Source organism: Hemiscyllium ocellatum, chromosome 26 (genome assembly GCF_020745735.1).
Source record: "Hemiscyllium ocellatum isolate sHemOce1 chromosome 26, sHemOce1.pat.X.cur, whole genome shotgun sequence".
Taxonomy (NCBI): Eukaryota; Metazoa; Chordata; class Chondrichthyes; order Orectolobiformes; family Hemiscylliidae; genus Hemiscyllium; species Hemiscyllium ocellatum.
The window spans coordinates 49,053,613-49,197,791 of record NC_083426.1 but is presented as its reverse complement, the minus strand read 5'-3'; the positions used below and the strand labels follow the sequence as shown (position 1 = coordinate 49,197,791).

The 144,179-nt window shown below is 42.9% G+C and overlaps 1 protein-coding gene across 1 annotated transcript; it reads left to right on the top strand.

Annotated features, from left to right (window-relative positions):
* The first annotated feature begins 29,265 nt into the window (after positions 1-29,265).
* Positions 29,266-124,153, top strand: LOC132828258 (sodium-coupled monocarboxylate transporter 1-like). The gene is made up of 15 exons (XM_060845231.1): positions 29,266-29,619; positions 53,028-53,093; positions 54,881-54,932; positions 57,513-57,580; positions 60,354-60,508; positions 81,490-81,630; positions 82,598-82,727; positions 91,624-91,712; positions 91,841-91,950; positions 98,522-98,589; positions 103,019-103,105; positions 114,290-114,492; positions 118,099-118,202; positions 120,054-120,148; positions 124,028-124,153. Exons 1-15 carry the CDS (start codon positions 29,266-29,268, stop codon positions 124,151-124,153), a joined length of 1,848 nt encoding a protein of 615 aa, XP_060701214.1.
* The last annotated feature ends 20,026 nt before the right edge of the window (positions 124,154-144,179 follow it).

The window sequence follows — 144,179 nt, the reverse complement described above, 5'->3', positions numbered from 1 at the left end:
AACCACTGAGCCACTGTGCTGCCACAGGGTGAAGCAGAGGGAGTGCAGGGCTGCATATTGTGAGGGTGAGAGGTTGGAGTGAGGGAGGGGGGAGTGGATAGGTTGAGGAGATCAATGTCCCTAAAGAGGTCAAGGGCGGTAACAGTCCAACGCTTGGAGGATGAGTGCTTCATCTTCCACCTCGGGACCCTCTAAACACACGACATCAATGTGGATCTCACCAGTTTCCTCGTTTCCCCTTCCCCCACCTTATCCCAGTTCCAACCTTGCAACTCAGCACCGCCCTCAGGACTTGTCCTAGCTGCCAATCTTCCTCCCCACCTATCCACACCATCCTCCCCTCCGATCTATCACCATTATCCCCTTTATTCACCTATCGTATTCTCAGCTACCTTCCGACCAGCCCCATTGCCTCCCATTTATCTCTCCACTCCCTAGGCTCCCAGCCTCATTTCTGATGAAGGGTTTTTGCCCAAAATGTCGATTCTCCTGCTCCTTAGGTGCTGTCTGACCTGCTGTGCTTTTTCAGCACCACACTCTCGATGTTAATGTTTGAGCACCAGTATCAAAGCCCAATTCATACCGAGTAGAAAGCATTATATCTAAATAACTCTTCTTGGTTATGCCTCAAGTACTGCCACATCTGTCTATGCAGGCGATTAAAAAAAAATTGCCATTTCTATGCTCTGTGAATCTCGTTTTACTCACCAAAACCGATGTAAACTGATTTAATCCAATCACCATTTCACTGTACTTGTATAGTTCAGTTACAAAAGATGTAATTGTGTGTTTAAACCTGATCACATTCTCAAGATCTTGGCTTTCTACAGTACATCTCCTAATACCGCATTAGCATTCGAATCAGACAGTGAAAACTCAATGATCTTGGGCACTATTGTTTTCTGTAGCTGGGTCACTGGGATTTACTGCATTTTTTTCAAACAGCAAGTAGTCAGTTATCATCCTCTGTTAGCGTTCTGCTGAAATGTTTGGCTTCACCTTGAGAACATGTCACTTCAATAACACCTTCAAGACCAAAAAAGGAAATTATTGTTGGGAAATAAGGAAATGACAGAAGCTTTGAAACAAGAATTTTGTATCTGTCATCACAGGGGAAGACAAAAAAACCCTGAGTGTGACTGAGAAGAGGTAAAAGGGAGGGAAGAACTTTGATTAATCAATATTCATTAAAGAAAAGTCATGGGAACGGCAATGGGATTAAACGCTGAGAGATCCTTGGATCTGATGGTCTCAAAAACAATATATCAAAGCTGAGGTAGACAGATTTTCTAATTAAATAAGTCAAGTGATTAAAGTTGATTTCAGATCACAATCAGACCAGCTGAACTTTGTTGACTGACATAGCAATGTGAAGCCACTCCATATGTTACTGTTTAAAATTGAACAATTCAGAAATATTACCAACAATGTTATTTTTGTCTTGCTATTAACTAGTAAAGTATTTTGATTAAAGTTAAAGATTCTACATGTATAGCAGTCTCCATTAATTTTCATTCAGACTTGGACTTGATTCTGAGTTCCTTTCACCCACTGCAGAAACGTGGATATCTTCAGTAAACAGGTGCACTGACAGTAAAATGTGCTGTTTTCACTTTAACATTTAGCCCACCATTTGAGGCTGAATGGCAATTATCAAGATCAAAACCTATCTGGTGATTCTAAAAGGTAGAACTGAAACCAGTCCACTCAGACTTTTCAGCTCAAAGCACTCATTGAAGTCAGTGGTGCCTGACCAATGAGACCTGATTATCCACTCCAGAGGCATCCTAAAGCTCCCATTCTCTACACCAATCAAATCATTCTTATTGCTTGTATCTGCTGTTGAAATAACTCCACAGAGGCCATTATCGCATCACCAAGTCACCCTTTCTTTGCAAATGAATAGTCCTTGACTTTAGTACTGCCTCAGACACAGTCAGGTAGCAGAGTGTCATTATCTCAACTTTTTTATCTGTCAGCCAGGGCTTGTAGGCGTGGATCAAATTAACAGCCCCAATCAGGGAACTCTCATTCTATGAGGTCCAGTTGGCTGACCTCGTTCCAGTCACTACATCCCTTCCCTTTAGAGTGTGACAGCATAGGCTGGTCCTTTCTCTTTCCAGATTAGTGGTGCTGGAAGAGCACAGCAGTTCAGGCAGCATCCGTGAAGCAGTAAATCGATGTTTCGGGCAAAAGCCTTTCATCAGGAATACGGGCAGAGAGCCTGAAGGGTGGAGAGATAAGTGAGAGGAGGGTGGGGGTGGGGAGAAAGTAGCATACAGTACAATAGGTGAATGGGGGAGGGGATGAAAGTGATAGGTTGGGGGGGGGTGGAGTGGATAGGTGGAAAAGAAGATAGGTAGGTAGGACAAGTCATGGGGACAGGTGCTGAGCTGGAAGTTTAGAACTGGGGTGAGGTGGGGGAAGGGGAAATGAGGAAACTGTTGAAGTCCACATTGATGCTCTGGGCTTGAAGTGTTCCAAGGCAGAAGATGAGGCGTTCTTTCTTCAGGCGTCTGGTGGTAGGGAGCGGCGGTGAAGGAGGCCCAGGACCTCTATGTCCTTGGCAGAGTGGGAGGGGGAGTTGAAATGTTGGGCCACAGGGCGGTGTGGTTGATTGGTGCGGGTGTCCTGGAGATGTTCCCTAAAGCGCTCTACTAGGAGGCGTCCAGTCTCCCCCCTGTAGAGGAGACCGCATCGGGAGCAACGGATACAAGAAATGATGTTGGTGAATGTGCAGTTAAAACTTTGATGGATGTGGAAGGCTCCTTTAGGGCCTTGGATGGATGTGAGGGAGGAGGTATGGGTGCAGACTTTGCAACTCCTGCGTTGGCAGGGGAAGGTGCCAGGATGGGAGGGTGGGTTGTAGGGGGGTGTGGACCTGACCAGGTAGTCACGGAGGGAACGGTCTTTGCAGAAAGCGGAAAGGGGTGGGAAGGGAAATATATCCCTGCTGGTGGGATCTTTTTGGAGGTGGCGGAAATGTCGGCGGATGATTTGGTTGATGCGAAGGTTGGTAGGGTGGAAGATGTGCACCAGGGGCGTTCTGTCTTGTTACGGTTAGAGGGGTGGGGTCTGAGGGCGGAGGTGCGGTATGTGGATGAGATGTGTTGGAGGGCATCTTTAACCACGGGGTAAGGGAAATTGCGGTCTCTAAAGAAGGAGGCCATCTGGTGTGTTCTCTGGTGGAACTGGTCCTCCTGGGAGCAGCTACGGCGGAGGTGGAGGAATTGGGAATACGGGATGGCATTTTTGCAAGAGGTCGGGTGGGAAGGGTTGTAATCCAGGTAGCTGTGGGAGTCGGTGGGTTTGTAAAAAATGTCAGTGTCCTGTCGGTCGTCATTAATGGAGATGGAGAGGCCCAGGAAGGGGAGGGAGGTGTCAGAGATGGTCCAGGTAAATTTAAGGTCGGGTGGAATGTGTTGATGAAGTTGATGAATTGCTCAACCTCCTCGCGGGAGCACGAGATGGTGCCAATGTGTGCTCAGGATGGAGTTGAAATACTGTTTGTTGAGAGTTTGGATTGCCCTGAGCACACATTGGCACCATCTCGTGCTCCCGCGAGGAGGTTGAGCAATTCATCAACTTCATCAACACATTCCACCCGACCTTAAATTTACCTGGACCATCTCTGACACCTCCCTCCCCTTCCTGGGCCTCTCCATCTCCATTAATGACGACCGACAGGACACTGACATTTTTTACAAACCCACCGACTCCCACAGCTACCTGGATTACAACCCTTCCCACCCGACCTCTTGCAAAAATGCCATCCCGTATTCCCAATTCCTCCACCTCCGCCGTAGCTGCTCCCAGGAGGACCAGTTCCACCACAGAACACACCAGATGGCCTCCTTCTTTAGAGACCGCAATTTCCCTTCCCACGTGGTTAAAGATGCCCTCCAACACATCTCATCCACATACCGCACCTCCGCCCTCAGACCCCAACCCTCCAACCGTAACAAGGACAGAACGCCCCTGGTGCACATCTTCCACCCTACCAACATTCGCATGAACCAAATCATCTGCCGACATTTCTGCCACCTCCAAACAGATCTCACCAACATGGATATATTTCCCTCCCCACCCTTTCCGCTTTCTGCAAAGACTGTTCCCTCCGTGACTACCTGGTCAGGTCCACACCCCCCTACAACCCACCCTCCCGTCCTGGCACCTTCCCCTGCCAACGCAGGAGTTGCAAAGTCTGCACCCATACCTCCTCCCTCACATCCATCCAAGGCCCTAAAGGAGCCTTCCACATCCATCAAAGTTTTAACTGCACATTCACCAATATCATTTATTGTATCCGTTGCTCCCGATGCGGTCTCCTCTACAGGGGGGAGACTGGACGCCTCCTAGTAGAGCGCGTTAGGGAACATCTCCAGGACACCCGCACCAATCAACCACACCGCCCTGTGGCCCAACATTTCAACTCCCCCTCCCACTCTGCCAAGGACATAGAGGTCCTGGGCCTCCTTCACCGCCGCTCCCTACCACCAGACGCCTGAAGAAAGAACGCCTCATCTTCTGCCTTGGAACACTTCAAGCCCAGAGCATCAATGTGGACTTCAACAGTTTCCTCATTTCCCCTTCCTCCACCTCACCCCAGTTCCAAACTTCCAGCTCAGCACCGTCCTCCTGACTTGTCCTACCTACCTATTTTCTTTTCCACCTATCCACTCCACCCTCCCCCCCCAACCTATCACTTTCATCCCCTCCCCCATTCACCTATTGTACTGTATGCTACTTTCTCCCCACCCCCACCCTCCTCTCACTTATCTCTCCACCCTTCAGGCTCTCTGCCTGTATTCCTGATGAAGGGCTTTTGCCTGAAACATCGATTTCGCTGCTCCTCGGATGCTGCCTGAACTGCTGTGCTTTTCCAGCACCACTAATCCAGAATCTGGTTTCCAGCATTTGCAGTCATTGTTTTTACCTGGTCCTTTCTCTTGGAGAGTCTCGGATCATTTTAGTACCGGATCCTACTCTTTCAACTCGGCATCTAATAGGGGCAGCTTGTAATTCATAGAATGCCTCAGTAGAATTTCACTCTTTTCTTCCGGTGACAAAAGGACGAGGCGTCTACTTCCATCACGTCCATCTCTGATTCAGAGGACTTGACATTGCTCAACAGAGAGGTGAAACCAAGAGTTTCAGCAGCATTTCCAATTGTTCCAAGGGGCACAGGGTGTTTTGCTCTGCAGCATTTGAGAAATTGCGGTTTTCATAAGGTCCACATGTTAATTCAGGACCACTGCATTGACCCAAACTTTATATGTCACTTATCCTAACCTCGCGGGGTCATTTCCATGATTCTTACAGCAAACTTCATTCCCAGTATCAAACAGTCTCTTGCTTGGCAGAGTCTTAAGTCACTCTGTTCCCAGGTATGGGAAGATCAGATTTAACCTGGGACAGTCTTCGATGCATTAGCGACTCTGCCAATGCTATCCTTGCAGTAACATGTGGGGCAGTTTAATAATTAAACAGGAACTGAATCAGTTTGGCATTCAGCCGGGCTGTTTCTTCAAGCCTGCTTTTAATATTGGGTTGCTTTTTCTGAGAGACCAATAGATAATGAATGTTATGGAGCTGCCTTTTTAAGTCAAATCCCATTTGACTAAGAAATGACCACATTCTTTGCTGATAAACGATGGCCCATTATCTGTGACCATTCCCAAAGCTGACCCTTTTTTAGGAGTTGATGCAAAGATGCCAGGATGGATACCAGGCTATGTATGAAATTTCCATAATATTGTCAGCCCAAGAAATGACTGAAGCTCATGGACATAAGTAGGAGGTGGGGAACCTTTGATTGCTCTCACTTTATCCACCAATGGGTATAACCTGGTCTTGTCGACTCTGTAGCCCAAGTCAATCACGTGGAACACATATTTTTCCTTCTAAGACATAGAACTGCCATGGAAAATGCCTTAGGAATATCCAATTTCTCCTAGAGGTCCTTATTAGTTTTCTCTGTCATTTAAGTAAATGGCAAACCTTACAAAATGTTTTCCATCATCCGCTGAAAATTTAAGCAGGCTGATGATACCCCAAAAGCAGTCTCGCATTTTGGTACAAGCTCTTATGGGTATTAATTGTAACATACTTCTGGGAATCCTAGTCTAAACACAATTGCAAGTAAGTGCGGCTCATATCCAGCTTTATGAAGGCCAACGCTCTGCCAGCATTGCTTATAAATGCTCTATGTGGTTTATTGTTTGTTTAAAATCCCCACCAAGGTGAACCAAACTGTTAGGCTTCAAAGTCGGAATGGCTGGTGCTGCCCATTCCATGAATTGGACTGGTTTGATGATTCCTGACCAGCGTCTGTCTCTACTTTTGCCTGTAAGGCAAATGGCACTGGGCGAGCCTTACGAATCATGGAATAGCTTCCTGGTCAACATGCAAGTAGGCCAATGTTCCTCTGATCGTCCCTATACCTTTTTGCAAGATTTCTGGATATTTAATTAGGACTTCACTCTGGTAGACAATTTCTAATTGAAAAATATCGAGCCAATCTAGGTCAATCTTTCTCAACCAGTTTCACCCCATTAAGCTTAGGCCCGAACATTTTACTATATAATCACAGGTAACTGAACCAGCTGCTTCTCAGAACAGACCAGATCCAAAGTTGTGCCTTTAATATGTAAAGGTTGCCCAGTATAGGTGCTCACCCTAGCTGAGGTGTGCAAAAAGTTAAAGGCTGGAGTTCAGAATGAATTTAATTGATCTGAGATCATTGATACAGCTGTGCCGGTATCAACCGCCATTAAAACTTGATGACTTTTTGAACAGATGTTTAACTTGATTGGTTCCAAATCAGGTGCAGGTGGACCTTCCAGGGTATGAACTCCCCTGGATACCCTCCTGGATACCACCCTCTGAGCTATCTTAGTCAAGTTAAGCCTGGTCAGACTCTCTTGCTGTCTCAAGTCTGATTACCAGCAACAACTACAATGGCTAGATGGCCTGGGTCCTGATGAAATTTTAACTGTTTGGCTGAGGCTTGGCTTTGCTTTGAGGTTTTACTGTGGGCTGACCTGGAGTCATAGAGTCATAGAATCATAGAGATATACGGCATGGAAACAGTCCCCTCAGTCCAACTCATCCTTGCTGACCAGATATCCTAACCTAATCTAGTCCCATTTGCCAGTACTTAGCCCATATCTCTTTAAACCCTTCCTATTCATATATCATTTAAATGTTATATATGTATCAGCCTCCACCACTTCCTCTGGCAGCTCATTCCATACACACACCACCTCCTGCGTGAAAAAGTTGCCCCTTAGGTCCCTTTTATATCTTTCCCCCCTCACCCTAAACCTATGCACCAGGGAAAAGACTTTGTCTATTTACCCTATCCATGCCCCTCATGGTTTTATAAACCTCTATAAGGTCACCCCACAGCCTTCAACGCTCTAGCGAAAATAACCCCATCCTAATCAGTCTCTTTCTATAGCTCAAATCCTCCAACCCAATCTTTTCTGAACCCTTTTAAGTTTCACATCCTTCCAATAGAAAGGAGACCAGTATTTCATGCAATATTCCAAAAATAGCCTAATCAAAGTCCTGTACAGCTGCGAATCCCTACAGTCAGGACATGTCCTGAGTGAGGTCACACAATTGCCTGCACTCAGGTGGTGTTCCCCAAGCTCAGTTGGACTGGTGAAGGTGTCCACTTCCACTGGAATGCCCTGCAACTCATATTCTCCATTTGCTGCATTTTCCAATGATAAAGCTACTCAAAGTGTCTGTTTGAAGTCCAATTGGGCTTCAACTAGTCGGCATTTTTGAACAGTAACATCATCCATGCCACAGACCAGACAGTTTCTAAGCATCTCATTCAGGGTTAAACCAAAGTGACAGCTTCTGCTAGGCATCTTAACCTAGTCAAAATTCCAGACACGGATTCTCCTGGTTTTTGAATTGCTGATTAAAAGTGATAGCATCTCAAAATTAGAGGTGGCTGGGGTCGTAAAATTCCTTAACTATGTACATCAATTCTTGAAAGGTTTTAGTATCTGGTGCCTCGGGGAAAGGTAGGCTCCTTGTGACAGAAAAAGTTGCAGCACTTCAGGCTGTCAGAAGAATAACTCGTGACTTTTCATCTGCCACAATGTTGTTTTCCTGGAAAAAGGAACGCATTCTTTCCACAGAGTGGGCCCAGTCGTTGATGGTGGGATAGAACGAGTCAAGCTTCCCATGCATGATGTAAAAAATGCTTACTGCAACTCCAAGGCATCTGTTGAGAGCAAGTTTCTCCAGGATCATGCTTTATTCTCGTCACCACTGAAATAATTCCACAGCGGCCAGTATCCCGTCACCAAGTCACTTTTTATTTATATGTGAACAATCCTTAACTTTCATACTCTCATTCAGATTTACAGAATCCTAGAATCTCCACAATGTGGCAGCAGGCCATTCGGCCCATCGTGTCCACATCAACCCTCTGACGAGAAAATTAACACCCCCAAGCAAGGAACTCATCTTTAACAATGTCCAGCTGTCTAATGTTGTTAGAATCACTTCCTGCTGTGCTTTGACCAGCAACACATTTTCAGCTGTGATCTCCAGCATCTGCAGGCCTCATTTTTTACTAGAATCACTACAGCTGTCAACTTGAGGTTGCAGTGGCCCATGACCTCAAAATGACAAAATGGCTGCTTGGGGCTTTTTTCAGCTAACACAAGATGATCAAAAGAGATTGACAGTTACTTATGTTCAAAGCTAGACTTCAAGAGTAACAGAGATAGTTTACAAGAATACAAGAAAGTAAAGATGTGATTATGCCTTCTAATTATTTGTGGAATCTAAACAAGTTTTATTTAATGGCTTGGTAAAGTTGTGAAGTGATTGAGTGTCATCAGTGGAATTCAAATAGCTGCTTTTTATTAAGAAAAGCTAATTATTAATGGAAAGTGTAGAAACATTAAAGAGTAGAAGAGTAGAAACATTAAAGATTTATTTAGAGTCATAGAGATGTATAGCACAGAAATAAACCCTTCAATCCAACTCATAGATGCCGACCAGATATCCTAAATTAATCTAGTCTCGTTTACCAGCATTTGGCCCATATCCCCCTAAACTCTTCCTATTCTATAACCATACAGATGCCTTTTAAATGGTGTAATTGTACCAGCCTCCACCACTTCCTCTGGCAGCCCATTCCATACACGTACCATCCTCTGTGTGAAAAAGTGGCCCCTTCAGTCCCTTTTAAGTCTTTTCCCTCTCACCTTAAACTTATGCCCTCTAAACCAATGTCCAGTTTTGGACTCCTGGACCCTGGGGAAACGGCCTTGACGATTCACCCTATCCATGCCCCTCATGATTTAAAAATGAAACTTTGGTTTAAAATTAATTTATAACATGCAAATAGTGGGGGGCGTAAGCTGCAATTGCAAGTCAGAAGGACTGTTGGATCTTACGGACTGCAGTGAGAGAGGGGTTGTTTCCAATTTGTCAGCTGTATAACAGAATTTTCATAACTTTATATTAGAGTTGATTTTAAAGACTTTATAACAATTTGTAGAGGTCAATATCCTTCCTAATCTACCATACTAAAGTTAGTACTGTATTTGGAAGCCTTCTGAGTGAAAAGCGAATAGTTAGGTTATTAGTAAACAATATAGTGCAGCTGGCAAATGTCTGGGGTGGAATAAAAGTGTCAGAAGTATTGTAAGATCCCAAAGACAGATGGTGGTATCTGGTATACCTCATGAGATTATATGAGGACCTACAGCTATCTATAATGTTGTCCATCATTGATCACGTGTTTACTGGTTAGGATGCATAAATTAGGAGGATGTGGCTAACAATGACATGCAGGTTGCATGTAATTATTGTAGTGCAAAAAGTGTAAAAATGTTATGATGCACTGAGGAACTCAGAGCATCATTGACCTCTGATCTGAGCTCTAATTAAAAGGGCAAGTAGGTTCCACATGAAATTCAGATTCGGTGTCGTCTTTAGTCTCTCCCATATGTGGTAATAGAGTTCTGAACAAAGATTGTTTGTACTACAGAACACAGACCTCCGGACCCCTCTCTGATATTTCTCTCTACAACAATTGGAGCTGTGAGCAAGGTGCTGCATCAGTTCATTATTGGCAATGTGAGTCCTAATCAGGTGAGTATGCTTTATATTACCACCCTTTCTGTAGAAGGTAAATCCCATAGGCAATCCTGGCAGTATGTTGCACTATGAAAAGAACTCAGTGAGAAAAAGAAGGAAGGTTGTACCCCGCAGCAGAACAGATAAGGTCCAAGGAGAGTCCGCACCTGGGAGGTGTTGAGCCCCCCAGCCGGATGCCTAGTGGAAAGACATGTTAAAGGAGGGACAAGACCATAGCAGCTGTAAGGGATCCAGATCAGATTGTGTTTAAGGATGAAGGGAAAACAATATGGAGTCCAGAGGGGTAATTGGTACAAGATGTGCTAGAAGCTGATCAGGAAGATGATCGAAAGGTTACCCTAATATCAGAGCAGAAAGCTAGGTAGAAGGAACAAGAAAAAGATAGATATAAGAAGGTGTCTGTATATCTGACTGCCTTCGTAAGAAATATGGCCAGTGATAAATGGGAACAGTGAGGGTGGTGGCTCGCAGACATGAGAGGTCAAAAGCCATAAGTCCGGATGGTGGCCACAGTAGGGAAGGTCCCTAGTGCTCCACTCTGCTCAAAGGGCAGCAAGGACAATGACATTGACTGGAACAGGTTAGGTGATGAAGACAATAAGTGCAATGACCTACCACCCAAACAATCAGAAAAACCTATGCCTATGGTGCTAATGTGGGCTGTAGTTAAAATTTGGAGAAGAGGCGTATCTACAGGAGAGGGAGGAAGTTAAGTTAGAACCTTTCACCCCAGCAGAGACACAAAGTTATTGAATGAATTGACCAAAAGGTTAAAGCTAATTGAACTCCATGAAGCCATCTCTTTTGCAAAGAGAATGGTTAAAAAAGAAGTATCAAAGAAGGCAAGTCTTATAATTAGTATTTTGAGCACAATGTTAAAACAGGAACTGAAAGATAGTAAGAAAGTGTTTACAAGTTGTAGGGGAGAGAGAGAGAGAGAGAGAGAGAGAGAGACTAGCTTTTTGTGCCATGGTCCCTGAACTAAGAGTTAATGTTTTGTGGCGAAAGTGGATACTGCGGATGCTGGCGATTAGAGTCAAGATTAGAGTGTTGCTGGAAAAGCACAGCAGGTCAGGCAGCATCCGAGGAGCAGGAAAATTGACATTTTGGGCAAAAGCCCTTCACCTCCATCCCTGGCCAAAACATTGATCTTCTTGCTCCTCGGATGCTGCCTGACCTGCTGTGCTTTTCCAGCAACACTCTAATTTTGCCCTTAAATCTTTGTGACCTGGTTTGCATGCATCTTTGTTTGTCGTTCATTAAATGTTGCCTTATATGTGTGTTTGTGTTCTCTGGAACTCGAAATCTGGGGATACTTTGGGTTTAGTTTGTATTTTGGGAAGGTATGATGATTTGAAAGCATGGTGTGTGTCTGCATCAGTTTGGACCATGTGTGGTAAGGTGATGTCACTTTAAGGTGATGTCACTTTAAGGAACTAGCCATGGCCATGTAAAGCATGGTAAAAAATTCTCCCTTGGAATTGGTTACAGTCAATTATAATTAATTGAAAAAGAAAACTAAGTCAAAAGACAACTTATTTCCTCCTTCCTCAAAATAATGTACTACCTGTGTTTTGTTTAGTTTGAGGAAAGAGTCCTGGGTGAATGTTTAACTCAGAATCTTTATGATAGAATTACCATGCTTGGAATTTCATTTCCTGGCCAGAGCGAACTTGCAAATATTATTGTGACCATGATTAAATCTTTAATTCCAGATGATAAGATTTGCTCATTTAAATATTCATTGGTGTGGAGTGGTGCTTTAAGAAATCAGGAACTTGGAATTTTGGAAAAGTAAGTTGCTTTGAAGAAAGTTAACTGACGATATGTTTTAAAATGCGAGAAATTTGAACTCAAAGAGTTTGAAAGACATGTAAAACTTAATGAAGGATATACAGAGGAACCTTGATTAACAGAAGAACAGGGCAGGGAGTATTTCATTCAGTTAATTGAATGCCAGATAATCAAATGTTTGATAACACAGTTTAGCCAAGCATCGGGACCTTGCAATCTTGCAGGATAATTCGATATTCGGATAATCGAATGCTGGACAATTGAGGCTTCTCTGTAGACTCTCCTATTGTTTGGAAATGGACAATCACATATGGCTCTTATTTTTGAATCAGAAAAAGAGTGGCTGTTGATGTAACTACACTCAATGACCTTTATATTTACATTAGCAGGAAACTCTCACTAGTTAATCCATTCTGCTTAAAGTGGAATTTTTTTTAGATAACTGAAGATACAGAAGGATTTTGCAAACAGCTTCAAAGTTCTGAACTTGACTGCAGACTTTCAACCTCACAATATAGGGAGGAACGTGCCATCCTCAAACCATCAGGCTACTCACTAACAATGTATCTCAGTATTAGAGAACTACTATGAAAACACCAAATTTATTGAGTATCAGGCATTTCAAAACCACTTTCAAGCGTATCACAATAAGAAATTATATTAAGATTCACCTGATATGGTATTCAATATCATTTAAAGGGGAACAATTATCTGAAATTTAAAGTTAAAAAAAATCACACAGCAGGCTACAGCCCAACATTTGGAAGCACTAGCTTTCGAAGCACTGCTCAGGTAGTCGTGGGAGCAGGACTATAAGGTTCCAAAAGCTAGTGTTTCCAATTAAACCTGGGGCTATAACCTGGTGTTGTGTGATTTTCAACTTTGTCTGCCCCAGTGCAACACCGGCACCTCCAAATCCTGAAATTTAAAGGAATTCTGGAAAGTAATAAAACACAACATGGTGGCTTTAATGATGGAAGGAAGATTGTTAGTGTTTTACAGGACTAAATGAAATATTGAATTTGGACAAGTTTATGTAAAGACATATCAAATATCTAGAGTAGGTTGTCAAGTAATTTTTAAAAAAGTAATCTCAGAGAAAGAATGAATAAAGTATGGTTTTGCTTGACTCAGATAGAAAAGTTTGAATTTTGTTTTAAGATATTATAAGAATATCTTTCATTGGACTGCAAATATCTCCAGGGCTCTGGGATTAGATAGGGTTGTAATAGCTGAATTGCAAAATTGGATGATAATGGAAAGTGATGTTAGAAGACACAAACAGAATTGAATAATGGATTGTAACAGCAGTTGAAGTTAACATGCATTCCAGTCAAATGGAAATATAGATTAGAGCACTAAGTTGATAGCTTTTGTTTCGAGGTGAATGTGTCCTTTTCTCTTTTTAAAAAGAACTGCATTTGATAACCAAGCCACCATCCAAAGCATTGAGACCATGTGTGGAGAGGCAAGTGAAGTCTCAGATCTTTTTGATAAGACCATACAAGAATCAAGAATGTGTGGCGTGGTATTGGGATACTGCAAAAAGGTGCAAGAATCCTGGGACTAGTCAAAATTAGACTGGTACAAAACAGAGGAAATATTGCACTGAAAAACAGATTTCAATCATGTACACAACTACAGGGCATAGGTTTAGGGTGAGAGTGGAAAGTTGTAAAAGGGACCTAAGGGGCAACTTTTTCAAACAGAGGGTGATGCGTGTATGGAATGAGCTGCCAGGGGAAGTGGTGGAGGTTGGTACAATTACAACATTTAAGAGGCATCTGGATGGGTATGAATAGGGAGGGTTTAAAGGGATATGGGCCAAGTGCTGGCAAATGGGACTATATTAGGATATCTGACGGGCATGGACGAGTTGGACCGAAGGGTCTGTTTCTGTGCTGTACATCTCTATGACTCAATGACTCTATGACCTACTGGATAAATAGCACAGCATGAAGTGGTTTCTGCTATTACGTGTGTTTTGTCAACACAAATTGGCTGTAATGCCATTTGTAGAATGTGAACTTTCACATACATGTGTTGGCTATTACATTTTTCCATCCTCAAGATTTTAAGTGTTGTGGTGCGTGGAGGAATACAATGCTTTCGCCAAAAGAGTCTCTTTGTCGACATCACATGTTCAGTTAACTTTCATGCTTTATTTTGAAGTACTTTTCAAGAGGCTTCCTGCCTCTATTCCTGATGAGGGGCTTTTGCCCAAAACATCGATTTTCCTGCCTCTTTGATGCTGCCTGACCTGCTGTTTTTCCAACACCACTCTGATCTAAACCGCTGTGCTATTCTTTGTGTTAGGCTAACTATTATATTTGTTTGATTTTGAGTAGTATTTTTGGTGGTCTGCCCAACCCTATTTTTTTCTCAAATCCCTGTTATATTTATTGCACGATTTTTTATAGTGTGAGGTCACACAAGAACGCACCTATCACATTATAGCAGACAGGACTTTAATGAAAGGCAGCATCAGATAGTCGTAGAGCGAAATGGGAATCTGTGTTACTCCCTGCAGATAAATATGTATAAGTAGGCAAGGATAGTTAGTAAATCCAGCAGGACTGATGGTGAAGGAAGGAGATGAACATTTGGTTTTAATTTGAAGTGAAAATACATTTATCACTCAATGCAAAATTCTGATAATAAAGCCCATTTATGTGGATAGCATTTGCAAATTATTACAAGTGAATTAGTTGATGCTAACTTTGTGGAAGATTTTCCCATTTTCAGACTTGGAAGGAAACTAAGAGCCATATGCTAATTTTTTTTATGAATATGAATCATATACACTTTTATTAGTTATGCTAAAGAAAACAAAGTGAAATCTCAGAATATAAACAGCAATGACACTATAAGTAATGTACAATCATTAAAGTTATAGAGGTGTCTTCCTGCACACTTACACAGAAATCAGGTTGTCTGATAATCAAGCGCTAGGTCAATACAAAAGTATACTTTTCTCCTCCATTCCAACACTGCCACCAACAAGAATATTCCCAGATTGTGGAAGAAACTAAGTCCTCAACTGATGGTTCGGCCTCTGAGTTCTTTCAATTGTCTGTGAGTGGGAGAGACTGAAAGCTGGCAGACTCCCTGAAGGTGAGTGGGAAATGAGAGGTGCTGGGGATTTGAACCACTAGCCAGGATTCTATGGTTTACTTTGTGAGGCAATGATCTGCTATTTGTGGGCTGGTATCGTTCACTCTGGTACATGCCCTCATTGGCATTTTTCATCCTCTGCCTGATCTTCAACTGTTTCCGACAGTTTTTATCCATTTCTTGTTTAGCAAGGAAAAAGGTGATGATGCCAGATGGCAAACCAATTATCCAGGCAGGGCCAATCTTTCCATTGGAGTCTTGGCTCTCCATTGTGGAATGTACTCTGGACGCTGTGGGATTGGCTTTCCTGGAGCCTCTTCGGACCGTAATACTGGTCTGTTGCCATGGTTACAGTGGATGGATTGTACATTGTGTCATAGACCTATGGCCACACTACGGTGGATTGGCAGGATGGTGCCAGGGGCATGGGCCCCCAGCTTGGCCAGGCAGCAGCTCCAAATGCCTCCGTCCCAAGTGCAATTCCTCCATGCTCCCGCCATCTTGGTCCTCCAATATCCCCACCATATGCTAATTTAATATGAACAGAATAGAATTCCTCCAGGGTGGAAATAGCCCAACAAGTCCACACCGACTCTCTAAAGAGCATCCCACCCTAGACTCACCTACCTACCCTATCTCTGCATTTTCCATGGCTAATCCATCTAACTTACATGTCCCCAGACACTATGGGCAATTTAGAATGGCTAATCCATCTAACTTACATGTCCCCAGACACTATGGGCAATTTTGAATGGCTAATCCACCTAACCTGCACACCTTTGAACTGTGGGAGGAAATTGGAGCACAGAGAGTAAACCCACACAGACATGGGAAGAATGTGCAGACTCTACACAGACAGTCACCCAAGGCTGGAATTGAACCCAGGTCTCTGGAGTGGTGAGGCAGCAGTGCTAACCACTGATCCACTGTGCTGCCCCAAGAATATGTCACTGAGTTCAAGATGTTCTGATTTGTATATGGGGTTATTGTTTGCACTGCTTGTGAGGTTCCAATTAATTGGATGTTGTGTCTGAACATTGCACAGAGCCAGGTTCAAAAGGTGGGGCTAATTGCATACCAAGCTGTGTGTAACCGTCTGAGAATTAAGTGCTTATAAATGGTATCATATTGAAACCTGAGTTCTTGGTGGATTATATAAATGAAGGCACTGAGTGCAAAACCAATGAGGTTTTGCTGAACCTAGATAAAACCATTTGACCCCATTATGTTTCCAGATCTGGGCACTAAAAGATGTGAAGGTTTTGTTGGGAGCTCAGAAAAGATTTAGCTAAGCTGCTTCATAAATGAGGAATTAGAGATACTGTAGTGGATGTGTTGGACTTAATTTTCCAAAGTTTGCATAGTTCTGGATAGCTTCCATCAGCCTGGAAAGTAGCAATTAATAAAAAATGATAGGATATGGGTGACTTTAGCTGGGCAGCATGTATTGCCCATCTGTAATTGGTCAGAGGGCAATTAAGAGTTAATTATGTTCCTGTGGATGTGGAGTCACGTGTATGCCAGACCAGATAGGAATAGCAGATTTTCTTTCCTAAAGGAAATTAGAGAAACAGTTGGATTTTTAGAACACTCAAAAGGCTTACATGGTAGCTATTAGCCTAGTTTTTTATTCCAGATTTATATTGAATTAATTTAATTTTACTGAATTAGCCTTCAGTTCCGAATTATTTACCTAGTGATAGCACCATCACACCACCATCTCTCATGGCTGCTTTATTTAAGAATACAGGGAGGCAGAAGAAAGGAGACTCTAGGGTGACTGTTGCAGGGTAGGTGTTAGAATCGATCATTAAGGAGCTTATAACTGGGGGCGCTTAGAAAGATTCAAGGGAATCACAAAGAGTCAGCTTGGTTCAATCAAAGAAAATCATGATTAATAAATTTATTGGTGAGCTTTGAAGGAGTACCACATGCTGCGGATAAAAGGGAGCCCATTGATATTCTGTACCTGGATTTCTCGAAGGCATTTGAAAAGACACCACATCAAAGGTTATCATGAACAGTAGGAGCATGTGGTTTAATGGGTAACATACTAGTAAGAATGGCAAAAACCAGAGAGAATGTATAAACGGGTCTTTTTCTGATTGGCTGGTTGTGACAAGTAGGGTGGTGGGCCCTCAGCTGTTTACAGTGTATTTCTTAGATGAGGTGAGTGAAAGAGAATAACTAAATTGGCAGATGACACAAAGATAGGGCTTCTTCAAAGACCGCAATTTCCCCCCACTGGTGATCGACGATGCCCTCCACCACATCTCCTCCACTTCCCGCTCCTCCGCCCTTGAGCCCCGCCCCTCCAATCGCCACCAGGACAGAACACCACTGGTCCTCACCTACCACCCCACCAACCTCCACATACATCGTATCATCCGTCGTCATTTCTGCCACCTCCAAACGGACCCCACCACCAGAGATATATTTCCCTCCCCCATTAGCGTTCCGAAAAGACCACTCCCTCCATGACTCCCTCGTCAGGTCCACACTCCCCACCGACCCAACCTCCACTCTCGGCACCTTCCCTTGTAACTGCAAGAAATGCAAAACTTGCACCCACACCTTCCCCCTAACTTCCCTCCAAGACTCCAAGGGATCCTTCCATATCCACCATAAATTCACCTGCACCTCCACACACATCATTTACTGCATCCGCTGCACCCGATGTGTCCTTCTCTATATTGGGGAGACAGGCCGCCTACTTGCGGAACGTTTCAGGGTACACCTCCGGGACACCCGGACCAACCAATCCAACCACCCCCTCCCACTCCGCCAAGGACATGCAGGTCCTTGGACTCATCCATCGCCAGACCATAGCAACACGACGGCTGGAGGAAGAGCGCCTCATCTTCCGCCTAGGAACCCTCCAACCACAAGGGATGAACCTAGATTTCTCCAGTTTCCTCATTTCCCCTCCCCCCACCTTGTCTCAGAAAAATCCCTCAAACTCAGCACCGCCTTCCTAACCTTCAATCTTCTTCCTGACCTCTCCGCCCCCACCCCCACTCTGGCCTATCACCCTCACCTTGACCTCCTTCCACCTCCTTGGGGGAGGGGCATTTCCAACGCCCCTCTCCCAAGTCCCTCTTCCCTACCTTTTATCTTAACCTGCTGGACACACTTTCCTCATTCCTGAAGAAGTGCTCATGCCTGAAATGTCGATTCTCCTGCTCTTTGGAAGCTGCCTGACCTGCTGCGCATTTCCAGCAACACATTTTCAGCTCTGATCTCCAGCATCTGCAGTCCTCACTTTCTCCACAAAGATAGGTAAGTAAATATGTTGTGAAGAAGACATAAGTACATTAGAGATCAAATCAGATGAGTTGAGTAAAAGGGCACCAATCTGGCAGATAGAGTATAATATGGAAAAATGTGTTATTATTCACTTTGGTAGGAAGAATAAAAAAAAACAGCTGAATGGAAAATGACTGCTGAAATCTGAGCTACAGAGGGATTTAGGTACTATAGTGCACAAATTTCAATTTGTTAGTTCGCTGATAGAGCAAATAATCAAGATGGCTAATGGAATATCTTATTTCAAAAGAGATTGTACATAACAATGAGAATTACATGCCTTAGTTATTCAGGGAATTGGTGAGACCACATTTCAAATACTGTGTGCTGTTTTGGTCTTAGTTGAGAAGGGAAAATATAAATTTGTTGCAGGTTCCCTTCCGAGGCATTGCATTGAAAGGTTGTGGGTTCAAATTGTCCCCATACCCTGCTACTCTAGAGATCTAACAGTAGACTTTTGTAGAGTTAGGAAGATGTGACAGACTGCTCAAAATAGCAGGCAGAACCTGGATGTTAAAAGTCTTATTCTAATTTCTGACTGATACTTTTTTTAATGGCACATATAGAGTGGTGATGTCATTGTACTGGCAGAAAAACAAGCTACTACTGAGTTGAAATTCAGATGTGGAGGTCACAAATTTTTGGGGTAGGTGGAAATACTTAAGAAGCTTGGATAAGATCTATTTAAGTGTCTTGATCTGAAAATTTTAAAAGTCCAAGCACTAGATCTAAATTTGTAAAGAGGTTTAAGCTTTCAGTGAGAGTTAAAGAAAATCTGCCAGACTACTGTTGTTGACAAGCTATGTGATGTCAGTTTGTGCAGCCTTAATAACGGTTTGTTGACATTTCTCAAGGTCTAGTAGCATTGTTATTATGAATGCTTGCCTGAATTTCAAAAGCTAAAATTACCTCAGCAAAGAGCTTTGAATTCACAGATTGAGTGATTGTTTAAACAGTTATTACAGGATCAGTTTTCTTTGATGTGCAGTCCAAACAGAACTATTTTTTTGAAATTTCAGGAAATTTTAAAAAATTAAATGACAGATTATTTTTACGATCTGTATAAGTGAGAGTAGCTTTAGATTGTTAGAGGGTTTCTTCTAATCTCATATACCTCCTATGGCTCGACCATGGAGGGTACTGGATGGGTGGTTATGGAGGTGTCATTCAGAGTATGTAGGGCTATCGGGTTGGTGAGGTGTTGGATTCAATGTGAAATGGCAATGAGTGAAATAAATGGGTAATTTGTCAACCAATGGCTGAGTGGGAAGTATGGGTGGGTGTGAGAGGTGAGGGCTTGTACACCAAGTACCTTCTAAACAAATGTGTAATGTGATAGAGAACGAATATGGGCCTTATACGTTGGCATTCGCCTGCTTCTGTGGTCACCCAGTATTGACTTACAGGATTGGGCAGCCTGCTTCCACAGAGCAAAAACTAGGTCAAATGGAGCCTTTTAAACCAAGCTGGGTCTTTGGAGTCAAAACGTTTCTGTATTTGAGACATTCACCTTGGTTGTGAAAATTCGATCCCTAGTCTTGGGGGCACCTCAGTTTAGGACTGAAAGAATATGCCACTTTCAGAGATGCTGTCATTGAGATAAGACATGAAGCAGGTATGCTGCCTTTTTCTTCAGCAGAACTAAAAGTTCCTTCAGGGTTATTTATTCTTCAGCCTACTTCTGTCTGTATCATGTTGCTGGGAACTTGATAATTGAAAATTGACTGCTATGTTTGTAACAAGGCCAACACTTCAAAAATCCTTAAACTATTTCAATGCTGTATACCTCTGTGACTATCACTTATGGTTGTAAAAGTACTATAAAATCCTGAGCTAGTGAAAGACATGATATAAATATTGCATTTCTTTAAGAATGATTTTGAGGTGCCGGTGTTGGACTGGGATGTATAAAGTTAAAAATCACACAACCCAAGTTATAGCCACCAGGCTTATTTGGGAGCACTAGCTTTCAGAGCGCTGCTCCTTCATCAGGTGGCTGTTGATGAAGGAGCAGCAATCCAAAAGCTAGTGCTTCCAATAAACCTGCTGGACTATAACCTGGAGTTGTGTGATTTTTAATTTATTTAAGAGAAACTGTTCCAATGTGAGATAATAATCATGGCCCATCAAAAATGAATTCGCATGAAGCCTTGACCTTTATTCCCAACAATAAAGATTTATTTTCTAATTTACTATCTCTGAAGCGAGTTATCGATTGTAATATACATTGGAAGCATGTTAAAGTAATGAATTGCCAAATCAAGATGAAGTTATGTTGTCTTTATTGGGATGCAAGGTTCCAGGATTTTTTTTTACAACTTGTAGTGCTTACAGGATTTATGGTGCTTATCTTGTAATCATTCTCAACAAGCCAATTTCAGTATACAAGGTCACCTCTGATGACAAGACCAATATTGAAGCCATATATCTGTAGACTTTGTAACATTTGATACAACAGAATGGTTTGCTTGGCCAATTCAGCATGTAGTTAACAGTCAACAACGTTGCTGTTGGTCTGGAGTCACATGAAGGCTAAGCCAGGCTAAGTGAAAATGGCAGATTTCACTCCATAAGGGACATTCACATCACCATTCCTTCACTGTCACTTGGTCAAAATCCTGGAATTGTATCCTTAACAGCACTGTGTGTATCCTTACATCAGTAGTTCAAGAAGGTTGAGTGCCAGTTCTTGGACACCTCCTCCTGTCTCCCCATACATCGTGATCCTAACATCGAACATCAGGCTTCTGTGTCCATGATTGTCATTAATGCTATCTCATCCAGAGATCTTCTCCCTACAGCCCACCAGCTCATAGTTCCCCAACCCAAAACAGATTGCTTCCACCTTCTTCCTAAAGTCCACAAACAAGACTGCTTGGGGAAGACCCATTGTTTCTGCCTATTCCTACCCCATGGAACTTAGCGCTTTCTACCTCAACTCAATTTGTTTCTCCCCTTGTCTGGTCCCTTCACATATACATCCACAATTCTCCAGATGCTTTACACCAGTTTCAACATTTCCAGTTTGTGGATAACAGCAGTCTTCTTTCACCATGATCGTGCAATCTTTTTAGACGTCTATTGCTCATCAGGATATTGTTAGGGCTCTCCAGTCCTTCTTGAAAAATAGGCCCAAACTATCCCTATCCTCTACTACCTCCTCTGCTGGGCTAAGCATTGTTCTCATATTTAAAAACTTCTTTGTTTCTTCTCACTTCCTTCAACAAAGGTGTGGCATGGGAACCAGCATTGGAACCTAGTTATGTTAGTCTTGTATTGCAGTACATTGAGCATTCCTTGTTCCAGTCCAACCTGGGCTCCCACTCTTTCTTTGGTACATTGATGACATCAGCGGCACTGCTTCCCTCTCTTGAGGACCACTTCTCCTCCATTCCACACCACTATCCCATGCAATTGTAGAAGGTGCAACACTTGCTCATTTACTTGCTCCCTCCTCACTGTCCAAGCCCAGATCTGCCTCCCAGGTAAAGCTGCAGTGTGTCTAATAGCCCCTCCCAAAAACACTTTGGAATCAGTGTGTAACATTACACTGTACACTGTATGAGGACTCAAATCAAAGGAGAAAAGCTTGGATTAAGACAGTGCCATTCACAATTTCAGAATTATCGAAAACACTTCACAGCTAACAAAATATGCAGCAAGCTCCTTCAAACAGCAATGTGATAAACGACCGTATAAACTGCTTGAGTGATGATAATGAGGAATAAATGTTGGCTATAACGTTGGCCTAGATGTGATCAAAGGAGGGAAAAACTCATCAGAATTTTTCAAAGTCCCACTTACAAATCTGATTGTTTAGCAAGGGCAACAGAAGAAAGAATACAGACAAATTTTAGTTTGAGTCCCAGTTGAAAGTGCCAGATCATTAAACAAATAAATCAAATTGATCATTTCTTTTAGTATGGAAGGGCAAATATGTTCACACAGGACCTGTTACTGTGTTCAGTTCACGATAAGTTAGTGTTACTAGTAGTACTAATTTTTATGTGTTAAACCAGGGATGGCAAACCTTCTTACATTGGAAGGCCAGGTTTTATTTAACTAAGATCCTATTAGGCTGCATGCTGAGAATTTAACATATACATCAAAATGTCATATTTTATTGACATCTTTACTAATTTTCATTAAAGCCTGCTATTATGTGAGGACTTTAAACAAAATAAAAATTCAGCAAAGACTCATTTGTTTGTTTGGCAGAGTTGACAATAAAACTAATAATAAGTGAAAAACTTAGACAACAAACCATTTAATGACTTTTTTGTGATTGCTTATTATGAGTTAGGAATTGGCTATTTGGTTCCAACATTGTTGACTGTAGCTTTAAATGGTCCTCCAGGTGAATATCCATCATCTGATATCTCTAGCGGATTTTGATTTGTGTCACATATGAAAATATTGATTTACAACAGTAGGTTGTGCCAAAATAAGACAGCATTTGATGAGCATGTTGATGTAGATGTGGGTATTCAACTGCATTTTTCCATATTTCAATGGGATCCTTTTTAGAATCAAATAGAGACTTTTATGTAACTTTTCAAAAAAATTTTTACGATTTACATATGAAAGAACTGAAACTTAGACATTCTAAAAGATGAGAGACTTAATAAACAATCCAGGACTTTTTCAATACATAATTTCAGTTATACCACACTAAACTTTTGCTATATATTCTGTGTCTTACGATCTTATAATCCACAAACACCTGATGAAGGAGCACCGCTCCGAAAGCTAGTGCTTCCAAATAAACCTGTTGGACTATAACCTGCTGTTGTGTGATTTTTAACTTTGTACACCCTAGTTCAACACCGGCATCTCCAAATCCTGGATAACGAACTTCTGCAATTCCTTTGTTGCTCATTTGCAGCAGTTCACAATACTGTGAGAGTTCAAACTTGAGAATATCTTTCACTTCAAGTGCATCAACATGTGGATTAAAAGGAACATCTTTTGTCTTTATTTCAATTTAGTGTGATTGTTATCTGTCTGATACCTCACTTCAAAGTCATATCCTTGGAAAACACACCTGATTTTGTCACATGCAGTTTGTCCCAGCACAGTGGGTGCGGAGTGAATCTATGAATTGTGATGAAATCAAGATCTGTGCAGATTGTTGTCCTGCCAAAACTGGACTGTTGGTATCTAGATTTAAAAAAAATCAGGAAGCTAAGATGAGCTGGCATATTCTGTCAATGCATGGAATTGGTGATCCAATATACACTGTGAGGCAGTGTCTTGTTGGCTGTTTGATGGAACACCACTGGATGAGGTACATGTCTTTCAGGATACAGAGTGGTAATACATTGGCACCAGCTCCATTATGCATTTTAGCTTTTAGTGTGCGTCAGCTTGCCTTTTCAGAATATCTAATATTAATGAGAGTAAATATTTCTGATTACCTTATAACGTTGACAAAGTGTGTGAGGCTAACAACATGAAAGGTTTGGTCATCACCTGAAAATTGCCTTTTGTTTGGTTGACTCTGAATGTCAGCAAAATGTTTGCATTTGCATATCTTCTTAACATTTTTGTGTGCTGCCACTGTTGTAGTATTGTTACACCTTGTTGGTCACCCGTGCTTTTGGCTTCACATGTGCATATCCAATGTCCCTTGGTGCCACATGCTTTACAGATATCAACAAAAGCTGGACAACATTTGGAAAGCTGTGACAACCTGTAACTGTTATGGATTTTCTTGTCAGGTGCACTTGCTGATAGGAGCAATAGCATTGGTTGTAATTGTCATTCTGCCACTGCGGCTTCATACTAGTATCCATCTCAAGTAATGTGTCAGTAGTATGGCCCTTTCACTAAAGGTTTAATTGACGTTGAGGCAATAACCAATTCAATGACCTTCTCCGAAAGAGCTATTCTTTGTAAAGTTACACTTCTACCCTTTTTGTTATGCTATCTTCTAACAAACTGGTCAATACTGTGGTAGCACTGGGTAGCACTGTGGCTCAGTGGTTAGGGTAGCACTGTGGCTCAGTGGTCAGGGTAGCACTGTGGCTCAGTGGTTAGCCCTGCTGCCTTACAGCACCCGGGACCTGGGTTCGTTTCCTACTTCGGGCGACTGTCTGTGCAGAGTTTGCACGTTTTCGCGAGTTTTTACAACAAGAATGGTGGCTGAGTGGTTAGCACTGCTGCTTCACAGCTCCAGGGATTGGGGTTTGATTCCAGCCTTGGGTGAGCCTCAGAGGCTGAGGGGTGATCTTAAAAAGGTTTATAAAATCATGAGGGGCATGGATAGGGTAAGTAGAAAAAGTCTTTGGGCGGCACGGTGGCACAGTGGTTAGCACTGCTGCCTCACAGCGCCGGAGACCTGGGTTCAATTCCCGACTCAGGCGACAGACTGTGTGGAGTTTGCACATTCTCCCCGTGTCTGTGTGGGTTTCCTCCGGGTGCTCCGGTTTCCTCCCACAGTCCAAAGATGTGCGGGTCAGGTGAATTGGCCATACTAAATTGCCCGTAGTGTCAAGTAAGTGGTAAATGTCGGGGTATGGGTGGGTTGCGCTTCGGCGGGTCGGTGTGGACTTGTTGGGCCGAAGGGCCTGTTTCCACACAAGTAATGTAATCTAATAGATACTTGAGGTGGACACCTATATGACATGAGCTGGTGTCTGTTTTTCCTGAAATTAATTCTTAGCTTGATTTGGTCATTGAGAACCATATAGATCTTTTGTGGATCTTTCTGCAAATTATGGAAAGACCAAATATATTAATTCTATGAAGACTCTCCTTGGCAATGGCAAACAAGATCATTTGTGCTCAGGACCATAAGGAACTTAGATTGTAACAAAATGGAAATTAGTTCTGCCTTCTAGCTAGTCAATACTTTATCCAGAGATCTCCCTTGCTGTTTCTACTCACAGAAGTTGATCCTGCTGATTATCCAAATCCTTTCATTTCCAGGGTTGTTTTCCAGATGGTCTTCAATTAGTTTTCCTAATATCTGTCACCATATTCTTAAAAGAATCCTTCATAGACAGCCACCATTGCTAACTATGATGTGGGCCTAGTTTCTAGCAGGATGTTTTACCTGATGTAGCATTGTGTATGTTATTCCTCGTAACTTAAGAAACAAGGCATGGAAAATGTGGTATTGAAGAATCCAATAGATGTTATTACAGGTATTCAATAATGATCTCGCATGCACATCACTATCTCAGCAAATATTGAGCTATTAGTTACAAAGAGCAGCATGCTTCCAATGATGTGTCATATTTCATGTTTTCCCAAATACGATGGTATCTGACATATGTACTCTCAGGTCACAAGCTATGATACAGTGATGATATCATAAGCATATCCCTTATGGATAGAGTAATGTAATGTCCATGAGACATAACACTGCCCCAGTTTTGGGACAGGGAGGAGTTTCACCATGGGATGGGTTCCATTGGGTCTGGAATGGGGCCTGTGTCCTTGCAGAATGGTAAATAAAGAGGTAGCAAAAGATTCAAACAACATTGGATTATGCCATGTCAGAATTCCTCATTTTGGGGTGGCCTAAATGTTTACATCTATATTCAACAAGTAGGTCTGTCACTACCACTCCCATCGCTTGTGTAAAGGAGCAACCTAATGTTGTAGCCTCACAGTGATGTCACAGGATTGCACATCACTGAACATTAATACAACCATGTGGGTAGATTTAGAACAGTGTAGAAGGAACACGCTATAATACACAACAGACACTAAGTTTTTGATACTGAGAGTGCATGGACATGAACATTTGAAAAAGATAAATTAGCCTTTACCAAACTTAACTAGGAGTCAGAGTCTGGTATAAGATTAAACACAACTTGCTGGAGAAACTCAGCACGTACAGCAGCATCTGTATAGAAAGAACCGAGTGAAAATTTCGAGTCAAGTGACTCTTCTTCAGAACTGATATAAGTTTACGTTATATATAGCTTGTCTGTATGATAGATGGTGTTTGAAGCGAAACCTGAAGCCAGTCCTTGACTTTGCCTTCTCCTCAACGATTCTGTCTCCAATCCAAAACTAGTCATGTAGCATAAAAACACTTGACCAAAAATGACCGCAGTGGCGAGCAAGGAATAGAAACTGGTCATTCTGCACTTATGGAGCCATAGAGTCATACAGTACAGAAAAGGCCCTTCGGCTCATTGAGTCTGCAGCAACAATAATACTACTAAAGGCATACTAATCCCAATTTCCTATGCTTGTCCCATATCCTTGAATGTTATGATATTTCAAGGGCTCATCCAAACATTTTTTTCAAGGTTGTAAAGTTTCCAGCGTCCAGTACGTTCCCAAGCACTGCAACCCAGATTCCCACCACCCTGAGTGAATGTGTTTTTCTCAGATCTCCTCTGATTCTCCTGCCCCATACCCTAAAACTATGTCCCCTCATGATTGACCCCTCGACCTCGGGGAACTGTTGCTCTCTCATCACCCTGTCCATACATACTCCTCATAAGCTTATAGACCCCAAACATGACCCCCACCCCGCCAGCCTTCTCTGCTCTAAAAGAAATTGGAGTAGAATAGAAAGGCATTGAAAGAAACTGAAGAGGTGTATGGACTTGTCAGCAGACCATTCTATATCATTTTACTCTGTAATATAGAAAAGACCCAAATCTGGGAGACATTTCATGCAGCCAATGGAGTCCCATTGCCTGCAGAAAATTTGATGCCATCACCATTGACCCGAACTCTGGGAGCCTGAGTGGAATAAATCTCCGAATTGGTAGGAGCATACTGCTACCATGATTCCTGCTTCCCCGGTGACTTTTAATTGAATTTAACTCTTCCTCCCACATCCAGTTGAACACCAGTGGCAGCAGAATGAGAACTTGAAATGGCCAAACACAATTTTACCACCGTGTAATTAAACATGATGTGGAGGTGTTGGACTGGGGTGTCCATTTCACCTGACGAAGGAGCAGTGCTCTGTAAGTTTATGTTTTCAAATAAACCTGTTGGACTATAACCTAGTGTCATGTGACTTCGAATTTTGTAAATAGACAACAGGTGCAGGAGTAGGCCATTCTGCCCTTCAAGCCAGCACTACCATTCATTATGATCATGGCTGATCATCCTCAATCAGTATCCTGTTCCTGCCTTATCCCCATAACCCTTGATTCCACTATCCTTAAGAACTCTATCCAACTTTTTTCTTGAAAGTATCCAGAGACTTGGCCTCCACTGCCCTCTGGGGCAGAGCATTCCACACACTCATCACTCTCAGGGTGAAGAAGTTTCTCCTCAACTCTGTTCTAAATGGCCTACCCCTTATTTTTAAACTGTGTCCGCTGGTTCGGGACTCACCCATCAGCGGAAACATGTTTCCTGCTGCCACAGTGTCCAATCCTTTAATAATCTTACACCTCTCAATCAGATCCCCTCTCAGCCTTCTAAACTCAAGGGTATACAAGCCCAGTTGCTCCAATCTTTCAACGTAAGATAGTCCCGCCATTCCAGGAATTGACCACGCGAACCTACGCTGCACTCCCTCAATAGCCAGAATGTCTTTCCTCAAATTTGGAGACCAGAACTGCACACAATATTCCAGGTGTGGTCTCACCAGGGCCCTGTACAGCTGCAGAAGAATCTCTTTGCTTCTATACTCAATTCCTCTTGTTATGAAGGCCAGCATGCTATTAGCTTTCTTCACTGCCTGCTGTACCTGCATGCTTGCCTTCATTGACTGGTGTACAAGAACACTTAGATCTCATTGTACTGCCCCTTTACCTAACTTGACTCAATTTAAGTAGTAATCTGCCTCATGTTCTTGCCATCAAAGTGGATAACCACACATTTATCCACATTAAACTGCATCTGCCATGCATTTGTCCACTCACCTAGCCTGTCCAGGTCACCCTGTAATCTCCTAACATCCTCCTCACATTTCACCCTGCCACCCAGCTTTGTATCATCAGCAAATTTGCTAATATTACTTTTAATACCATCATCTAAATACTCAGCAGAAGGATGTAGCCAAATCTTGACGGCTACCATCACATCTCATGCACAATTCCCCCTACCTGCATTTCGACTCCCACCAGAGTATTCAAATCTGTCTCCAGTAGGCAGTCTGCACAGAATAAGACAAACTTTCTTGGGCAGTAGGGGTAGCACTGTATCTGACATCAATGGGTTGAGATCTGTAATGAACAGAAATTTCTACCATCTCCTGAAGAGGAGGGGAGATCAGAAAAATAGGCTGCCACTCATCGGAGATGTCAAGATGCAAAGGACACACAACTAAAGAATGTGTTAACAGAGGACAAGCAGGGAGGGAGAAGGTCAGTATATCTTGTATTGTGATTCTGGATCCATATACTAAAAATGCTTACATACAGCAAGACATTGATTTGGTCAAAAGCTGAGAGTTCAATTATAACAGTAAAAACTGTTTGCTATAGTTAATTATTGACACTCCTAAATCAGAGTTCAGGCAATTATATAATTTGAGAATGGTTACAAATCACTGGTATAGTCAGTGGTTTCTTTAGAAACACTTCTCGTGGGAGGTAAGGTGATTTGTGACTCAATCTGTGGGGTGCAGTACAAAGGTTTCTTTGAGCAATGCTGTGTGAGAGGCCAAGAACCAAGGTGTGGGACGGGCTTTCTGAGTCTCTTTGTCTTTGCTCTGACTTGTACTTGCTCACAGTAAATCAATTATACCTGTTGCAAAGTCCCTTCATCATCTAGCACCTCCGTTAATGTACAGAATGTTTTGACAAATTTTCCTTTTTGGCAATTTTGTTCTTCTGTTCCCAATGACATTTTTCCAGAGAACATGAGGTTTGTTTTACGAACTTGAATTGATAATTAAAACTTCGGGAAAGTTTATTTTTAAATGTTTTCTTCAAGCAACTTTCACTTCTTTGAAGAGAACAGCTCCTACTTTGAATCTGTTTCAAAATGTCTACTCATCACACAACCGTGGGTGAGTTCACAGTGTGGGATTATGTGGTATTCGTGACCATGCTGCTTGTTTCTGCATTCATTGGAATCTATCATGCAATTAAAGCAAGGGGCCAGCAATCCAACAGCCAGTTTTTACTTGGAGACAGACAGCTGAGGGCATTGCCTGTGGCGATGTCCCTTACTGCCAGCTTTATGTCTGCAGTGACAGTGATTGGGACACCAGCAGAGGTTTACCGGTTTGGGGCTATGTTCTTGATTTTCTGCATTAGCTATGCCGTAGTGACCATCGTCAGTGCTGAATTCTTCCTGCCTGTATTCTACAGACTCAACATCACCAGTACTTATGAGGTAAGAACTGAAAATAATCATTTGTAAATCTAAAGTACAAACTATACTTAACCAATAACCAATATTACATGAGCTAGAATTTCTTTTAACTGTATGTGCTGAAGACTGAAGTACGGTTTCTTTGATCCTTACTATGAACTCCATTTCCTAGCCACCAGCTTCATTCCTTTCCTTGGTAATTTCCCAACATGAACAAGACCATTTAAAGCCTTGGCATTCTATTTGACCCTGAAATGATCTCCAAACCCATAATCCTCAATTCTCAAGACCAACACCAATGTAATATTATTCATCTCCAACTTGTCTGAAACTCCTCATTCATGCCTTGCCTTCACTTCCTCTATACTTGATTAATCTAGTAGTCTTCATGATAGACTCCTACATAGCATCCTTCATATACTCGACATCATCCAAAACTCCACTTTCTGGATGTTAATTTATACCAAGGCCGGTTCAACTATTATACCTGTGCTCACTGATCTACATTAGATAGTACAATTACAATTACATTAGATCAACAAAAGGTGGTGGAGAAATGCAGGTCTGACAGTGTCCATGCAGTGAGAAACAGAGATAATGTTTTAAGTCCAATATGACTCTTCAGAACACAGAAGAGTCCAAAAATGAGTCATATTAGGCTTGAACTTTGTTTCTTTCTCCACAGATTCTACCAGACATGCTGAGTTCTCCAGCACTTTCTGTAGTGGTGTGCCACAAGGATCGGTGCTGGGTCCACTGCTTTTCTTCATTTATGTGAACGATTTGGATGTGAACAGAGGAGGTATAGTCAGTAAGTTTGCAGATGACGCCAAAATTAAAGGTGTAGTGGACAGCAAAGAAGTTTACGTCAGGATACAATGGGATCTTGATCAGATGGGTTAAAGGACTGAGGAGTGGCGTTTAATTTAGATAGATGTGAGGTGCTGCATTTTGTAAAGGCAAATCAGAGCAGGGCTTACAACACTTAATGGTAAGGTCCTGGTTAGTGTTGCTGAACAAACAGACTGGAGTGCAGGTTCATAGTTCCCTGAAAGTAGGGTCGCAGATGGATAGGTTAGTGAGAGTGTTTGGTATGCTTTCTTTCATTGGTTAGAACATTCAGTACAGGAGTTGGGAGGTCATGTTGCGACTTACAGGACATTGGTTATGCCAATTTTGGAATATTGCATGCAATTCCGGTCTCTTTCTTATCGGAAGGATGTTGTGAAACTTAAGGTTCAGAAAAGATTTACAAGGATTTTGCCAGGGTTGGAGGATTTGAGCTATAGGGACAGGCTGAATAGACTGGGTCTGCTTTCCCTGGAGTTTCGGAGGCTGAGGGGTGACCTTATACAGTTTATAAAATCATGAGGGGCATAGATAGGATAAGTAGACAAGGTATTTTCCCTGGGGTGGGGGAAGACCGGAACTAGCGGGCATAGGTTTAGGATAAGAGGGGACAGATATAAAAGAGACCTAAAGGATAATTGTTTCACACAGAGGGTGGTGCGTGTTTGAAATGAGTTGCTTGAGGAAATGGCGAAGGCCAGTACAATTACAGCATTTAAAAGACATCTGAATGGGTACATGAATAGAAAGGGTTTACAGGGATATGGGCCAATGGGACTAGATTAGGTTAGGATATCTGGTCAGCATGGACAAGTTGGACTGAAGGGTCTGTTTCCATGCTTTACATCTCTATGACTCTATGAGATCTCCAGCATTGAATTATTTTGCTTTTATTCCATTGGTAGTGGCAGTGCTTTCAGCTATCTAGTACCCAAGTTTTGGAATTCTGTCCCTAAACTGGTCACTGCTCTCTCACCTTCTTTAAATCAGTCTTCCAGACACTTGGTCACCTGTTCTAATGTCTGTCGGACTTTCATTGAGAACTTGGACTAGGGTTAGAGTTCGGGCATGTAACCAGTTACACAAGCCTAGTGCAAACTGATAGCATTTATTGCCAGAAACAATGTCCATAAAGATGGGCTTACTGTTGCCTTCTTCCATGACATAGCTCCTTACAAAAATGATCTGGAGTTCCAAATTGAATTTTGTTACATTTAAACTTTTAGTCTGCAAAATGTCTTTAAATTTGTGTTCAATACTTGTGATGACATTTCTCTGAAGCACCTCAGTACATCCTATAATATGATAGGTCTTAAATAAAATGAACTGTGTTTGTTTATGTCGAAGGAAGTGTTTGTTTCGTGCCCGCCAGGACCTCAGTATGTTCCAAAATGCTTTGTAGCCAATGTAATGTTTCTGAAGTGTAATCACTGCTGTTGACCTTGCAGCCAACCTGTTCATAGTATGTTCCCACAAACACCACTGACATACAAGATCATGAAGTTATAATTAGATTAGATTAGATTATTTACAGTGTGGAAATGAATTGAAAGAGAAGTTAAAGTGGAACTCTTTTCCTTTGTTGGGGAATTCAGAACAAAGCATCATAATCTTACAATTAACAACAAGCAATTCAGCAACCAGGTGGCATCCGAGGAGCAGGAGAATTGACATTTCAGGAATAAGCCTTTCATCAGGAATGCCTGAAACATTAATTCTCCTGCTCCTCAGATACTGCCTGACTGACTGTGCATTTTCCAGCACCACACCGCTCTGTTCTCCAGCATCTGCAGTCCTCACTTTGTCCTATTCAGCAATGATGTAAGCTGTGGGGGAAGATCAGGTATTTCTGCTGAGGGGGGGATACAAATCCTACCTGACTCTTAGAGCAGTAAAACTATCAGACAGTCGGTAATTTTAGGTAAGATTACAAGAGTTTCTTTAGATATATAAAGAGCAAAAGGGAAGCAAAACCAGACATTGAGCCGTTGGAAAATGATGCTGGAGAAGTAGTAATGGGGAGCAAAGAAAAGGCTGAGGAACTGAATAAGAACTTTGCGTCAGTCTTCACAGTGGAAGACATGAGTAATATCCCAAAAAATTCAAGAATGTCAGGGAGCAGAGTGGCTATCACCAAGGAGAAGGTGCTAAAAAAACTGAAAGGTCTGAGAGTGGATAAATCACCTGGACCGGATGGACTACACCCTAGAGTTTTGAAGGAGATTTCTGAAGTGGTAGTGGAGGCTTTAGTAGTGATCTTTCAGGTATCACTGGGGTCTGGAAGGGTCCTAGAAAACTGGAAAATAGCTTAGTAACTGCCCTGCTTAAGAAGGGAGCAAGGCAAAAAATGGGAAATTATAGGCCGGTTAGCCTGACCCCAGTCATTGCTAAGATTTTGGAGTCCACATAAAGGATGAGATTTCTGAATACTTGGAAGTGCATTGTAAAATAAATTTCATCAAGGAGAGGTCATGCCTGACAAATTCTTTGAGGAGGTAACAAGTAGGTTAGACCATGGATGTTATTTAGCTGAACTTTCTGAAGGCCTTTGATAAGGTGCCGCACAGGAGGCTGCTGAGTAAGGTAAGGCCTCTTGATGTTAAAGACCAGGTGATAGTTTGGATAGAAGCTTGGCTGTGTGGCAGAAGGCAGAGGATGGGGATAAAAGGGTCCTTCTCAGGATGGAAGCCAGTAGTGTTCCAGAAGGGTGAGTGTTGGGACCACAAATTTTCACTTTATACATTAATGATCTGGACGAAGGAACTGAGGACATTCTGGCTAAGTTTGCAGATGATACAAAGATAGATGGAGGACAGGTAGTAAAGAGGAAGCAGGGAGATTTCAGAAGGATTTGGACAGGTTAGGAGAGTGGGCAAAGAAGTGGCAGATGGAACACAATGTGGGCAAGTGTGAGGTCATGCATTTTGATAGGAAGAATAGAGGCATGGTCTAATTTCTAAATAGGGAGAAAATTCAGAAATCTGAAGTGCAAAGGGACTTGGAAGTTCTAGTCCAGGTTTCTCTTAAGGTAAACTTGCAGGTTGAGTCAGTAGTTAGGAAGGCAAACACTATGTCATCATTCATCTCACGAGAACTAGAACAGAAAAGCAGGGACGTACTTTTGAGGCTTTACAAGGGTCTGGTCAGCCCACATTTAGAAGACTGTGAGCAATTTTGGGTATCATACCTCAGGAAGGATATACTGACCCTGGCGTGAGTCTAGAGGAGGTTTACGAGAATGATCCCAGGAATGAAAAGCTTAACATATGAGGAACATTTGACGACTCTTCGACTATATTTGATGGAGTGTAGAAAGATGAGGGGGCGTCTGATTGAAACTTTCAGAGTGTTGAACAGTCTGGACAGAGTAGATATTGGGAAGATGTTTCCACTGGTAGGTGAGACGAGGACCTGAGGACGCAGCCTTAGAGTAAATGGAAGACATTTTAAAACAGAGATAAAGAGAAACCTCTTTAGCCAGACAGTGGTGAATCTGTGGAATTTATTACCACAGAAGGCTATGGAGGCCAGGCCATTGCGTATATTTAAAACAGAGTTAGGTAAGTTCTTGGTTGCCAAGGGGATCAAACTTTATGGGCAGAAAGCGGGAGAATGGAGTTGAAAAACCTGTCAGCCATGATTGAATGGCAGATCAGACTCAATGGACCGAATGGCCTAATTTCTGTTCCTATAATGGATTCTGGGTAATCCAAGATGGAGGACAGGAAAAATTTCTGGCTGTAAGAGCTGCTCCTTTTTTTGAGGTATTTTAGGTGATGGAGGTGATTTCCTTGAATTCCAGGAGCAGCAATTACTGTTTTATATGCTGTTGCATTGTTTTGGAACTTTGGAAAAAAAAAGTCTAAACAACAGCAGTTTTGAAAGGGAGAAGAACAAAGGGAGCACATGGTGAGGACAGTGCAGAGAGAGAGAGAGAACCTGCACAGTTACTGCCTTTGCTGTTTGAATTCATGTATTGCTGGACATCGGAGTGCATCTGGGAAAATTAACAAACAGTGAAATTCACAACTAATCTTGGAGGAACTGTTGGGTGAAGTTCACAGCACAGAATCAGATAAGTTAATTGTTGTTTTAAGTCTGTCCAAGAGAAAGGCTGCAGTAGTGAGTATTGTGAATTCTTTCTTGATTATATGTTTTTGGAGATAAGTCTCTTGATTAAACTTAAAATATAAGCCGTAGCTATTAATTTAACCTGGGGCAGTGTTTGTAGAGGAATAAGACGGTGTTATTTTCTGGGTCTATAGATTGTGAAGGAGCAAAAATAGCCTTCGCAGTGACATGTACTTCTTGTCAGATGTGGGAGTTTAAAGAGAGTTTAAGGGTTACTGCGGATTATATCTGCCATAAATGCTGTTGGATGTGAATCTTATCAGATCGAGTAGATCAGTTGGAGAGACAGATAGAAGCGATGAGTAATTTGCAACAGCAACAGTATGTGATGGATGGCAGTTATAGGAAGGGGGGGAATGTCTCAGATACAGTCACATAGATGGGTTAACTCCAGGTAGGGTGAGCGAGGTCGGCACCTAGGGATATACCCATTTCAAACAGGTTTGCTATTTTGGAAAATGTCGGGGGTGATGGATTCTCAGGGGAACGTAGCACAAACAGCCTAGTTTCTGGTATTGAGACTGGCTCTAATGCAACAAGGGGTACGTTGGCTTCCAAGAGATCAGTTGTGTTTGGGGATTCTGTAGTCAGAGGTACAGACAGACGTTTCTGCGGCCAGCAGAGAAAAAGCAGAATGGTGTGTTGTTTCCCTGGTGCCAGGATCAAGGATGTCTCAGAGAGAGTGCAGACTGTTCTCACGGGGGAGAGGAGCCAGCAGGAGGTCATTGTCCACATTGGAACCAACGACATTGGAAGGGAAAAGGTTGAGACTCTGAAGGGAGATTACAGAGGGTGAGGCAGAAATTTAAAAAGGAGTCCTCAAGGGTAGTAATATCTGGATTACTCCCAGTGCTACAAGCTAGTGAGGGCAGGAATAGGAGGATAGAGCAGATGAATGCATGGCTGAGGAGCTGGTATGGGAGAAGGATTCACATTTTTGGATCATTGGAATCTTTTTTGGGGTAGAAATGACCTGTACAAGAAGGACGGGTAGTACCTAAATTGGAAGGGGACTATTATACTGGCAGGGAAATTTGCTAGAACTGCTTGGGAGGATTTAAACTAGTAAAGCGGGGGGAGGGGAGGGTGGGGGTGGAACCCCCAGGGAGATAGTGAGGTAAGAGATCGATCTGAGACGGGTACAGCTGAGAACAGAAGTAAGTCAAACAGTCAGGGCAGGCAGGGACAAGGTAGGAATAATAAATTAAACTGCATCTATTTCAATGCAAGGGGGCGAACAGGGAAGGCAGATGAACTGAGGGCATGGTTAGGAACGTGGGACTGGGATATCATAGCAATTACGGAAACATGGCTCAGGGATGGGCAGGACTGGCAGCTTAATGTTCCAGGATACAAATGCTACAGGAAGGATAGAAAGGGAGGCAAGAGAGGAAGGGAAGTGGCATTTTTGATTTGGGATAGCATTATAGCTGTGCTGAGGGAGGATATTCCTGGAAATACATCCAAGAGAGTTATTTGGGTGGAACTGAGAAATAAGAAAGGGATGATCACCTTATTGGGATTGTATTATAGACCCCCCATTAGTCAGAGGGAAATTGAGAAACAAACTTGTAAGGTGATCTCAGCTATCTGTAAGAATAATAGGGTAGTTATGGTAGGGGACTTTAATTTTCCAAACATCGACTGGGACTGCCATAGTGTTAAAGGTTTAGATGGAGAGGAATTTGTTAAGTGCGTACAAGACAATTTTCTGATTCAGTATGTGGATGTACCTACTAGAGAAGGTGCAAAACTTGACCTACTCTTGGGAAATAAGGCAGGGCAGGTGACTGAGGTGTCAGTGGGGGAGCACTTTGGGGCCAGCCACCATAATTCTATTCATTTTAAAATAGTGATGGTAAAGGATAGACCAGATCTAAAAGTTGAAGTTCTAAATTGGAGAAAGGCCAATTTTGATGATATTGGGCAAGAACTTTCGAAAGCTGATTGGAGGCAGATGTTCGCAGGTGAAGGGACGGCTGGAAATTGGGAAGCGTTCAGAAATGAGATAACAAGAATCCAGAGAAAGTATATTCCTGTCAGGGTGAAAGGGAAGGCTGATAGGTATAGGGAATGCTGGATGACTAAAGAAATTGGGGATTTGGTTAAGAAAAAGAAGGAAGCATATGTCAGGTATAGACAGGATAGAGCGAATGAATCCTTAGAAGAGTATAAAGGCAGTAGGAGTATACTTAAGAGGGAAATCAGGAAGGCAAAACAGGGACATGACATAGCTTTGGAAAATAGAATTAAGGAGAATCCAAAGTGTTTTTACAAATATATTCAGGACAAAAGGGTAACTAGGGAGAGAATAGGGTCTCTCAAAGATCAACAAGGCGGCCTTTGTGTGGAGCCACAGAAAATGGGGGAGATACTAAATGAATATTTTGCATCAGTATTTACTGTGGAATTGGATATGGAAGATGTAGACTGTAGGGAAATAGATGGTGACATCTTGCAAAATATCCAGATTACACAGGAGGAAGTGCTGGATGTCCTGAAACGGTTAAAAGTGGATAAAACCCCAGGACCTGGTTACGTGTACCCGAGAACTCCGTGGGAAGCTAGAGAAGTGATTGCTGGGCCTCTTGCTGAGATATTTGTATCATCGATAGTCACAGGTGAGGTGCCGGAAGACTGGAGGTTGGCTAACGTGGGACCACTGTTTACGAAGGGTGGTAAAGACAAGCCAGGGCACTATAGACTGGTGAGCCTGATCTTGGTAGTGGGCAAGTTGTTGGAGGGAATCCTGAGGGGCAGGATGTACTTGTATTTGGAAAGGCAAGGACTGACTAGGGATAGTCAACATGGTTTTGTGCGTGGGAAATAATGTCTCTCAAACTTGATTGCGTTTTTTGAAGAAGTAACCAAGAAGATTGATGAGGGCAGAGCAGTAGATGTGATCTATATGGACTTCAGTAAGGCGTTCGACAAGGTTCCCCATGGGAGACTGATTAGTAAGGTTAGATCTCATGGAATACAGGGAGAACTAGCCATTTGGATACAGAACTGGCTCAAAGGTAGAAGACAGAGGGTGGTGGTGGAGGGTTGTTTTTCAGACTGGAGACCTGTGACCAGTGGAGTGTCACAAGGATCGGTGCTTGGCCTTCTACTGTTTGTCATTTACATAAATGACTTGGATGCAAGCATAAGAGGTACAGTTAGTAAGTTTGCAGATGACACCAAAATTGGAGGTGTAGTGGACAGCGAAAAGGGTTACCTCAGATTACAACAGGATCTGGACCAGATGGGCCAATGGGCTGAGAAGTGGCAGATGGAGTTTAATTCAAATAACTGCGAGATGCTGCATTTTGGGAAGGCAAATCATAGCAGGACTTATACACTTAATGGTCAGGTCCTAGGGAGTGTTGCTGAACAAAGAGACCTTGGAGTGCAGGTTCATAGCTCCTTGAAAGTGGAGCTGCAGGTACATAGGATAATGAAGAAGGCATTTAGTATGCTTTCCTTTATTGGTCAGAGTATGGAGTACATGAGTTGGGAGGTCATGTTGCAGCTGTCCAGGAGATTGGTTAGGCCACTGTTGGAATATTGCGTGCAATTCTGGTCTCCTTCCTATCTGAAAGGTGTTGTGAAACTTGAAAGGGTTCAGAAAAGATTTACAAGGATATTGCCAGGGTTGGAGGATTTGAGCTACAGGGAGAGGTTGAACAGACTGGGACTGTTTTTCCTGGAGCGTCGGAGGCTGGGGGTGACCTTAGAGAGGTTTACAAAATTATGAGGGGCATGGATAGGGTAAATAGGCAAAGTCTTTTCCTTGGAGTCGAGGAGTTCAGAACTAGAGGGCATAGGTTTAGGGTGAGAGGGGAAATATATAAAAGAGACCTAAGGGGCAACGTTTTCACGCAGAGGGTGGTGTGTGTATGGAATGAGCTGCCAGTGGATGTGATGGAGGCTGGTACAATTGCAACACTTAAGTGGCATTTGGAAGGGAATATGAATAGGAAGGGTTTGAAGGGATATGGGCCGGGTGCTGGCGGGTGAGACTAAGTTGGATTCAGATATCTGGTCGGCATGGACGGGTTGGATGGAAGGGTCTGTTTCCATGCTGTACATCTCTATGACTCGATGTCTTATGGTTTTATAGAACAACTCTTTCCTCCTCTCCCTGTCCTACATTCATATTGAGAGCAGCATTTAATAAAAGCACAGATCAAACCTGCTGAATATGGAGCATTTTGAAACTGATCACTGTTTTCATCAATCTTTACATAAAATTTAGAAAAAACTCTGAATCACTCAGAGTAAACAAAGACATTTATTATTAGTCAGTGAATTCAAAAGGGTGGTACAACAGTTAAATAAATGTCGACACCAGATATTTATGTATACTGGTGAACAATAGTTGCTTAGATGTGTAACTGTGGTGTTCCTTGAACTTGTTTAACTGCATTCCAGTATCACATTCTTCAGCGAGGTGAGGATAAATTGGCACGTTAGTTCAAGGCAAGTAAATTATGAACCTGAATGCTAATCAGCTGAATTCTCTGGTCACAGAATTCATTCGTTCATAATGTGCCATTAAAGATCATCAATTTTACCCAAATATAAAATATAGACAAATCTTTCTGAAGCTGATTTGTTGAGTTTCATGAACAGTTTCTCTCAGTGAAACCCAAAGAGACTCCTTGCACCATCATCCAAAACTTAATCTAAATAACTTCCTATCCTGTCCCATGGTGCCCCTCGCATCAATGCCAGCATGATTCTCCGAACTGCCGAACCTGGAAGAATGCGTCACTGCCAAGATAAATCAACATCACTGGGGCTGAAGCAGTCTTCAATTGGCGATTGTGCTGTCAGTCTGGAGTTGACCTGCACGGTTTGTCACATTTACCCTGGATGTGACAGATTTAAGAGAACAAAAGAACAAAAGAGAAGTACAACACAGGAACAGGTCCTTCAGCCTTCCAAGCCTGCGCTGACCATCATGCCCTAATCAAACTCAAAAAACAAACCTTCTGCCCTTATTCAGCCTGTCTCCCTCTTCTCCCTCCCTGTTCATGTAACCAACCAGATGCCCCTTAAATGTCGCCTCTCCTGGCAGTGTGTTCCAGGCTCCAACCACTCTCTGTGTGAAAACAATTCCCTCTCACATCTCCCCCTCTCGTAACTGAAACTTCAATCTCAGGAAAAAGTCTCTGACCACCCATCCTCTCAATGCCTTTCATAATTTTGCACACCTCCATCAGGTCTCTTCTCAGCCACCATCTTTACAATCCTAGCCTTTTTAACCTTTCCTCATAGCCAATGCTCTCAAGAGCAGGCACCATCTTAGTGAACCTTCTCTGCATTCTCTCCAAAGCTTCCACATCCTTCTGGTAGTGTGGTGACCAAAACTGCACATAATACTCCAAATGTGGCCTCATGAGGGTTTTATATAGCCACAACATGGTTTGCTAACTCTTATACTCCATGCCCTGGCCGATGAAGGCAAACATGCCATATACCTCCTGAATCACCTTGGCCACCTATATTGCCACGTTTTAGGGAACTATGGACCTGCATGCCCAGATACGCCTGTATGTTAATTAACTAAGGGTTCTGTCATTTACAGTGTAATTCACATCTAAATTTGATCCTCCAAAATGCATCACCTCACATTTGTCTGGATTAAACTCTATCTGCCATTTCTGTGCCCAAGTCACCAATCTATTGACATTCTGTTGTATCCTTTCACAGTTGCCGGCACTATCACTCCACAAATCTTCTGTCATCTGGAAACTTACCAATCAGACCTCCCACATTTTCCTCCAGATCACTTATATATGCTGTAAACAACAGAGGACCTAAGACTGCTCCCTGCGGAACTCCACTAGTTATCAGACTCCATTCTGAAAACACCCTTCCACTGCTATCCTCTGTCTTCTATGACCAAGCCAATTTTGTTTCCATTTTTTTCCCATCATCCAAAGCCCATCAAGGCTCACACTCTGTCACCCTCATTATTGCCTGCAATACCTTCTCTCCCTCACTGTCAGCCACCCCAAACACCCATCATCCCCACCTTGCATGGCTTTGAGCTGCCTTTTTTCTCACTCAGGACCTCACATCACATTTATCCATGAGCATGTACAATAACAGCTATGCCATCCATTGTCCTCTCATTCAACTCAACCCTTTCTCTCACCCTAAGAGAAAAGAGCCCACAAAAGTGCAGTAAAAGCAAGGTAGGCTGACCAACATTTGACCAGCATCCTATGAAGAAAGGATCCTGACTTTGATCATTACAACTGGCTGATTGACTGTTCACAAACCTCTGGACTGATCTGAAGCTGCCCTTGACTAATTGTGCCAGGATCCCCTTATTGAAGGTTGTGTCCCTTGATTTGATGGACGACTTCTGACAACCATGACATGCTCCTGAGTTTTACATCTGCAGTAAACAGAAGAGCAAGACAGAAGTACTGTGAGCCACAAGTACATTAGGAGCAAAAGAACAACTAGTGAGATAATAGGGTCCTTTAAAGATCAATGAGGGTGTCTATATGTAGAACCACAGGAGACAGGAGCGATGCCAACATATATTTTGCATCAGTTTTTATTGTGGAGAAGCTTACTTAAGGTTGAGGAGGCAAGGGTCAGACAGGGCTCTAGAGGGTTACAAGGTAGCCAGGAAGGAACTGAAGAATAGAATTAGGAGAGCGAGAAGGGGGCATGAAAAGGCTTTAGTGGGTAAGGCTAAGGAAAACCCCAAGGCATTCTACGGTTATGTGAGGAACAAGAAGAGCAGCATTTAATAAAAGCTGAGGGTAGGGCAGATCAGCGATAGTGGAGGGAACTTGCACCTGGAGTCAGTGGAGATAGCAGAGACCCTTAATGAATACTTTGCTTCAGTATTCACTACTGAGAGGGACCTTGTCATTTCTGAGGACAGCGTGAAACAGATTGATATGCTCGAACAGGTTGATGTTAAGAAGGAGGATGGGCTGGAAATTTTGAAAATATAGGATAGATACATCCCTTGGGCCAGACGGCATATACCCTAGGTTACTACAGGAAGCCAGGGAAGTGATGGCTGAGCCTTTGGCGATGATCTTTGCGTCCTCTCTGTGCACTGGAGTACTACCACATGATTAGAAGGTGGCAAAAGTTATTCCTGTTCAGACAGGGAATAGGAATAACCCTGGGAATTATAAACTAGTCAGTCTTAAGTCTGTGGTGGGCAAAGTATTGGAGAGGACTCTGAGAGACAGGATTTATGATTACTTGGAAAACCATAGTTTGATTAGAAATAGTCAGCATGGCTTTGTAAGGGACAGAGCTGAAAATGTGTTGCTGGTTAAAGCACAGCAGGTCAGGCAGCATCCAAGGAACAGGAAATTCGACGTTTCGGGCCAGAGCTCTTCATCAGGAAGGGCTTTGTAAGGGGCAGGCCATGCCTCACAAGCCTTATTGAATTCTTTGAGGATGTGACAAAACTCTTCGGTGAATGTAGAGCAGTGGATGTGGTGCACATAGATTTTAACGAAGCATTTGATTAGGTTCCCCATGGTAGATTCATTCAGAAAATAAGGAGGCACAGGATACAAGGAAATCTGGCTGTCTGGATACAGAATTGACTGGTCCCTAGAAACTGATGGTAGATGGAAAGTATTCAGCCTGGAGCTTGATGACCAGTGGTGATCCACAGGGATCTGTTCTGGGACCTCTGCTCTTTGTGATTATTACAAATAACTTGGATGAAGAAATGGAAGGATGGGTTAGTAAGTTTGCTGATGACACAAAGGTTGGTGGAGTTGTGGTTAGTGTGGAGGGCTGTTGTAGGTTGCAACGGAACATTGACAGGATGCAGAACTGAGCTGATGAGTGCCAGATGGTGTTCAACCTGGTGTTCAAATTGATTCATTTTGGATGGTCAAATTTGAATCCACAATACTGGCTTAAAGGCCGGAATCTTGGCAGTGTTGGGGAACAGGGGGATCTTGGGTTCCATGTCCATAGATCCCTCAAAGTTGTCATCCAAGATGATAGGGCTGTTAAGAAGGTGAATGGTGTATGGCTTTCATTAGCAAGGGAATTGAGTTTAAGAGCTGCAAGGTTATGCTACAGTTGTACGAAGCCCTGGTTAGACCACACTTGCAGCCCCCAATGTAACCAATCCATTATCATACCTCACCCATTCCTGTACTTAATCCATTAACGTACCTAAATCTGAAATATATTCAATCCATTCATGCACCCAATCTATTATTGTGTCCAATCTGTTACTAGGCCCAATCCATTATTAATCATGCATTAATATACCCATTTTGCCTTGTCACAGAGCAGAAGATACAGTTCCTCTGCTTTTACCTTCTCTCTTCTCACGGCCTGAGGCAACTAAATCCTCCCTCTAGGCAAAACAGTTATTTTTTTCAGTTTAGTATTTTGCATTCACTGCTCACAAAGTTCTGAAGGGGTAAAAAAGGATAGATACTGTGTCGTTGCTGGGAAATATACAACATGGGGCCATTGTCTTAGGGTAAAGGCCAATCATTTGGTACTGAGATAAGGAGAATTTCTTTCACTTAAAGAATTGTGAATGTTTGGGATTCACCACCAATGATAATTGAGGATGCTCCACCATTGAATATATTTAAGGCTGGGAGTGACAGATATTTGGCCTCTTCGAGCATCAGAAATATGAGGAGTGAGCAGGGAATGACGTTGAAGCCCATGATCAGCCATAATCAGAGTGAAAGGTGCAGCAAGGCTGCATGGTCTATTCCTGCTGCTATCTCTTCTGTTCCTGTGACACATGTTCATTATCAACCATTCACATCTCCTCTGGAGACGTGTCCTATTTCTACTCCTTTCGATTCTACTCTGCAAATTCAGTTCTCATTGAGTGTGTGTATTGTTAACTCTGTTTCTCTCTTCACAGGTGCTGCAAGATCTGTTGTGGATCTTTAGCATTTTCTGTTTTGAGTTCAGAGCTGTAGCATCTGCAGTGTTTTATCTTTATATTACAATTTATTGTATTCAATCTATTCTCAATCAAATACTGCATCCAACTTTATGCCAATTCATTATTATATTCAAGTTATAGCTGTACTTTATCTCATATTAAACAATACATTACTGCAATGATCCATTATTGTCCTAGGTCCATTACAATGCATAATTAATTTCTGAACTTGATCTATTTCTGTACCCAATTGTTTGTTGTAACCAGTCTGTCATTATACTGAATTAATTATAGTACACAATTTATTGCTGTACTAAATCTATTTCAGTACCAATAAATTTGCAAACAAACCTTGACTAAATATTGCTTTAATCCATCCCATTACTTCCTCCAATATCTTACTGTAAACAATCTGTATGTAAACTGTTGCAATACCTTACCAGGCTGGTTTAATCATTACAATTTTTTTTAAAAATTCATCGATGGGACGTTGGCTAGGTTAGCATTTCTTGTCCATCTTTAACGAAGAGTTAAGAGTTAAGGATCAACCACATTGCTGTGGATCTGGAGTTACATGTGGGCCAGATCAGGCGAGTATGGCAATTTCAAATCATGAACCAGATAGGTTTTCCTAACAACTGACAATAGCTTCACAGGCATCATTCCATTCTTCACTCCAGATTTTTATTGAATTCAAATTTCATTCTACAGCAGCATTCAAATCCAGGTGCCCAGAACATTACCTGGGTCTCTGGATTAATAGTCTAGTGATAATACTGCAAGATCATTGCCTCTTCTCATTATTGAATTCTGTTTCTTACCATAATCAAATCATTTATTATATTCAAATTATTGCAACCAACTGTAACCAATCTAGTACTGTACCAGATTTTCTACTAGAACCTATTACTGGCCCCAATGCATTAGGGTATTAAATCCATTACAGTAGGTAATCTCTTATTACTCCAATTTATTCCTACATACAGTTTCAATTGTACGGTATTACTGAACTCATTTGATAATTGTATCCAGTGTATATCCAGACCATTTTTTGATCAGTAAGTTTAGAGATAACACTAACTGGTTTTGAGAAGATTTGTAGCTCAGGTTGAGGTTCTGGATGTAGGTTTGCTTGCTGAGCTGGGAGGTTCATTTTCAGACGTTTTGTCACCCCACTAGGTAACATCCTCAGTGAGCCTCCGGACGAATTCCTAGAAGCCTGGCATTCCAACCGGAACTCTGTCAACAAACACATTGACTTGGACCTGATTTATTACCCCCTGAGAGAAAGAATAGAAATGACATCACCATAGGAAATGACATCACCAACCCAAAGAAACGCAAACATATAAATAGAAAGCATGAATCATCAGCCTTTTAAATATTGTAATTGTATCTGCCTCCACCTCTTCCTCCGGTACATAAATTTTTCCAGGACCTTTCCATTTACAGTACAGTTTGCTCTTGAATTGGATCTTCTAAAATGCATCAACTACGTGCTCAACTATCTACATGAGAAAGCTGCCCAACAGTTTCCTTTTAACTCATTCCCCTCTCACCTTAAGTCTATGTTCTCTAGCTTTGCATTCCCCTATGCTGAGAAGAAAACTTGGCTATTCATCCTATCTATGCTCTTCTTGATTTTATACAGCTTTACAAGGTTCCCCCTCAGTCTTCAAAGGTCTGCGGAGGTCAATAACCAGGGGGCATAGATTTACAATAAGGGGCAGGTTGTTCAGAGGAGATTTTGAGGAATGTATTTTCATCCGGGGGCAGTGGGTAACTGCAACTCACTGCCTGAAAGGATATTTAAAATTAGTACCATCACAACATTTAATAAGAATTTAGATGAATACAAGAAAAGCCTTAGCTTATAAATATACAGTCCAAGTGCTGGGAGATATAATAATGGTAGATAGGTGCTTGATGACCAATGTGGACATGATGGTCTAAATGGTCTATTTACATGCTGCAATACTCAATGGCTCAGCAACTCAGTTAATATGCCCAAACCAGTTATTGTACTGTGCTGATTCGGATCCACTATCTAAACCTGTTGCCTATTTCCAATTATCTGTATCCCTCTGCTCCCTGCCCATTCATGGCTCTGTCTAGATTCAGCTTAAATTATGCTATTGTGCCGACCTCTACCATCTCCACTGACAATGCGTTCCAAGCACACACCACCTTCTGCATAAAGAACTTTCCACGCAAACCTCCCTTAAACTTTTCTCCTCTCACTTTGAACTTGTGACCCCTAGAAATTGAGTTCCCCATTCTGGGAAAAAGCTTCTTGCTATCCACCCTGTCTACACCTCTCATGATTTTGTAGGCCTCAATCAGGTCCCCACTCAACCTCTATCTTCCTAATGAAAATAATCTTAATGTACTCAACTTCTGTTCATAGCTAGTGCCCTCCATGCCAGGCAACATCCATGTGAACATCCTCTGCACCCTCTCCAAAGTATCCACTTCCTTTCGGTAATGTGGTGATCAGAACTGTACACAGTATTGCAAATGGAGTCAAACCAAAGTCTTATACAACTGTAACATGACCTGCCAACTCTTGTACTCAAAACCCTGTCCGATGAAGGAAAGCATGCCATATGCCTTCTTGACCACTCTATCGACCTGTGTTCCCACCTTCAAGGTGCAATGGACTTTAACACCCAGATCTCTGTGTACATAATTTTTTCCAGGACCTTTCCATTTACCGTATAGTTTGCTCTTGAATTGGATCTTCTAAAATGCATCACCTCACATTTTCTCGGATTGAGCTCTACCTGCCATTTCTTTGCCCAACTCTCCAATCTATATACATTCTGCTGTATTCTCTGACAGTCCCCTTCACTATCTGCTATTCCACCAATCTCAGTGTTATCTGCAAACTTACTAATCAGACCACCTATGCCTGCTTCCAAACATTTATGTATATCACAAACAACATTAGTCCCAGCACAGATCCCTGTGGAACACCACTGATCACGGGTCTCCATTTTGGGAAACTTCCTTCCATTACTACTGTCTGTCTCCTGTTGTCCAGTTCTCTATCCACCTAGCTAATACACCCTGGACCCCATGTAACTTAACTTTCTCCATCAGCCTACCAGGTAACCTTATCAAATGCTTTATTGAAGTCCATGCATGTGACATCTAGAGCCCTTCCCTCATCAATCAACTTTGCCACTTCCTCAAAGAATTCTATTAAGTTGGTAAGACATGACCTTCCGTGCACAAAACTGACCCTCCCTGCACACGTTCCATGCATTGATCCATGAGCAGATAGTGAAGGGGACTATCAGAGAATGCAGCAGAATGTATATAGACTGAATAGAGGGGTAAAGGGAAGCACATTTTCAAATTGGGTGGGCATTCAAGGCTGAGGAGAGAGCAGAGGCATGTGTTGAGGTAGGGAGAGGATGGCAGTAGTGTGAGGGTTTAAGTTAAAATACAAGCAAGGTTACGCTGAAAAGCATTGGAGGGTATGAAGGCTATAGGAGGATAGTATTATTTGCAGTGATCACAACTGTGGTCTCCACAGGGACAGCCAACAGGACCATAGTACGGTCTTGATAAATGGTAGTGTTAGAGCTCAAGAGGCAAGGGGGAATGTTGGAAGCAAAGGTGGCAGAAATGGGCTATCAAGTTACTGCAAGGGAAAACTGGGCTTTGAAGGTACCTGGCAATGAGGCAGAGCCTGATGCTGAGAGTGTTGTTATTACTAGGGACTGTGTTCCATTACATCACTTGCAGTTCACTAAATGCTAATTGAAACTCAAAACTGAGGTGGACAATGGCCAAGGTGGGCAGAGACAGCGTCAGTTTGATGGGTGAAAGCTTGGGGTTCATGTTGGCTGGACACGATGATTTTGCAGGGGCAAATAAATGAAGCATGTGTTTGCAAATTACAGCTACATTTAGTTTACAATAATTCCATCATCCATTTGCAATGCAGAGTTTATATGTTGAGGATTAAAATGTTGGTCAAAGGTAATTTGCATCACCCCACTGCTGCTTTTAAACTAAATATTGGCATCTCGATGAATCACAAATTAGCAACAATGACTTAAAAAGTGATGAATGCTGGCCAAAGACAATTCATACCTTGTGTAACTTGTAAGGGTGATGATGGAGGTGGAGTTGGTCACTTCATTGTCTGTCATGGAAACATTATGCTCAGTTCTACTGAATGCACGAGAGGTTTCATGGTTGATGGGATGGAGGATGTCAGTATCCACCTAGCAGTTTCTTTTTGGTGTAATATATTGGTCACTCAGCTGGTGTAGCACCAAGCTGCAGCTGAATGAATGATAGAAGCGTGTTCCTTGTTCTCAGAGCACAGCATGTCTCACTGTGTGGAGGAGTGTGCTCAGCCTCATCTGAATCTTCTCAGAGCTAAGAACCTGTTTACTCTTTACATTCCCAATCTCAGTCATTTCCATCAAGAGTCCTGCATCCAGCCACTGGGGAGATGCTGTGGTTGCCTTCCTAAGGAGGTGGAGGCAGTCCCAGGAGGGCCAGAGCTGACAGCAAGCCCAGCAACAGCAGCAGGCCTCACTGCGCGCACACATCAGGGAGAGGTTGCTGCTGTAGCATCCCCAGGATGCTTAGGATCTGCAAGAGGCCCAGTGTTGTTCATCCCTGACTCTATTTCTGGGAATGAGTGAGTTGCAGTGTCACGCAGGTTCTGTGCATCAGATGACACTGTGATGGAAGTGTGCCAAATGCTGGAGAGGCACCTGCAGGAGGGATAGGCCATACTCTTCTGGTGACTGTGAAGGGGACAGCTGCTTTGAATGTCTGTGTGACTGGCTCCCTCTAAGAAGCGATAGTGAGCTGCGTAGGATCTCTCAATAATGCACCAACAAATACATCAGGGCAATTATTGATAACATCTGTACAAGATCATATCAGTTAATTTCAATCTATCAAGATGGAATTAGTGTTGCAGCCTGGCAATAATTGGCTTCCCCCAGGTACTGGGTGCCATCGACTTCACACACGTGACATTGAAAACACAGTAACATAATGCTGTGGAATTCATCAGCAAGAAGGGCTTTTGTTCCATTCATGTTGAGGAGATCTATGATCACCACTATCACATCCTGACGTTACAATGCTGCTCCTTTAACAAGGTTAGATCGTCTTTGGTTTGTTTTGAGAGGGGTCATAAATGCAGAAGTTCCGATGTGTCTGGTTTGGGGCCAGTTTGATTATAGCTAACAGATATTACCTCAGTCAAAAGGCTTTAATTTAAAAAAAAACTTGTACAATGAAAGGGACGTGGCCAGTTCTCTCAGCTCAGCTTTTCTCTGGTTTGGTTTGGTTTAGCAGTCTTTCTGTCTTTTGAGGCTGTTAGTCAAGGAAACCGATCCATGTTGATCCTCTCTCTCTGACATCTCTTCTGTAAGCACCAGTGTTCAATTTTACCTTTTCTGCCAAAAGACTGTTTATGGGGATGTTGCAAATATTTGGAACAGTATCATTAAGTTGTCATAGAGTTGATTGAGTTTTTAAGTAGTTGTGTTGTTCTAAATTCATGATTTGGAGATGCCAGTGTTGGACTGGGGTGTACAAAGTTAAAAATCACACAACACCAGGTTATAGTCCAACAGGTTTAATTGGAAGCACACTAGCTTTCAGAGCGACACTCCTTCATCAGGTGATAGTGGAGGGCTCAATCCTAACACAGAATTTACAGTAAAAATTTGCAGTGTGATGTAACTGAAATTATACATTGAAAAATTGATTGTCTGTTAATCCTTTCATCTGTTAGAATACAGTGAAACTATCTTTTGTCCATGTGTAAGTAAATATTGTTTTGTTTAAAACTGAGTGGTTGGGCCAGCTGCTTCACTCCTGAAATATCCACTTAAGATCCGCTTAAAACAACTAGCAAAGTTAGCTTCTGGGCCCCCTTCTTGAAATGTTTTGAGGGAATCTGGCCTGGTCCATAACACCGGAAGAGTGTACCCATTACACTGGCAGATGCCACCTTTCCTCCATCCTGGAGCACTCTTGTGCTTTTGATGGATGACAGGGGCCACCCACTGTCAATATGGATACTGCCACCACTGCGTAACCAACAAATGATGCAGACATGATGCTGCCAATGCTTCGAGGTGGAGCAGACAATACGGTCATAGAGTCATAGAGGTATACAGCACGAAAACAGACCCTTGGGTCCAACTCGTCCATGCCAACCAGATATCATAACCTAATCTAGTCCCACATATCAGCACTTGGCCCATATCCCTCTAAACCCTTCCTATTCATATACCATCCAGATGCCTTTGAAATGCTGTAATTGTACTAACCTCCACCACTTCCTCTGGCAGCTCATTCCACGCACGCATCACTGAGTGAAAAAGTTGCCACTTAGGTCCCTTTTATATCTTTCCCCTCTAACCCTAAATCCTATGCCTCCTAGTTCTGGACTCCCCCACCCCTTGTCTATGCTCCTCATGATTTTATAAACCTCTTTAAGGTTACCTCTCAGCTTCCGATGTTCCAGGGAAAAATAGGGCTGCTGAAGATGTGGCTCTGCTGCTTGGACTCGTCTGGGTGTCTGTCCAATATCATCCAGACAGAGTTTGTCATATTGTCTGAGTATGATGTGCCCTGGAACAGACAACAAAGCATTACGAAAGATGATGAGGAAGTGACAGTATGGCAGCAGTCTTCTAAGGAGAAAGAGAAGGGAGAGGCGCTAGAGGAGGAGAAGGAAGGGGCGCACTGAGCTAGAGAAAGCTCTCTTTGTTCATGACAGCGTTCAGCTGCATTGGGTGCTCCAAACCGACACGAGCTGACTGACACCTGGTTCCACTCGATGAGAGCAGGGTACAGCAGACCATCCAGAATGTGACAGAGTTATTGGTCAAATTACCAGCATTTGGTTCATTCAGTTTCACATGCTGTAAATAAAAGATGATCTTTGGAACTGTTTGCTTGCTTTCCTATATCTAATGTTCCTCAATGGACATTGATAAGTGGGCACTTGATCTGTGACGCAGTGTTTAGTTTTGATAGGATGAAGCTAAGGACAAGTTAACTATGCAGTCTTGTAGTTAAAGAATAACTGAAGTGAGAGAATGGGATTGTATATGCGAGGGAGTGTCTACATGGCAACTGTGTGCCATGAGCTGAATTTATGGCTGAATTACCATTATGTCACCAGTGAGGGGCAATGCCAGGTTCTCAATGCTTGTCTGGCTGCACAATAGTCTTTTTATGATGATGCGGGTGCTCGAAGTGCTGGTCTTCCTGCAGATATCTGGTTGTTCTGTGAACAGTGGGTGGGAGGATGGGACTAGAATCAGGTGAGAGAGCACTTTAGTGGTGCACTGAGTCATTAATGAGACGGGTTTAGTAAGATGTGTTAAGAAGTCTCTGTCTCACAGTAATCATCTTGACTAAACTTACACTCAGCCAAAATCTAAGGTTCAGCACAGTGTAATTTTTCAATTGGACTTAAAACCCAGAATCAACACATATAATATCAATAAACTGGATACGATTTCCTACTTAGGTCACTGACTTCATCTGTCAATGTAGTATTGAAGCTGAAATGGATAAAGAAAGTGTGTGAAGGAATTTTAAAATAAGAAGATTTTAAACTACTTTTGAATGCCTTGTAATTACGGCTAGTAGGTTTTAGTTTTCAGGTTTGGTTATGTGTATTTATTTGGCATTTTTGGGGACTTCAGAATAAGGTCAAAATAATCCCTTGGAAATGAAAATATAGAAAATGAATGGTAAAATGCCAACAGCCTGTCCACTTGATAACTGTACAAGAAATCAGCAAAAAACAGAGGTTATAAAACAGATTTCATTGGACAGTTGGAGTGCACTTACACCAACCCAACTTGAGGAAATCTACCTCAAGAAACTGTGGGTCAGCAACTGGTCAGTTATTTTCTTTTGCTGTCAGCTACAACTCAGGTCTAAGATGGCATCTGTTGTATTATTTCACAAATCTCAGAAAGATGCAATGTGAGTAGGTGTGGCCCAGCACTGGCAGACCTCAATTCTGTCTCAGGGCTCATTGTAGTCGCTGTGAGGCTGCTGTTCGGTAAGATTTTTTAAAATTTCACCATCAAAGTGTCACTTATTCTGAAATTGGAAAAATTCCAACTTCCTAAAACCAGTTGGTCCCGAGTGTTTTGGATAAAGGATCATATACTGAAAATGCGTTGCTGGAAAAACGCAGCAGGTCAGGCAGCATCTAAGGAACAGGAAATTCGACGTTTCGGGCATGAGCCCTTCATCAGGAAGCTTATGCCCGAAACGTCAAATTTCCTGTTCCTTAGATGCTGCCTGACCTGCTGCGCTTTTCCAGCAACACATTTTCAGGTCTGATCTCTAGCATCTGCAAACCTCACATTCTCCCTAAAGGATCATATACCTGTACTATACCTTTAAGACAGCTTATGACATCATGCATGTAACACTTTAATATGAAATGTTCTGTTCTCACTCTCCATTCATTTAGCCACTGAGCAGTTAAGTAAATTAGTTCATCAGTTAAGCAATAATTTATATATCAGTAATCTAGGTTAACATATAACTTAGACTGTATATGTAATTCTGAGATGTCACATCACTTATGCAGTTATTTGTTAATAAACTTACAGATATCTGACCGATTATGAACCTAACTCTCTATGGTCTATGTTACATGAACTGCCATTCAGAAAACCACAAGGAGCACATCAGTGCTGACACTGCCCACATCAAAGAAAATCATCATGGCCCTTTACTTTTCTACGAGGGCTTTCTTTTGAGCCAGGATAGGGGTCTACTTCAGAATTTTGCAAAGAAGGGCACATACACAGTTGTTGATTGATTCCTAGCTCAGCAATTTTATTTCCCTTTCTCCTGAATAGCAATCTGACACAGTCACTCAATAAAACCACAATTGTCAAAGAGCATATCCATCTAGACAATAGAGATAGAGTCATAGAGATGTACAGAATGGAAACAGACACTTCGGTCCAACTTGTCCATCCCGACCAGATCTCTCAACCCAATCCAGTCCCAACTGCAGGCACCCAGTCCATACCTTTCCAAACCCTTCTTATTCATATGCCCATCTAGATGCCTTATAAACATTGCAATTGTACTAGAATAGCTTTCTGTTGCACCCAGGCCTCCATGATTAAGTCTCCTTTTCCTGTGAATCGAGGTTCTTCACTTCCTGACAGAAAGTGTGTATTTGTGCTGGTGCATGCAATATTTAGTGTGAGATAAGTATCAGTTTGCAGCACCATCATTGGTCAGTCCCCATTTTCTCCATTAGGCTTGCAGTAAGCTCACCCATTGTTGAGTAGGTTCGAAAGGAAGACTCTTTACTATCATGAGTCAGGACTTCGTTGCTTTTGACAGAAGAGGAATATCTGCTCTCGATCCTGTTATCTCTTATTATAGCAACAATATGTAAGAGTTAAAAAAGAATCAACTAAATGAATTTAACTTTCCTGGATTACAAGCTCAACCAGTGTAAATGTAAGTTACTTGACACTGACTGTTTTTCTCTCTGCAGTATTTAGATATGAGGTTCAACAAACTAGCTCGATACACTGGGACCATTTTCTACATTATTCAAACAGTGAGTATCAAATCACCTACAGGAGGTTAGTGAGCAAACTTAGGCCGCATGGTATTGGGGGCAAAGTACTGACTTGGATTGAAAATTAGTTGGCTGACAGGAAACAAAGAGTAGTGATAAACGGCTCCCTTTCGGAATGGCAGGCGGTGACCAGTGGGGTACCGCAGGGATCAGTGCTGGGACCGCAGCTTTTTACAATCTGTATTAATGATATAGAAGATGGTATTAATAGTAACATTAGCAAATTTGCTGATGATACAAAGCTGGGTAGCAGGGTGAAATGTGAGGAGGATGTTAAGAGATTACAGGGTGACCTGTACAGGCTAGGTGAGTGGACAGATGCCTGGAAGATGCAGTTTAATGTGGATAAATATGTGGGTATCCACTTTGGTGGCAAGAACATGAGGCAGATTACTACTTAAATGGAATCAAGTTAGGTAAAGGGGCAGTACAATGAGATCTAAGTGTTCTTGTACACCTGTCAATGAAGGCAAGCATGCAGGTACAGCAGGTAATGAAGAAAGCTAATAGTATGCTGGCCTTCATAACAAGAGGGATTGAGTACAGAAGCAAAGAGGTTCTTCTGCAGCTGTACCTGGTGAGACCGCACCTGGAGTATTGTGTGCAGTTCTGGTCTCCAAATTTGAGGAAAGACATTCTGGCTATTGTGGGAGTGCAGCGTAGGTTCACGAGGTCAATTCCTGGAATGGCGGGATTATCTTCTGTTGAAAGACTGGAGCAACTGGACTTGTATACCCTTGAGTTTAGAAGACTGAGAGGGGATCTGATTGAGACATATAAGATTATTAAAGGATTGGACACTCTGGAGGCAGGAAACATATTTCCATTGATGGGTGAGTCCTGAACCAGAGGACACAGCTTAAAAGTAAGGGATAGGCCATTTAGGACAGAGATGAGGAGAAACTTCTTCACCCAGAGAGTGGTGGCTGTGTGGAATGCTCTGCCCCAGAAGGCAGTGGAGGCCCAGTCTCTGGATTCGTTTAAGAAAGAGTTGGATAGAGCTCTCAAGGATAGTGGAATCAAGGGTTATGGAGATAAGGCAGGAACAGGATACTGACTGAGGATGATCAGCCGTGATCATAATGAATGGTGGCGCAGGCTCGAACGGCAGAATGGCCTACTCCTGCACCTATTGTCTATTTAAATTCCAATTATATCCAAGCTACTTGAGTTTTAAACTGTCCGTTAATGAGGGGATAATCAAACAAAGTTCAAAAGCTTTCCATCTTATTCTAAATGTCTGTGAATACTGTCCAGCTTCATTCACAAGGACCGATTGGATGTTTAAGATACAAGCAGATAGGTAAATTGTATTCACCTCTTCCATTGAGCAACTTAAGAGGAAACATGGTGGTGTACAAAATGTTTCCCATTCAGCATTCCCACCTTCAGCACTGAGCCTGAGGAATAAGGTAGAGCGACCTCACTAATTTAATCTGAAAATGTGTTGCTGGAAAAGCGCAGCAGGTCAGGCAGCATCCAAGGAGCAGGAGAATCGACGTTTTGGGCATGAGCCCTTCTTCAGGAATCAGGACTTTCCTCATTCCTGAAGAAGGGCTCATGCCCGAAACGTCGATTCTCTTGCTCCTTGGATGCTGCCTGACCTGCTGCGCTTTTCCAGCGACACCTTTTCAACTCTAATCTCCAGCATCTGCAGTCCTCACTTTATCCTCACTAACTTAATCACTTGGTCGAGTTATTAATTTTGTACCAGACATGGTTCTGATTGAGATTATTGATTAATGATATAGGAGATCTTTTTACAGGTGCTATACACTGGGATTGTCATTTACGCTCCTGCACTAGCACTGAATCAGGGTAAGTGCAAGTTTACATTACTTACACATCTGTTAACCAATTACTGTACAGTCAAGCCCTAAATGTTGTTGCCCTGAGGAGAAACAGCCCTTGTTTCTGACCAAGTTATCTATCTCTGTCTGTATGAGCTTCAATCCAAGGAATTCAGTGACTGAGTGTCACCAGTTTGAGTGGATTATTGTACTCTATGTCTGTCCTCATGCTTCATCTCCTCGGAAGCAACAAGGCAACCACTAATGACCAGGAATAAAAAAAATTACTAGCACCTCTGTCCTATTCTCTTTGTCCTTTATGTCCTCCATTTGCTTTCACAATCTCACAATTGTTTGTAGCCCCCGCATCCAACCTTGCTCTATTTTATTCCTGTTTCTGTATCAGTTTCTACTAGCCTTTTGTTTTCCATCCATCTCCATATCACAATCAATATCATCTTTCTGCTTGATTCACTCAATACATCTGTGATTTGGAGGTGCCAGTGTTGGACTGGGATGGACAAAGTTAAAAATCACACAACACCAGGTTATAGTCCAACAGGTTTATTAGGAAGCACTAGCTTTTGGAGTGCTGCTCCTTCATCAGGTGGTTGTCCAAATAGAGCTTCCAAATAAACCTATTGGACTATAACTTGGTGTTGTGTGATTTTAAACATATTTGTGTTACTTTATCTTTCATTGTGCTTCAGACAATACTTCTCTCACCCCTCTCTATCATTCTATCACTATCTATCTCTCCATGTCACTTTGTAATCAAAAGGCAAATGGGAAATCAGTAGAGAACTTGGGGAAATAAATTGCAACATCTTGAAAAATGTCCATGTTATAGAGGTGGAGGTGCTGTACATCTTAAGATGTTTAGAAGTGGATAAATCTCCAGGACATGATCAGGTGTACCCTTGAACTCTGTGGGAAGCTAGAGAAGTGATTGTTGGGCCTCTTGCTGAGATATTTGTATCATCGATAGTCACAGGTGAGGTGCCAGAAGACTGGAGGTTGGCTAATGTGGTGTCACTATTTAAGAAAAGTGGTAAGGATAAGCCAGGGAACTATAGACCAGTGAGCCTGACCTCGGTGATGGGCAAGCTGTTTAGGGAGTCCTGAAGGACAGGATGTACATGTATTTGGAAAGGCAAGGACTGATTAGGGATAGTCAACATGGCTTTGTGTGTAGGAAATCATGTTTCACTAATTTGATTGAGTTTTTTGAAGAAGTAACAAAGAGGATTCATGAAGGCAGAGCGGTAGATGTGATCTATATGGACTTCAGTAAGGCGTTCAATAAGGTTCCCCATGGGAGACTGATTAGCAAGATTAGATCACATGGAACACAGGGAGAATTAGCCATTTGGATACAGAACTGGCTCAAAGGTAGAAGACAGAGGGTGGTGGTGGAGGGATGCTTTTCAGACTGGAGGCCTGTGACCAGTGAAGTGCCTTAAGGATCAGTGCTGGGTCCACTACTTTTCATCACTTATATAAATGATTTGGATGTGAACATATGAGGTATACTTAGTAAGTTTGCAGATGACACCAAAATTGGAGATGTAGTGGACAGCAAAGAAGGTTACCTCAGAGTACAATGGGATCTTGAGCAGATGGGCCAATAGGCCAAGGAGTGGCAGATGGAGTTTAACTTAGATAAATGTGAGGTGCAGCATTTTGGAAAGGCAAATCAGGGAAGGACTTATACACTTAGTAATAAAGTCCTGGCAAGTGTTGCTGAATAAAGAGACATTGGATTGCAGGTTCATAGTTCCTTAAAAGTGGAATCACAAAGAGAGAGGATAGTGAAGAAGATGTTTTGTATGATTACGTTTTTTGGTCAATGCATTGTGTGTAGGAATTGGAAGGTCATGCTGTGACTGTACAGGACATTGGTTAGGCCACTTTTGGAATATTCTGGTCTCCCTGCTATAAGAAGGATGTTGTTCACCATGAAAGGGTTCAGAAAAGATTTACAAGGGTTTTGCCAGGGTTTGAGGGTTTGAGCTATAGGGAGAGGTGGAATAGACTGGGGCTGTTTTCCCTGGAGGGTCAACAGCTGAGGGGTGATCTTATAGAAATTTATAAAATTGAGGCGCATGAATAGCAAAAGTCTTTTCCCCAGGGTGGGGGAGTCCAAAACCTCAGGGTGTAATTTAAGGTGAGAGGAGAAAGACCTAAAAGGGACCTAAGGGGCAAACATTTCACACAGAGGGTTGTGCATGTATAGAATAGAGAAGTGGTGGAGGCTGATACAATTACAACACTTAAGATGGGTACATGAATAGGAAGGGTTTAGAAGAATATGGGCAAAATCTGGCAAATTGGACTAGATTAATTTAGGATATCTGGTTGGCATGGACGAGTTGGGCCAAAGGATCTGATTCCATGCTGTACAACTCTATGACTGTCAGTCCACTCATCTGCATTTATTTATTTAAATGTCCAAATTTTTCTCTCTCAGCCTCTGGCATAAGCACTGATTCATTCCTTTTTGAACTATATTTAATTTATAAGGTTGTTTATACTTTTATAAGTTAAACTGTTAATATAAAAGAAAATTCATTTTTCACTAAGTTGGAACAACTCTTGCTTTTACCAGTAACTGGACTTGATCTCTGGGGCGTTCTTGTTGCAACTGGTCTTGTCTGCACCTTTTACTGTACCCTGGTAAGTTTAATCTGGTTATATTTGCATATATGTGTGTTAATGCACGTGTCTCACTGTGTATTGCTGCAGGTGGACAGAAAGGTATGTGGATACATTCACCTATGTTTGTACAAATTTTTTCTGGGCATACATCTTGACACCAATGTGTAAACCAGGTGTAGGAAAAAGATCCTGAAGCAGGTGCATTTCTACAGATGGCTTCATGTAGGTGTGGCATTATGGATATCTTCAAATCTGCCACTATCCCCACCTTGCAAACTATCATTCCAAATTCAACTTCCCTTTTCTCTCTAAAGTCATGAATGCATTGGTATCTCCCAATTGAATTGCCCATTTTTCCCACAACTCGAAGTTTCAGTCCCTCCAATCAGGTGTCCACCCTTGCTCTGTAACAATTCTTCTCATATTTCTTGCCTCTAGCCTTTGACAAAGTTGATCACACCATCCTCCTCTGAGGATAGGTAGGTATGTGCAATAGGTAGATATGTGCCCCCATCCCAGCCCACAAACCCCATTCCTGATGAAGGGCTTATGTACGAAATGTCGATTCTGCTGCTCCTCGGATGCTGCCTCACCTACTGTGCTTTTCCAGCACCACACTCTTGACTCTGATCTCCAGCATCTGCAGTCCTCACTTTCTCCATCCTCTTCTGATATTTCTCCATTGTTGCCAAGCTGTGTGGGACTCTGATCACCCAATCTCTTACTTTTCTACCTGACTGGACAGAATCAGAAGTCACATGACACCAGGTTATAAACCATATGATTTATTTGAAATCACAAGCTTTCAGAGCACTGCTCCTAGGTCAGGTGATGTTCAGATTATAACTTGGTGTCATGTGACCTCTGACTTTGTCCACCCCATCACGTCATGGCAACAATTACATTCCTCTTTCCCTCCTTGAGTGACTTCATGCACCATGGTGCTATGGTCAGTTAGCTCCTCCATCCTACAGCCTTCGCTCTCCTCTTGACAAGCTGAAGGAACGACAAATCTTTTCGCATTAGTAAGGGCTGAGGAACCTGGCTCCTGCCCTCTAGGTCTTCTTACCTACCTCACTCACCAATCCTGTTCCTGAACACTAACAAAATCATACTACAACCCTAACAGGTGTGATTGTCTCCTGATCCAAAGAATCCAAGTAACATTCCCATTTCCAGATGCACCACAATGTCTGCAGCTCTGCCTTCATCTCATCAAGTCTAAGCCAAAGTTACTCAAACCTCAAACACTTGCCACGTACATGTTTGCTCTGGGCCAAACTGGTATCCAGGAACTTCCACATGCTGCAACTATAACACATCAACCATCCTGTTGTCCACAACATATTCAAAGGAATGACTTAAAAATTTAATTTACTTTACATTTATTAAGTTTTTATATATTTTCTTAACCTTACTACTAGATGCTGTGTTATTTTGACCCTTAGGAATAGAATACCCTTTAAAAATGTACTTGATTAACCAGTTTTTTTTCTTGTAGTAGAGCAAGAATTCCTGGAAGCTGAATACATTTAGGCAAAAGTAAAATCAACAGTACACCTCTTTAGAACATAGAACATAGAAAAATACAGCGCAGTACAGGCCCTTCGGCCCTCGATGTTGCGCCGACCAAAGCCTACCTAACCTACACTAGCCCTATAACCTCCATATGCTTATCCAATGCCCGCTTAAAAGACCATAAAGAGGGAGAGTCCACCACTGCTACTGGCAGGGCATTCCATTAACTCACAACCCGCTGAGTAAAGAATCTACCCCTAACATCTGTCCTATACCAACCTTCCCTTAATTTAAAGCTGTGTCCCCTAGTAACAGCTGACTCCATTTGCGGAAAAAGGTTCTCACTGTCAACCCTATCTAAACCCCTAATCATCTTGTACACCTGTATCAAATCTCTCCTAAACCTTCTTTTCTCCAATGAGAAAAGAAGCGCCTCAGCCTTTTCTCATACGATCTTCCTACCATGCCAGGCAACATCCTGGTAAACCTCCTCTGCACCCGTTCCAATGCCTCCACATCCTTCCTATAGTATGGCGACCAAAACTGCACACAATACTCCAGATGAGGCCGCACCAGAGTCTTATACAACTGCAACATGACCTCAGGACTCCGGAACTCAATTCCTCTACCAATAAAGCCCAGTACGCCATATGCCTTCTTCACAACACTATTTACCTGGGTGGCAACTTTCAGAGATCTGTGTACATGGACACCAAGATCGCTCTGCTCATCCACACTTCCAAGTAGCCTACCATTAGCCCAGCAATCCATCTTCTTGTTACTCCTACCAAAGTGAATGGCTTCACACTTAGCTACATTGAACTCCTTTGTCTTCCTTAGCTTATCCCCATGAACCACTTAGCTCCAGCACTCTGTTGTAAATCATTTTCAATCCCTCCACATCTTTTGCAATCTCACCCAGCCAATCACCGCTCAGAGATATCTGCATTTCTCTCTTCTGTTTCCTTGCATAGTCCCAAAATTAATCTGTCCCCTGTTGCCCATGCCTTCAGTTACAACTCTGGGATTCCCATCTTACACACCTCCACCTCTCTAATGCATTCTCCTCCTTTAAGGCACGCCTTAAAACGTACTCCTTTGACAAAGGTTTTATAATCCACCCTCATACCTTCTTATGGGGCTTTGTGTCATTCTTTAAAATCATGCCTAAGTGAAGCTCCTTGAAATAATTTTTTTGGATGTGGCACATATCAACATTTGTTCCTTTTGGTTAAATTCCAAATGTTATGTTTGATATCTCTTTTATTTTTAGGGTGGTCTAAAAGCCGTGGTTTGGACTGATGTCTTCCAGATGGGGATTATGATATCTGGATTTTTGGCGGTGATAATCCGAGGTGTAGTAATCCAAGGAAGTTTTGAACGCATCTGGAATATTTCATATCATGGAGGAAGACTCAACTTCTGGGAGTAAGAATCTGACACTTCTCTTTGGGGATATGAGAATTATTTGGCAATGTTTGGAAGGTGGTTTTCTCACTGGGACTTGATTATTGTGTAATTAAGTTTTTACCTGTCTGAAAATAAGTGAAAATGGGCAATGCCATTACTTGGACTTGTCCAGAAGTAACTTCCTCACAGGTAGCCCTGTGAGGAAAGCACTTACAATACAGACATAAAGTTAGAAACACCAAAAGCTGAATGTCTTTCCAATGAACTGGAACTGGCAGCAAAAATGACTGAGAGGAGAAGGATCAAATGCTGACCTGTCCAAACCTCAAATCAGACAAAAAGACTCCAGGGTCAGAAACTAGCATTCAGGGTCAGACACTACAAATGTTGAACTCAGCAGCTATAAAAATGTAGATATCACATTTATGGCCATTTCAGACACCAAATGGCCACACATTCAAGTGGTGTCTCTAAGAGGAAGTTGCCCAGAACCCTTCATGAATCTTGTTGTGATATTGTTGATTCAAAGGACATGGAGCTAAGCTCCATGACCTTTCACCCCCATGTACGGACTCAATCTGACCTTAGCAGGACCTGGCTGGCCTTGAGATTGGATAGCTACTTCACACTGGCTGGACACACGGTGAGATTATCACCTCAGGACCTACTGACTCACCAGGGTCAGTAGGGAAGCACAGGCACCGAACCAATCACAACTGGTACAGTTGAGAACAGAAGCGAGTCAGGGCAGGCAGGGACAAAGTAGGTCTAATAAATTAAGTTGCATTCATTTCAATGCAAGGGGCCTAACAGGGAAGGCAGAAGAACACAGGGCATGGTTGGGAATATGGGACTGGGATATCATAGCAATTGCAGGATCATGGCTCAGGGATGGGTAGTACTAGCAGCTTATTGTTCCAGGATACAAATGCTACATGAATGACAGAAAGGGAGGCAAGAGAGGGGGGAGATTGGGGTGGGGCGGGGGGGGTTGGTGCGGGAGGGAAAATGATAGAATTACAGCTGTGCTAATGGAGGATATTCCCAGAAATATGTCCAGGGAAGTTATTTGGATGGGACTGAGAAGTAAGAAAGGGATGATCACCTTATTGGGATTGTATTATAGATCCCCTAATAGTCAGAGGAAAATTGAGAAACAAACTTGTGAGGAGGTCTCAGCTATCTGTCAGATTAATAGGGTGGTTATGGTAGGGGATTGTAACTTTCCAAACATAGACTGGGACTGCCATAGTGTTAAGGGTTCAGATGGAAAGGAATTTGTTAAGTGTGTACAAGAAAATTTTCTGATTCAGTATGTGGATGTACCTACGAGGGAAGGTGTAAAATTTGACCTACTCTTGGGAGATAAGGCAGGGCAGGTGACTGAGGTTTCAGTGGGGGAGCACCTTGGGGTCAGCGACCATAATTCTATTCGTTTTAAAATAGTGATGGAAAAGGATCGACCAGATCTAAACTGGAGAAAGGCCAATTTTGACGGCATTAGGCAAGAGCTTTTGAAAGCTGATTGAGGGCAGATGTTCGCAGGCAAAGGGATGGCTGGAAAATGGGAAGCCTTCAGAAATGAGATTGCAAGAATCCAGAGAAAGTATATTCCTGCCAGGGTGAAAGGGAAGGCTGGTAGGTATAGGGAATGCTGGATGATTGAAGAAATTGAGATTTTGGTTAAGAAAAAGAAGGAAGTATATATTAGATGTAGACAGGATAGATTGAGTGAATCCTTAGAAGAGTATAAGCAAAGTAGGAGTATACTTAAGAGGGAAATCAGGAGGGCAAAGAGGGGACATGAGATAGCTTTGGAAAATAGAATTAAGGAGAATACAAAGAGGTTTTACAAAGACATTAAGGACAAAAGGGTAACTACGGAGAGAATAGGGCCCCTCAAAGATCAGCAAGGAGGCCATTGTGTGGAGCCGCAGAAAATGGGGGAGATACCAAATGAGTATTTTGCATTAGTATTTACTGTGGAAAAGAATATGGAAAATATAGACTGCAGGGAAATAGATGGTGACATCTTGCAAAATGTCCAGATTACATAGGAGGAAGTGCTGGATGTCTTGAAACGGGTAAAGGTGGATAAATCCCCAGGACCTGATCAGGTGTACCCGAGAATTCTGTGGGAAGCTAGAGAAGTGATTGCTGAGATATTTATGTCATCGATAGTCACAGGTGAGGTGTCAGAAGGCTGGAGGTTGGCTAACGTGGTGCCACTGTTTAAGAAGGGCGGTAAAGACAAGCCAGGGAACTATAGACCGGTGAGCCTGACCTCAGTGGTGGGCAAGTTGTTGGAGGGAATCCCGAGGAACAGGATGTACATGTATTTGGAAAGGCAAGGACTGATTAGGGATAGTCAACATGGCTTTGTGCATGTGAAATCATGTCTCACAAATTTGATTGAGTTTTTTGAGGAAGTAACAAAAAGGATTGATGAGGGCAGAGCGGTAGATGTGATCTACATGGACTTCATTAAGGCAGTCGACAAGGTTCCCCATGGGAGACTGATTAGTAAGGTTAGATCTCATGGAATACAGGGAGAACTAGCCACTTGGATACAGAACTGGCTCAAAGGTAGAAAACTGAGGGTGGTGGTGGAGGGTTGTTTTTCAGAATGGAGGCCTGTGACCAGTGGAGCGCCACAAGGATCGGTGCTGGATCCTTACTTTTTGTCATTTACATAAATGATTTAGATGCGAGAATAAGAGGTACAGCTAGTAAGTTTGCAGATGACACCAAAAATGGAGGTGTAGTAGACAGTGAAAAGAGTTACCTCAGATTACAACAGGATCTTGAGCAGATGGGCCAATGGGCTGAGAAGTAGCAGATGGAGTTTAATTCAGATAAATGTGAGGTGCTGCATTTTGGGAAAGCAAATCTTAGCAGGACTTATACACTTAATGGTAAGGCCCTAGGGAGTGTTGCTGAACAAGGAGATCTTGGAGTGCAGGTTCAAAGCTCCTTGAAAGTGGAGTCACAAGTAGATACGATAGTGAAGAAGGCATTTGGTATGCTTTCTTTTATTGGTCAGAGTATTGAGTACAGGAGTGGAGAGGTCATGTTGCAGCTGTACAGGACATTGGTTAGGCCACTGTTGGAATATTGAGTGCAGTTCTGGTCTACTTCCTAGTGGAAAGATGTGAAACTTGAGAAGGTTCAGAAAAGATTTACAAGCATGTTGCCAGGGTTGGAGGATCTGAACTATAGGGAGAGGCTAAACAGGCTGGGGCTGTTTTCCCTGGAATGTCTGAGGCTAAGGGTGACCTTATAGAGGTTTACAAAATTATGATTATGGGCTGTGGCAGTGAGGACAATCTCCTGGTGATCAGGGGCTGTGACAGTGAGGACATTCTCCCGGTGATTCAGGGGCTGTGACAGTGAGGACATTCTCCCGGTGATTCAGGGGCTGTGGCAGTGAGGACATTCTCCCGGTGATTCAGGGGCTGTGACAGTGAGGAGATTCTCCCGGTGATTCAGGGGCTGTGACAGTGAGGAGATTCTCCCGGTGATTCAGGGGCTGTGGCAGTGAGGACATTCTCCCGGTGATTCAGGGGCTGTGACAGTGAGGAGATTCTCCCGGTGATTCAGGGGCTGTGACAGTGAGGAGATTCTCCTGGTGATCAGGGGCTGTGGCAGTGAGGAGATTCTCCCGGTGATTCAGGGGCTGTGACAGTGAGGAGATTCTCCCGGTGATTCAGGGGCTGTGACAGTGAGGAGATTCTCCTGGTGATCAGGGGCTGTGACAGTGAGGACACTCCCCCTGGTGATCAGGGGCTGTGGCAGTGAGGACATTCGCCCGGTGATCGGGGCTGTGGCAGTGAGGACACTCCCCCCGGTGATCAGGGGCTGTGGCAGTGAGGACACTCCCCCCGGTGATGGGGGCTGTGGCAGTGAGGACACTCCCCCTGGTGATCGGGGGCTGTGGCAGTGAGGACACTCCCCCCGGTGATCGGGGGCTGTGGCAGTGAGGACACTCCCCCCGGTGATCGGGGCTGTGGCAGTGAGGACACTCCCCCCGGTGATCGGGGCTGTGGCAGTGAGGACACTCCCCCCGGTGATCGGGGCTGTGGCAGTGAGGACACTCCCCCCGGTGATCAGGGGCTGTGGCAGTGAGGACACTCCCCCCGGTGATGGGGGCTGTGGCAGTGAGGACACTCCCCCCGGTGATCAGGGGCTGTGGCAGTGAGGACACTCCCCCCGGTGATCAGGGGCTGTGGCAGTGAGGACACTCCCCCCGGTGATCAGGGGCTGTGGCAGTGAGGACACTCCCCCCGGTGATCAGGGGCTGTGGCAGTGAGGACACTCCCCCCGGTGATCAGGGGCTGTGGCAGTGAGGAGATTCTCCTGGTGATCGAGGGCTCTTCATCCTGATGGTGGGCTTTTGCCCGAAACGTCAATTTTCCTGCTCCTCGGATGCTGCCTGAACTGCTGTGCTTTTCCAGCACCACTCTAGTCTAGAATCTAATTTCCAACATCTGCAGTCCTTGTTTTTACCTATCTCAACTCAAACCTTGGCAGAACTATGAGGAACATTAACATGCAGGTTTTCTGGGTCTGGGCATGCAGGTCCACAGCTCCCTAAAAGCGGCAACACAAATGGCCAAGTGATTAAGAAGGCATATGGCATGCTTACATTCATCGGCTGGGGTATGGAATACTAGAGTTGGCAAACCATATTGCAGCTATGTAAAACCCTTATTCGGCTGATTTGCAGTACTGTGTGCAGTTTTGGTTGCCACACTACGAGAAAGAGTGGAAGCTTTGGTGATGGCATTGGCTGTGAAGAAAGATACGAAAGACTAGGATTGTTTTCACGGAAAAAAACGGTGACTGAGAGGAGACCTGATAGAGGTCCACAAAGTTATGAGAAGCATAGATAGGGTGGATAGTCAGAGGCTTTTCCTGAGGGTTGAAGTGTCAGTTACAACAGGCATAGTGTCATGGCGAGAATGGGAAATATTTAAGGGCGCTGTGTGAGGGAGAGTCTGGAACAAACTGCCAGAAGAGGAGGTGGAAGTAGGTGCGTTGGCAACATTTAAGAGGTATCTGAATGGTTACATGAATAGGGAGGGAGTAGAGGAACAGGGACCAAATCAGGGCAGAAGGTTTGTTTTTTAGTTTAATTAGGACATGATGATCGGCACAGGCTTGGAAGGCCGTAGGGCCTGTTCCTCTGCTGTACTTCTCTTTTGCTCTTTTGTTCAAACATGTTTGTATTAAATTCTATCTTTCAACTTGTCAGTCCATCCTGCTTGCTTATCTGTGTCCTGCTTCAGGCGTTTAGTGTCATCTTTGCTGTTGTATCATTGGTAAATTTTGAAATTTTACTCCGTATTGCAATTTTCAAGTTATTTATTTATAACAATAGCTGTGTGGACCTCACACTGAGACTTGGGGAACATCACTATCATCCTTCAGTCTAAAAAACAACCAACAAGCTGTTTCTGAACAGTGACCTTCCTACACCATGAGCCTAGATTTCACTAATAGCCTTGTATTGATATTTTCTAAAACATTTCCTTAATGTTCATATAAACAACAGCATACAATCAAGCTCATATAAACAAGTGCCTGTTAAGTTTTTCACTGATTATTGTTTCTAAAACCTTGCCTGTCACTGATATTAACTGACCTATAGTCACTAGAAATATCCTAAACCCTTTCTTTAATAAGCACAATGCATTTGGCACCCTCCAATCTTGTAATTTCCCCTAATTTCAAGGGAAGATTGGAAGAATATGATGACCCCTTCTAGTATCTGCACCCCTACTTCCCCAAGCAATCTTGTATGTCAGTTATTTGTGCTGTCCATTCATTGGCAGTCCTCACAGATGAGATGACTCTCTTCCACTCTCAGGGTGACTGTGTAGGTGGCTGTACAGACCAATGCAACTACCACAGGCTGCATTACATCAGGGGCAGAAGGTGGTTGTGGGAAGGGGTGAGTGAGGTCTTGGTGTGGTAGTGCGCTGCTTTTGCTGTTTTTGCCTGGCTTGCCGGATGCTCCTCCTCCACTTTGGGTGGTCTTTGGCCAGTGATTCCCAGGTCTCTGAGGGAATGCCACACTTTGCCAGTGAGGCCTTGAGGGTATCAATGAAGAGCTTCCTCTCTCCACCTGGTGCTTGCCTGCCATTTTAGAGCTGGGAGTGGAGCACCTGCCTGGGGATCCTGTGTTGCACGGGCATAGCAGTTCATTCTATTGTTCGAGCTGATGCTCATGGTGAAAGCTGCTGTCACCATTCTCTTTAAATGTACAAAAGTGCAGAGTCTGTTAGGTGTACCGTGGTAGAAGAAAAATCATTTCCTGATTTGATAGAAGAGTCTGTTATGTTGACAAAACATAATTTATTGCACGTTATCTTACATTGGTAAGATAGACATTGTCACAGAGATCTTGAGAAGGAACTGTTCTAACAACAAGTTCAGACGGTTTAATTACAGTGGGTAATGCTTATGGCAATTCTAAGTATTAACCCCTTCTGACCTATATTCATCTCCAAGCTTTCATTTCTCATTATTAATGTTATATGTTCATGCATATATTTATATTTATCAAGTCCCCACAAGTCTCTGACTTGACCAATTCAGGTATCTGGAGGTTTTACGATTCTCCTGGATTATATTCTCTTACGATTTGAAAGACTAGTGATTTGCTGGATTGAAGAACATTGAATTTGATTCTGTTCCTGACAATCTGACATCTGTAGGTCCCTCACATTATCAAGTAATTAATTGGGCTTGTGACATGCTCAAATCTGGCACTGGCTGCAAATTAACTGACTAGCAAACTGCCCTAAACAATCGCATCAGGGTAATCATACATTGCAGATATCCCATGTAAGACATGGATAAACACACACTTTGCCATGGTTATACAACTTCTTAAGTTTTATCCATTGTGACAAAGAACCAGTGACAACTTTCCATAAAGAACAAATAGATCTGTGCACACATGGACACGTGTCTGGTGGAGTTAAGACGATCCTAAATGGTAATCAACTGAAATAAAATATCACAAACTGAGTCATAAATATAGTAAATGTGTTTGCTTGTCCAATAGCATTTGCCTGAATCTTCTATTTACATTAGATTTTATGAAAACCCTATATCTAGACAGTTTGGCACAGATTTCTCTTGTGACTGTCTTGTCAAGTAATGTAAGGTCAACAAGAGTTTAAATAGTACCATTCGTGTCTGATGCAGAGCACCAGTCGATTAACTTTGTGACTGGGAAATGCCACTCAATCTTGTCATTTCTTGCTCCATTACAGGATATGGAATCTTTCTGTGTATATGCAGACACAGGATTTAGCATTTTCTTGCAGCATAATGTTATATTTAGTATTCAGCTTCCCTACCAGTTTAACTAATTTAGAAAGCCCTGATCAGTGGGAATCTTTAATTTCTGCTTATCGCCTCTTCTACCTTTGCAATAAGGCTGAGGTCAAGACAAGAGCATACGACTCACAGTAAGAAATTTTGATCCTGAAGCATGTCTCGGTTTTCTATTAATCAATGTCCCTACATTGGAGAGTTGCTTGGATAAATCCTTTCATCTTAAGTGCTATATCTCCTGAAACATATTGTCACACTGTTTTTAGTATACAGCATTTTGTTAACCAGGGATCACTACCTGACAATGGAGTGATTTTTAACTTACATTTCTGAGATAACCATTGCCAAAATGTAATTCTAGATCACCTAGTTCTGTTAAGAAAACTTTAGGTACATATTCTACTGCAGACTATTTTACCACATTGCCATTTTTCTCTGGGTAGCAATTTATTTTCTTGCTTTTTTGGAAACAGTATCCCATATCTGCATGTTTTTGAAAAAGGCAGATCAAACGTTTGCTTTTCATAGATGAGAATTCTTTGCCTGTGAGGTTTCTTTGCTCCCCGGTGTTGATGAGGATATTTAAATGACTAATACCTGTCCTATCCATTGCACTGTTAAGAATGGAATGGACTCTGCTGACCTCCAATGCAAAGTTGGAGTTCTCCATTTGGGATGGATATATGCTGCTTTGGGACATCTGCTTCACTTATCATCTGAATCACTCTCTGAAGAGTTAGGTATTCATCAGACTATAATAAATCTAACTCATTCATTCTAATAATAAGTGATCATAGTTGCATTTATAAAGCTCATAGAGATGTACAGCACAGAAACAGATCCTTCAGTCCAACTCATCCATGCTGCCCAGGTATCCTAAATTAATCTCGTCCCATTTGCCAGCACTTGGCCCATATCCCCCTAAACTCTTTCTATTCGTATACCCATCCAGATGCCTTTTAAATGTGACCTTGGAGTGCAGGTTCATTGCTCCTTGAAAGTGGAGTCGCAGGTAGATAGGACAGTGAAGAAGGCATTTATTGGTCAGAGAATTAAGTACTTGAGTTGGCAGGTCATGTTGCGGCTGCACAGGAGATTGGTTAGAGCGTCGGAGGCTGAGGGGTGACCTTACAGAGGTTTACAAAATCATGAGGGGCATGGATAGGATAAATAGACAAAATCTTTTCCCTGGGGTCGGGGACTCCAGAACTAGAAGGCATAGGTTTAGGGTGAGAGGGAAAAGATATAAAAGGGGCCTAAGGGGCAACTTTTTCAGGCAGAGGGTGATATATGTATGGAATGGTGGAGGCTGGTACAATTGCAGCATTTAAAAGGCATTTGGATGGGTATATAAATAGGAAGGGTTTGGAGGGATATGGGCCGGGTGCTGGCAGGTAGGACTAGATTGGGTTGGGATATCTGGTCGGCATGGACGGGTTGAACCGAAGGGTCTGCTCCCATGCTGTACATCTCTGTGACTCTGTTGAAGCCCAGGATCAGGGGCCCAGCACAAAACAGTGGCATCACAGGTAAATTTGCTAACTGGTGATAGCTAATAATTTGAATGGCTATTATAGGTTAATTTCAGACTAAAGGTAAATAGGGGAAATATTTACAGTCTACAACCTAAGAGATGAGAACAAAATTTTGAAAAATCAAATTACAAATGAAGTAATTAGAGATTCTGGGCCATGTTGTAACTGGAGTCAGTGTGGTTCCCAGTCACCACATCGGTGACAAATGTTGCTTGCTTGAGGAACTCCGGCTCACAATGCATGAGCTGGCATCTGAGTTTCAAACATCAGGGAGGCCTGACAAAGGAGCAGTGCTCCAAATACTTGCACTTCCAAATACATCTCTTAGACTGTAACCTGGTGTGGTGTGATTTTTAAACATCAGGGAGGGGGAGTTACCTGGACACAGTGTTTCATGAGGCAGTCACACCCCTTAAATGAACTACCTCGAATTCGGTCAGGCACAGGAGGATGTCATTACTAGGTAGAGGGATCTAGGAGGTTGTGCTGAAAAAGCTTCAGCCCTTCAACTTGTCAAACAGGTTTGAGATTCCTGTCTGGATGAGAATGGGGGAGTTGTAGGGAGGATGAACAAACTAGCCATAACACCGTGGGACAGAGAGCCATTCAAGAGGGGCTATATTTGGGGATAGTTTAGTCAGGAGAATAGATACTGTTCTCTGTGGCCAGAACTAAGAGTTTCAAAGGCTGCATTGCCTGCCTGGTGCCTGGGTTCAGGATACCTCATCTAGGCTGCAGAGAAACCTGGAGTAGAGGGGAAAGATCCAGTTGTTGTGTTCCACATAGGTACCAATGACATAGGCAGAAAGAGAAATAAGGTTCTGCTGAGGGAGTATGAAACAGTGACGGGCCAAATTACACAGTAGAACCAAAAAGGTAATAATCTTTAGATTACTACCTCAACCATGAGCAAAATGGCACAGGGTTAACAAGTTTAAAGAGGTAAATCATCCAGACCAGATGGATAAATTAACTGGACCAGGCGAGTAAATTAACTTGACCAGACAGACTGCATTGCAGAGTTCTCAAGGAGATGCTGAGGAGATTGGAAAGACATCAGTAGTGATTTTTCAGAAATAACTGGAGTCAGCAAGGGTCTCAGTGAACTGGAAAATGGCCAAACTGTTGAAAAACAGAGGGGGCTGAAAATAGGAAACTATAGACTAGTTAGCCAACCTCAGTCATTCGTAATGTTTTAGAGTCCACTGTTAAGAAGATGATTGCGGAGTACTTGCAGCAGTAACTTCAACTTGAACCTTCTTTGTGCAAATAGTTTGGATGGGGCAGATTTTGACTCAATATATAGATAGTCCAACTAGTGGGGAGGCCACACTGGACTTAGTGCTTGGTCACAATTCCCTGACCTTTACTACAGTCATGGAGAGGGATAGGAGCAGATGGTATGGGAAAGTACTTAATTAGGGGAGGGGGAGTTATAATGCTATTCCTCCATACTACAATGCAGAAACTGTGCAGCATAAATTGGGAACTCATATTCTCAAGGAAATGCATGACAGAAATGTGGAAGCTGTTTAAGGAGCACTTGCTACTTGAGGGAACACTTCCTTGTCCCACTGAGGCAAGGAAGGGATGGTCGGGTGAAGGAACCTTGGATGACAAGAGATGAGCAACGTCTAGTCAAGAAAAAGAAGGAAGCTTACATTTGGTCGAGGAGCTGAAAATGTGTTGCTGGAAAAGCGCAGCAGGTCAGGCAGCATCCAAGGAGCAGGAGAATCGACGTTTCAGGCCTGAAGAAGGGCTCATGCCCGAAACGTCGACTCTCCTGCTCCTTGGATGCTGCTGCGCTTTTCCAGCAACACATTTTCAGCTCTGACCTCCAGCATCTGCAGTCTTCACTTTCTCCATTTGGTTGAGGAAGCAAGGATCAGACAGGGGTCTAGAGGGTTACAATGTAGCCAGGAAGGAAGTGAAGAATGGATGAAGACAGCTGGAAGGGGGCATGGAAAAGCTTTGGTGGGTAGGATTAAGGAAAACCCAAAGGCATTCTACACTTAAGTGAGGAACAAACGGATGGCCAGAGTTAGGCTAGGGCTGTTCAGGGATAGTGGAGGGAACTTGTATCTGGAGTTGGAGGAGGTAGGGGAGGTCCTTAATGAATACTTTGCTTCAGTATTCACTACTGAGAGGGACCTTGTCATTTGTGAGGACAGCATGGAACAGACTGGTACACTCGAACAGGTTGATGTTAAGGAGGAGGATGCGCTGGAAATTTTGAAAAACATGAGTGTAGATATCTACCTTGGGCCAGACCAAATATATCCAAATTTACTATGGGAAGTGATGGAAGAGATTGCTGTGTCTTTGGTAATGATCTTTGCATCCTCACTGTCCACTGGAGTAGTACCAGATGATTGGAGGATGGTAAATGTTATTCCCTTGTTCAAGAAAGGGAATAGGGATAACCCTGGGAATTACAGATCAGTCAGTCTTACGTTGGTGGTGGGCAAATTACTGGAGAGGGTTCTGAGAGACATAATTTATGATTATTTGGAAAAGCATAGTTTTATTACAGATAGTCAGCATGGCTTTGTGAGGGTCAGGTCATGCCTCACAAACCTCATTGAATTAACTGAGGATGTCAAAACACATTGATGAAGGGAGAACAGTGGGTGTGGTGTACATTTATTTTTAGCAAGATGTTTGATCAGGTTCCCCATGGTAGACTCAGTCAGAAAGTAAGGATGCATGGGATACAGGGAAATTTGGCTGTCTGGATACAGAATTGGCTGTCCCATAGAAGACAGAGGGTGGTAGTAGATGGAAAGTATTCAGCCTGGAGCTCGGTCACCAGTGGTGTTCCACAGGAATCTGTTCTGGGGCCTCTACTCTTTCTGCTTTTTATAAATGACTTGGATGAGGAAGTGGAAGGGTGCGTTAGTATGTTTGCCTATGACACACAGGTTAGTGGAGTTGTGGATAGTGTGGAGGGCTGTTGTAGGCTGCAACAAGGCATTGACAGGATGCAGAGCTGGGCTGAGAAGTGGCAGATGGAATTCAACCTGGAAAAATGTGAAGTGATTCATTTTGGAAGGTCAAATTTGAATGCAGATTGCAGGGTTAAAGGCTGGCTTCTCAGCAGTGTGGAGGAACAGAGGGATTTTGGTGTCCAGATCCATAGATTCTACAAAATTGCCATCCAAGCTGATAGGGCTGTCAAGATTGCATATGGTGTATTGGCTTTCATTTGCAGGGGTAATGAGTTTAAGAGCCACGAGATTATGCTGCAGCTCTATAAAGCCCTGGTTAGACCACACTTGGAATACTATATTTAGGTCTGGTTGCCTCATTATAGAAAATATGTGGAAGCTTTAGAGAGGGTGCAGAGGCAATTTACCAGGATGCTGCCTGGATTGGAGGGCATATCTTAGGAAGAAAAGTTGAGGGAGCTAGGGCTTTTCTCACTGGAGCAACGACAGATGAGAGGTGACTTGATAGAGCTGTACAAGATGATGAAAGGCATAGATAGAGTGAATCATCAGACTTTTACCCAGGGCGGAAATGGCTATCATGAGGGGGCATAATTTTAAGGTGATTGGAGGAAATTTTAAGGGAGATGTTAGAGGTAGGCTCTTTACACAGAACATGGTGGGTACATGGAATGCACTGCCAGCAGTGGTAGCAGATTCAGATATATTAGGGACATTTAAGCGACTCTTGGATAAGCACATGGGTGATAGTACAATGAAGGGTATGTAGGTAAGTCTGATCTTAGGACAAAAGGTCGGCCAAAGGGCCTACTGTGCTGCACTGTTCTATGTTCAAAGTGTACAATAAAATAGGGTTGAATCAATGTGGCTTATCAAGGGGAGGTTGCGGGACAAATCTATTCAAATTCTTTGAACAGATAATGAGCAAGTTAGACAAAGTACAGCCAGTGAATATGATCTATTTGGACTTCCAGAAGACCTTTAACAAGGTGCTGCACAGGAGGCTGTTAAATAAGCTAAGAGTGCATGATGTTAGGAGCAAGGTACAGGCATGAATGGCAGAGATTGGCTGATTGGCAGAAGGCAGAGAATAGGGAGAAAGAGATTTTTTACAGGATGGCAGCCAGTGACCTTTGGAGTTCCATAGGTGTCAGTGTTGGGACCACAACTATTCACATTCTACATTAATGATCAGGATGAAGAAACTGAAGACAATGTTGCTAAGTTTGGAGATGCCACATAGACAGGTGGTGGGGCAGGTATGTTGATGAAGTGGGGAGGCTGCAGAAGAATGTGGACAGTATAGGAGAGTGGACAAAGGAGTTACAGAAGGAATACTATTCGGGAAAGTGTGATTATGCACATCGGTAGGAAGAATAGAGGCATAGACAATTTTCTAAACTTTCAAACTTTCAGTTAGCAGTTAGGAAGGCAAATATAATGTTATCATTCATTTCAAGAGGGCAAACAAACAAGAGCAGAAATGTACTGCTGAGGCTAAATAAGACTCTGGTCAAACCATATTTGGAATATGTCTTTGGTCCTATGTCTTATGCTCTTGTGGTCTTGATATCTAATTTGGAAGCTATTCTGAATCTTGGAAATTATTTTATTCAAGATGTACAATTTTGTCATCTCTGCAAATAAGTCTTCTTAGTAACATTACTTCTCATGTAATGTCTTTCCCATATAATTATATATTTTGCTTACTTAAAATATGCTGATTTCACAGTGATACAAAGTTCTGCTTTTTTTAAAATTTACTCATGGGACATGAACCTAGCTAGCTGGGCCAACATTTATTGGTAACTCATGTTGCCCTTGAGAAGGTAGTGGGAAGTTGCCTTCTTGAACCACTGCACTTCATGTGATGTAGCTGGACTCACAATGCTGTTAGCTGGGGAATTCCAGGATTTTAACCCACTAACACTGAAAGAGTGGCAGAACGGTGAGTGGCTTGGAGGGTAACTTGCAGATGATGGTGTTCCCACTTATCTGTTGCCCTTGTCCTTCTAGATTGAAGTGATCTTTTGTACATACTACTGCTACTGAGCATCAGTGGTGGAGGAAGTAGATGTTTGAGGATGTGATGCCAATGAAGCAAGCTAGCATGTACTGGATGCCATGATGTGGAGGAGCTGGTTTTGACTGGAGTGGACAAGGTTAAAAATCACACAACACCAGCTTATAGTCCAACAGGTTTATTTGGAAGCACTATCTTTCAGAGAGCTGCTCCTTCATCAGGTGGCTGTGGTGCAGGATCATTAGATAGAGAATTTATAGCAAAAGATTACAGTGTCATGCAGCTAAAATTATGTATTGAACAAGCCTAGATTGCTGTTAAGTTTTTCATCTTTTAGAATGGGTTATAGGTTTCGGTTCATTAATATTAATGAGTAGCGCTCAGAAAGCTAGTGCTTCCAAATAAACCTGTTGGACTATAACCTGGTGTTGTGTGATTTTTAACTATGTACTGGACGAGGAGAGGTGATGGCCCATTGGTATCATTGTTATTATCAAAATTCCCACTACAAACCCTGCCAGAGCAGTTGGTGGAATGTGAATTCACTTTTTAAAAATCTGGAATTAGGAATCTAATGATGACCTTGTAACTTTTGCCAATTGTTAGTAAAACACATCTGGTTCACTCATGGCCTTTAGGGAAAGAACCTGCCATTCTTCCCTTTGTGTGACTCCAGACCCACAGCAAGGAAGTTAATTCTTAATTGTCTTCTGGACAATTAGGGACGGGCAATAAATGTTGGCCCAGCCAACAATACCAATATTTCATGAATGAATTTTAAAACAAGCTTTGATTATTGGTGAAGCTACACTCCTCCAGTCCACACTTCTAACTTGTGCCTTGTAGATGATGGACAGGCTTTGGGGGGATTCAAGGTGTGAGTTGCTCACTGCAGTATTCCTAGCCTTCTCTTGTAGCCACTGTATCTATACAGGGAGGCTAGTTAAGTTTCGAGGATGTTGATAATGAGGGAATTAATTATTGCATTGCCATTGAATGTCAAAGGGCGGTGGTTAGATTGTCTTATTGGAGATAATCATTGCCTGGTATTGTGTGGCATGCATGTTACTTACCACTTGTTAGCCCAGGTTTGGGTAAGGTCCAGGTCTTGTTGCATTTGAACACGGACATCTTCAGTGTTTAAGGAATCGTGAATGGTGTTGAACACTGAGCAATCATCAGCAAACATACCCACTTCTGACTTTATGATGGAGGGAAGGTAATTAATGAAGCAGCTGAAAATTATTGGACTAGGATGCTACCCAGAGGAACTCCTGCAGAGATGTCCTGGAGCTGAGATGACTGACCTCCAACGACCACACCATCTTCCTATGTGCCAGGTATAACTCCAACCAGTGGAGAGTCTGTCCCCTGATTCACATTGATTCCAATTTTGCTACAAAGCCTTGATGTCACATTCAGTCCAAAGCAGCCTTGATGCCAAGGCTGTCATTCTCACCTCACCTCTGGAATTCTTTAGTTCATGTTTGAACCAAGACTGTCATGGGGTCAGGGGCTAAATGGCCCTGGTGGAACCCAAACTGGGTGTCACTGAGCAGGTTATTGCTGAGAAGATGCTGCTTGTTAGCATTGTTGATGTCACCTTCCATCAATTTACTAATGATCAAGAGTAGACTAATGGATTTGCCCTGCTTTTTGTGCATATCTGAGCAGTGTTCCACACTGTTGGGTGGATGCCAAATTTGTATCGGACCTGGAACAACTTGGTTATGAGTGCAGCAAGTTCTGGAGCACAAGTCTTCAGTGCTATTGCTATAATAGTGGAGGCAACAGCCGAGTGGTATTATCACTGGACTGTTATAACAGAGACCTGGATAATGTTCTGGAGACCAAGGTTCAAATGCTGCCACAGGAGATGGTAGAAATTGAATTCAATAAAGATCTGGAATTAAGAATCTCACGATGATCATGAATCCATTTGGAATTGTTGTAAAAACCCATCTGGCTCATTTTTGCCCTTGAGGGAAGGATACTGCTGCCATGTAACCCTTACTGCTCTCTGGGCAGTTAGGGATGGGCAATAAATGCCAGCCTAGTCAGCAATGCCCTCAACCTGTGAATGAATGGGAGGAACACAAACAGGAATACTGTTCACCAGCTGAGAGAGGTCAGTTAGTAGTATCAATAGGACATTTCCTTGCCCACATTTAAGCTGATACTATGAAATTTCATTAAGTCTAGAGTCAATGTTGAGGACTCCCACAGTAAATCCTTCCCAACTTTATGTTATAATAACTCTCTCAACTGTCCTGCCACCTCTGATAGATCTGTTTTGCAGTGGGAAAGAACATATTCAGTGATGGTGATGGTGGTGTCTGGGATATTGTCTGTAAGGTATGATTCTGTGAGTGTGATTCTGTCAGATTGTTGCTTGACTAGTCCGTGAGATAGCTCTCTGAATTTTGGCACTAGATCGCAGATGTTAGTAAGGAGGACTTTGCAGTGTTGTTTATGACATTGTCGTTTCCAGTGTGTAGGTTGATGCCAGGCGGTGTGTGTAGTTTCATTCTTTTTTTGAGACTTTGTAGAAACTGATACAATTGAGTGTTTTGTAAAGCCATTTCAAAGAGCAGAAGGTCAATCACATTGCTGTGGATCTGGAACCTTATGTCAGAGAGACCAGCTAAGGAAACATTGTGGTGTAGAGTTGGGAGGGAGTTGCTCTGGGTGTCATCAGTATTGACTTTGCACCCCATAAAGATTGATGCTATCAGGTTAAACATGAGCAAAGAAACATTCTACTTGAATACCATCCTCCCTCAACTGATGAATCAGTACTCCATTTTGTATAATATTTGGAAGAAGACCCAGCAGATGATTGTGAATCGGGTACATTTTTCTGACAATCAAAAGCAGTCCCATAGTCACCATTAGATTCTTAATTCCAGAGAGAAAGGAACTTCGATTATCTGGCATTCAATTATCCGAATTTCGGATTATCCGGCAAGATCTCAAGGTCCCGATGCTTGGCTAATCTGTGTTATCCGGCATTCGATTATCCAAATAAAATACACTCCAACCATGTCATTTGAATAATCGAGATTCCTCTGTATTTATTGAATTAAATTTCCACCATCTACCATGGCAGTATTTGAACCCACATCCCCAGTATATTAGCTGAGTTTCTGAAGTAATAGTCTCGTGATGTCACCTGGCCATTGATTCTCCACTGCAGCTGTTCTTGAGTGTTTTATTCTGTTCACTGGTTAAAACAGAAGATTCTAGCCATTTGGGGGTAAAATTGAGAATTTCCATCCTTTTCGCAATTTTGCTGCATGAGTCTCACAGTCTGCATTAGTAATAAATTATTCCTGCTTTAATCATTGTTTTACTGAATAATTCTCAATCCTGAGTTGGAATAAGAAAGGGCTACTGAAATAAATCACAGGTAGGAATGGTCTATAAATTCTCAAAGAGTTGCCTCACTATAAGACAAAGTATAAGTAGGAAAGTAATAGAAGCATGTCAGAAGGGCATTACAACTGTCATGGGTGATTGTATTTTGACTGTGCATATCAGATGGGCAAAAGTAACGTAGAAGCCAAATTTGTGGATTTCATCAGGGATTATTTCTTAGAGTGGTACATTATACAACCTGCCTGGGAACAGGCCATTTACGTTATAGGAAGGCATAATGAGGCAGGATTAATAGTCAATCTTCAGCTTAAGGATCATCCTGAGGATAATGATTACAGAATGGTCAAATTTCAAATTCACTTTGAGGGAGATCAATATGGTGGCCAAACAAATGTCCTAAACTTTAACAAGGGCAGTTGCAGCATATGAAGAAAGATTTGGATAAAGAGAGTTGGGAAAGTAGACTGAGGGAAAATTAGTGGATAAGCACTCAGAGATATTTCAGAAGCTATTTCAGAATACTCAGCAAAAATATTCTGGACGAAAAGAAAAGGTTAAACCGGTGGCATGGAGGCTCAATGTTTAGCACTGCTGTCTCAAGCGCTAGGGGTCTGGGTTCAATTCCAGCCTTGGGTGGCTGTCTGTGTCTAGTTTGCACATTCTCCCTGTGTCTGCGTGGGTTTCCTCCAGGTGTTCCGGTTTCCTCCCACAGTCCAAGGATGTGCGAGTTAGATGAATTAGCCAAGCTAAATTGCTTGTAATACTCAGGGATGTGTAGATTAGGTGCATTAGTCAGGGGAAATGAAGGGCAGGATAATTGGCCTGGTTGGGATACTCTTCGGAGGGTTGGTGTGGACTTGTTGTGCCAAATGGCCTGTTTCCACACTGTATGAACCATCCCTGGTTAACAAAGTTAACAAGGAGAGTATCTAATGAAAAGCCAAGGTTTACAAAACGGTAAAAACTAATGATAGGCCAGAGGATTGGAAGTTGTTTTTAAGAACCAGTGGCCTGGTCATGAAAATACACTGCTAAAAAATACAACAAAAAGCAGGCAATAGCCTACATTACAAGGGGGTTGGACTTTAAAAACAAAGAAGATATATTACTGGTGAAGAAATGTTGGCGAGGCTAGACCTGGGAAGCTGTGTCCAGTTTTGGTCCTTGTACTTAAGAGGGGATGTACTGGGATTTGAGGTTATTCAGACAAGTTTCATTTGGCGAATTCATGGAAAGAAAGGTTGAACTTATCAAGAATGGCTAAACAGTTTAGGCTTTACTTCCTTCCTTCTTTCATTTATTCACATATTAGATTTTGAACATATGATTTGAACATATCTTAGTGGTGGAGGATGTACCACCGTAGAACACAGAAGAGGCACTGTTCCAAGATATCAAGAAGGCTAACGCATGGTAGCAATAACTACAACTACATTTGGTCAGTCATAATCATAGAATCCCTACAGTGTGGACACAGGCTATTTGGCCCAACAAGTCCACACTGACCTCCAAAAAGTAACCCACCCAGACCCTTTCCCTACCGCTTACATTTTCCCTGACTAATGCACCTAACCTACACACCCCTGAACACTATGGGCAATTTAGCATGGCCAATTCATGTAAACTGCACATCTTTGGATTGTGGGAGGAAACCGGAGCACCTGGAGGAAACCCATGTAGACATGGGGAGAATGTGCAAACTCCACACAGACAGTTGCCTGAGGCTGAAATCGAACCCACACCCCTCGCAATGTGAGGCAGCAGTGCTAACCACTGAGCCACCATTCCATCCTAATAATTAAGATCTTTAGAGAGCAGATACATCTTCACCCACAGACTTTGCACTGTCACAAACTAATTAAGAAGAATATATTGATAATTATGTCCCATTGTTCAACAAGTCATCACAAAATATATAAATGAATAAAATCCAAATGAGCTAGGAAAGTAATTTTCCTAACTAATTACTACTACAGGACAAAAGCTAATCACATCAGGTTTAGTCAGTAGCTGTAAAGTAGCTTTTTACTGCAACATATCTTTAACAACAGTAGAGAGAGGAAAGAATTCCTAGGGTTTGGAGGGATATGGGTCGGGTGCTGGCCGGTGGGACTAGATTGGGCTGGGACATCTGGTCGACATGGACGGGTTGGACCGAAGGATCTGTTTCCTTGCTGCACATCTCTATGACTCTATGTCCCTTCAAAAACCCCAGATAAATACACATTGAATCATAATTAATAGAGACAAAAGAAAAATGGCTTACAACGTATACTGTGACTGGAAAATATGTACAATTTAAATAAAATTCGGATGAGCAAATGGCCTGACCAAAAGGTAGAAAATGATTTTCTCAGTCCTTTGATTTTGCAATGAAGATATGCTGCTGTCTTAGGGTGATGGTTATCTTTTAATAATTCTTTTACAATTCTTTCTTTTAAGCTGTTGAGGTTTTTCTGTCTTCCTCCCACACAGAGGGAGACAGTGAGGTAGAGATGAATGCTTTCTTACTGTGGGTTTTGGACATTTCATGTTCTGCTGTTGCTGGCACTTATAACTTTTAAATACTGCAGTTCAACAAGAAGGTTGTTATCAGACAGAATTTCATTAACTTGAAGGATTCTTGAGCTGTTTAATTTCAAATCCTCCCTTTTATGGCTTCAAAAAACAACACTGTATTGCATAGCTCAAAAATATGCAACACCTGATTTTCAAGTTGCAAAACTCTTTGGTTTTTCTATTATATCAGTTCAACTTCTGTTTCAGTTTATAATCACAAAAAAGAAAATATGGCGATGCCAATTTATGAATGTCCGACTCATGATCATAGAACATAGAACATTAGAGCGCAGTACAGGCCCTTCGGCCCTCGATGTTGCGCCGACCTGTCATACCAATCTGAAGCCCATCTAACCCACACTATTCCATGTACGTCCATATGCTTGTCCAATGACGACTTAAATGTACTTAAAGTTGGCGAATCTACTACCGTTGTAGGCAATTTTTTTTGGTGACATAGTCAGCACAAGATCTCCCTGATGATATTCAAGTTGGGTTACATTGCCAAACCTATTGCAGAGATTTGAGCCTATACTCCTGGTTGATATTTTGGAAGACTACTGAATTATTAGGAATGTTGCCTTTTAAAGGAGACATTAAATAGATGCCCTAGTTGCCCTCTCAGGTGGCCATAATTTATCCCATCACAGGATTCAAAAAAGATCAGTGGAGTTCACTTCAAGAGCACAGAATTAACGAATTGAGTATTGTGAAATGTTGACAAGTGTTGTGTTATTGGATAATAACATTAAAGTTATTTACATTTCCTGAACAGAACTGTCAGGTCAGGCAGTTAGAGCCACAAATAATAAGAGCCAGTATAGAATCATAGAGCTGTACAGATGGAAACAGACCCTTTGGTCCAACTCATCCATTTGACCAGATATCCTAAATTAATCTAGTCCTATTTGCCAGCATTTGACCCATATTCCTCTAAACACTTTGTATTCATATACACATCCAGATGCCTTTTAAATATTGTAATTGTACCAGCCCCATCACTTCCTCTGGCAGCTCATTCCATTCACAGTCAAAGGGATCATGTTTTGAACAGGTAGCACTCCCTCAGCGTTGTACTGCTAGTTGAGATCATGTGCTCATATGCGCATGTGCTAGTGCTTGTCTCTAATGTCTCATCGTTAGTCCAACAATAACCAAACAGTAAATTGAACAATGGATCCTCATCACCGTTCCCTTTTCTCCTTTCAGTTTTGATCCAAACCCATTAAGGCGACACACCTTCTGGACGATCGTGGTTGGTGGAAGTTTTATGTGGACAGCTATTTATGGCATCAATCAGTCTCAGGTTCAGCGGTACATCGCATGTAAAAACCGGTTTGAGGCTAAGCTGTAAGTATGAGCTCTACAGTTGCTGAATCTATTGCAGTGTGTGACATAGTGGCCAAGTAGCTCAGCGGTGGTTACAAATAAACACATTTCATGTTACCCACAATTTCCAGGTATTCCCCCACCATGGCACCAGCTCCTCTCCACTTGTTCCGATCACCATGCTGTTTGTAATACAGTGCAGAGGAAACCCCAGCCAAAGGATTAATCTAATCAAATCACCACAAGGTTTTCAATTCAGAAATATATTGTAGTATCAATCAGAATTTGATAGAATCATAGAAACCCTATAGCATGGAAGCAGGCCATTCTGCCCATCAAATCCACTCTGCCTTCTGAAAAGCATTGAACCAAGACCCTCTCACTGTAACTGTCCAGTTCTCATGGCCAATCCGAACCCACACATTTTTGGACTGTGGGAGGAAACCAGATCACCAGGAGGCAACCTTTGCAGACACAGGTAGAATGTGCAAACTTCTGACAGACAGTCACCCGAGAGTGGAATCGCATCCAGGTACCTGACACTGTGAGGCAGCAGTGTTAACACTGAGCTGCTACTGTCCTTGGAATATTGTAATAACTCTACAAACACATACTGATCAGGGTTCACTGGTTTGATATGATAGGCTTAGGAACAACGCACCTAAAAAAAGGAAATGGATTTTCTTCCATCATAAGTGCATTTGTGCAATCACTGCAATATCTTTGTCTTTTATTCTTTCTGTGTTGAGGGCCTTTAAAGTAAGATTTTACCATTGTGCTGTGGTAACTGATCAGACTCAGACATGTCACAAGCTCTGAAAAATTGGGATCTGTGGACCGCTTATAAATGGTCCACAGCTGAGACACTGTCTTAATTCCCCTCTAGGCTGTGCTATGATTTTTAATTTTACAAATAGATGTGAATAAATTGTGATCTTTTCACTTCCAACCCCTTTAAGCTGCCATTCTCAGATTTTCTTTATTTCAGATCTCTCTACCTCAATTTGGTTGGTTTGTGGATAACAGCATTCTGTGCAGTGTTTACTGGGCTCACAATGTACTCTACTTATCATCAATGTGATCCTCTGACTCAGAAGAAAATCAGAGCACCAGACCAGGTAAGCTGTCAACAGTGAGTCATCAAATATCTTTTCAGCTCTGCAGGACATGCACCCCATTGGCTTCTTGCTAGCTCTCTACTGAGTAATTCAGTCAGTCATATTCCCCTGCTCCAAGATCAAATATCCTGCAAGTTTATCTCCATCAACAATCTATCCAAATTTCCTGTGAAATCAATGATTATCTCGGCTTCATCAGAAACAGTGATCTCCAGGAGATTACCACCCACTGCATTAAACAGTTTGTCCCCATGACTCTTGCTGTTAAACCTGTGTCCTTCAGTTTTGGTATCATAAACTCATGGCAACAACTTTCCTGTGTCCAACTAATTAAACGTTCATTTTTTCCTCTAACAGATCTCCAAACATTCTCCAACTTTACTCCACAGAGAACAATCCTATTTCCTACAATTTAACCCTGTAGCTAAACTCCCTCACCTTTGGGAGACTTTTTGGAGATCTCCTCTGCACTCCTCAAATACTTTAATATCTTTCCTCAAGCATGAAGACCAGAACTGGACATACTGCTTTAAGTGCAGTCTGACATGAGCTATATTAAAGTTCAAAATAATTTTTCCTGCTTTTCAATTCAATATCTCTGTAATATGAAGCTCAAGGTTTGATATACTTTGATTAACATTTCCTGCCACCAGTAAAAAGTAATACACATGAACGCCCCACATCATTCTATTCATTTCCTCTCTTTAAAATTGTATCACTAAGTAAGTATACATTTCCCCTCTATGACCTTTCTGACAAAATGCATCACCTTACTCTTCTCTGTAATCACAAGCAAAAATAAACGAATGGCAGGCAAACATGCTACAAATAACTCATTCCCTCTCCCCCCAAAGCCTTTCCACTATTTACAAGACATGAGTCAACAGTGTGACAGAATACTCCACACTTGCCTGAATGAGCACAGATCCAACAACACTCAAGAAGCTTAACACTATCCAGGACAAACAGTCCTCTTAATTGTCACCACAACCACAAGCATTCACTTCCTGCACCACTGACATTCAGTGGCAGCAGTCTGTACCAACTACAAGCTGTACTGCATACATTCATCAAGACCCCTTAGACAGTTTATTCCAAATCCATGGCCAATACAAACTTGAAGGACAAATACAGTAGATACATGGAAACAGCACCTGCAAGTTCCCCTCCAAGTCCCTCTTCTTGCTGAAAAGTCAACCTCCTTTGCATTCCTCGAAAGCCATGACATCCTTCCTATTGTTCAGTAATCAGAACTACACCACAGTATTCCAGCTGTGGCGTAACCAAAATTTTGTACAGCTCTAACATGAGCCCCTTGCTCTTATAAACTATGTTACAATTGACAAAGAAAAGCATCCCATATGCCTTCTTAACTGTCCTATTAATCTGTCTTAACGCTTTCAGGGATCTGTGGACAAGCACCCAAGATTCCTGTTTCTCTGAGCTTCCTAGGGTCTTGCCACTCATTAAGCACTTCATTGTTTTATTCCTCCTTCACAAATATATTACCCCTCATTTATCCCTTGTGCCCTTACATAGGGTTAAATTCCATCTGCCACTGATCTGGCCATATGACTAATTTATTTATTTCCTCCTGTAACCCAGCACCTTTCTCCTCTTTGCCAACCACCTGGGCCAATTTTTGTGTCACCTGCAAACTTACATATCATCCCCACAACATTCTCATCTCCATTCCAATGTTTTCTTGTTTGTAGAACCTAGTCTCTCTTAGATCTCTATATATGCCTAGTTATGGTGCTAGTTCTTGAATTGTTTCTGCCTTCTTAGCTCTGACAGAAAATTATATTTCCAATTTACTTGCTAATTCAATTAATCTGATTTTTGTGATCTTTCCCAAGTTCAATGGAGACATCTTTTCCATGTGTAGTAAGTTTTGCGCAGTTTCTGGTGCCATCATATTTCTTAAAGCAAAGGACTGCCTTCTGTCCTTTTTATCCTATATTACTTACACTAAGTCCAGATCCAAGCTTACATTGTCCTTGTTCAAAAAAAACACCAACAAGCCCCAAAATTTTGTCACAAGCAAACGGAATAGTGTGTTAGAAATCAAGGCACACCATTCCAGCAGTCACCAGAAATGAAGATTTGAAGAAACTACCATGAATCCAAATTTGCCTGGTTTACAGCTACCAGGGATACAAACAAGGGACACCAGGGTCCTACAGTAGCAAAGAAAAGAGCAATATATTGTAACATTCTTAACTCTAACAACAAGAAGAAAATAATTTCTAGTTTATCTATTTTCAAAGTTATCCCTTTTAAAAGCTTGCAACACACAGGCACACAAAGAAATCAAACAAACTGAACACAAATATTATGGATGGAGGGGAAAAGTAATCAGAAGACCACAGTTCTGTAGCATCAGTCAAAATGACAAACTGGATGAGTTGATTTCACAATCTTTTGATTCTTCAATGATGCCACGGTGTTATCAGGCTGTACTTCACAGTTTGCGTGATTGGATTTGGGGTCTTTCTGATTGTCTTTAAATTTAGAATTTTTTTCAGCATCTCTGAATGTAATTTTCTGCTTTTTCAACAGTAAATTAGAGAGAGCAACTTTACAAAGAAAGGGGAGGGGAAAAATCATCACAGTTCACTTTTGGAGGACTTCTTGCTTCTCTCTTTTTTACTCCTTGCAGAAACTGCTAAGCACCATGACCATGAGGCTTGTTGCTATGCTGAAATGTCCTGAACTAAAATGAATGGTGCCAACTTCATCTAGATTTTATGTCCCCAAATAATAACATTGTTCATCAGTTAGCTCCTCTTGATTTTATAAAGTTGTAAACAATTCCTTATACATTCTGCATATTTAAAGCAGAGACTACATATCAGATTTTTCATGTATAGCCATAAAAAAAGGTGATCTCTTACAATTCTAAGAGTCTAATTTTAGACAACCTCCCCAGTAAATCCTACTTTGAATTTAAACCGTGCCACTACCATCTCTGCTTTTGCTGATATTTTGTGATAGTCATTGGTGAGGTGCCAGAAGACTGGAGGCTGACTGACATGGTGCCACTATTTAAGAAGGGTGGTAAGGAAAAGCCTGGGAACTACAGATCAGTGAGCCTGACATCGATGGTGGGCAAGTTGTTGGAGGGAATCCTAAGGGACAGGATTCAGATGTATTTGAAAAGGTGAGATCTGATTAGGGATAGTCAACATGGTCGTGTGTGTGAGAAATCATGTCTCACTAACTTGGTTGAGTTTTTTGAAGAAGTAACAGAAAGGATTGATGAGGACAGAGCGGTGGACACGATCTACATGGACTTCAGTAAGGTGTTCGAAAAGGTTCCTCATGGTGGACCGGTTGGCAAGGTTAGATCTCATGCAATACAGGGAGAAATAGCCATTTGGATACAGAACTGGCTCACAGGTAGAAGACAGAGGATGGTGGTGGAGGGTTGTTTTTCAGACGAGAGACCTGTGACCAGTGGAGTGCCATAAGGATCGGTGCTGGGCCCTCTACTGTTTGTCATTTACATAAATGATTTGGATGCAAGCATAAGAGGCACAGTTTAGTAAGTTTGGAGATGACACCAAATTTGGAGCTGGAGTGGATAGAGAAGAAGGTTATCTCAGAGTACAATGAGATCTTGATCAGATGTGCCAATGGGCTGAAAAGTGGCAGTTGGAGGTTAATTTAGATAAATGTGAGGTGCTGCATTTGGAAAGGCAAATCAGGATAGGCCTTATACACTTAATGGTAAGGTCCTGGATAGGGTTGCTGAATCGAGACCTTGGAGTGCAGGTTCATAGTTCTTTGAAAGTGGAGTCACAGGTAGACAGGATAGAGAAGTTGTTGTTTGGTATGCTTTCCTTTATGGGTCAAACCATTGAGAATTGGAATTGGGAGGTTATGTTGTGGCTGTACAGGACATTAGTTAGGCCACTTTTGGAATATTGTGTGTAATTCTGTTCTCCCTCCCTTGTTGTGACCAGAAAGGGTTCAGGAAAGATTTACAAGGATGTTGCCAGGGTTGGAGGATTGAGCTCCAGGAAGGTGATGAATTGGTTGGGGCTACTTTCTCTAGAGCACTGGAGGCCGAGGGGTGACCTGTAGACGTTTATAAAATCATGTGGGACATGGATAGAGTAAATAGGCAAGGACTTTTTCCACAGTGTGGGTGAGTCCAGAACTAGAGGGCATAGGTTTAGGGTGTGAGAGGAAAAATTTAAAAGGGACCTAAGGGGCAACCTTTTCATGCAGAAGGCGGTGCGTATATGGAATGAGCTGCCAGAGGAAGTGTTGGAGGTTGGTACAATTACAACATTTAAAAAGCATCAGGATGGATATGAATAGGAAGGGTTTAGAGAGATATGGGCTAAGTGCTGGCAAATGGGACTAGATTGGGTTAGGATATCTGGTCCGTATGGATGAGTTGGACCGAAGAGTCTGTTTCTATGCTGTAAATCTCTATGACCTTCTCAGTAAACACTTATACAATGTACTCACTAAATAACCTAAGTTTGCCCTGTGTCATTAACTTTGTATCATCCTCTTTGTTTCTAGTAAGCTCACAGCCACTTCTTATTACCCATTTACTATTTAAATGTCAATGAAAGATCTCTGAATTCTGTCTGGCAATTCTATTGTCATTTTCTCTTTGCCAACCTTACTTTCCTCTTCACTTCCCTATCAATTTTTTTGTATTTGACTTGATTCATGCATGAATAATTCAGCTTCATACATCTTATACTTTCTTTTCTTCATAAATTCATAGAATCATACACATAGAAACAGACCTCTGGTCCAACCAGTATACACCGAACATAATCCCAAACTAAACTAGCCCCACCTGCCTGGTCCTGGCTCATATCCCTCCAAGCCTTTCCTAGTCACATACTTATCCAAATGTCTTTTAAAAGTTGTAATTGCACCTGCATCTGACATTTCCTCAGGAAGTTCATTCTGTATGTGAACCACCCTCTAGGAAAAAAATCTCCCTCTCATGTCAGAGAATCACAGAGTGATACAGTACAGAAACAGACTCTTTGGTCCAACCAATCCATGCCAAACACAATCCCAAACTAAACTAGTCCCACCTGCCAGCTCCTGGTCCATATCCCTTCAAACCTTTTCATGACATTTCTATGGTTCTATTCAAGTATGCATTCAAATGTCTTTTAAAAGTTGCAAATTTACCTGCATCCACTACTTCCTCGGGGAGTTCATTCCAAATGCGAACCACCCTCTGTGTAAAAGATCTGTCTTTTTTGCTTTTTTTAAATGTCACTCCCCTCACTCTAGTCTTGAAATTCCCCATCTTAGGGAAAAGGCAACCACCATAAACTCTATCCATACCTCTCAGTATTTTATAAACGTCTATCAAGTCGCTTTTTGTTTGAATATCTTGCCTATTTCTCATGTTATCAAAGCAGGTTTTTGTTCCTCTGCCTTTTGCCCTTGTTGAATTGTATCTCACCTGTATGTGAAACATTCTTCTATAAAGGCTAACTATTGTGCCGTGACAGGTTTTCATGTCACAATTTAATTTTCTGTAATCCGGGCTAAAATCTTTCTTATCCTATTGAAGTTAGCTCTCTTCCTGTTGGGCCAGGTCTGGCTATTCACTATTTATCATCCTTTTTAGATGGCTGAGAGGGATTAAGGAAAAATTGAAGCTGTTTTCTTAGTGAAAGAGTTTTGTTTGAGAATTTTAGTCGTCAGCTCTCTTGTGTCTGTTCTGTTCGAGTAGTGTACTAGTTGCTGTTGGGAAGTGGTCACTTTCATATGTCCAGGGCTCTGAGCTGTACCTGCTGTAAGACAGTATGCACATGGAAACCAGGGTCCTAACATCTTCTTTAACATCCCACTCTGATTTCATCCACCATTCTGTGGAGAATATACCAAGCACACTCTTCCCATTTAAACCATGACTTCACTAGCCCTTTAAGATAATGTTAGATGAAAACCATACTGTGGATCACTGCTAGCCTATTACTCTCCAATTCTGTTCTATGAGTTGTGAAGTTTTCTTTCAGGAATACTCACAAAACTAAGAATTTAGATTTTCGCAGTCTTTTTATAATCTGCAGATTTACAACCAAACACATCTGATCTGGAAGTTTCACAAACTAACCTTTTATACTGAGGTAACTGCTTTCCCTAAAACGATCCTATACTCCTTTACTTGGAGAGAAACTAAATGTTTTTCAATCCTCATTCTGTCTCCTCCAAAGTGCTGAAGCCTAATCATTCTCTGAGTTTTCAAAGCTAAAATCAAACTTCAATTATTCTGAGCCAAAAAGAATCCACTAGTCTTCAATGTTTGTATTCTCTTGCATAAAGCAGCATAGTATAGACAATCTTCCATTCATACTCCAATGCCTCTCTGCTCTGACTAATACTGGACTAAGTCACTGGAAGGACCGTTAAACCTAAAGTTATTTTTTGCAAAGTCTTTCTCACAAATGATCTACCTATATGCCACAATGTTGAAATTCAAATGCTAAAAATGATACTTATATACATAGATAGCATTTGTCACACTACTCCAACAATTCATTACTTCAGGTTAGCACTGCTGCCTCACAGCCCCAGGGACCTGGGTTTGATTCCAGCCTCAGGTAATTGTGTTTGCGGAGTATGTGTGGAGTTTGCACATTCTCCGTGTATCTGCGTGGGTTTTCTCCCACAGTTCAAAGATGTGCAGGTCAGGTGATTTGACCATTCAAAAATTGCCCATAGTGTTCAGGGATGTGCTGGTTAGGTGCATTAATCAGGGGAATGGGTCTGGATGGGTTACTTTTTGGAGGGTCAGTGTGGACTTGTTGGGCCAAATGGCCTGTTTCCACACAGCAGGGATTCTATGAAACTCTGTTTAGTACCCACTTATTTGTAAACAGGAACTAGAGTAGTTCATTTGCTCTGACATTCAATATGATCATGGCTAACCATGCAACTCAGTGCTCTTTGATACCTTTAACACTAAAAACTATATTGCATTCCTTCTTGACAGCATATTTTGGCCTCAAGTGCAATTCTATGGAAGAGAACCGCTCAGGTTCACCACTCTCTGGGGAAAAAAAATCACCTGCACACTGGCTTTGTATCAGAGCTGGGTGAAATTTTCAAGACTCTAAATCATAAGCAATCCCAGAAATATCTCTCAAGTACAGAATAGATAATATTTCCCAGGAAAGTGCCTTGAGTGAGTACCATTTGGGGATTGCCCAAGATTATTTCATAACTGTAGAATACATCTGGTACATTCCTGGGGAATCCCAAACAGTACACATTCGGTGTACACTTCTGTCCCTTCTGACTGGTCAAAACTAAAGTTACAGATATTCAAGATTGCTCTGGAGAACTCCCAGGTCATTTCCAGGATTTACTGGATTTTGTCACTGACTCCTCCTCTCCCCTCCCCCTCTCAACATTTCTGTCTTCATTTCTGGGGATAGGCTGGCCACCAATATCCACCACAAAACACACTGACTCCCACAGTTACCTACACTATGCATTCTCAAAAATCACTTCCTGTAAAGACTCTCAGTTTCTTTGCCTTCTGTCCTGATGATGTCAGCTTCTACAAGGAGGCGGGTGGGGGAGGGTGGACTTCGAAATGTCCATCTTCTTTCTCAACTGAGGATTCCCCATCATCATGGTAGACAGAGCCTTCAGCCATGTCCATCTTATCTCCTGCACTTTGGCCCTCATGCTTTCTCTTCCCTTTGACAACAGTGATAGGGTTCCCCTGGTCTTCACTTACCACCATACAAGTATCCACATACATCATCTCCAGCAGCATGCCACCACCAGACTGAGTTTTGAAAAGATTTTCCTCCCGTATAGTCCCCTCCTTTGTCAGCCTTTTGCAGGGACACTTTGATTCACTTGTCTTCCACTCTCAACACCTCCACAGACCACCCCCAACACCTTCCCATGCAATCACATGACATGTAACATCTACCTATTTAGTTTTTCCCTCCTCACTATGCATGGTCCCAGACACACCTTCCAGGTGAAGCAGCGACTTACCCTGCATTTCACTCAATCTGGTCTACTGTACTTGATGCTCACAATGTGGACTCCTGTACACTGGGGAGATGAAACACAGACTGAGCTTTACAGAACACCTACATATTGTGCTCAAAAATGGCTCTGAGCTTCCTGCTGCCCGCCACTGTGTTCCCTGGCCAACATCTCTGTCTCAGGGTTTTCTACAGTGCTCTGCAATGATCAGCACAAGCAGAAAGAACAGCATCTCATTTTCTGGTTGGGATCCTATAGCTCTCAGGGCTCAATATTGAGTTCAATAATTTTAGATCATGAGCACCTTCTTCCTTGCCCTTATCTCAATCCCCACATGTAAGGTGGTACCACAATTAGCCCAATGGTCCTCATTAGCAGCTACTGATTTTCCCAGAGTGATTGTTACCCATTCACCTATCTATCCAACTGCTGTCTCTCTCTCTCTCTCTCTGGGCTCCACCTCCACCTAACGTTTACTCCTGCCCACTTCCCTCTTTCCCTACCCAATCTTCAGCTTTTCCTAGCTAGAATTAATTGTCCAGAAATGTCAGCCATTTGAGTTACTTCAGCAACTTTCATCTTTGTTGCCTGGATTTTGCTTCATTGACAGGATTCTGTCAGAATCTCACTTGAACGGACAGAGACAGATAGCATTTTTCAGGAAGACTGAAACATAATAGAGTATAGAGTATAAAAATTGGGATGGGCATTTTTTTGTTAATGTTCTTGCTTCAGCAAACCAGGAAGGGTAATGTTTGCCAAGGATTTTGCTTGAATGGACTGCAATGCACAGTATTCCTTAGTAATTTGTCAAATCATATGAGGCAGAAAAATCTCCTTCTAAGTAGGTCTTAATGTGCTAAATCAGGTTTGTTATATTCTTGTGTTTCAGTTGCTCCCATACCTGGTGATGGATATTCTGAGGGATTATCCTGGTGTTCCAGGACTCTTTGTTGCAGCCGCATATAGTGGGACTTTGAGGTACTGAATATCTGATTCCATTCAATCATCCTCAATGTTAACGTCCTTGTTCCTTCCAAATCATCTCTTTGTAATGCCGTTTCCTTCAGTATTGAAGTCCTGATTCTCTTTCATTCATCTTTTTCCAGTACGGTTTCCTCTAGCATCAATGCATTGGCTGCTGTCACAGTGGAGGACGTCATCAAACCTTTCACCAATTTATCGGAGCAGAAACTTGCTTGGGTCACAAAGGGGCTCAGTAAGTTGGATTTCACCGCTACAAATGTTCAGATACATGTAGAAACCACTTCCAAGTTGGAATTTCCGTAGAACCGGTACTAGTTGATCCAGTTGTCAGTTGGAAATGAAAGCCAATCTGTGGACCAATGGTAGCTCAGCATTTATACAACAGCTCATTCTTTACCAAGATCTCAAAACAATCTAACTTTTTATCTATCAGACTTACCCTCCACTTGTAACCTGTAAACTCTGAAAATCAATGTAATCTTCTAATTGCTCTTGCCTGATGCCACTAATCAGTTCCTGACAGTTTTGATGCTGCTTTTAATTGAAAGCTAGATGAACTCAACATTAACTCAATGTTATTGACAATGGACTACTGGTTGATTAATTCAACATTCCAGTGTAGGACAACCCTCATGAGGAGATATAATGGCTCAGTGGTAGTGTCCCTACCTCTGAAACAAAAGACCTGGGCTCAAATTACACCTGCTCCAGAGGCATGGAGCAGGTATAACCCCTGTACGTAATACCTACATGGTCTCTGGTTCTGTTTCTGCTGTTTGTCCTGAGAGCGCCAAATGGAGTGCTAAATTTACATTAAATTCCATTGCAAGCGCTGTATCAACAGAATCTAATTTAAGTGCCTTTCTGGTGGGTTACAATTAAAACGAAGCATCAGGAATACTAGGCCTCAAACCATTTAGAGAGGCCCCTCTTACCTTATCCTAAGATTTTGAAATTACTGCTTAACTTTATAACCTGTACTTACAGCTCATAGTTGTGTGTTGTGCTGCACGTATTAACATCTTGTTGAGGATATGGCTTTAACAAACCGGTTTTGCAATGATAAAACAGAACAACAGCACAGACATTGCACTATTCCAGTTACTGTGTTTATCCCAGTAGAAATGAAGTATCAAAATGTGTTCTGAAGAAGGGTGACTGGACTTGAAATGTTGAACCAGCTTTGCTACTAGACCTGCTGAGTTTCTCCAGCAATTTCTATTTTTGTTTCAGATTTCCAGCTTCAGTTCTTTGATTTTTTTTTAACGTATCAAAACATATTTTTAGTTTCAAGATCATGGCAATAGGGTTGCAGGCTCAGTCTTTTTCTCTTGAAGAGAGAAGGTTGAGTGGGAGGGTTTAGTGGAGATCTTCAAAAGACTTTGATAGTGTAAATACAGAGGGAGTGCTTCTAACTTGCAGGAACTGGAAAATTAGCAGCAACCAAGTAAGGAATTCAGAAGAAGTTCTTTACTCAGTTTGCGGTGAGACTGTGGAATTTACAGTGGCATAGATTGATAAATTCTTCATTCTCGCAAGGAATTAAGGGCTACAGGGAGAGTGTGGGTAAATGGAGTTGAAGTGCTCAGCACCTATGACTAAATGGCAGAGTGGACTCGATGGGCCGAATGGCCTCACTTCCACTCCTATGTCTTATGGTCTATGGTCTTAGGTATAGAATCTAATCTCCAAACAGGTTGATCAGAAAATATTGAAGGCAGAACTCAGTACTGCCAAAACTCTTGAGATCACCATGGAATGTTGCATAATATGTCAAAGGAATTCAGCTAGCCAAGGAGACGCAAGGAAAAATGAGGTGTTGTACTCGAGAGCTTACATGCAGGATTACTCTTTCATATGATTAGCTACAATTTCCAATAACTCGACAACTCCCAGCTATCATCAGTTCTAAGGAAAGGTCACTAGACCCAAAGGATTAACTCTGATTTCTCTTCAGAGAGGCTGCCAGACTTGTTGAGCTTTTCCAGCAACTTCTGTGTTTGCTTACAGTTTCTTATGGCCTCACTGTTGAAGGCAGGATGATCCACGGATTCGCTCAGTATGTGGCCCGACATACTATAACGAGTAGGCGGTGCTTTGGTATGGGGATGACATTTGTGTGCGGCTCTGAAAGAAAAATCTGTCTGGGGCAGCACAGTGGCTCAGTGGTTAGCACTGCTACCTCACAGCACCAGGGACCCAGGTTGGCTTCCAGCCTTGGGTGACTGTCTGTGTGGAGTTTGCACATTGTCTGTGTGGGTTTCCTCCGGGTGCTTCGGTTTCCTCCCACACTCCAAAGATGTGCAGGTTAGGTTGGCCATGCTAAATTACACATCGTTTTAGGTGCATTAGTCAGAGAGAAATGGGTCTAGGTAGGTTACTCTTCGGATGATCAGTGTGGACTTGTTGGGCCAAACGGCCTGTTTCCACACTGTACGGAATCTAATCTAATAAATTCCCAGTGTCAAATAAAAACAAAATATGAAAGATGCTGGAATTCTTAAATAAGAACAGAGAGTGCTGGGGAGACTCAGGAGGTCTGGCAGCATCTGTGGAGAAAGAAACAGAGTTTCATTTCAGGTCCAATATGAATCTTCTTCAGAGCTGAAAGAAGCTGGAAAATTGTTGGGTTTATGCTTAAACAAAAGGTATGAGGACCAAATGGAATAGATACCCACAACAAAAGACAAAGGAAGTGCTAATGGTGATGTAGGGGATACACATATGTAAAGTAGATGTAAATGATAGGTGTGAAAAGATGTTGTTGGGGGTGGAGGGGAGAGGAGGAGGAAAGGGGATTATGATCAAAATCATGCTCTGACATTGTTGGCTGTTGAACTCCTTAAGACTGCAAACTTCCAAAGGGGAAGATGAGGTGTTATTCTTCCATCTCAAAAACAGAATTCCTGTTTCACTGGAAGACCGTAGGAAGCTCAAAACAGAAATGTTTGCATGGGAGCAAGATAGTTTATTGTCATAATAAGCAACTGAAGATTGGGGTCATTCTTATGGACAGGCAGAGGAGTTTCTCAAAGTGTTCCCCCAATGTGTATTTAATCTTGCCAATGTGAAAGAGGGTGCATTGTGAAAAGCAAATACAACAGAGTAGATTGAAAGAAATTCAAGCTAAATGGTGCTTCATCTGGATGAAGTGGTTGATGCCTTGGAGACGTGAGGAAGAAAGACGTGAAAGGGCAAATGTTACATCTTCTGTGATTGCATGGGAAGGTGCCATGGGGAGTGAGAGTTTGTTAGGAGCAATGGAGAAGTTGAACAGGATGTGGCAGAGGGAACAGTCTCTGCAAAATGGTGACAGCAGTGTGAAGGGGAAGATTTGCTTGGTGGTGCCATCTGCTGGATGTGGTAGAAATGGCATAGGCTGATCCTTTTAATGCAGAAAATGGTGGGGTGCAAGGTTCTAAAAGTGCAGGAAATATGATGGACAAGAGGCCGGTAAGCCAGGGTGGAGATAGCTTCCTTGATTGATGTAAAAGGATAACGTGTTTGATGCACCCCAGTGGAAAGTGCAGATGTGACAAAGACAGAGAAACTGGATAAATGGAATTATGTCCTTGCTGGAAGCAGGTTGTGAGGAAGTGTAGTCAAGGTAACTGTGGGATTCGATGGGTTTGTAATGGATATTGGTGGACACCCTGTCCCCAGAAATGGAAAAAAGTGAATTTGAGGAAAGAAGGGAAAAGTCAGAGATGAGCCAGAGAAAGGCGAGAGAAATATGGAAATTAGAAGCAAACTGATAAATTTTTCCAATTCCGGATTACAGCAGGAAGCAGCACCAATGATGTCATCAGCCCATTGCATAAACAGTTGAGTAGAGGCCTAGGATAAACTGAAGTAATGAATGTTCCACATACACTATGCGAAAAAAAAGCTGGTAGTGGATGGATACTCTTCAGGTTTGTTTTCAAGTAAGATACAGAGAGCCTTCTAACCATCCTGATGGGCAATCAACATGTAGAGGGATTATACACCTATGTTGAAGAGCAGGCAGCTCCAAGCCCAACTTCACTATTGAACCTGCTGATAAGGATTAGGGGAGAGGGAGAGGCAGTGGGGGTGTAGGTGATATTATGGCAAACTGACTTCTATATTGCCAAGGCCAGATACCAACTCTCTGACACCTCCTCTTACCGTCCCCTCGACTATGACCCCCACCTCTGATCACCAAGCCATCATCTCCCAGACCATCAGTTTTTCTTCCTTGAAAAGAGGCCTGAAGAGAATCCATCCACTATAGCCTCCAACCTGATAGTTCCCCAACCCTGCACCACCCGTTTCAATCTCCTACCCAAATCCATACCTGTGATTGCCCCAGTCGACCGATTGTCTCTGCCTGCTCCGGCCCCACCGAGCTCATCTTTTCCTATCTCGACTTCCTGTTTTTCCCTTTGGTACAGGAACTCCCTACCTACATTCGAGACACAACCCACACCCTCCACCTCTTCCAAAATGTTCAATTCCCCGGTCCCCAACACCTCACCTTCACCATTGGCGTACAGATCATTTACACCCATATCCCCCACACAGAGGGCCTAAAGGCCCTCCATTTCTTCCTCCCATAGGCCTAACTAGTTCCACTCTACTGACATTCTCATCCGCCTGGCAGAACTAGGGTCCTCACCCTCAACAGTTTTTCATTTGGTTCATCTCACTTCCTACAAACCAAAGCCGTAGCCATGGGCACCCGCATGGCCATGAGCTAATCCTGCCTCTTTGTAGGATTCATGGTACAGTCCTTTTCCAAAACTATACCAGCACCATCCCTCACCTCTTCCTCAGCTACATTGGTGACTGCATCAGTGCTGCCTCGTGCTCTCACAAGGAGCTTAAGCAGTTCATTAACTCCACCAATACCTTCCATCCAGCCCTCAAATTCACCTGGACCATTTCCGACACCTCCCTCACCTTCCTGATCTCTCTGTTTCCACCTCCAGAAACTGACTCATCACTGATATTCATTTCAAACCCACTGACTCCCATAACTACCTCAACTACATCTCCTCTCACCCACCCTCCCGAAAAAATGCTATCCTATACTCCCAATTCCTCTGCCTCTGCTGCATTTGCTCCCAGGATAAAGCATTCCACTCCAGCACATTCCAGATATCCTCCTACTTTAGGAACCATAATTTCTCCTCCTCGGTAATTAAGGATGACCTCAACAGCATCTCCATCATCTCTCACACTTCTGCCCTTTAACCCCTTCTCCCAACAACAGTAAGGATAAGTCCCCTTAGTCTTCACATAGCACCCTACTAACCTCCGAATCCAAAGCATCATTCTCTGACATTTCTGCCACCTATAATCAGATCCCGCCACCAAAAATGAACTCCCTTCCCCACCCCTGCGCACTTTCCACAGGAACCTTTCACTCCACGACTCCCTCGTCAACTTTACACTCCCCACCAACTTCTCCACCACATCCAGTATCTTTCCCTGCAACTGCAAGAAGTGTAACACCTGCCTCCCCTCTCATCTCCATCCAAGCCCCCAAACAATCCATCCAGATCTGACAGAGATTCACTTGCACGTCATCCAGCATCATCTATTATATCTGTGCTCCTGACGTGGTCTCCTCTGTATCAAAGAGACCAAATGCAGATTCGGAGACCAGTTCACAGAGCATTTGTGCCCTGCACCAACCTGACCTTCCAGTTGCCACCTACTTTAATTCCCCCTCCCACCCCTCTAGCGACATGTCCATCCTTGGACTCCACTGTCAGAGTGAGGCCAAACAGGAGCTGGAGGAACAACACCTTATATATCACCTGGGAAGCTTACAGGCCAATGGCCTCAACATCGACTTCACCAGCTTCAAAGTCCCTCCTCCTTTGGCCTTATCCCATGTCTAGCCCCACCCCCTTCTCACCTCCCTGGTCTGTCCATCTTCCTACTCACCTATCCACTCCACCCTTTCCACTGATCAATCACAATAACCCCCTACCCGCATTCATCTATCACCGTCCCACCTACCCTTTTCCCAGCTCCATCCCCTTCCCCCAATATACTTATGAGTTTCCTCCCTCTTCCCAGTCCTGGCGAAGGGTTTTGGCCCGAAATGTTGACTTTCCTGCAGTTTGACCTGCTGTGCTTTTCCAGCTTCACATCTAATATTTCTTTGGCACTAGAATGATTGCCTAAGATTAGAGAAAGGAAAAAGAACCTTAAAACTCAGCAACCAATCACTTACCTAATTAATGCTTCTGAACTGCATGTCTCGCTGTCCCTCACAACCTCTCTCAAATGACTTTCTTTCAAAACTTAGAACAGCAGCTTCTCTAAATACCCTCAGTCACCAGGATCAGTACACTGCTGAAGCTGAAGACCATCTAGCTGGCCTATCTACTCCATGCATGAGCAAAGACCTCCCGTATGTATTGCAGCTAGAAATCCAAATGTTACCCAAATTAGGCCTTGCTGGCTAGGGAATCAACTTCAAATATGCACTTTAAAAATTGATGTAGCTCTCAATAACAGATTTTTGTTACCACTGACTAAGACAGGAAGAAATTAAACTAAATTAAATACGAAATATTTGAGTAGCTTTGAAAAAAAAGAGTTCAATTGACCAAATTCCTGAGTCGAGTATTCTATTTTTATTTCTGTGAACTACCCTCCAGCTGTGTTAACTCAAATGTCATTTTTCTAAATTTATTGGATTCAAAAGTTTTGCTAGTAGAATGAAGACTAGCTATTTTTCTGAAATAACTGTAAATCACTGTGTTTGGCTATGAATATGCTGCATTTAAAAGGGATATACGCTTCTATACTCATTTGTTTTATAGGCTTAATGTTTGGAATGATCTGCATTGGAATGGCTGCATTATCCTCTCTGATGGGAAGCGTTCTGCAGGTAGGATTCACCTGCGCTAATAGATGTAACTGGATTTCACGTTTGCTGAATTTTACTCTTCATCAGCATATCCAGTGCTCAGGCCCATAAATACAAATTTCTCTCATTTTAATCATCCACTGCTGGGTTAAACACCTCTGGCTGAGGAATGATAATTAGTCAACTCTCTAGCAATGAACATTTGTCACTCACCCCAACCATTCCTACTGCATGACTGTGACATTGCAACTTCTCATGGCAATCATCCCATGCTCAGATTGTCAAAGGTTACCAGTTTAAGACTACAGCTTTACCCTCCTTGTAAGGAGATTTAGAAACTGGTGTTATAATCCCAGAACTGGCCAAGCCTGACTCCAGACCGAAATCTAGCTTGATAGATCATGTCTTTTTAAAATTGTTGTGGTGGCCATTCACTGAAATGTAAGCTGCAGAACTGCCAATTTGGTTTTAAAAATAAAACACAAGTTTACTACATGAAAAAAGATGTAAAAAGGAACCAACCAAGTTACTTACATAGAACATAATTTTAAAGATTTTGAACACATCAAAATTAAATCCAACCTATTCCAACATCACTTTAAAGCACTTAAATACCAGAGCGAGATCTCAATCACATCTATCAGTTTGACTAAACATTTTTGACGGTATTAGGCAAGAACTTTGAAAAGTTGATTGGAGGCAAATGTTCGCAGGTAAAGGGATGGCTGGAAAATGGGAAGCCTTCAGAAATGAGATAACAAGAATCCAGAGAAAGTATATTCCTGTCAGGGTGAAAGGGAAGGCTGGCAGGAATAGGGAATGCTGGATGACTAAAGAAATTGAGGGTTTGGTTAAGAAAAAGAAGGAAGCATATGTCAGGTATAGACAGGATAGATCGAGTGAATCCATAGAAGAGTATAAAGGAAGTAGGAGTATACTTAGGAGGGAAATCAGGAGGGCAAAAAGGGGACATGAGATAGCTTTGGCAAATAGAATTAAGGAGAATACAAAGGGTTTTTACAAATATATTAAGGACAAAAGGGTAACTAGGGCGATAATAGGGCCCCTCAAAAATCAGCAAGGCAGCCTTTGTGTGGACCCACAGAAAATGGGGGAGATACTAAATGAATATTTTGCATCAGTATTTACTGTGGAAAAAGATATGGAGGATGTAGACGGTGACATCTTGCAAAATGTCCAGATTACAGAGGAGGAAGTACTGGATGTCTTGAAATGGTTAAAGGTGGATAAATCCACAAGGACCTGATCAGGTATACCCGAGAACTCTGTGGGAAGCTAGAGAAGTGATTGCTGGGCCTCGTGCTGAGATATTTGTATCATCAATAGTCACAGGTGAGGTGCTGGAAGACTGGAGGTTGGCTAACGTGGGGCCACTGTTTAAGAAAGATGGTAAAGAAAAGCCATGGAACTATAGACCGGTGAGCCTGACCTCGGTGGTGGGCAAGTTGTTGTAGGGAATCCTGAGGGACAGGATATACATGTATTTGGAAAGGTAAAGACTGATTAGGGATAGTCAACATGGCTTTGTGCGTGGGAAATCATGTCTCACAAACTTGATTGAGCTTTTTGAAGAAGTAACAAAGAAGACTGATGAGGGCAGAGCAGTAGATGTGATCTATATGGACTTCAGAAAGGCGTTCGACAAGGCTCCCCATGGGAGACTGATCAGCAAGTTTAGATCACATGGAACACAGGGAGAACTAGCCATTTGGATACAGAACTGGCTCAAAGGTAGAAGACAGATGGTGGTGGTGGTCTGTTGATTTTCAGACTGGAGGCCTGTAATCAGTGGAGTTCCACAAGGATCGGTGCTGGGTCCTCTACTTTTTGTCGTCTACATAATTGATTTGGATGCGAACATAAGAGGTACAGTTAGTAAGTTTGCAGATGACACCAAAATTGGAGGTGTAGTGGACAGCAAAGAGGGTTACCTCAGATTACAATAGGATCTGGACCAAATGGGCCAATGGGCTGAGGAATGGCAGATGGAGTTTAATTCAGATAAATGTGAGGTGCTGCACTTTGGGAAAGCAAATCGTAGCAGGACTTATACATTTAAAGGTAAGGTCCTAGGGAGTGTTGCTGAACAAAGAGACCTTGGAGTGCAGGTTCATAGCTCCTTGGAAGTGGAGTCGCAGATAGATAGGATAGTGAAGGCGGTGTTTGGTATGCTTTCCTTTATTGGTCAGAGTATTGAGTACAGGTGTTTGGAGGTCATGTTGCAGCTGTACAGGACATTGGTTAGGCCATTGTTGGAATATTGCGTGCAATTCTGGTCTCCTTCCCATCGGAAAGGTGTTGTGAAACTTGAAAGAGTTCAGAAACGATTTACAAGGATGTTGCCAGGGTTGGAGGATTTGAGCTATAGGGAGAGGCTGAACAGGCTGGGGCTGTTTTCCCTGGAGTGTCGGAGGCTGACGGGTGACCTTATAGAGGTTTACAAAATCATGTGGGGCATGGATAGGATAAATAGGCAAATCTTTTCCCTGGGTTGGGGGGGGGAGTCCAGAACTAGAGGGCATAGGTTTAGGGTGAGAGGGGAAATATATAAAAGAGACCTAAGGGGCAACGTTTTCACGCAGAGGGTGGTATGTGTATGGAATGAGCTGCCAGAGGAAGTGGTGGAGGCTGGTACAATTGCAACATTTAAGAGGCATTTGGATGGGTATATGAATAGGAAGGGTTTGGAAGGATATGGCCGGGTGCTGGCAGGTGGGACTAGATTGGGTTGGGATATCTGGTCGGCATGGACAGGTCTCATTACCTCTTCTTTAATTGTTCACACACTGAGCTCAAACTTCCTTAGCTTCAATTCATGTTTGTCACTAAACACTTCTGGTCTGAAATGTTCCAACTAAAACCCTTGTATTGAAGTAGCCCCTATTTCCTGACACTTCTGAAATAACAATTTTCTGCAGGACAAACTGTTCTCAACATCTGACACCAACTAGATCTTTTCTGCAAACTGCATCCAAGCTTTTCAGTTGATACATATTTTACCCTTAGCAAAAATCACCTTTTTATTTTTCTAAAATAAAATAAAGGAAAACTAATGCCTTTTAATATTTGTTTTTAACATAATCACCAAACAGAGAGGGTAGTCACCACCAACATCCCATCATGCACACAATATGAACCGTAAAAGTTATGAACATAAAAATTCAGTGCGGAACTTTCACCTAACAAGACTTATGTGCAATTTTATTCTTTGAACAAATTGTCAAATGTCATACCCTGCAAAATACATAGGTGGGTTCTAATAAATTGACACTTATTGGTCTACTTCAGATTTATGTCAAGTGTAAAATAATCTATTTTGCATTTAGCATCAGACAGGATGAGAATGTCTAGGAAATGATTTCACCTAAACAGCAACAGATAATATTAGTCACAGAATAAAGCCTGATCATTTATCCCCATTATGTGAAGTTCACAATTGCATTGGACTACATTTTAGTACCTTGTATTTACTTGTGATTTTATTAGGCAGAATATTCCCTGTGGACTTCTGAAACCTGCTATCAGGTTCAAATGGGGATCAGAAGTCTGCTGTGTGGGATAGAATTACTCATTGTGATTTAGATGCCAGAGGTGGGTTTGCCACCCATTGATAAGTGCCTCTCAAGGCTTGAGGGCTAACAGGAAGCCAATTATCTTGAAAACAGGACAGAATATGGGAAGGGAGAAGGGGAAGGCACTTCAAAATGGTGGCATCCTCTCTGCAAACATTTCATGTTTAAAATATGCAGTGGCCTCTGCAGTCAGGCAACCATTGTGATGATAGACCTGCTGCTGCACTTCAAGCAGACCAGGCCTCGAAGTCTACCTGGCATATTGATCCCTGGTCTGCTGTTTGGAAGTTGTTTCTCTGCAGCGTACCTGTCCCTCGCCACATACAAGGGCCCAGAGATTGACGCTGGCACAGATAGGAGCTGGGAAATTGGCACACTGGTCGGTGATAAGAAACTGTGTGCCCACCTTTATTCCTAGCTGAAGAATGTGTTGAAAGCCCTGCTTATTCCATCTGCCTTCCAGTTTGTGTTGGGTTCAACCCCAATTGTTATAGCATTACACTGAAATGCATATCTGTTAAGAAACATTTTCTGATTCAGAGTTTTCAGTCAATTAATATTTTGGACTATTAGAGACAGTTCCTCCAGGAGAAAGAAAGTTTAATAGAGAACAGGAAATTTCACTAAAATATGTCAATTCCAAAGCTGCAGCAGGACTTTACAACATGTAGCTTAAGGATTCAAGATAACTAGTTATTCTGGTGACATCAGCAGTGAAAAGATTAAAACCTATTTTAAACTGAGAGGCAGAGGAATGTAAAATACATCTGGTGATTTTCATTGATGTCAGTGTTTGGCCTTTCCAGACAGACATTATACAAAAGTAACAGCCCTCCACTTTTTCCTCTGTCTTCCAGGCTGCCCTCACTATATTTGGGATTGTTGGTGGTCCATTGCTTGGCTTGTTCCTGCTTGGCATGATATTCCCTTGTGCTACTCCAATTGTAAGTACCTGATAGACATCAGACACTGATGAAAGGGTGATGACAAAACTGGGGGGAAAATCTGGAATATGTGGAGGTCCAAAGAGATTTGGTAGACTGGGTATATCAATCATTAAAAATGACAAAAATGTACAGAAAATCAAGAACGCTAAAGAATACAAGAGATATGCCATGTTTCCACCTGAGAGAGCTTTGGATTGACGGCACCTGAAGAATTTTTGGAGGGATATATTAGCCTCAGGAGGAGTGAAGCTTTACTTTTCCAGAATAACTCCAAGAGTTAACTGTAAGAAGAGATCACACAAACTGGTATTATATTCTCTGGAATTTAATAGGTTAAGGGGTACTTGATTGAAGTTTTCATGAAAAAATGTGAATAGGGTAGGTGGAAAGAAACCGTTCCTGCTCGTTGGGGAGTTGGAATAAGGGGGATAGCCTAAACATTAGAGCTCAAACTTTCAGAAATGAAATTAGAAAACACTGAAGAATGTAAAGTGTAATAGCTTGGATTTCTTCTCCACAAATGGCAACTCTTATTGGTTCAAGAGTAAATTTTAAAGACAGGATTCACTGAGAGAGTTTTATTAGACCAGCTGTTAAAAGGATATGGGTCAAAGCTGATGAGATTTGGTCAGAGATTAGCTATGATCTCAACAAATGAAGTGAATTGAATTGAACTGAATTGAATTTGGTTTATTGTCACATGTATTCACTTGAGTACAATGAAACGTTTACAAGTCGGCACTTACGATGCCACCTTAGGTGCAAAGGTACCTAGGTATAGAATCTTAGATACAGAGCAAAGCAGAGAATGAAGGAAAACAAAGTTAAGACGTTGGGTGTTACAGTCCTTCTTACTAATAAGCAGAACAAGGAAACATAGTTAACAGTACAACACCACAGCCCAAAAGTGCCTGGTAATGCTGTGCTCGCACTCCCCACAAGAGTTAGACATTCTGGACTTCAGACTCAATCTCAGCCACCCCTACCACATCACCCCACACACCACACCCCCAAACCACCCCCCCATACTGCCACCACGTGGGCTACATGTTCCCGCCACCTTGCAGCCTGTTCCAGCTACGTCTGCTGTCACAGGAAGTCTCTTCCAACTCCTATTGCTGCCGTGAGCTGCCTGCTCCAGCTCTTGCCAATAGCTGTCCATGGACTGCCTACTCCCACTGTCTCTACCCCTGGGCTGCCTGCTCCCACTGTCACTGCCCCTGAGCTGCCTGCTCCCACTGTCACTGCCCCTGAGCTGCCTGCTCCCACTGTCACTGCCCCTGAGCTGCCTGCTCCCATTGTCACTGCCCCTGAGCTGCCTGCTCCCACTGTCACTGCCTCTGAGATGCCTACTCCCTCTGTCACTGTCCCTGAGCTGCCTGCTCCCACTGTCACTGCCTCTGAGATGCCTACTCCCACTGTCACTGCCCCTGAGCTGCCTGCTCCCACTGTCACTGCCCCTGAGCTGCCTGCTCCCATTATCACTGCCCCTGAGCTGCCTGCTCCCATTGTCACTGCCCCTGCCCTTGGGCTGCCTGCTCCCACTGTCTCTGCGCCTGAGATGCCTGCTCCCACTGTCACTGCCCCTGAGCTGCCTGCTCCCACTGTCACTGCCTCTGGGCTGCCTGCTCCCACTGTCACTGCCCCTGGGCTGCCTGCTCCCACTGTCACTGCCCCGAGATGCCTGCTCCCACTGTCTCTGGCCCTGAGCTGCTTGCTCCCATTGTCACTGCCAGCCTTCTCGGCTGTCCCCTCCTGCTCCGATCACCCAGAGCTGCCTATTCCCACCCTCGTTACCAGCCATACCGGGCAGCCTGCTCTCGTACTCCTCCACCCCCTGGCTGCTTCCGCGTTCCTCACTGAGAAGAAGCCGCAATGCCACTGACCACCAGAGTTCTGCCTGGTCACACCAACCGCCTCACAGCCAACCACTCAAGGCCCCAGCCACTGCTGTCACCACCTCTACAAACAAGCTCCCTCCAGATGGTAAGTACAGAAAAACCAACAAAACGAGAAAAAAAATTGAAAAAAGAAGAGCAGAAAGTGATCGGACTGGATGAACTCTGCCTCTGAAATGCTCAGTTACTGTGCATGGTAGTGGAACAAACATGAAGGACAAAATGGTTTACTTCTGTCTCTGTTTTCATGTGTTCCCTGTAATAACTCAGGAAGCTTAACTGGACATCATCTTTTGCTAAATACCAAAATTGTGAACACCAAACTAATCAGAGCATATATAGGCTGGTTAGACCCATCCCTGAACCTGCTTTTATATATTCCGTAAATGTTATCAGACGTAAACAAATGACTTTCCTACCACCAGATCATAGTTTGTTTTTAAACTATTAAAGATCACCAATAAACACCCATGCAGCCAATTAGAAATTTACATGCCAAGCCTATTGTGGGAAACGCAACCCATTAAAAGTGAGGGGAGGGTTAGTTAGAGAGAGCAGGATGAGACTACATCAAAAGGAAGTTGGATGGGGAAATAAAGAACTGGGTCTACTTTTTAAAAAAAATAAATCAACCTACTCACAAGATTTTTTTTACACATCTTAGGAGTAGGTGGGGTTTGAACCTGGATGTCCTGGCTCAGAAGTAGGGACATCAGGACTGTATCACAAGAGCCCTCTGATGGGTGTGTCTGCTTTATTTCTTTTCTCCTCCCTCTTTCTACCCAGAAGTGCAAACACACATGATTAGCAACTTTCCCCGCCACCAAAATCACTGTGACTATTTTTTTTGCTTTTTTTTAATCCTACTGACCATCAGCATTAAAACATCCTTTTTTTCAAATACACAAAGAGATCAATTAGTGATTACTCATGGGCCTTGTAGGGATTATCACATCCCCATGCTAATATGGCACCTGCTTTTAGGGGTATTTATCTATAGAAGGCTGCCCATTCCTCTTGCCTGAAATATTTTGAAGGGTCTATTTAGTTTACAATGATAGAAGCACAACCATTAGTGACTGAACAAGAGGTGGCTCTTGTATCTTGAACAAAGTGATATTAGTTAAGGTTTGTCTATTGGGCTGCAATTAAGGTCGACACTGGAAGCCACATTTAATACTGCTTAAAGCGCTGTTCTTTGCAGACAAAACGTATGTAACAAAATAAGTCAAAATCATTCCCTGGTTCAGTTCTCAGGTCAATGCCGTGACTAGTCAGTGTCAAACTTCTTAAATTTAAATAAAGCTTGATGGTTAACTGTCAGCAATTATTAATTGATGCATTCTCATGGCAGCTCCTCTACTAATCAGACTCCTAATGCCAACAAATCAGCACTCTCCTCTCATATAGTTTAAATGGTCTTCCCACGACATTAGTATTTCTTGTAAATTGACTTGCTGGGTGCAAGAGAGGAAACTTCAACAAAATGTCTTTTCTGAGCAATACTCAAAGTGAAACATACATTTGTGACTCAATTATGAGGAGACCTCTGCACCTATACTTCACAAGATCCTAAGATGTTCAATCTTATGCCGATCCAAACTTGTAAGAACCTTTAGACTGGCTTGAATATGATGCAATGTCCAATATTAAACCTTTCAAAGCAATTACTTTATACAACACTTAAAACAGGCACTTTCGGATTTCAAAGCCAATTATCATAGTTTGAACTTGACTAGATAAAAACAATGACTGCAGATACTGGAAACCAGATTTTGGATTAGTGGTGCTGGAGGAGCATAGTACTTCAGGCAGCATCTGAGGAGCAGCAAAACTGACGTTTCGGGCAAAAGCCCTTCATCAGGAATCAAGGCAGAGAGCCTGAAGCGTGGAGAGATAAGCTAGAGGAGGGTGGGGGTGGGGAGAAAGTAACATGGAGTACAATAAGTAACTGGGGGAGGGGATGAAGGTGATAGGTCAGGGAGGAGGGTGGAGTGGATAGGTGGAAAAGAAGATAGGCAGATAGGACAAGTCATGGGGACAGTGCTGAGCTGGAAGTTTGGAACTAGGGTGAGGTGGGGGAAGGGGAAATGAGGAAACTGTTGAAGTCCACATTGATGCCCTGGATTGAAGAGTTCCGAGGCGGAAGATGAGGTGTTCTTCCTCCAGGCGTCTGGTGGTGAGGGAGCGGCGGTGAAGGAGGCCCAGGACCTCCATGTCCTTGGCAGAGTGGGAGGGGGAGTTGAAATATTGGGCCACAGGGTGGTGTGGTTGATTGGTGCGGGTGCCCCAGAGATGTTCCCTAAAGCGCTCTGCTAGGAGGCGTCCAGTCTCCCCAATGTAGAGGAGACCGCATCGGGAGCAGCAGGTGCAATAAATGATATTAGTGGATGTGCAGGGAAAACTTTGATGGATGTGGAAGGCTCCTTTAGGGCCGTGGATGGAGGTGAGGGAGGAGGTGTGGGCACAGGTTTTACAGTTCCTGCAGTGGCAGGGGAAGGTGCCAGGATGGGATGGGAGGGGGGGTGGGGGGTGGAGGGGGGGAACTGTGGGGGGGTCGTGGACCTGACCAGGTAGTCACGGAGGGAACGTTCTTTGCGGAAGGCGGAAAGGGGTGTGGAGGGAAATATATCCCTGGTGGTGGGGTCTTTTTGGAGGTGGCTGAAATGTCGGCGGAGGATTTGGTTTATGCACTTGACTAGATGCTGGTAGGCAGTTACAGGCGTAACACTCAAGTAATAAAGTGATTAGATAGTTTGTTTTATGGGTTAACATCTTTAGGATTCACTAACTCAGGGTTAAGTTAGATAACCCCAAAAGCAGCTTGAGAATCATGTGAAATTACCCCGCATCGGTCAAAGAGAATGCAGACAGCCAACTCTGTGCTGCTTGCTCAATGCAACGACAGCTCCAGGTTGCCAGGACTAACTACAATGCATGCATTAGCAGAGTGCGCAATATTGTTAACACTTACCTAAAACTAACCTGCATGATTTAAATTTAACTTGCTCTAGCTAAATCTAGCCTACTTTGCTTAAATCCATCTTGCTCTCATCAAATGTAATCTACACTGTTTAAATCTAACCTGTTCTCATTCATTTTCTTCAAACCTATTTTTCTAATAAACATGTTCCGAGGTTACTGCACACCTCTAGAGCAGGTAGGACTTGAACCTAGGTCTTTTAGACCAGGGGCAGGGACACTAGCAGTGTACTACAAGAGGGCCCCCAATTCCCATTAAGTCTAACTTGTATTACTTAAATCTAACCTGCACTGAATCAAAGAGTCATAGAACACAGAAAGAGATCCTTCGGTCCAACTTCTCCACACCAACCTGACATCCCAATCTGACTGAGTCCCATTTACCAGCATTTTGCCTATATCACTCTATTCATATTCCTATTCCAATTCATATACCCATCCAAACTGCTTAAATCTAATTCACACTATTTAAATCCCACCTGCATTGCTTAAATCCAACGTGCATCTCTTAAACAGAAGCAACACTGTAACTGCTGGAGGTGACGAGATCATTTTGATTGTGCAAGAATCAAAGCAAAGGCAAACAGAGCATGCAGAAAAGTTTTCTAGTGCTGCAATGGAAATCTTCGAAGAGGAGATGCAAAAAGTCAATTTCTATTTCCACTTTAGAAACAAGACATGTTTCAGATAAAAAAAAGATAACTGGTGTTCAGTGGTTGTAGTGCAGAAGGTAGTATAAAAAGTGTACGTTTTTTCTTTAGTCACACATGGGACATAGACATTGCCGGCAGGCTGGTATTTGTATTGCCCATTCCTAGCTGCCCTTGAGAAGGTGGTGATGAGCTGCTTCCTTGAGCCACTACAATCTTTTCCTGAGGGACAGAATTCCAGGATTTTGATCCAGCGATAATAAAGGCACAGCAACATATTTCCAAGTCAGGATGGTAAGCAGCTTGGAGAGAAACTTGCAGGTGGTGGTGTTCCCATGCATCTGTTGCCCTTGTCCATCTAGATGGAAGTGGTCATGGGTTTGGAAGATGCTATCTAAGCATCTTTGGTGAATTTCTTCGCTGCATCTTATAGGTAGTACACATAGCTGCTACTGAGCTTAACTGGTGAGGGGAATGAATGCTTATGGATATGACGGCATTCAAGTGGGCTACCATGTCCAGGATGGTTTCAAACTTCTTTCATGTTGCTGGAGCTGAACCCATCCAGGCAATTCCATCATACTCCTGACTTGTGCCCTGTAGATAGTGGACAGACTTTAGGGAGTCAGGAACTGTGTTACTAATTGTAGTTTCTAGCATCTGAACTGCTCTTGTAGCTATTGTATTTATGTGATGAGTCCAGTTCAGTTTCTAGTCAATGATAACTGCCAAGACGTTGGTAGTGGGGGATTCATTGATGGTAACACCATTGAAAATCAAGAGGTAATGGTTAGATTGTTTCGTATTGGAAATAATCATGGCCTGGTATCTGTGTGACGATAATGTTACTTGCCACTTGTCAGCCCAAGTCTGGATATTGTCCAAATCTTATTGCACCTGAACATGGACTACTTCAGTATCTGAGAAGTTGCAAATCGTGGTGAACATTGTGCAGTCATCAGCAAACATCTCCACTTCTTATGATGGAGAGAAGGTCATTGATGAAGCAGCTGAAGATGGTTGGGCAACCATGAGGAGCTCCTGCAGAAATGTCCTAGAGCTGAGATGACTGACCTCTGACAACTACAACCAACTTTCTATGTGCCAGGTATGACTCCGATCAGAGGGGAGTTTGGCCCATGATTTGCTAGAGCTCCTGATGTCACGTCTTCTCAAATGCAGCCATTCTGTCACTTTCATCTCACCTCTGAAATTCACCTCTTTTGTTTATGTTTGAACCAGGGCAGTAATGAGGCCAGGAGCTGAATGGCCCTGGCAGAATGTAAAACTGGGCATGAGTGAGCAGGTCATTGCTAAGTAGGTACTACTTGATAGTGCTGTTGATGTTACCTTCCTTCACTTTACTGATGGTTAAGAGTAGACTGATGGGATGATAATTGGTTGGCTTCCCCACCCCCCAGAACCCCGAGGGGAACACTACCCCTGCTCATGACTCCACCCCCATTCCCCTCACCATCACACCCACTCCAGTTACTGGCTCCACCCCCAGCTCCACACCCACACCAGATCCCAGCTCCCAGCCCTGCCGAGTTTTCACCATCCCTCCAGACCTCCCCCTCACTGAGGACGAACGATCAGTCCTCAGCAAAGGACTCACCTTCATCCCCCTCCGTCCATGCATCAATGAATTTAATACACGCCGTGACGTCGAACAATTCTTCTGTCGCCTCCGCCTCCGAGCTTACTTTCACAATCAGGATTCCTGCCCACCTTCCGAGGACCCCTTCACCCACCTCCAACACACTGCACCCACCTGAACACCCCGCGCTGGCCTATTACCTGCCCTCAACCTCTTCATTTCCAACTGTCGCTGAGTCATTAACCGCCTCAACCTGTCTACTCCCTTCTCCCACTCCAACCTCTCACCCTCACAACGTGCAACCCCCCAATCCCTCTGCTCCAATCCCAACCTCACCATCAAGCCAGCGGATAAAGGGGGTGCAGCGGTAGTCTGGTGCACTGACCTCTACACTGCAGAAGCCAAACGCCAACTCGAGGATACCTCTTCTTACTGCCCCCTCAACCATGACCCCACCCTCCCATCACCAAACCATCATCTCCCACACCATACAGAACCTCAGGAGATCTCCCACCCACAGCTTCCAACCTCATAATCCGGGAACCCCGCATTGCCCGGTTCTACCTCCTTCCCAAGATCCACAAGCCTGATCACCCTGGCCGACCCATTGTCTCAGCATGTTCCTGCCCCACTGAACTCATCTCTACCTACCTCGACACTGTCCCATCCCCCCTAGTCCAGGAACTCCCCACATACGTTTGAGACACCACCCATGCCCTCCACCTCCTCCAAGACTTCCGTTTCCCCAGCCTCCAACACCTCATCTTCACCATGGATATCCAATCCCACTAAACCTCCATCCACCATGACCAGGGCCTCCAAGCCCTCTGTTTTTTCCTCTCCAGACGTCCCCAACAGTACCCTTCCACCGACACACTCATTTGTTTGGCTGAACTGGTCCTCGCCCTTAACAATTTTAACAATTTTTCCTTCGAATCCTCCCACTTCCTCCAGACCAAAAGGGTAGCCATGGGCACACGTATGGGCCCCAGCTATGCCTGTCTCTTTGTTGGCTACATAGAACAGTTGATCTTCCGTAATTACACTGGCACCACTCCCCACCTCTTCCTCCGCTACACTGATGACTGCATTGGCGCCACCTCGTGCTCCCGCGAGGAGGTTGAGCAATACATCAACTTCATCAACACATTCCACCCTGACCTTAAATTTACCTGGACCATCTCTGACACCTCCCTCCCCTTCCTGGACCTCTCCATCTCCATTAATGACGACCGACTTGACACTGACATTTTTTTACAAATCCACCGACTCCCACAGGTACCTGGATTACACCTCTTCCCACCCTACCTCTTGCAAAAATGCCATCCCATATTTCCAATTCCTCCGCATCCGCCTTATCTGCTCCCAGGAGGACCAGTTCCACCATAGAACACACCAGATGGCCTCCTTCTTTAGAGACCGCAATTTCACTTCCCACATGGTTAAAGATGCCCTCTGACGCATCTCGTCCACATCCCGCACCTCCGCCCTCAGACCCCACCCCTCCAACCGTAACAAGGACAGAACGCCCCTGGTGCTCACCTTCCACCCTACAAACCTTCGCATAAACCAAATCATCCGCCGACATTTCTGCCACCTCCAAAAAGACCCCGCCACCATGGATATCTTTCCCTCTCCACCCCTTTCTGCCTTCCGCAAAGACCATTCCCTCTGTGATTACCTGGTCAGGTCCACGCCCCCCTACAACCCACCCTCCCATTCTGGCACTTTCCCCTGCCACCGCAGGAACTGTAAAACCTGTGCCCACACCTCCTCCCTCACCTCTATCCAAGACCCTAAAGGAGCCTTCCACATCCAAAGTTTTACCTGCACATCCACCAATATCATTTATTGTATCCATTGCTCCCGATGCGATCTCCTCTACATTGGGTAGACTGGGCGCTTTAGGGAACATCTCCGGGACGCCCACATCAAATAACCACACCGCCCTGTGGCCAACATTTCAACTCCTCCTCCCACTCTGCCAAGGACATGGAGGTTCTGGGCCTCCTTCACCGCTGCTCCCTCACCACCAGACGCCTGGAGGAAGAACGCCTCATCTTCCGCCTCAGAACACTTCAACCCCAGGGGATCAATGTGGACTTCAACAGTTTCCTTATTTCCCCTTCCCCCACCTCATCCTAGTTCCTAACTTCCAGCTCAGCACTGTCCCCATGACTTGTCCGAACTTGCCCTACCTGCCTATCTCCTTTTCCACCTATCCACTCCACCCTCTCCTCCCTGACCTATCACCTTCATCCCCTTCCCACTCACCCATTGTACTCTATGCTACTTTCTCCCCGCCCCCACCCTCCTCAAGCTTATCTCTCCACGCTTCAGGCTCACCGCCTTTATTCCTGAAGGGCTTTTGCCCGAAGCGTCGATTTCGCTGCACTTAGGATGCTGCCTGAACTGCTGTGCTCTTCCAGCACCACTAATCCAGAATCTGGCTTCCAGCATCTGCAGTCATTGCTTTTACCGGGTTAAATTTGTCTTGCCTTCTTTGTACAAGACCTGCCTGGGAAATATTCCACATTGTCAGGTCGATTGGCTAAGAGTGTGACAAGTTCTGCAGCACACACTTTCAATACTGTTGTGGAATGCTGTCAGGGCCCATTGCCTTCGCAATATCTAGTGCTTCCAACAATTTCTTGATATCAAATGAAGTGAATCAAATTGGCTGAAACCTGGCATCTGTGATGCTGAGGACCAATGGAGAAGGCCAAGATGGATCATTCCCTCAGAACCTCTGGCTGAAGATTGCTGCAACAGCTTCAGCCTTATCGTTTACACTGATGTGCTGGGCTCTTTCATCACTAACAATTGGTAGAGACTCCTCCTTCAGTAACTTGTTTAATTGTCCGCCATCATACATGATTGTACTGGCAGCTTAGAGCTGATCTATTGGTTCTGGGATCACTTAGCTCCGACTATCATTTGCTGCTTATGCTGTTTGACATGTAAGTAGTCCTGTTTGTTAGCTTCACCAAGTTGACAGCTCATTTTTAAGTATGTCTGGTGTTGCTCCCGGTATGTCTCTGTATTCTCCATTGAACTGTGGTTGACAATGATATTTGAGTGGGGAATAAGCCAGGTCAAGTGGTACTTGTGATCACATGTATACCTGTGTGAACTTCCTTTTTTTTAAAGGACATCATCCCAATGACTGACTTAGAGTATTGGCATGTGTGTAGGTGGTAGTGATTCAGGGTCTACTTGATAATGAAATCTGGCTGATGGGAGAGACCATTGTAAAAGACATTGTAGATACTGATGCCTGAATTGTTATATATTGTATTGAGACTGTAACAAGGATGTTTGGGCCCAAAGGCTGGCTTGATGCAATTCAGGATGACAGCTCTTGACAGCCCTTGGCTCCAAAAGCTTGATGGTGTCTGAGTGGCACAGCAAATGATACGGATATTGAAGCCTCTCCTCAGCTTCCTTATCACTATCCTTACCAAAGGAAAGCTCACAGTCCTGGATTTCATCCACAGCCAGAGCCTCCCTCTCTGTGGTGCCAAGGCACAGCAGGCAACTGCAATCTGTCACCTGTGCTGAGGCAGATTGAAAGCACTACTTGGACTATCAAGGACCTAAATCTCATCTTGACTAGGCCTATTTCACCTAAGTCTATACCTCTTCTGCTCATTAAACCCATCAAAGCCTCCACCACTCCACTGTAAGAGTGATGTACAAAATGGACTGTGTCTAACAGCGTCTAATTATATGATCAAGGTTTAGAAGGAACGTTTCCTATTCATAATATCCATATTATTAGGGAAAAGTCTAGGCAAAAATTAATTGAATCTTTCCAACTTCAGGTTCAAGTTGAAATGAATTTTGCAAATGTTTGGCTTCCTTTGGGTTGATTTGGAATTTGGAATTTATTTTGAGGGTGTGGGGGTAAAACCCTCAGATCACAAGCAACACGAGGGGCATGGGTGAGTGCTGGTCTCAAGGTGGAAGCTGGAGATTGACTTTGTTGCTGTTTTACAATGCTGGTGTTAATCGTTCTCACTAAACCTGACAACTGTCTATTTGATTCCAGGGTGCACTATCTGGCCTTGCTGTCAGTTTCATATTGACACTGTGGATAGGAATCGGTGGACAAGTTTATCAACCACTACCTGACCAAACCCGGCCACTAGTCCTCAATACAGCAGGATGCTTCTTTAACACTACTAACACTCCACAGCCAGTGACAGGAAGTCCCTGGACAACAATAAACCAAACTACAGAGATGACTTCCAGGTAAAGCAAGAAGAAATGTAGCCTTGAACAAAGTGTTCATGGATATTCATGTTCCTAGAGTGTAATAGTCTGGTTCTGCTGTGGAAATCCTATTGTTAAATTACATTTATCATTTTATCTTTCTTTCTCCTTGCATTACATATTCTCCCTTCTCCTCCTTATTAAGATTACATGTTTCTTAATTATTCTTAAAGTAACAACTGGATAAGTTATTTCAACAAATCCTATCTATACATTTGGCGTCTGGTTCATAGAGAATTGTCAATAAAATTTCTTACTTTCTCATGCTCTTTGAGCAGTTCAAAATAGAGCAAAATTGTTAGGCAATTTATTGGATCCTTTCACCACTGTCCCTGTGTAAGAGCCTTCTACCTTAACCAGTGTGATCTAACACTATGATCTCTCAAATATCAGGTGGGGATTGCTTTGTTTTCAGATCACAGACAGGCTCTCATGAATGGAGCCATTTCAGACATTCAGGAAAAGGGACAGGGTGCTGGAGAGACTGGGAATACTGGTAAGTGATTCCCACTGACAGAGAAGTTTCCCACTGGCCCCATTATCAAAGAGTGGAGGGGAGGGCAAGGAATGGTATATAATTAAGGAGGAAAAATATCACCAACATTTGACACAGGCTTGGAGCTCTGGTGGGCCTCAGCTTCACCACATGGTGTTACTCACTCAGTTTAGTAGCCACTATCCTTGGCCAAAGCACCAATTCTGCTGCGGCATTATTCTTCAGTGCAGGAAGGGGGCTTCAGGTCCTAGCCCAATTTCAGCTCCTTTGCACAATCTTAACATGCTTAATAGGATGATGAAGAGTAGAGAAGATCTTCCAATATCCTACAAAACTCCTGCAAGAATGTTCTGGAACTGAAATGGCTGACTTCCAACAACCACAGCCCTCTTCCTTCATGACAGAAATGACAGCAACCAGCAGACAGATTTCTCACAATTCCCATCTAGTTTTGCTAGAGCTCCGTGATACCACACTCAGTGAAGTGCAGCCCTGGAGTCAAAGGCAGTCATGTCCACCTCACCTTTAGTTGTTCAGCTTTTTTGTCCATGTTTGTAAAGAGGTTAGGAGCTGAGTGCCTGATGGAACCCAAACTGAACATGAGCGAGCAGGTAATTCCTAAACAAATGCACTGCAAAGCAAGTGCTGCTTCATGGCACGATTGATGGCAATTTCCATCACGTAACTGATGATTGAGAGTAGACCGGTGATGTGGCATTTGGCCAGGTTGGATTTATCCTGCTTTTCATGTACAGGAAATACGTCAGAAACATGCAATCAACAAAGCTCTCAGCCTCATGGATAAATTGTGATCACCCAGCTACCTAATCAAGTTCTCCAGACCTCCTACACTCTCAGTCATCCAGACCACCAGAAGAGTCTATGATTTCTCATAGTGCACGAAGAGCAAGTCAAGGGCCTGAGCTCCCAAGACACATCATAACTAAACAGTCTATGGACTAATGAAGAGCTTATGCCCAAAACATTGACTCTTCTGCTCCTCAGATGCTACCTGACCTGCTGTGTTTTTCCAGCACTCATTTGACTCTGATCTCCAGCATCTGCAATCCTCACTTTCTCCTAGTCTATGGACCTATGCTTTTAACTTACCTTTACTCTGACTTAATTAGACAACCGAAATGTTATTCTTGATTATGTTAAACAAGCAGAACTCCTCAACTCTATTAAATTTTTTTTTGAAGTTCTAAATTACAAATTACTCTGTAATGTTTCTAAACTGTATTCATGGATGTTGAGTTAAGATCAGTCAGACAGACAAGACAGAAATACTCACCAGTGACCTACTTGGTCTCCTGAAACATCACACTCTAGATAGACCAGCAGCAGGAGTCTATCTGCTTCTGGAACTTCTCTGTTCCCTTTAACCCAATAGCCACACAGGTTCACCACGAGTCTATCTGCTTCTGGGTTCTCAGCTCACCAGCTCTTGTTGATTGCTTGTCTCAGGATCTTCACTTGACTCATTCTTCTTGATAATGCTGACTACCTGTCTCAGGGTCCTCTGGGTGATGCTGATTGCCTGGTTTGGGGTCCTAATCTCTCTCACTTCCCTTCTGCAAAGTAGCAACATTACAGAGTTGAGTGTTATCGTGTCAATATCAGAACAATCTCTCAAACTTTTATTTATTCGTGTATGGAACGGGAGCATTGCTGGTTAGGTCAGCATTTATTACCCATATCCATATCATTGATAAGTTGGTGGTGAGTCATATATACAAACTGTTGTGGTCCAAGTGCTGCCCTTGGTTAGCATCCCAAGATGTGCTTTTGATCACATATCAACACCATCACAACATCAACATATTGTTAATTCTTAACCTCAAGCAAAACCACAGTTCTCTCGTGTGCTGCTAAATCACACTAGACTCCTTTATTCCAATAGAATTCTAACAAGTCACCCACATTTTACTCTCCATTAACCTGAAGTCATCCAAAACCCTGCTGCGTGTTTCTCAACTGACATCATTTCCAATTTACTTATCATCCCTCTGTTCACTGACCTGCACTGGCTCCCAGTCCACTCTCTTCCTTGTTTATAAACCTTGCTGTGGCCTCACACTTCCCTAACTGTGCAATCATCTCCAGCCTTGCAATCCTCGGAGGTATCTACACTGCACCAGTTTTGGCCTTTTGAGCTTTCCTGATTTAAAATCAATCCGCGATTGGTGGTTGTGGCATTAATTACTTAGGCTTAAAGATCTGAAATTTCTTCCCTACAATTCGCCCAATACTTATATAAATATAACTTGATGTGATACCATGATGGAAGAACACCCACACTGATGTGAAGGAAGGAAGTTCCATGATTTTGTCCCAGAGAAACTGAAAGAACAGCAGCATAGTTGGATGGAGTGTGGTTTCAATGGGAACCTGCAGGTGATGGTGTTCCCATGCATCTGCTGCCATTGTCTTTATAGATGGAAGAGATCACAACTTTAGCAAGGAGCCTTGGCAAGTTGCTGAAATACACAAATGGTATAATAGCCACTGTGTTGCTAGCAAGGAAGTGAACACTGAAATTGGTGGATGGGTTGCAAATCAAGCAAACTGCTTTTTCTTGGATTGTGCTTCGATATGTGAATGTTTTTGGACCTGCACTCATTCAGTCAAGTAAGGGTATTCCAACACATTCCTGACCTGTCCCTTATAGATAGTGGGCAGGATCTGTGGAGTCTGAAGGTGAATTATTATATCTAAATTTGTAGTATCAAAAACTCCACCTTCAGAACAGAAGATTTAATTTTACCGGTGACATTTTCAATTCCTATGAAACACTATTCCTTCTGTGGCTATCAATTTAGTCATGAACAGTGCTATCAGGTGAAAATATCCATACTTAGCCAACATGCAGACTGCAGCAAGTTAGGTTTCTATCTCACCAGGCTGGCTGGGATTTAAACTCAATTTCAGGATTTCAAGCAACAGTAAATTGACAGATTATTCTCCTCATTCTTACCGAGTTTCTCTTTACCAATGCATCTATTCAGTCTATTTCACAGCGTAACACAACATGGTCTTTATTGTATGTCAACATCAATCTTAAAATATGTTCTCTTCTTCAATTTCAGACCAGTAATTGCAGACACTTTGTATTCAATCTCGTATCTTTACTTGAGCCCAATTGGAACTATAACTGTATTGGTCATTGGTCTCATAATCAGTTTGCTGACAGGTTAGTGCTTTCTCTTACGTTATCAAGGTTTATTAGGCAAGGCAGGTGATAACATCGTTTTGAAGAGGCCTAAAGAAGTATTGATATCAATTTCTGTGCAATAAAAAAAATCAGATAGAGCCAAGATTCTCTTACACAACTCTGTCCAAATATAGCTGCCGTCCATTATGAATAGGAATGAGTTGTTGGAATCCACATTCTGCAGCAGATCCCTATAGGAATGAGTTAGGGAGAGAAACTTTGCAGCATATCCCTATGGCAATGTATTTTGGGAGTTCACACTTTACAGAAGGTTCATGATGGTAATGAGTTTGGGATCCATTATCTGCAGCATATCACTACAGAGATACAATTTGGGGATCCAGACTTACAGCAGTGAGTTAGGGGAATCAAACTTTGCAGCAGATCCCAATGGGAATGAGTTAGGAACCACACTTTGCAGCACTTCCCTATGATAATGAGTTTGCGAGTCCACACTTTGCAGTAAATTCCCACAGGAACCAGATCAGGGATCCGCACCTTGCACCAAATCCATAAGATCCTTGTCAGAATGGGTTTGGGTACACACACATTGCATCAGGTCCTGGAGCAATGAGTTTTGGAATTTGCACTTTGTAGCAGATCAAGATTGAGATGAGCTTGGGATACCACTTTTCATTAGATCCTCACAGGAGTGAGTTTGTGATTAATACCTTACCACAGATTCCTATGTTTAGGGTTGGCACTTTGCACCAGATCCCTACAGGAATGAGTATAGGGATCTACACTTTATGGCAGATCCTAAAGGAAATTACCATAGTAATGGGAATAGGACATTCAGGCCCCAAACTGGGTTTCATCACTCAATAAGATCATGGAAGATCTGTGACTAAATTCCATATACTTGCTTTTGGCTCATATCCCATAAAATCTGTGCTTAAGATTAGTTTATAAACCTCAGAATTAAAACTAATAACTGAATTCCCATCAACTGCCACTTGTGAAAGACAGTCCAAACACCTACCAACCTTCATGCATTAGAATGTCTCCTGACATCTCATCTAAATGCTCTGGATATACTATAACCCCTAGTTCTGGAATCCCTAACCAGTGGAAATAATTTATCTTTAGACATCCTATCTTTTCCTGTTAATATGTCTTGAAGACTAATTTAGATCACCCCGCAGCCTTCTAACTCCCAGAGAAAATAAAAGTTTTATATAATCTCTCCTCCTAACAATCCCTGAAATCCAGGTTATCATTCTTTCAAACCTAAATTCTAGTCTCTCCATAGTCAGTATATCTTTCCTAATGTGTGGTGTCCAGATTTGCTCACTATAATCCACATGGGACCTAATCAGGCTTTTCCACAGCTGAGTGAGCTTGAGATCTACACTTTTCAGCAGACTCATAATTTTATGAGTTACAGGATCCACACGTGACTTGTGGGGGCTCGCAGATCTGAAATACACCTCTCCACTGAACACAACCCCACATTTAGTGGCTACTGACATCAACAGCAAAGGTTTATTTCAGGCCCACAAGGTTTTGATCTCTGGAGCTGATGGGCCTTGAACCCAGGCTTCCAGGGCCCGAGATAGGGACATCAAGAGCCTTCTAAAGCTTATGGCACCTGATATTCCCAGGAAGTCTCCCATCCAGGTCCTAACCATACCTGAATTTGTTAAGCCCCCAAGATCAGTCATTTTGAGATCTACGTGGCTGTAAGCCCCGTTTGAACCCCACTGTGATCAGCAGTTTGCTCTGAGAAGAATTAGTTCTGAAATAACATAGCATTTCTTCAATTACGTTCAGAGCTGTTGTTCTTATCATGTGGTTGATGTGCACTAAACCCGCTACTGATTCCCACAGGAGGGAAGAAGAACACAGTGGATGTGAAGCTCTTGTTCACATACAGGGATATGCTATGCCACTCTTACCTTGCCAACAGAAGTGTTCACTCAAAGGTACTTGATGAAAGTGATAGTTTAAATTGTGTTTTGTACTTTCATGGATGTTTTAAATCAAATATGTTTGTTTAAAGTGTCTATTTTAACACAAGAAGTGTCAGGAATAAGGGTAATGAAAATAGAGCATGGTTCAGCACTTGGAGGTACGATGTTGTGGCCATTACGGAAACTTGGAGATCACAAGGGCAGGATTGGTTGTTGCATGTTCCAGGGTTTAGATATTTCAAAGAGAACAGGGAGGGCGGTAAAAGAGGTGGGGGAGTGGCATTACTAATCAGGGTTAGTATCACAGCTGCAGAAAGGGAAGGTTGCTGAGGATGGCTTGTCTGCTGAGTCATTATGAGTGGAAGTCAGAAACTGAAAAGGAGCAGTCACTTTGTTGGGAGTTTTCTATAGACTGCCAAATAGCAACAGAGACACGGAGGAGCAGATTGGGAGACAGATTTTGGAAAAGTGCAGAATTAACAGGGTTGTTGTCATGGGTGACTTCAACTTCCCTAATATTGATTGGAACCTCCTTAGTGCCAATAGTTTGGATGGAGCAAATTTTGTCAGGTGTGTTCAGAAAGGATTTCTGACTCAATATGTAGATAGGCCAACTAGAGGGGTGGCCATATCGGATTTGGTGCTTGGTAACAAATTAGGTCAGGTGTCAGATCTCTCAGTGGCGCAGCATTTCGGTGATAGTGATCACAGTCCCTGACCTTTGCTACAATCATGGAGAGGGGTCGGAGCAGATGGCATGGGTAAATATTTAATTGGGAGAGGGGGAATTACAATGGCAGGAACTATGGAGCATAAATTGGGAACAGTATTCTCAAGGATTTGCACGACAGAAACGTGGAGGTTGTTTAGGGAGCACTTTGTGCAAGTTCTGGACAGGTTTGTCCCACTGAGGCAAGGAAGGGATGGTCAGGTGAAGGAACCTTGAATGACAAGAGATGTGGAACATCCAGTCAAGAGGAAGAAGGAAGCTTACTTAAGGTTGAAAAAGCAAGGATCAGATAGGGCTCTAGTGGGTTACAAGGTAGCCAGGAAGGAACTGAAGAATGGACTTAGGAGAGCTAGAAGGGGCATGGTGGGTAGGATTAAGGAAAATCCTAACGCATTCTACAGTTATGTGAGGAACAAGAGGATGGCCATAGTGAGGGTAGAGCAATCAGGAATAGTGGAGGAACCTGTACCTGGAGTTGGAGTAGGTAGAGGTGGTCCTTAATGAATTGCTTTGCCTTACTATTCCCTACTGAGAGGGTCCTTGACGTTTCTGAGGACAGCGTGAAACAGGCTGATACACTCAAACAGGTTGATGTTAAGAAGGAGGGTGTGCTAGAAATTTTGAAAACTATGAGGATTGTTAAGTCCCCTATGCCAGACAGGATATACAATAGACAATAGGTGCAAGAGTAGGCCATTCGGCCCTTCAAGCCAGCACCACCATTCATTATGATCATGGCTGATCATCCACAATCGGAATTCTGTTCCTGCCTTATCCCCATAACCCTTGATTCCACTATCCTTAAGAGCTCTATCCAACTCTTTCTTGAAAGTATCCAGAGTCTTGGCCTCCACTGCCTTCTGGGGCAGAGCATTCCACACACCCACCACTCTCTGGGTGAAGAAGTTTCTCCTCAACTCTGTTCTAAATGGCCTACCCCCTATTTTTAAACTGTGTCCTCCGGTTCTGGACTAACCCAACAGCAGAAACATGCTTCCTAGCTCCAGAGTATCCAATCCTTTAATAATGTTATACATCTCAGTCAGATCCTCTCTCATCCTTCTAAACTCAAGTGTATAAAAGCCCAGTCACTTCAATCTTTCAACTGTTGTGCAAATTTGAGTTTATTGTTATTCTCTTGTTTAAGAACGGGAATAGGGATAACCCTGGGAATTACAGACCAGTCTTGTGTCGGTGGAGGGCAAATTATTGAAGAGGTTTCTGAGAGACAGGATTTATGATTATTTGGATAACGATAGTTTAATTAAAGAGAGTCAGCATGGCTTTGTGAGGGGCAGGTCATGTCTCACAAGCCTTACTGAATTCTTTGAAGATGTAATAAAATGCACTGATGAAGGGAGAGCAGTGGGTGTGATGTGTATGTATTCTAGCAAGGAGTTTGAAAAGATTCCCCATCATAGGTTCATTCGAAAAGTAAGGAGGCATGGCATATGGGGAAATTTGGCTGTTTGGTTACAGAATTGGCTGGTCTGTAGAAGACAGAGGGTGGTAGTAGATGGAAAGTATTCAGCCTGGAGCTTGGTGACCACTGGAGTTCCATAAAGATCTGTTCTGGGAATTCTGCGTTTTGTGATTTTTACAAAAGACTTGGATGAGGAAGTGGAAGGATGGAATAGTAAGTTAGCCAATGACACAAAGATTGGTGGAGTTGTGGATAGTGTGGAGGGCTGTTGTAAGTTGCAAAGGGACATTGGCATGATGTAGAGCTGGGCTGAGAAGTGGCAGGTGGAGTTCAACCTGGAGAAATGTGAAGTGATTCACTTTGGAAGGTCATACTTGAATGCAGATTACAGGGTTAAAAGCAGGATTCTTGGCAGTGTGGAGGAACAGAGGGATCTTGGGGCCCACATGCATAGATCCCTCAAAGATGCCACCCAAGTTGATAGGGTTGTTAAGAAGGTGTACAGTATGTTGGCTTTCATTAGTGGGGGATTGACTTTAAAAGCTGCCAGGTTATGCTGCAGTTCTAAAGAGTCCTGGTGAGACCACACTTGGAATATTGTGTTCAGTTCTGTTCTCCTCATTATAGGAAGGATGTAGAAGCTTTAGAGAGGGTACAGAGGAGATTTATCAGGATGCTGCCTGGACTAGGGGGCATGTCTTATGAAAAAAGGTTGAGGGAGCTTGGATTTTTCTCATTGGAGCAAGAAGGATGAGAGGTGACTTGATAGAGGTGTACATATTGATGAGAGGTATAGATAGAGTGGATGGCCAGAGACTTTTTCCCAGGGCAGAAATGGCTATCATGAGGGGGCATAATTTTAAGATGATTGGTGGAAGGGTTAGGGGAGATGTCAGAGGTAGATTCTTTACACATAGAGTGGTGGGTGCATGGAATGCACCGCCAGCAGTGGTGATTGAGTCAGGTACTTTAGGGACATTAAGTGACACTTGGATAGGCATATGGATGACTGTAAAGTGAAAGGTATGTAGGTTAGTTTGATCTTAGAGTAGGATAAAAGGTCGGCACAACATCGAGGGCCAAAGGGCCTGTACTGTTCTATGTTCTAAATTAGAGATTCTTCCATGTTTTGTGTCACATAACTGTGCTCCTGCTTTTCCGCCAGTTATAACAAAGCATGGTGAGAAATGGCATTCAGGTGAAGGGCTGGGAATGAGGCAATGGTATTGTCCCTTCATCTGGGTCTGGGTTCAAGTCTCACCTGATCCAGTTTGTGTCACAGCATGTCTGAGACAGATTGTTTAAAAATAACATACAATATTTCAGTTTGCAGAACAATCTGCAGTAACACTTTGGGTGGCAGCACCAGACATCATTCATTTGTGTTCTCAGCAGCTGGGTACATGGTGCTACTGCAGCTCCATTACATTCATTCTGCTCCATTGAGACTTGAACCCAGACCCAGATGAAGGGACAATATCATTGCACTACAAAAGCCCTGAACTGAAAATATATATTTCCTTATATAGATGTTTCACCAGAACTTCACTGAAAAAATCACAGTTAGTCAGTTGACAGAAGAATGTAAGGATGTTACTGGCTACATATATTCACGGGTCAGATTCCTATACACAAAACTAGATGGCACATTTGCTTCTGAAAGACTTGAACTGAAAGTGTGTGTGCTGGAATGACTCTTGATGTTGTTCATTTCAACACTCTTCCTCTCTACCCACAGAATACGATTACCAAGGATGAGCTGGAAGGACCAGCTGACACAGGAAAGGTCAACCCCACATTCACTGAACAGGAACTCAACAATCCTGAGAAGCAGGATCATATTATGTCTACAACATATTTATAGTTAGCATGTGGACTTTCTTGGATAAAAGTACAGTGAACAATTCATCAGGCTTTGGAGATGTCTAACACAATGGCTTATGTCTGTGTAAAATTGTCCTGTACATTGTTCCAAAGATCACAGGACAATAAATAACTCAGGCCCCTTCCCTCCCCTCCAAGGACTACTATTTCGATCTGTAAATGGATCGATTTTTATATTGCACTTCCAGTCAAATCAAACTAGCAGCAGCTGCTCTAGTTCTTCTTCCAAACATTAGCTTTAAACTTTCTAATGTCTGCAAAAACTCAGCAAATCTGGCAGCACCAATAAAGAGAGCAGATTTAATATTTCAGGTCCAGTGACCTGAAACATTAACTCTGCTTTCTCTTCACAGATGCTGAGTTTGCCGAGCAATCCACTGTTCTTTGTTTTTTTTAATCTAATGTTTCTGTTTGAGCAGTAAAGATATTTATGAGGGCATCGTGACAGAAATTTGGCCTACAGTTTTGAGAGCAACTGGCTATCTGACTAAAACTTCTGCTCAAAAGTGTTTAGCTTTTAAAAGTGTTTGCTTTGTATTTCTGCTCAAACTTGCATACTGCCTCACATCAACTCTGCTAGTCAGTGCAATCCAGCAGAAATTTAGAGCTAATTAAGCATTTACTTAAGCACTTTAAAAATGCCCATTAGTGTTTTTAGAGTTTAAAAAAAGTCTTAACTTTTACGATTCTAAAAGTCTATAAGTGTAATTAATTTGATCAGGGCCCATAAGAAATAGGAACACCAGTAAGTCATTTGACCTCTCAAGCCTGCTTCACTATTCAATAGAATCATGACTGATCTGACATTCCTCATATCCAACCTCGCTAACTCTTGCTTTCCCTTCTGATCAAGAATCTATTTCAGCCTTAAATACACACAAGGACTCTGCACCAACAGCTCTTTGTACAAGGACTTCCAAAGACCCTCAACCATCTCAAGAGAAGAAATATTAACTGTTCACTCATTTACTTAAGCTATGGAATAGATCAGGTCAGTGGATGGGGTCAATTTATAGCACGGCACTTTCGTAAATGTATACAAAACATCCCAGAAATTATGATTTATGTTGGATATAATTTCTGCAGGAAATTCTTCAAGCTCTTCTGCTTATTGTCAGATTTCTGATGAATGTATGTTACAACAGCAACTGTATTTCAAAAGAACTTAACTGACAGCAAAGCATGTTGAGACCTCCAGTTACTGTAAAAATTCCTATATAAATTCAAATCTTCCTTTTCCAAAAAACCAAAAACAATATAAAGGAAATTCTGGCGAAGTGCTTTGTTTTTTAAATTGATGCATTACTTGGGCCAGTATCAACATCTACTCCTATAAACAACTCTCATTCTTTTTCTCCAAGTGACTGTGACAAAATCCCAAAACCAAACTGAGAACTTGGGACTTATTCCAAAGTACTGATGAATAAATTACAGCACATGCCATATTTGTTTGGAGTGGAGGGATTGACATAGACTGCTGACTGGATTAATGGTGCTGCAAGAGCACAGCGGTTCAGGCAGCGTCCAAGGAGCAGCAAAATCGACGTTTCGGGCAAGAGCCCTTCATCAGGAATCAAGGCAGTGAGCCTGAAGCGTGGAGAGATAAGCTAGAGGAGGGTGGGGGTGGGGAGAAAGTAGCATAGAGTACAATGGGTGAGTGGGGGAGGAAATGAAGGTGATAGGTCAGGGAGGAGAGGGTGGAGTGGATAGGTGGAAAAGGAGACAGGCAGGTAGGACAAGTCCGGACAAGTCATGGGGACAGTGCTGAGCTGGAAGTTTGGAACTAGGGTGAAATGGGGAAAGGGGAAATGAGGAAACTGATGAACTCCACATTGATGCCCTGGGATTGATGTGTTCCGAGGTGGAAGATGAGACATTCTTCCTCCTGGCGTCTGGTGGTGAGGGAGCGGCGGTGAAGGAGGCCCAGGACCTCCATGTCCTTGGCAGAGTGGGAGGGGGAGTTGAAATGTTGGGCCATGGGGTGGTGTGGTTGATTAGTGCGGGTGTCCCAGAGATGTTCCTTAAAGCGCTCTGCTAGGAGGTGCCCAGTCTCCCCAATGTAGAGGAGACCGCATCAGGAGCAACGGATACAATAAATGATATTGGTGGATGTGCAGGTAAAACTTTGGATGTGGAAGGCTCCTTTAGGGCCTTGGATAGAGGTGAGAGATGTGGTGTGGGCGCAGGTTTTACAGTTCCTGCGGTGGCAGGGGAAAGTGCCAGGATGGGAAGGTGGGTTGTAGGGGCGCGTGGACCTGACCAGGTAATCACAGAGGGAACGGTCTTTGCAGAAGGTGGAAAGGGGTGGGGAGGGAAATATATTCCTGGTGGTGGGGTCTTTTTGGCGGTGGCGGAAATGTCGGCGGATGATTTGATTTATGCGAAGGTTTGTAGGGTGGAAGATGAGCACCAGGGGCGTTCTGTCCTTGTTACGGTTGGAGGGGTAGGGTCTGAGGGCGGAGGCGCGGGACATGGACGAGATGCGTCGGAGGGCATCTTTAACTACGTGGGAAGGGGAGTTGTGGTCTCTAAAGAAGGAGGCCATCTGGTGTGTTCTGTGGTGAAACTGGTCCTCCTAGGAGCAGATACGGCAGAGGCGGAGGAATTGAGAATAAGGGATGGCATTTTTGCAAGAGGTAGGGTGGGAAGAGGTGTAATTCAGGTAGCTGTGGGAGTCGGTGGGTTTGTAAAAAATGTCAGTGTCAAGTCATTCATCATTAATGGAGATGAAGAGGTCCAGGAAGGGGAGGGAGGTGTCAGAGATGGTCCAGGTAAATTTAAGGTCAGGGTGGAATGTGTTGGTGAAGTTGATGAATTTCTCAACCTCCCTGCGGGAGCACGAGGTGGCGCCAATGCAGTCATCAAGTAGCGGAGGAAGAGTTGGGGAGTGGTGCCAGTGTAATTACAGAAGATCAACTGTTCTATGTAGCCAATGATATGGGTGATGTAATTTCTGCAGTTTAACTAAGGGTTAATAAGTAAGGGCGAACTGTGAGACTGAATGTAAGTTAGCCTGGAAACAGGGAGAAACTGTTACGTCAAAAACATGGCGGTTTGTAACCTTGAATGAAACTGACGTAAGCTGTTAATTAAAACTAGGCTGCTATGAAGCTAGGTGACCTTGGCAATAATACAATAGAAGCTCTTAAAATATTAGAAACATACAGATAACCAAGGCCTGGGATAGAGAAGCGTGAAATGTTTTAACCAATGGAATTGTAAAATAATATTTAATCAAAGAATTGGCAGAGAAAAGCGTGAAATGTTTTAACCAATGGAATTGTCATTAATGTTTTTACATGTAAAAATAATGTATAAATATTAGTGCTGTAAAATCTTCCGTCGCGATTCTTCCGAAGCTCCTTTTTTTTTTGGAAGCCGCCCAAACTTGCACGTTTGAAATAAACATCCGTTGCTCATTTGTGTGTCTCGCAGCATTTCGATTTGCCACGGGAAAAGCGGTAGCCGGTGGGGATGAGGGCTGGTGCTGTCAGCTTGGAGTTCGCCTCCTAGGACGGGACCTTGTGGACAGTCTCCCTTGAAGTCAAAGGTTAAAGGACAGTCCGCGGTCGGCAGAGTGTGGAGGCAGAACTCGGTTGATCTGAACCATAGCCCTAGTGTAGAGTAGTTAGCCGAGTGTCAGGGACTATTCTCCGGAGATTTAGAATACCTAGACAGAATTCACTTATAACATATTTGGGGGCTCGTGTCCGGGATATTAAAAAGAACTCCCACGGGAGGCTCTGAATGATTCCGGGACACTGTGACACACACAGATATTTGAGCAAACGATGTGAATAGGAAGCGCTTATAATAAAGTAAAAGGTTGAAGTTTTGATAAGGTAACAGGTTGAAGTGTTATCTTGAGTCGGACAACTCCGTGCACGGATCAAGGTAAGAACCTTCTCTGGTATTTGGGGTTTTCGCGGAATTGAGAAATGTACACTGCCTTGTCGACTCTGTGGTTGTGACAGGTAACCGGGAAATTAAGGGTTAACTTGGTAACCAGGATAAAAGGGTTGACTAAGTAACCAGAGTATAGAAAACAGGTTAGCCTGAAGACCAACCATGGGTGGCCAATGTTCCGGGTCGAAAAAGGAACGGGAAGACGAAACCCCGAAAATTCCCCCCGATAGATTCTACAGAGATTGTGGAGAGCGGAAGAGATTAGTTATAAACTGATAGTGTTGAACCCCGCTTCTGGATGGTCCCTATTATCTTTACATAGAAGCAGTATAAGGGGGACAACTGAAGTTTATTTTTACCAGCAGCTTGCAGTAAGACCGGCAGAGAGAGAGAGAGAGAGAGTGCGAGAACAGCTAGCAAAACATTTAACCCTTTGTGATTTGGTTTGAATGCACATTTGTTTGTTGGTGATTGAATGAGGAAGTTTTATTCACTGGAGCTTGAGTTCCAGGATTGTTTTAAATGTGATTTTTATGTAAACTTAACATGATTTTTTTCAATATGTGAAGGACAGTTGAATTTTCAGTACAACAGTAGGCTGTCGGAAAAAAAGACGATAACTTCCATGGTTATTATCTGAGACCTTGGATTCGGCCATTAGAATTTCTTTTAACTTGAATTGACAAATTATTGTAAGACAGCTCTGATTATTTTACGACCTAAAGTATTGTAATTGAGAAATGATTGGTCAGGAGTACATAAGAAAACTAATTTTGGATCTAAATTAGGGTACTAAATCTGGGTGATTACAGTGGATTTCAAAATTGGGAACTGTATGCATTTTACATTTTAAATATTTAATACTGAATAAATGGATGTAAATATATAAATATGTTTACAAGTTAGGAACAGGCTTTAAAGTTAGTCAAGCATGAATTAATAAATTGGTGTTTGAGGATATGAGAAGCTAGGAACATTGCAATATTTCTTAAAAAAAGGAAGAACGTAACGACTAAAGTGCCGATAGGGGACAAGGAGATTGTGTTTGTGTATGACCCCCTCACCAGTGGGGAGGTCGGAACATTTAAAAGGAAATGACGGTCCTGGTTGAGAATCCGATAGGATTGTCAGAACAAATTAATTTATTTTTGAGGCCCGGTCTGTACATGTGGGCTGAGTTAATGTCTATTTTTGAATATACTATTTACTGGGGGAGAAAGGAGACTTATATGGGGATACTGGATAGGGAAAGTGTTAATTGAGATTTTAAAAAAAAACTAGTAGCAGCGCCGGTATTGAGCTTGCCGGACAATTTGGCATGAGAGGGGGATGGTTAGGGGTGAGGACAAATATCCCCTTCAGAACCCTAACTGGGACCACCACAATATAGAAGGGATAATATGTCAGACTTGCGAAATTTGATAATCCAAGGTATACAAACTTACATCCCCAAACAGCAAAATTTAGCCAAGGTTTTCGACCTGAGGCAGGGAAAGGACGAGTCTCCCTGTGCGTTCTTACACAGATTAAGGAAGTCGGTTAGGAAATGTTCGGGTATAGACCCAGATGGGGAAATAGAATGAGGGATGGTAAAGGTTCACTTCGTGACAAAGGCAAGGCCTGATATCCAGAAGAAGTTACAGAAGATAGAGGACGGGAGCGGTAGAAATGAGTCGGAGTTGTTACAGGAGGTTCAGAAGGGATTTGTATAGAGAGACATAGTGGCGGAGAAACGGAAGGCTAAGATAATGATAGAAGGGAGGACTGAGAGTCCCCTGGGAGGATGAATGAAGGACACAAGGATGTCGCGGAAGGGATAGAGGAAGTTGGCAGAAGGGTGGTGAAGAGAAGTGGAATGTCCAGGGTAAGGGCTATGGACAATGGAGGCCGAAACCCGCAGGATGTTATCACTGTGGGAAACTAGGTCATTTCAAACGAGAATGCCCGGAGTTACGGACAGAGAGAGAGGGCATCTACGGGATGGAATGTGAATAGGGAAAGGAGTCGGATAGATAAGGTGGATATCTAAATCTGAATATTTATGTATGTTTGAATGAGATGGGCCGGCCCGATTAGGAAGAACGAACGGAAGCTACTAGTATAACTGGGTATGTGGGTGTTTGAGTAAAATCTGTTTGTTGTAAGAGGGAGAGGATCTCTGTGTTGGTGAAGATCTATGTGTGTCTTTGTGTGTGTAAATCTGATTGTAAAAAAAAGTAGTCTCTGTGGATGTGAGAATTTGTGTTTGTGTATGAATCTTTTTGTGTGAAATTCTCTGCGAAAATCTGTGTGGAGCTGTGGAAGTAAGAAACTACGTGTCATATCTCAAAAAGAGAGAGAGGAAGCTACTGCTGCAAGCTGTGAGAGAGAATCTGGCAGAAGGTTTCTCAGCTAACAAGCAGTTTAACACTTTGTGCTCTGGCTTGAATTCATCTGTTTGTTAATGGTTTTATGTTTGAAACTTGTTGTTTGTCATTTGATTCAGTGTGCTATTTTTGATTGTAATTTTATGAATGCTTAATGTTATTTTCTTTCATGATATGATTTTATTAGAACTTAAGGAGGGAAAGGAGGACCATTCATGAGATTAAGGACGAGGTAGTAATAAGTTAGAACAATTGCAAATTCACATAAGGGGTGGTATTCACCTTCAGGAAAATGAGGTATATAGGCTGCCGATAAGGCAGGGGGGAACAGAAACTCTGAGGGCAGATGCGAATTAATATGGGTAACTTGAGAGTGAGTTTCAGGACGTTGAGATAGTAAGTAGACTGTATTGCGGTGAGACTGTTCATGGGGGCTATACGGCGCGTAGGGTTGCATTGAACAACTGTACGGGGGTGGGGACAGCGATAGGTAGGGAGCGGGAGCTCCGGGGGCGGATGCGCCCAGACACAGGGAAAACATTACATTTGACGACTGCGATGCGCTTGAAAGAATCAAAATGTTACTGACAACTGACCCTGGACAGTTCCCTATGTAGAACAGTGACCTCCGGGGAAGAGGGGGAAGATCTGCCACATGGGGACTGCCCAGGCAGCAGTACTGGAGACTGGGAGTGGAGATAGTTGGGGAAAAGAGTTAGCACTTGAAGACCTGGTGGTCAAGGGGAGGTCGCTATGAGCTCTGACGCGCAGACACAGGAGACAGTGACAGGCAGACATAGACAGAGAGACCAACACTGTATGAGAGAGAGAGAGAGAGAGCGATCGGCTGTGTGAGAGGACCTACAGAGAGAGAACAGAAGCTATTATATTTTGTTGTGTTTCTGGCTGAAAGTCATCTGTTCGTTAGTGCATGAATGTTTGAGTGTTTATCACCTAGAGCTTGAGTCACGAGATATGTGTATATGTAAATATGTTGAGACCCTGGGCTTCGCTGTTTCTCGTTTACTCCACCAGGGACTCCTGACTCAGACTCCACCTCTGGATTTCGCTGTGCACACTATTGAATCTGGTGAAGGGGTTTTGATCAAACATTGGCAACAGCAAACTCTCGAACTTGTGTGGGACGGCCCGTTCCTAGTACTCCTCACCACTGAACGGCGGAGAAAGGCTGGCAAAGGGCCAGTACCCTCTCCAGTTAAGAAAGGAGTCTGGACAGCCGAATCAACACGTGACCCACTGAAACTCAGACTGAACAGACTTTGAGTAACTGATTATACAGTGGCGACGCGAGCGCGGGGATTATTTAACCTTGTTTTGTGCTTTGATATATTGTTTAAGTTCTTAGCACTAGTCAGAATTATGCTGCTATTCCTGTTACTTCTGAGTTTTGCTCATATATCTTTTTCAGATGTTGTGTTAATGATTTCTGGTTCGGAATTTCCACAAGTTATAAAGGTCAATGCTTGCAGCCTAGTAGAATGCCCAGATGTAGAGTTTCAAAGGGAATATCTTTCCTCCAAGATATTTCTTCACACCCTACCGAACACAAGGTTTGGGTCGCAGAAGCCACCGCCTGGCATCACTATCCATAGAGCCCCCTTTAGCCCAGCCCTAGACTGTTTTGACAGGAAGTGTCATCCGATATATCTCACCATTAAAAAAGCTTCCTCTGAAGACTCATTTCCCCGTAAAAATGGGTCCCAACTCCTTAGTAATGAAAGATAGAGATGACAGCGTATGGGAAGCGTTTTGTGGGCTGCTGTTTTCGAATTGGCGTCGGACGGAGACAGCCTTTGTGATTCCTTGATTCTAAACTGCAACCTTTAACCCCTTCGACTGATCCGAAATCACAAAAAAATTATAGAGGTAAAAGACTTGAGACAGACTCTTGAGATAGAAACGGGATACGGAGATGCAAATGCCTGGGTTGAATGGGTTAAATATACTGTAAAAAGCCTGAACAAAAGCAATTGCTATGCATGTGCCTCCGGCAGGCCGTTGGCCCAAGTGGCCCCCTTTCCGCTCGGGTGGGAGCAGGACATGCAGGGCATGGAATGTATGATAGCCCTGTATCAGGAAGAGACTGCATGGAGTGATGGGAATTGTACCTTCCTATCTCGGATATTCCCTCCTTTGAAGGCGAAAGAGGTACGTGCTCCCCCCCACATTTTCAGGATTTGGAGGAGCTGACATTGTGTACAGAGATTAACAATGTCACCGCAACAAAGGAAGGAGGGAACTATTCAGCACTACAGGTTCCCCGAGCGGATCTGTGGTGGTACTGTGGAGGGATACTGTTGAGACCCACCCTGCCCCCACATTGGGAAGGGATATGTGCAATTGTACAATTGGCAATTCCATTTACCCTGGCATTTGAGAAGGAAGACATAGTAGGGGAACAGGAAAGACATAAGAGCCAAGGGCGGTTTATTAACTTTACCAGAGACGCAGTCAAGGGGCTGGCGGAGCAACTGGACGCCACCAGTCGGATGGAGTGGGAGAATAGGCTAGCCTTGGATAGCAGAAAATTCGGGTGCAAGTACTGATTGGACTGGCTGGAGCTGTGGTTCGGGAAATGGAAAGGGGTGATGGTCTCAGTTATAGTTTCGTTCCTGGTGGTAACAGGGGTCTTAGTCGTTCTGGCCTGTTGAATAATTCCCTGTGTGTGGGGTTTAATCACCCGCCTTATTGAGACGGCCCTGATGAAGGGCGACCCGCGTACAGTGGTGGGCATTCACCTCCAGACTGTTGCGGACGACCCTGAGGCTGATTGGGATAGACAGGCCATGATTATGCTGCAGAAATTACAGACCATATAAAAAGACAGGGGGGATTGATATGGGTGATGTAATTTCTGCAGTTTAACTAAGGGTAAATAAGTAAGCGCGAACCGTGAGACTGAATGTAAGTTAGCCTGGAAACAGGGAGAAACTGTTATGTCAAAAATATGGCGGTTTGTAACCTTGAATGAAACTGACGTAAGCTGTTAATTAAAACTAGGCTGCTATGAAGCTAGGTGACCTTGGCAATAATACAATAGAAGCTCTTAAAATATTAGAAACATACAGATAACCAAGGCCTGGGATAGAGAAGCGTGAAATGTTTTAACCAATGGAATTGTAAAATAATATTTAATCAAAGAATTGGCAGAGAAAAGCGTGAAATGTTTTAACCAATGGAATTGTCATTAATGTTTTTACATGTAAAAATAATGTATAAATATTAGTGCTGTAAAATCTTCCGTCGCGATTCTTCCGAAGCTCCTTTTTTTTTTGGAAGCCGCCCAAACTTGCAAGTTTGAAATAAACATCCATTGCTCATTTGTGTGTCTCGCAGCATTTCGATTTGCCACGGGAAAAGCGGTAGCCGGTGGGGATGAGGGCTGGTGCTGTCAGCTTGGAGTTCGCCTCCTAGGACGGGACCTTGTGGACAGTCTCCCTTGAAGTCAAGGGTTAAAGGACAGTCAGCGGTCGGCAGAGTGTGGAGGCAGAACTCAGTTGATCTGAACCATAGCCCTAGTGTAGAGTAGTTAGACGAGTGTCAGGGACTATTCTCCGGAGATTTAGAATACCTAGACAGAATTCACTTATAACACCAACAAAGAGACAGGCATAGCTGGGGCCATACGTGTGCCCATGGCTACCCTTTTGGTCTGGAGGAAGTGGGAGGATTCAATGGAGAAATTGTTAAGGGTGAGGACCAGTTCGGCCAAACGAATGAGAGTGTCGGTGGAAGGGTACTGTTGGGGACGTCTGGAGAGGAAAAAACGGAGGGCTTGGAGGCCCTGGTCATGGCGGAGGGAGGTGTAGAGGGATTGGATATCCATGGTGAAGATGAGTTATTGGGGGCGGGGGAAATGGAAATCTTGGAGGAGGTGGAGGGCGTGGGTGGTGTCTCAAACGTATGTGGGGAGTTCCTGGACTGGGGGGATAGGACTGTGTCGAGGTAGGTAGAGATGAGTTCAGTGGGGCAGGAGCATGCTGAGACAAAGGGTCGGCCAGGGTGGTCAGGCTTGTGGATCTTGGGAAGGAGATAGAGCCTGGCAGTGCGGGGTTCCCGGACTATGAGGTTGAAAGTGTGGGTGGGAGATCTCCTGAGGTTCTGAATGGTGTGGGAGATGATGGTTTGGTGTTGGGGGATGGGGTTATGGTCAAGGGGGCAGTAGGAAGAGGTGTCCTCGAGTTGGCGTTTGGCTTCAGTAGTGTAGAGGTCAGTGCGCCAGACTACCACTGCGCCCCCTTTATCCGCTGGCTTGATGGTGAGGTTGGGATTGGAGCAGAGGGATTGGAGGGCTGCGCGTTGTGAGGGTGAGAGATTGAAGTGGGGGAAGGGGGTAGACAGATTGAGGCGGTTAATGTCCCGGCGGCAGTTGGAAATGAAGAGGTCGAGGGCAGGTAATAGGCATGCGCGGGGTGTCCACTTGGATGCAGTGTGTTGGAGGTGTGCGAAGGGGTCCTCGGAAGGTGAGTGGGAATCCTGATTGTGAAAGTAAGGAGGCGGAGGCGATGGAAAAAGTGTTCGACGTCACGGCGTGTATTAAATTCATTGATGCATGGACGGAGGGGGATGAAGGTGAGTCCTTTGCTGAGACTGATCGTTCGTCCTCAGTGAGGAAGAGGTCTGGGGGGATGGTGAAAACTCGGCAGGAATCTGGTGTGGGTGTGGAGCTGGGAGTGGGGACGGAACCTGTAACTGGAGTGGGTGTGATGGTGGGGGGAATGGGGGTGGAGTCATGAGCAGGGGTAGTGTTCCCCTTACCTCATAGACTGCTGACTGCAGATCAGGAAAGTTTCACATTCTCGAGTGACTTCAATCAAACTCAGAGTCAAATAGATGTACAGCATGGAAATGGACCCTTTGATCCAACTCATCAATGCTGACCTGATATCTTAAATTAATGTAGTCCCATTTGTCATCACTCGGCCCCTATCCCTCTAAATCCTTCCTATTCATATAACATCCAGATGCCTTTTAAATGCTGTAATCGTACCAGCCTCCACCACTTCCTCTGGCAACTTATTCCATACATGCACCACCCTCTGCATGAAAATGTTGACCCTTAGGTCCCTTTTTAATCATTCCCTTCTCACTCTAAATCTATGCCCTCTAGTTCTGGACTCCTCCATCTCAGGGAAAAGATCTTCTCTATTTATTCTATCCATGCCCCTCGTGATTTTATAAACCTCTTTAAGGTCACCCCTCAGCCTCTGATGCTCCAGGGAAAAGACTGGGACAACTTTGTACAGCTTCTAGTTCTTTGTCCTGATGTTGCCAGCAGTACATTGGCTTCATGAGAGTGACTGCTGTGAACATTTCCCCATGAAATAAATTAAGGCCCATGCCTCTCCCAGCCAAACCCACTATCCTTCCCCAATTCACTAGTTACTCACTGATCATCTTTCACTGGTTACTCATTGATCAACCAATCACTGGTTATTTTCTGATCACCTTCATTGGTTACTCACTAATCATTTGTAACTGGTTACTCATTGATCTCCCATCACTGATCAATCATTCATCATTTTTCAGTACTTACTCTCTTCTCATCTGTCATTGTTTACTCCTGATCATCCTTCACCCGTTCGTCATTGATTATTCTTCACTGGTTATTCTTGCATCATCCTTCATCGGTTCTCAGTGATCACCCTTCACACGTTACTCACTGACTCTTTCTATTTTAGGATTCCTACCCTTTTAGTCATAAACAGATTGGTGAAATATGCTCTTCTTGAACAGCCCCAAATCTGTTGTGTATGTAAGTTTTCCTCACAAATTGAGCTCTTAAAGCTGCAATAATGCTTTACTTTTACTGTATTTCATAAAACAAAACATCTCAAGGTATTTCATTGACGTAACTGCGAGACAAAGAAGCAAATGTGCAGCATGCCAGTGGTTGTGAGAAACATTACTGTACCAAGGAGACATTTCACTGGGGGGTTTATTTTTAAACTGGAAAATGCATCATTAATTACAAGTTCTCTTGTGATTATTTGACAAACTTAAAAGGTTGTCCATTGATATTTATCTGGTGTGTGTTGCTGATATATTTTCCATTGATAGCAACTTGCAAGTTTCATATGGAATAGCAACCTCCTCAAATTGGGCTCAATGGTTTTCTGATCTGTGCCAGAGGCAGTCTCACAGGGGAAATTGCATTGATTTGCTTGGTAACTTGAAAGTACAGACAGCAGGCTGCAGTGCAAACTGCCACTGCTCAAACTATGTGCTTGTTTAGATCTGTATCCACTGTCTCACCCTGTTGGGCGGCACGGTGGCACAGTGGTTAGCACTGCTGCCTCACAGCGCCAGAGACCCGGGTTCAATTCCTGACTCAGGTGACTGACTGTGTGGAGTTTGCACGTTCTCCCCGTGTCTGCGTGGGTTTCCTCCGGGTGCTCCGGTTTCCTCCCACAGTCCAAAGATGTGCGGGTCAGGTGAATTGGCCATGCTAAATTGCCCGTAATGTTAGGTAAGGGGTAAATGTAGGGGTATGGGTGGGTTTCGCTTCGGCGGGTCGGTGTGGACTTGTTGGGCCGAAGGGCCTGTTTCCACACTGTAAGTAAGTAATCTAATCTAATCCTGCATACTCCTAGTGCACAATGTAATCTGTGCCAAATGAGTAAATCGCTCAAATTTTCAAAATTCACTTTATGCATTCCTGGCTCACAATGTGCGACTGTACCAATACCGTAAAAATGATTTTAGATTCCAAATGAGCTGCTTCACAATTGTCTATATCTTCACATAGCTGGACATCAGAATATACAATCAACTTAGCTGCTGATTTACAGTGGCACAAATTATTTTCCTGCCAATGTTTTACATCCAAATATTTTAACCACTTTCAATATTCAGGCAATTGAGTTAAGACACAAATTTCTATTGCCTAATGTAAGCATAACTTGAACAAATCTGAGTCAGCAGCTAGCAACAGTCTTGATGAGTTGCAATACACTATCTGTTGTGAAGCCGAAAATACGCATGTTCACTTTAAAATAGGAAGTGTTTTCTGAATATTGAAGTAAACATAAAGTGCAGGCTCAGCTGCTCAATTGAAAAAGCTGGGAGATGAGCTGTTCCAAAATAGAATCGTGTAGCAAATGGCTGTAAATTGGATACCTGAGTTTTAGTTGCTGTTTTGATAATAGTTCAAATTTAACCAATTAGTATAAATTATGCCCAGGATACCAAAGCCAATGGAATTTGAAATTTATTATTTTGACAATAGAAACCAATGGAAATATAAGAATCTAATGTGTCATTTGGGGTATATAAACCTGGCATTTTGAAAATTAGGGAGAGCAACTGCCATAGAGCTAACAATTTAACATCTTGCTGTCAAAGAAATTAGAAAACACTCTATGAAAGGTACCTTTTCATGTAAAACATTCTCGCAGTAAAAAAGATCAGCAGACAGAAGATTGAAGACCACAGAGAAGACAAAGACTGTGTGGTCTTGAGATTCAGTTAATGTAATGTTTTATAAATGTGTTATTGGAACAGCATATTTTTTGTAGAATTTGGGTCAGCCAATAAGTAGTTAAGAAAAAGGGGATGTCAATTTGTGACTAGCTTTTGTTTAATGTTCACTATTAAAGTTAGGAAAATAAATTATTATTTTTCTTTAAAAGTGGAAGTTAGAACTTCTTTGTCACTCACATTTTAACAGATTACGAAGCGAGACGAGCTTTTCTGAATGTTTGGTTTTAATTAACAGAAGAGTTTGATCTCCATGTCATAACAGTTTGGGGGCTCGTTGTCCAGGATTCAGATTTGAACAGATTTGGGGTATGAACGATCCCAGCAGATTTAAATACTTGGTGATTCGTATTCTAGATCTTTAAATAAAACTTAGGTGAGAAAGTTTGCTTAATTTCGGTTACTTGTGGTTGCTTAAAATAACAGTGAGGGAAATGGCTCTTAACATTGCTAAAAAAAGGTTTTGGGGTTTGAACATGCTTTCCAAACTTGCCAAGAAAGTTTAGAAAGACAGAGGAAGGACACATGTTTAGAATTAGTAAACAGTTAGAATTGGGTTTAACCAGAAACAAAAGGAAAGCTGAAATTGAAATTGAGTTGGTCAAGCTCTTAGGTATATCAGAGAAACAGACAAGTGCAGTGGAGTTAGAAAAACTTAAATTGCAAATGAGGCAACTGGTGTTAGAAGATTAAAAAAAAAGAGACAAAAGGTTCTTAGCAGAGCAGAAAGAGAAAGAGAGAGAAAGGGAGAGAGAATTTGAATTTCAGAAGTTGTGAATTAGTCAGAAAAATCAAGTTAACAGGATGGAGAATGAAGGGAGAAGGTAGGGATGTATACAAATATGTTAAAACATTGCCACATTTTGATGAGAAAGTTGTCAAAGCCATTTTTATTTCATTTGAAAATTGGCTAGGCAAATGGAGTAGCCAGAGAACTTATGGGTAATGTCAGTTCAGGCAGAGCTAGTGAGGTATTTGCAGTGCTGTCAGATGAGGGGTCAAGAGATTATGCAGATGTCAAACAGGCTATTTTGAGAGCTTATGAATTGGTATCGGAAGCATATAGACAGCGGTTCAGGAACATAAAAGAACCAGGTCAGACTGATGTTGAGTTCCAAAGAATTAAACATAGTAATTTTGATAGATGGGTGCAGGCCTTACGAATAGACAAGGCATATGGGGCTCTAAGAGAGATCATTCTGCTGGAGAAGTTTAAAAACTCATTTCCAGAGATAATAAGAACTTCTATGGATGAACAGAAAGTTCAAGAAATGAGAAGAGTGGCACAGTTGGCAAATGAATCTGCATTGGTGCATAAGGTGAAATTTGGCTTCCAACAGGATAGAGATTGGGAGAAGGGAAGATCCTTCACTACAAAACCAAGAATAGATCACACTGGGACTAGTTTACCACAGGTGAAAAAAGAAGCCTGAGGGGATGAAAAAGAGGTGAAAGGCCTCAAGCATTTTCACTGTAATGGAGTGGGACACATACAATTACAGTGCTGGTGGTTTAAGAAAGGCACTGAGAAAAGGTGTCTTCACTGTCATAAGGTGGGAAATATAAACTCACAGTGATGGTCATTGAAGAAAGGCACTGTCAGAAAAAATGTGGTAAGAGAGGTTAAGCCAGTGGGGTTTGTGAAAGTAGTAAATGAAACCCCAAGAAAAATTGAGGAGCTGCTGGAGAGTGCACATCCTAGACAGGGACTGGGTATTGAGTTAGTGCCCGATCTTGATAAAGACTTCACGTCTGACGGTCAAGTTTACTCAGGAAGAACAGGGAGAGAAAGGAACGAAATTTATAATTTTAAGAGATATGGGATCTGGTCAATCTCTAATAAAGTGGATGTAGTGTACATGGATTTTAGTAAGGCTCTGGCCCGAAATGTTGAATTTCCTGTTCCTTGGATGCTGCCTGACCTGCTGTGCTTTAACCAGCAACACATTTTCAGCACTTCTCTAGCATACTATGCCTGAGGAAGGACCTGAGCTCCAAAAGCTTGCAGTTTCAAATATACATAAATCTGTTGAACTATAACCTGGTATCGTTTGTTTTTTGACCTTGTCCACCCCAGTTGAACTCTGGGATCTCCGTGTCATGAAGAGTTCTAAACAGCAATTATCAAGGCAGAGATTAGCTGTCCTTCTGGGAGCTCACACCTGGCGTTATATGGATGTTGCAGTCAATAAACATTAAAATGCAGTAGAAGGTATGACTCTTATGGCAGCACAGTGGCTCAGTGGTTTGCACTGCTGCTCACGATGTCAGGGACCCAGTTCAATTCTAGCCTTGGATGACTGTCTGCGTGGAATTAATACATTCTCCCCGAGTCTTTGTGGGTTTCCACCAGGTGCTCCGGTTTCCTTCCACTTTCCAAAGATATGCTGGTTCAGTGGATTGACCCCGCTAGTGTCCAGGGAGGTGAAGGCTAGATGAGGTTAACCAAGATGTCTTCTGAGGTGAAGAGTGAATTTTAGCTAAGGATATCGAGGCTAATTGAAAAATTAACAGCGATCTCGTCATGGTCCTGTCGTGTTTGTAAATTCTTCATACATTATTGAAATTCTTCATACATTTTTGAAGACTTATCACAATTATCAAGGATCTACTCAAGTGAGCTGAGTCAATAAGACAATAAACAGAGCGCCAGATTCCAGGCAAATAGCTAAGTCTGTTTTAAGTGCAAGGAAACCTTTTCAATACCAAGCTCTGAAAGCAATCTCGTATTCTATTGAAAAGTGGGCAAAATCTCAATACACCCAAACTTGCTTAATCTCCATTGACTTTAAAAGGCATTCTGTAACTCCTGCCTCCCTCAGATTTGAATGCATGATTTAAACTTAACAGAGTTTGTTGCAGGTCACTTTAAAACTGACCTTCACAGAATTTTGAGGAACCAAGTCACTCCACCTGTTTCAATTAAAACACCTTGTGGACAAGAGACACAAAAAAAATTGAATATCTTCACTTCCCTGTCCATAACACATTAAGCTGGAAATCAAAGATAATACAGCCTTAAGCTCAGTACGACAAATATCAAACTTCAATAAAGCCAGTTACATAGGCATGAAAAGTGATTTGGTTCAGACATATTGGGAAATTATATGATATGAAATGACAGTAAACAAGCAATCATGGAAGTTCAAATGAATGTTGTAAAATTCTCAATAAATGTACTCTGTACTCATCTGGTAGGACAGAACTTGAGTATTGCTGTCAGAGAACCATGCCATCAAAGGTTCCAGTTCATTGGAAGTGATATGTCAGGTTTGATTTTTAACAAAAGCCTAGCAGTTAACTGTTCTTGATACATTTTGAAAGGCAACACCTCTACCAATGACAGCCCTCTCACCAACCAGTCAGTACCCTCTTCACAACAGAACAGTTGTTGATTCAGATATTGTATTTCAGATATTGTAGAGAACCAAGGATACCATGTCAACTTGGCTTTGTGCGTGGGAAATCATGTCTCTCAAACTTGACAGAGTTTTCTGAAGAAGTATCAAAGAGAATTGATGAGGGCAGAGCAGTGGGTGTGATCTATATGGACTTCAGTAAGGCGTTCGACAAGGTTCTTCGTGGTAGACTGGTTAGCAAGATTAGATCTCATGGAATACAGGGAGTAATCATTATTTTGATACAGAACTGGCTCAAAAGTAGGGTAGTGGTGGAGGGCTGCTTTTCAGATTGGAGGCCTGTGACTAGTGGTGTGCCCCAAGATTCGGTGCTGGGTCCACTGCTTTTCGTCATTTTTTTAAAACGATTTAGATGTGAACATAAGAGATATAGTTAGTTAAATTTGCAGAAGACATGAAAATTGGAGATGTAGTGGACAGCGAAGAAGGTTACCTCAGAGTACAATGGAATCTTGATCAGATGGGCCAATGGGCTAAGGAATGGCAGATGGAGTTTAATGTGAGGTGCTGCATTTTGGAAAGGCAAATCAGGACAGGATTTATACACTTAATGGTAAGCTCCTGGGGAATATTGCTGAACAAACAGACCTTGGGGTGCAGGCTCATAGTTCCTTGAAAGTAAAGTCACAGGTAGATAGAATAGTGAAGGCGGCATTTGGTAAGCTTGCCTTTATTGGTCAGAGTATTGAATAAAGGAGTTGGGAGGTCATATTGCAGTTGTACAGGACATTGGTTAGGCCACGTTTGAAAATACCTTGTGCAATTCTGGTCTCCCTTCTATCAGAAGGATGTTGTGAAACTTGAAAGAGTTCAGAAAAGATTTACAAGATGTTGCCAGGGTTGGGGGATTTGAGCTACAGGGAAAGGCTGAATAGGCTGGGTCTGTTTTCTCTGAGCGTCGAAGACTGAGGGGTGACCTTATAGAGGCTTATCAAATCATGAGAGGCATGGGTCAGGTAAATAGACAAGATCTTTTCCCTGGGTTGAAGGATTCCAGAACTAGAGAGCGTAAGTTTAGGGTGAGAGGGGAAAGGCACCTTAGAGGCAACGTTCTTATGCAGAGGTAGTGAGTGTAAGGAATGAGCTGCCAAAGGAAGTGGTGGAGGTTGGTACAATTAGATCATTTCAAAAGCATCTGGATGGGTATATTATGAGGAAGAGATTAGAGGGATATGGGCCAAGTGCTGGCAAATGAGACTAAATTAGATTAGGATATCTGTTTGGCATGGACGAGTTGGACCGAATGGTCTTTTTCCATGCTGCACATCTCTATGACTTTATGACTAGGGAAGTGAGGCACTTAAAGTAATTAATATTAGTTAAAAAAAACTGGAGAAATTAATGCAACTGAAAGATAATAATAAGCTGGCAGAGCAGATGACAAGAACATAATAGACACATGGATTTCACAGGAATGGTAGCTGGATGTTCCAGGGTTTAGATCTTTTAAAAGGGACAGGGAATATGGTAAAAGAGGAGGGGGAGTAGCATTGTTAATTAAAGAGTGCATCACCGCTGCTGAAAAGAAGGTTGTTGAGGAGGGTTTGCCTATTGAATAGTATGGGTGGAAATCAGTAACAGGAAAGGAGCTGTTACTTTATTGGGTATTTCCTAGAGACCCCCCAGTAGCAACAGAGTGATGGAAGAATAGATTGGACGATAGATTTTGGAAAGGTGCAGATGTAACAGAGTTGTTGTTATGGGTGTCTTCAACTTCCCCAACATTCATTGGAACCTCCTTAGTCAGATGGTCTGGGTGGAGCCGATTTTGTCAGTTGTGTCCAGGAAGGATTCCTGACTCAAAATGTGGAAAGCCAAAGAGAGGGGAGGCCACATTGGATTTAGTTTCGGCAACGAGCCAGGCCAAGTGTCAGATCTCTCTAGCATTTCGGTGACAGTGACCACAATTGCCTCAAGAAGGGCTCATGCCCGAAACGTCGATTCTCCTGCTCTTTGGATGCTGCCTGACCTGCTGTGCTTTTCCAGCAACACATTTTTCAGCTCTGATCGCCAGCATCTGCAGTCCTCACTTTCGCCTTTACCATAGTCATGGAGAGGGATAGGAACAGGCAGTGTGTAAAGGTATTTAATTGGGGGAGGGCGAATTTATACTGCTCTTAGACAGGAGCTGTAGAATACAAAGTAGGAATAATTGTTCTACGGGAAATGCTCAACAGAAATGTGGAGGCTGTTTAAGGAGAACTTGTTGCGAGTATTGGATAGCTTTGTCCCACTGAGACAGGGAAGGAATGGTGAGGTGAAGAGCCTTGGATGACAAGAAAAGAGGAGCTTCTCGTCAAGAGGAAGAAGGAAGCTTACTCAAGGTTGAGGAGACAAAGATCTAGCACAGCTTTAGAGGATTACAGGGTAGCTAGGAAAGAACTCAAATGGGCTGACGAGAGCTAGGAAGGGGTACAAAAAAGCCTTGGCAGGAAGGATTAGGGAAAATCCAAAGGTGTTCTACACTTACATGAGGAATAAGAGGATGATCTGAGAGAGGGTAGGGCTGATCAGGGATAGTGGAGGAAACTTGTGCCTGGAGTCTGAAAAGGTAGGGGAGGCTATAAATGAGAATTTTGCTTCAGTATTCACTAGAGAGAGAGAGAAAGAAAGAAAGAGAAAGAGAGAGACAGAGAGAGAGAGAGAGACAGAGAGAGAGAGACCTTTTGATGATGAGAACACCGTTGACCAGGTTTGAGCAGATTGATGTAAAGGAAGTGGATGTGCTGGAAATTCTGGAAAGCATCAAGATAGATAAGACCCCAGGGAAGGTCCAGATATACACAAGGTTACCACAGGAAGGGAGGAATGAGAT

Excerpts from the sequence above, each read along its gene's own strand:
- LOC132828258 (XM_060845231.1), top strand. The coding sequence starts at position 29,266 with ATGTCTACTCATCACACAACCGTGGGTGAGTTCACAGTGTGGGATTAT. Across the intron at positions 98,590-103,018 it reads TGATGGGAAGCGTTCTGCAG|GCTGCCCTCACTATATTTGG; the intron begins GTAGGATTCACC and ends TCTGTCTTCCAG. Across the intron at positions 120,149-124,027 it reads ACAGAAGTGTTCACTCAAAG|AATACGATTACCAAGGATGA; the intron begins GTACTTGATGAA and ends CTCTACCCACAG.